At 33.6% G+C, this 118,513-nt stretch overlaps 15 protein-coding genes and 2 long non-coding RNA genes across 31 annotated transcripts in view; 8 read left to right on the top strand and 9 right to left on the bottom strand.

Moving 5' to 3' along the window:
- Positions 1-2,085: 2,085 nt before the first annotated feature.
- Positions 2,086-11,959, top strand: LOC109601059 (G1/S-specific cyclin-D2). Its single transcript, XM_020017265.2, has 4 exons — positions 2,086-2,540; positions 2,630-2,845; positions 5,847-6,003; positions 11,003-11,959. The coding sequence occupies exons 1-4, from the start codon at positions 2,352-2,354 to the stop codon at positions 11,278-11,280; spliced, it is 840 nt and encodes a 279-aa protein (XP_019872824.1). The 5' UTR covers positions 2,086-2,351; the 3' UTR covers positions 11,281-11,959.
- Positions 11,960-12,881: 922 nt separating this feature from the next.
- Positions 12,882-13,556, bottom strand: LOC109601052 (dynein axonemal light chain 1-like). Its single transcript, XM_049969679.1, has one exon. The coding sequence runs from the start codon at positions 13,495-13,497 to the stop codon at positions 12,940-12,942; it is 558 nt and encodes a 185-aa protein (XP_049825636.1). The 5' UTR covers positions 13,498-13,556; the 3' UTR covers positions 12,882-12,939.
- An 86-nt stretch (positions 13,557-13,642) lies between these two features.
- On the top strand, positions 13,643-15,284 carry LOC109601054 (serine/threonine-protein kinase 33). Its single transcript, XM_020017257.2, has 7 exons — positions 13,643-13,830; positions 13,884-14,057; positions 14,108-14,342; positions 14,397-14,564; positions 14,616-14,968; positions 15,019-15,083; positions 15,131-15,284. The coding sequence occupies exons 1-7, from the start codon at positions 13,783-13,785 to the stop codon at positions 15,165-15,167; spliced, it is 1,080 nt and encodes a 359-aa protein (XP_019872816.1). The 5' UTR covers positions 13,643-13,782; the 3' UTR covers positions 15,168-15,284.
- A 603-nt stretch (positions 15,285-15,887) lies between these two features.
- Positions 15,888-18,469, top strand: LOC109601057 (palmitoyltransferase ZDHHC3-A). Of its 5 annotated transcripts, XM_049969607.1 has the most exons (7): positions 15,888-16,182; positions 16,236-16,555; positions 16,611-16,707; positions 16,784-16,810; positions 16,941-16,970; positions 17,107-17,395; positions 18,003-18,469. In XM_049969607.1, the coding sequence occupies exons 1-6, from the start codon at positions 16,070-16,072 to the stop codon at positions 17,366-17,368; spliced, it is 849 nt and encodes a 282-aa protein (XP_049825564.1). In that variant the 5' UTR covers positions 15,888-16,069; the 3' UTR covers positions 17,369-17,395; positions 18,003-18,469. The 5 variants fall into 5 exon arrangements, with proteins under 5 accessions (XP_049825564.1, XP_049825563.1, XP_049825566.1 ...); XM_049969606.1 differs by having other exon boundaries at positions 15,890-16,182; positions 17,107-18,469; XM_049969609.1 differs by lacking the exon at positions 16,941-16,970 and having other exon boundaries at positions 15,893-16,182; positions 17,107-18,469.
- On the bottom strand, positions 18,403-22,334 carry LOC109601085 (transportin-3). Its single transcript, XM_020017303.2, has 8 exons — positions 20,871-22,334; positions 20,419-20,577; positions 20,031-20,362; positions 19,775-19,975; positions 19,346-19,721; positions 18,996-19,290; positions 18,790-18,941; positions 18,403-18,736 (listed from the first exon to the last, which is right to left on the bottom strand). Exons 1-8 carry the CDS (start codon positions 22,097-22,099, stop codon positions 18,676-18,678), a joined length of 2,805 nt encoding a protein of 934 aa, XP_019872862.2. The 5' UTR covers positions 22,100-22,334; the 3' UTR covers positions 18,403-18,675.
- Positions 22,335-23,025: 691 nt separating this feature from the next.
- On the top strand, positions 23,026-24,220 carry LOC109601064 (WASH complex subunit 3). The gene is made up of 4 exons (XM_020017269.2): positions 23,026-23,294; positions 23,360-23,524; positions 23,690-23,961; positions 24,042-24,220. Exons 1-4 carry the CDS (start codon positions 23,241-23,243, stop codon positions 24,112-24,114), a joined length of 564 nt encoding a protein of 187 aa, XP_019872828.1. The 5' UTR covers positions 23,026-23,240; the 3' UTR covers positions 24,115-24,220.
- A 228-nt stretch (positions 24,221-24,448) lies between these two features.
- Positions 24,449-25,219, bottom strand: LOC109601082 (60S ribosomal protein L44). Its single transcript, XM_020017300.2, has 3 exons — positions 25,107-25,219; positions 24,692-24,865; positions 24,449-24,630 (listed from the first exon to the last, which is right to left on the bottom strand). Exons 1-3 carry the CDS (start codon positions 25,107-25,109, stop codon positions 24,493-24,495), a joined length of 315 nt encoding a protein of 104 aa, XP_019872859.1. The 5' UTR covers positions 25,110-25,219; the 3' UTR covers positions 24,449-24,492.
- A 2,182-nt stretch (positions 25,220-27,401) lies between these two features.
- LOC109605427 (uncharacterized) lies at positions 27,402-31,562 on the top strand. The gene is made up of 3 exons (XM_020021998.2): positions 27,402-27,572; positions 28,301-28,457; positions 30,249-31,562. The coding sequence occupies exons 1-3, from the start codon at positions 27,477-27,479 to the stop codon at positions 30,308-30,310; spliced, it is 315 nt and encodes a 104-aa protein (XP_019877557.1). The 5' UTR covers positions 27,402-27,476; the 3' UTR covers positions 30,311-31,562.
- Positions 31,563-31,817: 255 nt separating this feature from the next.
- LOC126266184 (uncharacterized) lies at positions 31,818-33,572 on the bottom strand. The gene is made up of 3 exons (XM_049969517.1): positions 33,464-33,572; positions 33,136-33,412; positions 31,818-33,078 (listed from the first exon to the last, which is right to left on the bottom strand). The coding sequence occupies exons 2-3, from the start codon at positions 33,398-33,400 to the stop codon at positions 31,871-31,873; spliced, it is 1,473 nt and encodes a 490-aa protein (XP_049825474.1). The 5' UTR covers positions 33,401-33,412; positions 33,464-33,572; the 3' UTR covers positions 31,818-31,870.
- A 368-nt stretch (positions 33,573-33,940) lies between these two features.
- On the bottom strand, positions 33,941-36,292 carry LOC109601046 (uncharacterized). The gene is made up of 7 exons (XM_049969778.1): positions 36,196-36,292; positions 35,970-36,138; positions 35,882-35,919; positions 35,746-35,825; positions 35,568-35,672; positions 35,390-35,512; positions 33,941-35,339 (listed from the first exon to the last, which is right to left on the bottom strand). The coding sequence occupies exons 1-7, from the start codon at positions 36,249-36,251 to the stop codon at positions 34,183-34,185; spliced, it is 1,728 nt and encodes a 575-aa protein (XP_049825735.1). The 5' UTR covers positions 36,252-36,292; the 3' UTR covers positions 33,941-34,182.
- Positions 36,293-36,800: 508 nt separating this feature from the next.
- LOC109601061 (peptidyl-prolyl cis-trans isomerase-like 3) lies at positions 36,801-37,530 on the top strand. Its single transcript, XM_020017268.2, has 2 exons — positions 36,801-37,171; positions 37,221-37,530. Exons 1-2 carry the CDS (start codon positions 36,880-36,882, stop codon positions 37,412-37,414), a joined length of 486 nt encoding a protein of 161 aa, XP_019872827.1. The 5' UTR covers positions 36,801-36,879; the 3' UTR covers positions 37,415-37,530.
- A 157-nt stretch (positions 37,531-37,687) lies between these two features.
- Positions 37,688-39,638, bottom strand: LOC126266163 (uncharacterized). Its single transcript, XM_049969359.1, has 3 exons — positions 39,542-39,638; positions 38,571-38,615; positions 37,688-38,517 (listed from the first exon to the last, which is right to left on the bottom strand). Exons 2-3 carry the CDS (start codon positions 38,581-38,583, stop codon positions 37,997-37,999), a joined length of 534 nt encoding a protein of 177 aa, XP_049825316.1. The 5' UTR covers positions 38,584-38,615; positions 39,542-39,638; the 3' UTR covers positions 37,688-37,996.
- A 137-nt stretch (positions 39,639-39,775) lies between these two features.
- On the bottom strand, positions 39,776-51,500 carry LOC109605425 (embryonic polarity protein dorsal-like). Of its 2 annotated transcripts, none has more exons than XM_020021992.2 (8): positions 51,028-51,500; positions 46,966-47,022; positions 44,758-44,983; positions 44,082-44,231; positions 41,714-41,892; positions 41,564-41,656; positions 41,364-41,506; positions 39,776-41,304 (listed from the first exon to the last, which is right to left on the bottom strand). In XM_020021992.2, the coding sequence occupies exons 1-8, from the start codon at positions 51,044-51,046 to the stop codon at positions 39,793-39,795; spliced, it is 2,379 nt and encodes a 792-aa protein (XP_019877551.1). In that variant the 5' UTR covers positions 51,047-51,500; the 3' UTR covers positions 39,776-39,792. The 2 variants fall into 2 exon arrangements, with proteins under 2 accessions (XP_019877551.1, XP_019877552.1); XM_020021993.2 differs by having other exon boundaries at positions 51,142-51,499.
- A 3,713-nt stretch (positions 51,501-55,213) lies between these two features.
- LOC109605426 (uncharacterized) lies at positions 55,214-73,592 on the top strand. The gene is made up of 6 exons (XM_020021997.2): positions 55,214-55,584; positions 61,166-61,373; positions 69,352-69,495; positions 69,553-69,702; positions 72,989-73,131; positions 73,181-73,592. Exons 1-6 carry the CDS (start codon positions 55,361-55,363, stop codon positions 73,485-73,487), a joined length of 1,176 nt encoding a protein of 391 aa, XP_019877556.1. The 5' UTR covers positions 55,214-55,360; the 3' UTR covers positions 73,488-73,592.
- Positions 73,593-74,578: 986 nt separating this feature from the next.
- LOC109607608 (apoptosis-resistant E3 ubiquitin protein ligase 1) lies at positions 74,579-94,397 on the bottom strand. 9 transcript variants are annotated; one of them, XM_049970136.1, is made up of 15 exons: positions 94,112-94,397; positions 81,401-81,599; positions 79,233-79,396; positions 79,035-79,174; positions 78,401-78,547; positions 78,141-78,288; positions 77,424-77,581; positions 77,150-77,366; positions 76,883-77,094; positions 76,182-76,826; positions 75,975-76,128; positions 75,750-75,916; positions 75,371-75,542; positions 75,218-75,317; positions 74,579-75,161 (listed from the first exon to the last, which is right to left on the bottom strand). In XM_049970136.1, the coding sequence occupies exons 1-15, from the start codon at positions 94,287-94,289 to the stop codon at positions 75,059-75,061; spliced, it is 2,904 nt and encodes a 967-aa protein (XP_049826093.1). In that variant the 5' UTR covers positions 94,290-94,397; the 3' UTR covers positions 74,579-75,058. The 9 variants fall into 9 exon arrangements, with proteins under 9 accessions (XP_049826093.1, XP_049826095.1, XP_049826094.1 ...); XM_049970138.1 differs by having other exon boundaries at positions 75,371-75,533; XM_049970137.1 differs by having other exon boundaries at positions 78,407-78,547.
- Positions 94,398-97,033: 2,636 nt separating this feature from the next.
- Positions 97,034-97,932, bottom strand: LOC126266308 (uncharacterized). Its single transcript, XR_007548724.1, has 2 exons — positions 97,780-97,932; positions 97,034-97,701 (listed from the first exon to the last, which is right to left on the bottom strand). It is a non-coding gene; the product is annotated as an uncharacterized LOC126266308 (long non-coding RNA).
- Positions 97,933-114,651: 16,719 nt separating this feature from the next.
- The window catches only part of LOC109601382 (uncharacterized), a 15,254-nt gene continuing 11,392 nt past the window's right edge, over positions 114,652-118,513 (top strand). The window contains exons 1-2 of one of the 2 annotated variants that reach the window (XR_007548727.1): positions 114,652-114,768; positions 114,847-114,985. This is a non-coding gene — a long non-coding RNA (uncharacterized LOC109601382). The remainder of the gene's footprint in view (positions 114,769-114,846; positions 114,986-118,513) is intronic. The other variant, XR_007548726.1, reaches the window with a different exon arrangement.

Here is a 118,513-nt window from a genome sequence, read left to right as displayed (position 1 = left end):
ATTTGGAAATACAGTTAAAATTGTGGACCAGAAGAAGAAAACACACCCCGAAGTAGGCGAAATCCGTTTCGTCAGTTAGGTGATGGCACTAGTTTGTATGCACATGAAATAACTCATTCATTCATGTTATGATGTTAATAATTGCAGTGATGTTAATAGTTGCAGTGACCAAAATCAATTAATTAAACTTCCAATTGACTTTTCCTTCCTCAGTTCGCTGAAGACTATTTTGTAGGCTAAATCAGTTTCGCCTGTTAGAATGGTGATGGTACCAGTTTGTATACACATAAGATAATTTTCATTAACTACCATCAAAAAGGAAAAAGCATCAACGGTAAAAATAATGCGAATTTATTGCAAATTAAGAGAAACGGCTGCATTTAGAAGAAAAGGAAGAGTTGCAGTGACCAAAATCTATGAATTAAATTTCCAATTGCCTCTTCCTATTCCTCAGATTTAGCCCTGAAGACTATTTTGTAGGCTAAATCTGTTTCGCCTGTTAGGAAGATGATGGTACCAGTTTGTATGCACATGAGATAATTTTCATTAGCTATCATCAAAAAGGAAAAAGCATCAACGATGAACCAAAATCAATGAATTAAATTTCCAATTCTTCAGATTTAGACTTGATGGACTATTTTTTATCACCAAGTTCAAAAATGACTTAGTGGTTGTATCGTAAGGAATTTGAGTTTCTAGACTATTTTGAAGAGCTCACAATAAACAATATATAAAAGCTATTGGTCACTGTGTATGGAACCAAAAAAGAATTATATAGAAAAATAAAAATTCAAATGTTTACATTTCCTTTATTAAATAGAGAACTTTTGAGACTGCTCTGGAAAATATAAAACCATTTATTAATTCCTATATGTTTTGTGATGAAAGGTTAAGGTATAAAAATAAAGGATAACATTTAAATAATTCATAAAAATTAAGAAGGACGTGGAAGTGTTTCATCTTTGATTTATTTTTTGGTCAATTAAATTTGTCAAAAAAAATTAAAGTATGAGGGATTAAGTTTGGAAACTTAACTAATTTAATGATGAATTGTAATTAAAAGCTTCTCAAGGAAACACAATTTTTGAAGAATCTACAACTATCATATTCATAAATAGTAATAACAAAATTATGAAGAATGATTGGACGAACTTTCTTCCTTTTTATTCTAATAAATTAGTTTAATAATTGAAAATTACTTAAGTCCATAAAAACAATGTATGGGAATCTATCAAAATGAAACGATGGTCAGTTTCTCACATGAAACTGTCGCATATGCGACACGAACTGTTATCGGAACGACTAATCTAATTTTAATTTACCTATAAATGCCGGTTTCCCGACCGCAAAACCTATAATTAACCAGTGCGATATGGACAAATTGTCACACAAATTTCATTATACCACATAAAAAAGACATATGCAAATTTATATTTTGTATCTAACATCCTTATGAGAACAAAATGAATCATGATTATCTTCACAATTTAATCTTGGAGCAAAATTTTATGGTACTTTAACTACAATAGTATAATTGTAATGATATTAAATCATTGTTCTACTTAGGTAAGGTGAGAAAGCCAATTTTAATTTAATATTCAAATCAGTTTAACTAGAAAAGTGTCGGAGATTAAGTAACTTTATCGCCATAAAGTGTTAATTTAATATTGAAGCAGGTACTTCACAATCATTGTAGGAAATCCCGTTTTAATTATTTTACAATAAATATTTATTAAGATTTTGACATGACAATTAATTTTTCCAAATATTGCCTATAATTTTATACACACACTATACATTTGTTGTTAGTTGTATTTTATTATGAAATGTTGGAAAACTATGTGTCTAAATTGTATTAACTACATCAACAATCATATTCTTTAATGAACTAAAACAAATTAAAATTAAAAAAAAATACAATATTTTTTAGATATTATTAAGGTAATAAATGAGAAATGATACATCACATAGTACTTTTAAACAATATTTAAAGGAATTTTTTTAGTACCACCAAATCTAATCTAATTTAATAATAATCCTAAATTGAACAAAGAGATATACAGAAGAAAGAAGTGCATAAAATAATTGAACACGAATTAAAATTAGTAGATGCGTCCTCTTCTCCCACCTCCCGATAGGATAATCGAGACCAAAATCCAACAGCTGTCCATGCAGCAGGTAGTACACCCAGGTGCCACCCCACTACGCGTGCGCCCACCCCAACAAAACCGAAACACGCACCCGCTCAGTCAACAGTCCATAAACCATCAGTGTCTGTGTTCGACGTTCCAGCATCTTAATCGCAACGTGTGTGTTTACAGTACTGTTTCGAAACTCAGATCAAGTGCGCGATGGATTTGTCCTGCAGAGAGGAACCGGCGACCGCGACCTGCGACCGTACGATATTCGGCGACCCGCGCGTCGTCGTTCAAATGTTGCGTGACGAGGTGTTGTACATGCCCAAGTGCAATTACTTCACCGAGGTGCAGACCGACATCCAGCCCTTCATGCGGAAGGTGGTCACCACTTGGATGGTTGAGGTAAGTTCATGACATAACAGTTCAATCAGTGTCACCTCTCTCAAAACATTCAAATTGAAGAAGAAATTGATTGAATGTTGTTGTTTTAGGTGTGCGAAGAACAGTCGTGCGAAGACCAGGTACTGCCTCTGGCCATCAATCTGATGGACAGATTCTTGTGCGAGTGCGACATTAAAAGACAGCAATTTCAATTGTTGGCGGCCACTTGTCTTCTGATTGCGTCAAAGATGCGCAGCACCAACTTTCTTCCAGTCGATCTTCTTTGTGCCTACACAGATTACAGTGTTTCCTATGATCATATTGTGGTAAGTACCTTATTCTTTATGTAACTGAAAACATTTTTTGGCATTCAACAACTGTCATTTAATAATGATTATAGGAGAGAAATCAATTCAAAAGACTAACTTAACTTCTTCTAGAGTTCTTCTTGGTATTAATGTTTTATTTAACGTACTCTCAAACAAAATTATTCAGAATCTTATACTTCAGTATGGTACCAAACCAAAGAAACCATTGACTGAGTCTTCTGACTACCAATTCTGAATAAATTAACTAATTCCAATTCTTGAAGTAACTCCTTAAGAACAAGAATGGTAGGATACTATATATAATATAGTATTGTACCATCAATTTTCTTGCCGTTGATTCTTGTAGTATTTGATAAAAATTCTTACCAAACCAAAGAAACCATTAGCTGAGTCTTCTGTCCTCCCATTTCTGAATAAATTAATTCCAATTCTTGAAGTAGCCCCTCAAGAGCAAGAATGGTAGTACCCTATATATAATATAGTATCGTGTTATCAATTTTCTTGCCATGGTTTCTTGTACAGTGTTTGATAAAAATTCTTACAAACCAAAGAAACCATTGGCTGAGTCTTCTATCTATCATTTTGGAATAAATTAACTAATTCCAATTCTTGAAGTAACCCCTCAAGAACAAGGATGGCAGTATAACGGTCTTCTTAGAGGAAGAGGAGTATCCTTCCTAAGGATAATAGTATTCATCAATCAACCATCGACTGAAAAAGGGTAACAAAACATGCGGTATCCTTTTCCTTTCCGGTTTCGCGGTTAAGGGCAAAAAGGTCCCATTCTGGAATCTCAACAATAGATAAAGAAGCTAAGTGGGAACTTGTTACATATACAATTCTTATTTTTTCTCCTGATAAACATGCAAAATCATCACAATGGTGCCGAGTAACAGACATTTGCCCCAAATATAACGTAACGGAACGCAACAATTGTCCTCTCTTATTAACTCAGCACTTCCCACATGCAAAATTAGATTCCTTTGGGGCGAATGGGTCCTAGACAATACCGTCTAGACCCCATTTTTTCTTATTTTCCTATTGTCGCATTGTGCTGGTCCACACATAAAAGGAATTCGCGACTGTCGAGAGGGTCGACTCATCTAGGACTCCGTCTAGACAACGATCTAGCTCTAATTCCCACAAGTTCCCCTCTTGAAAAACCGCATTTCTAATTACCGTCCGTTTTTAATCGGGGCTTACACTAAATCATCTGCAGCATTGTTTGTTCTAATATCGATGGAGAAAGGGTGCCATCAACCCAGGATGTAGGGTAGTTGGGCACGGTAATACGCGGCCCAATTTGCGGTAAGACGATCCAGGAAAACGACCATCAGTAATAATGACTCCTTGACCCCGGGGCACAACTAACACGAAGATGGTCAGATAATTTTCTTTCGTAGCTCCGGATGTATAGTTATATTGTCAACTTTATTACTTACGTGATATTGTCCAAGACGGCGACATCCTTTTTTTTCTGAAAGGGGTTCGTAATCGCCAGTCGGATCTGGGGAAGTAATGGATTAGTTTGATTAACAGGATGTGCAGCCGAATCCGGCTAATATCTAAGATTTTTACCGTTTCCGTTTATTGTCTGTATTTGGATACAAAAGTTGAAGTGGTTGTTGTCCGCAAAACTCATAACCCAAATCAATTCACGTACAATGCAGGTCCCCGTAGCTTTTGTCCGTTTTTAAAACATTCCCACAGTTTTCTGGGCGAAGGTACCGAAGGCAGGTGACGAAATTCCATTACGCAAAGGTCCCATTTATTGTAGGATTCCTCAACGGGACGATCTTAACCTTTAACACGTTCCCACCGTTCAGAAAATCGGTTCCAATACGGGACCCTTTTCGTCCTTAACCGGACGGAACTGGATTTACATACGTGCACCGGAACCGATTATTAAACAGAAGAGGTATAGGTTGGCGGATCATTGAAAGGAAAAGGATGCGCCACGGTTTTTGTTACCCTTTTTTTCAGTCGATGGGTTGATTGATGGTTGATGAGTGCTATTATCCTTCGGAAGGAACTCGTCTTCCTCTAACAAGACCGTTAAACTACCTTTCTTGTGCTTGGGGGGTTGTTAATGGTGGGTTTGGGCTGAAATTACCCCGTTCCATTTTGCGTGTTACACTTTGTTATTTTTTTTACAGTTACTTCAAGAATTTGGATTGGTAATAATGGTCATTATTGAACTACAATACTTTTATTAGTTTTGTTGATAGAATTTTAATAATTAATCGAGGTATAAAAAAATTGAGAAATACGTGGAATTATTTAATCTTTGATTTATTTTATGGTCAATTAAATTTGTTAAAAAATATCAATATCTGTGGAATATAGATTGTAAATTTAATTAATTCATTTACAATATTATTTTATTGCCGGTTACAAGCTTGTCAAGGAAACTACAACTCTTTATGAATATACAACGAAATTATAGTGGATCCTTTATGAAGCACTGTACAAGAAGTTACAGCATGAATATTCATGACACAACAATCAACAGATGACAATGTTTTCACGGCCAGACCGAACAGCACGTTAGTCAATTAATCGTCGGTCTTAAAAAATCGCAAAAAGAGAAAGCCATGACCCAGTTTAAGTCTAGACAACTGCCCAGACATCAAACAACAATCTCACATTCACCGCCCGACGTTTTGTGTTTGTTTGGTCGAATACTTGATGTTCAAAAATCAACGTTCATTCAACATTCATTGGAATACGTTACTGCAATTTGGATACCCTTAATCTTTAACTTTGCACCCCTCGGATCATTGTTCTTTTGTCTATCCGTCCCGAGTTACCCCCCAGGAAAAAAAGCCAACGTGTAAAAAATCGTGAGAAACGGATAGTTTCCTTGAAAGCGACTTACCTGGCCATTAACCCCTTTTGTGAATGCTCCAACAGTCACAAACCTATTTTATTTTATACGTATATGTATCGATCAAGGGGTTGATAACGTTGAATAACAACACGGTACTTTTATTTTCAGGCTTGGGAGCAATTGGTGCTGTCGAAATTGAGCTGGAACATAGCCTCGATCACCGGATTCGATTACATCGATCACATAATCGAAAGGTCGTCTTGGGGTCACGAATCGACCCTTATCAGACGTCACGCCCACACGTTGGTCCACGTTTGCTATACCGGTAAGTACCGAAAAACCATTGTCCTCAAATTATAAGCCATATCAATATCCCATTAGATAAATAAAAATTAACGCCCGGATGCTGCCAAAATGGCCCATCATTTCCAATTGACCGGGCCGATAAATTTCGCGACCCCCCCGTTAATTGACCGCCGAAAAATTACTGACCATTAACGCCTCCATAAGTCACCCCACCGACAAACATCTGCGTCAAGCTTTCGTCCTGCTGAAGTGCGTTCCAGGTGGTCGTTTCGCCGGATTTCAACGGGGGCGAAATGCCGGAGCACCCAAATTTAGGGGGCAAGGCGTTCGAATGTAAAAACGTGTTGAATGCGTCACACTAGTTGCACGAACTGGTCAACAATTTTGTTTTTTCACCTCGTTTTGTTTGTATAACTTCGATTCTATGGATTGGAAAAAAGTGTTCTTTGAAAATTGAACATTTTGATTTCTTGGTACATTGATAAGTTCCATTTTCGAATAATCTGTGTTATTCCCATTAGATACTCCTGTGATAAACACAAATTTTTGAACAAACAGAAGGCAAATGAATGTAGCCATTGAAAGTGCACCTTTCACAACACCCCCAACAATTAGATAACACTATCGGTATCAATACCGACAGTTGTCATCACAACTCTTTAATAATCAAGTAAAAAATCCCACAACAAAGAAAGAGGCTTATTCCTGCATTTTGCTGGGTGAATCAACTGCGTCCACGTGGCAGTCCTGCACGAACAAAGCTCTTTAAAAAGTTAAATGTCCCCGTGCGCAACATGTGCATGCATGTAGGAGCACCTGGCGAAATCCGACGTAATCGCGAATGGAGAAACGCGTAGAGCATCTGTCGGGTGGCGAAACTGGTCCTGAAAGGGCCGCAGGAGAGCGAAGGTGGAGCGTTCTACTAGCACTGATTAAAGGGTTACTATTTCGCCACGTGGTGGCATTTGAATAATGTTTTGTGGGGATTACAATGGACAAGTTTTTGAACTAGTTACTGAAAATTATACATTTCAATAATTCTATGCATGGCAAAATTAGGAGTTGGGTTGTTCAACTAGTTTTTGAACTAGACTTTGATGTTTCAAGCTGCAAGTCCTTTTCATCTTCTTCTTTTATTCAAAATCTTCATCAATAATTATTCTGAAGTTAACTGAAACAAATACAGTTATGTTTTACTAACATTTTCACACGTATTTAATTTTGATTGCTTGATAACTTTGTCACAGTTAAAACGTTTAAAATATTCACCCCGTCGCCAATTATTCCGAACGTGACACATGAACATTAAACTTTCATTGTCAGCGTCCAGAAGCGCGTGGAAAGGGGCGCGATATTAATATTTTTTTAATTCCGCCGGGGTCAGCAGCCAATAAAAAACGCATTGAAGACAACAGGTTTATTATTTTTTTTCGAAGGGAGAGATGGAAAAACCGTCGACCACCTGCCCCTAAACATTTACAAGGAGCAATGGCATATGTTTACTATCGTAGTTTCTTAACCTCGATGCCAAGGAACCTTCATACCGATAGTCGAGAAGTCATAGGGGTGGACGGCCCCAAACGCCAAACACCTGGTACTGAAAAACGAACGTGTTTTTTTAACGCACGAATTTCGTTGAGGACTGTTTTTAATCCGGCCATAAAATTCGTCAATTTTAGGCAAAAATTCGGCTGAAATTTTATCTGTAGTCAAAGAATTTGAACCCTAAAACAATTAAAAATTTTATTTTAACAAATTTTTTATGTTTTTAATGAAATTTTAAGACAAAAATATAAAATTCTGCAGGAAAATTAAAAGAATTCTCTCAGAGTATCGATTGTTACAAGTTTGTAGATTTCAGATTAATGACCATTAGTATTGATTTCTTTTGGCGACTTAATTTTAATGTGTAGACTAAACAATCTACAACATCTAAAAATCATTAGTGCCAAATTGCTTTTTTTATTAGTTTTGCTGATGACAATGATTTCCAATGTGCCCAGATAAAGAAGTATATTGTAAAATTCAATAATTTAGTTATTCATTTTATTTTTAACTCAAACATTTATTTATTTATAAATTCATTTTAACTAATTATTATTCTTCATATGGATTAAGAAATACAGAATTTGTTTAATTTACTACTGCTTAAAAATACTGTTTAATTTTTAAAACTGAATAAATTACTTCACTAAATCTTTAATATTTTCCATTTTTTGGATAACTTTATTTAATCATTTACTAAATTTTTATTAATTATACCAATGTATTAAATGTTTACTTAAATTATTCAGTAATTTAAATAATATAATTTAGATTATCACTTGATTAAATGATTTTTATTAGTATTAAAAATGTAAAATGTAAAATATAAAATATTTAATTATTTAGAAAAGACTTTATTTCAATAATTTGTAAAAAACATTTTAGTTCATTGCTTTCACTTTTGATGTATGTCAATTTTAAAATATTAATTATACCTATAATTTTTATATTATACATTTGTTTTATGGTATTTAATTAATTTAAATTGAAAAATGTGTTTAATTTATTAGATATTTAATATTTCACAATTTTTAGATAATTACTCTTCAAAACTGATATATATTTGTTAACTATTGATTGTTCCGGCATGAGCACATGTCCGCGAGTGTTTACAAACAACCCGCGTCCGGAAAACAAAAAAGGCCAACTCTTGCAGCATCTGTCGTCCGTGATTTGAGATGCTGAGGAAGGTACGGGTCGGGGGGTCATTAGAGGGATCTCGCGGGCCGGTCGCAAGGTGCACACGACTACCTGCTGCCCCATGTCCGCCACCTGCTCTCGCGTCCGACTAATTACACCGCATCCATTTACCGTCTTCGACCCCGCGACTTTCCGTCGAGCATGTGCGACGAAAAAATCCTACGCCGAAAACACCCTCCACACCTAAACATTATAAAACTACAGATGAACGGTTAATAATGCACATCGATTGTTTTTAACTCCAGTCATTATTGGCGGACGGGAGTCATTGACTGGCACCCCTCGCAGCTGCGTGCGGGCATCTGGATCCGGGGCTTTTCCGGGGTGTCGCCGGACTTGAAACTAGATAATGGCTTGACACCGAAACGCGCGACCCAACTTCCTGTTACCGTTCGCTCACCCGACCGGCAACATTTCCAATTCAATCCCCACAACTTCGGGAAGGTTAAGGAGATGCATCTGGGCAGACGTTGGCCCAGGTCAGGGACAATGGCGTCTTAATCTTAATGGCACGAGGGGATCGCACAAAGACGACACCGCCTCCGGGCTTACGCAAGTTATCCCAGCTGTCCCTGAGCACAACAATGAGGAAAAAATTAATCCAGTGATATGCGTGCATTAGGAAAAAAAATCATTCCCTAATTGCGTCGGAATCTAAACGAGATCTGGACGGTAATCAAACAGATGCCCGACTTTTGTGTTGTGTTTTCGGTGTCGCTCCACCTGCCGCATTAAATAAAAATATAATTCACCCCGTCGATCGACGGAGTCAGTTGGTCAAATAAGGTTCCAGCATTTTAATACGTTCGCTTTTCCTTCTCTGGTCTATCGAGCACCTGTTGGGGCGCACGCAATTACGACCGGGGTGAGAGTTTTCTGAAAAATTTCATAACACATCTGTCAACGATAAGAAATCGTCTCTCACATCTGGCCTTTATTTTTCCTCAAGACAACGCAGATGTGATTTCTGTGTGACAAAAGTCAAGGAAAAGCCCCGGAACAATGCCTATGGATGCCAGACGGTATTGTCGCAGCATCTTGGACGACGTCGCGGGCCCGTGACCCCCCCGAAAATGGCCAGGTGCAGATTGCACAATGCATCCACAACCCCGACCAGTTTTCTAAAGGAGCACGCCGAGAAAACGGCGCTGCAACGACGCCTTTTGTTGTCTCGGTTCAAGGGCCGTAATTCACCCTCCTACTGACAGTCCTCCTTTCATTTATTACCTTCGATCCGCTCTTAATCGTCTACGGGTGCCATACTTATTTCACAACATCTTTAAATACTTAATGCTGATTTATTGCACAAATAATAAAATTAATACGGTTAAATTGTCTTTAGACGTTCCCTTTTGTTGCCCTTCTCAGTACAGGCAATCATCTATGTAATAATCCGTTTGCGAACCGACTAGTCTGAAGGAAATATCGGGGGCGAAGCCCCTATCAGTTTCCCATGCCGTCGTTAATTATTTCTCCTCAACGTGCACTTTCGTTACCGGTCGCACCAACTGTCTTTCAAACGGCGGACCGATATGTCGTAAGAAAACGCGACCGACCGTAACCAACCACCTTCGAAAGCGTGCCACCCCGCGATAGCACACAATTCGGCCTAATTGATTCTCTAATTTATTCCGTCTTTTACGCATCGGTTGGGAATAATTTTTAAACAGCACGTGTGTGTTGCTCGTTTCCTTTATCTGGCCAAAATCTTTTTAACGGCACGTTCCCGAGGAACGGATCCTCGTAACGGATGGTGGAGACGTTTTTTTTTTTCTTTTCGTACAAGGGGTCGTAAGACCCGGTTTGTCCGTCTGTCGAGGGTTGAAGGAAAGATCCTTGCGCAACAATGGGGGCAACGACACACACAAAAGCGCCCCGTCCGATGCGAGACGACAAAAAACCCGGTTGAGGGGTCAGGAATCAGTTGATTCAAATTTATGCCGTGCGTTTGCGACTGTTTTTCGTAATGTCGACACAATTATTTTACCTGGTTTTTGTTGCGAATTCCTACCTTTTATCAACCAGGTAATTGGGCCAAATTCAGGTACTGAAACGAAGGTCACAATGTGTAGGTGGATGTGAACATTTTTTCCATCACACGTGCACTTTCCTTTTTTTTCCTGTTCAATAGAACAAACAGTTTTTCAACAAAACTTTCTACCTAGATGTTATGTAAACAGCGGTTTCCACCCCAATTTGTAAAGGACCCCGTCCCCATTATGTGACGGTGTGAGAACGTCAACAACAACTAATAATATTTCATTTTGTTCCAGAACCGGCACTGGTCCAGGCTCCGCCATCGTTGATCGCAGGCGCTTGCCTAAGCTCGGCCATCCGCGGCCTCAAGCTGCCCTCGGCCGAAATCGCAGTGGCGGACATCTGCAGGATGATCAACCTGCTGCCCAGCAAAGTCGATTTCCTGGTCTCGTTCGTCGACAATGCGGTGGCGAAGGCGGCTCCCAGTTCGCCCCAGCATCCGCCGCCGAAGGGCTACGAAAGCCCGCAGTACGGGCCGGACACACCCACTGAAGTGGAGGACATCTACTTTTAACGTTGTTGTTGATGGATTGTTGTTGCGCCCGTTTGTTAACTAATTGTTTAAGCATTCGTAGTTTTTTTTTATTGACGGATTTTAAGGAAGGTGTTATTTTTTATGGAAAATGGAAAAAGACAGTGTTTTTAGTTTTCTTCTATTGATCTCCCGGTAAAGGATTTTTTGTATTTCTTGTATCAAGATTTTATGATCTCATCGACTATAAAGTATTGTTTGTACGGCCGCCCGACTACTTTTGTTGTTGTCGTTGTGGCTTTTAGAGTTTTTAAAAACCAATTCTGTGATCTGTAAGAAAATCCATTTTAAAGTTAGCTTATTGAAATTTTGTAATTTTGGATCGACATTTAAGAAAATTCTGTTTAGATGATTATTTTAGTTATAAAATGGTTTTGTTATCTAGTCTTTATTGTATTAGTGTACATATATTTATAATTTATAGTACGACCAAATTTTATACATGTATAATTATTTGTAATGAGTGTATAAGCTTAGGCCGTATTAATTCCAGTGTTAGTTAATTTTTACTAGTCGCCAAAGGGGCGATGATTTAAGATGTACATTTATAAAACCAAAGTATTTTTCAATGTTTTCAATTGAGTGTTTAAGCAGTATTTATTTTTTAATATTAACTTATATCTTAATGTTTTTTCTAAATGAACGATTTTGTATATTTTCTAATAAAATTTAATGTTAAGAAACAAATGATTTTTATTTTAAATATCCTTTTATCAAACATTTTTCTATGTGTATAGTGGTGGCCACGTAACGGGAGACTTCTTATGTCTCTGTCGTGTATGATGAGTCTCTCAAGATTCAGATGGAGTAAACGCATTTTCTATCGGTATAGTATAAATCACCAAATTAATAACTTAACAAAAAGTCATAATAAACATGTGACTGCAAGTAAAGTGTTGACACATGAACATACGGCTGAAAATAACTTATTTCGGTGACATTTTTTGACCGTCTTCTATTTTTTATTTCAAATAATCTGTGTAATTTATATAAAATATTACTAACAGAAGTTGTAACACAGCCTGTAAATGATGAAATGTCATAATCAACATGTTACTGCAAATAAAATGTTGAACATGAACTTAACTCTTTTGTTTTAATTTTAAATAATCTTTAAAGTATATCTTAATTATTATTTAATTGTATAGTAAATATAAAGTATCTCTAACAGAGAATGTCGTGATGTACGATTTCATCATATTATAGGATGCTATAATATGATGAAATATCATATCATATCAAATATCATTTTACAAATAGAATGTAGAACATGAACGTCGGTCTGAAAATAACGTGTCTCAATGACATCGAACAGTATTCATTTTTTTTCATGTCAGAGCATTTGTCCGTCATTTGTTTTCAAATTTAACACTTAATAGATATTTATTTGTACCATATCTGGTGAAATGAGTTTATGTTTCCTGATTGAATGGATGAAATATAGATATTGCCTAAAAGTAAAGTAGACCAGTGCTTACTTCTGTTTTTATTTAAAATAAAATTTTAAAATTAGAATGAAATATTCATAAATATTTTTTAGATTATATACTTCTAATATGTTTTTAATAAAGAAAAACAGTGAGTAATAATAAAAATAATAAAAAATATATTATATAAATTTTACAGTATAGTTATATCATTTTAAGTATCTCTTAACACCGGTTCCCCATCGAGTTTTTTCAAATTCGGTAACTTTTTCGCAGCTTCGGCCTTCCAAACACTTTCTTCATATGTTTCATGCAAAGGATTTCCAATAAAAAGCAAATCTTCAAACTGTGCAAGGTCGTTCAGCTTCACAACCTCCGACCAATCCTTAATTAAATTATGAGCTATATACAAAACCTTCAGTTTTCTCAACGCCTGCACCCCCTTTACTTTTTCGATCAAGTTGTACGAAATCCACAATTGTTCCAACGTGTCGCCCAAACCTTCGATTCCCGCGAACGATTTGATATAGTTGCGACTTAGTGATAAGATTTTTATATGTTTTAAAGTTCCGATTCCGGCCACCTTTTCGATCATGTTAGTAGACAAGCTTAATTTTTGGCAATTGGTGAGGGTTGCCAATGAGTTATCCATTTTTTCGATCGGAGGCCACTGAAATTGAAAGCCGACCTCCAGGGCTTCCGAAATTTGCTCGTCAGGATGTCTTTCCTCCCATTTTTTGATCGCGTCTTTTATAGTTGTGGCCTTCGACATCTGACTTTAGTCGGTTTAATGTTTGATTTTATATAATTTGTTTATTTTAATCTATAGAAACTGGCCATAAAAATTGTCAATTAACAATTAATTTAAAAAAAATTGTATATTGTTGTATTCTTATATTGTTGCGCACAAGATCATTTTGGTACATCTAATGTAAAGAAATTAATCAGTCCATTTCGGCTTAATCTTTCACGTATTATTAGCTTTGTAAAATAATGCCCACACTTATGCAAAATGACAACAACTGACAAATCTACGCGTTTGTCATAAAATTATACTATGAAAAAGGCTCAATTAGATCCGGCGGGGCAACTCGACCAAAAACAGGTAAGTACAACCACGTCTTTGTTCACGTGAACCCTCTGAACACGCGTGTCCAGGTCAAATTGGCAGAACGCTATGTAAAACATCAGAAATTAAAAGACGCCAACGAATTGTATGCGTTGTTCTTCTTCAAAGAGGAAATCGGTCAGGGAGCATTCGGACGTGTGATCGAGGTGACGGAGAAGAACACGCTGAAAGTATGGGCGATGAAAATCGTCACCAAAGCCAAGGTACACGTTCCTCACGTCCAATGGGGCAAAAATCTGACTCGAGTTTTTAGTTGGAGAAGTGGTCGGAACTGCAGCAGGAAATAAAAATATTGAAATTCGTCAGTCATCCGCATATTATTAAATTGGAAGCCATCTTCGAGACCTCGATGAAGTTGTATATGTTGTTCGAGTTGTGCAGCGGTACTTTGCAGAAGTACTACGAGGATAAGTTCCCACTTAGCGATAAAACCGTTAAAATTGTTGTTTATGATATCGTAGATGCTGTTGCCTATTTACATAAAAACAGTAAAAAAAACCCTTATTCCATCCGTAATGGCCTTTTAGCCAACCTTTTTATAGATATCGTACACAGAGACATAAAAATGCAAAACATCTTGCTGACTATAAACGAAAAAGAATCCGACGAGGTATTCGTAAAACTGTCGGACTTTGGCCTAAGCTTGGTGCGAACAGGTCGCAGCTACCAGGACATGATCCACCAGTTCTGCGGCACCCTTTACTACATGGGTAACCCATCAAACTCACCAATAATTTAAATAACCCAATCGATTAATTCAGCACCGGAAATCTGCGAAGAGAAAGGGTACAGCGAGCTGTGCGACATCTGGTCCTTGGGCGTGATCACCTACATGATGCTCTTGGGCAAGAAACCGTTTTCTGGCAAAACTGAGAGCGAGGTAATCAACAACATCGTCAACTCAGAACCGACATATTCAAATGAGTCGATTGTGATCAGCGAAGATGCGGTGCATTTATTGAAGGGTATGTTGCGTAAGACTCCGACGGATCGGTTTAACGCTGCCTTGATTTTGGAGCATCCTTGGCTGTCGAAGAAGAAGCAGAAGTCTAGGTTGAGCGAGTACAACGTTTTGGATATGATGAAGATGTGGAAGGACGACATCAAAATAGAAGTAATGGGTTTCTATAAAAAGGGACGATATGATTAATGATATTGTTACAGTCAAGTTCCAGGCAAACGGATTGGGAACAAGAGTTGAGCATGACTATAAATCTGCCGAGCCAAACGTAATTGTGTTAACATTAACTATTTAAATTTGATTAATTTTTTACAGGCAACTGAAATCGATCAACAGAAATTCTCCTGGGTGAACAGTCGACTGTATAATGTTCGAGTTAAATATTTTATAAATTATGCGTAGTTGTTTGTGTCATTTTTTAGGAATTTAACACAAAAAACGCATATACATATAAAATTTTTACATACAATTTTGTTTTTTTTTAGTGGTTTACCAATTCATCCTTAATATCTGACATTTCCAAAATACTCATCTATGTATTTATTCATTCTATATCGGAATCTATAATATATTCAAACTACACAATAATCTATTGTATTATATGTTATACATTTTTATATAATTAGGAAAATAACATTTATATATACAATATACAATAATACAATTATATGTTAAGACAAAAATAAAAATTACTATAGTCTCAACCAATTTTATTAAATATAAAAGTACAAAAACAAATTTTTTATAGTACATTTAACCACACACAAAAGTGTATATACCAAATTTCATAAAAAATATGTATATATTCATAATTCTGTAGAAAAGCTGAAAATCAATAAATTGTTCAAAATAGTACAACTTAATTTATTTTTCAACCATTTTAGGGGGTGCCGATCTGCTATAAAAAATTTACTAAGATTTGATTTTTGGCCAAATAACGTAACTTTTTATCTATAAGTACATATTTTCATGCTTCACAATTAAAAAAAGAATTCAAAATGGATGAAAAATACAAATTTTGGGGGTGTCCCGTTTTCAAATAGGTCACACTGTATGTTACTGATTGATACCATTTCATGTAGCTTGGGTTGCATAAATTGTCCATACAAAGCATTTGAACTACAATGGGCAATATCAATGAGTAGATACAAACCACTATAACTTTGTTTGACGTTTATAATCTTATGTCAAACACTTGTAAATAAATATGATAATATACGAATAATCGCATAAACGAAACAATTTAGACCTAAGATGTTCATCAGGGATCCATGCGGCATTGTGTGCATCCTTGTCACGTATGCCGCGGTCTTCTACGCGGATTACGTGGTGGTGAAATGGATCGTGTTTCAGACCATGATCGAAAGGTAATAAATACCTTGAAAACCCCCAAAGCAATCAACTAATGATAAATTTGTAGTCTTTGGGGAGCCTTTAATGTCGTTATGTTCAACACGGTGATATTCCTGTTGACGATGTCGCACCTGAAGGCGGTGGTAACTGATCCTGGTACCGTACCCCTCGACAACACCGACCAGGAAAAGGACCATTTGCACGCCGACTTCTCCGGTTGCGATTGGACGATGTGCACGCGCTGCGACACCTACAGACCCCCCAGGGCACACCACTGCAGGATATGTCAGAGGTGCATCAAAAGAATGGATCACCATTGTCCATGGATCAACAATTGTGTTGGGGAGAGAAATCAAAAGTATTTTATACAGTTTTTAATTTATGTTGGTATGATGACTTTATTGACACATTTGGATAATTTTACTAATAACGGACCTTTCAGGAATTTTGTCTGCCTATGCCATTGTTTTAGTGGTGGTTTCCTGGTTGACTGAATGTAAAGATTGTCAACAAAATATACCTTTAAAGCAGGCCAGAATGTAAGTATTAATTTTATCATTAAGCAATTTTAGTAGTAAATAATTAACACAGTAGATAAATGCTTTTAAATTGCAGGGATAATTTTATATTTATGAGAAAAAGGTAAATGTGTTTGCTAATTTTATTTTGCTTGAAGCTAAATATGGTGGCGTTTTTTTGTTTTGTTGGAAAAGGGTTGTTTTTCTATTAAAGAACCGGTTCTTTGTTCTAAAATTCATATTATTTATTTCAGAGAATATAATGATGAAATTTCTATGAGAAGGTAAATAGAGTACTAAACGTTTATGTAACAGTCACTAATAAAAACATCATAACAGTCCTTTAATAACAATGCTAAAGACAGGAAGATATTAAACAGAACAAAAACGACTAAATAAATATACAAAATAATTTTTCAGCATGCATTGTGTAATTTTGCTTCTGGAAAGTGCGCTCTTCGGCATGTTCGTGTCTGCGATCCTCGTGGACCAAATCCAGGCGATATTGTCGGACGAAACGGCGGTAGAACAGGTGCAGCATCAGGGCCCGTTCCGACCACACAAAGAGAAAATGGCACTTTTGGCCGAAGTATGTGGACGTCAGCATCCGTTTCTATGGCTGTTGCCATGTTCTGGGGTTCCCAGGAAACACGAGTATCCGGATGTGGATCACGTGGTCTGAGCCCATTTGGTTTTAGATTGATTGATTGTAAGTTTTTTTATTTGTTGTGGATTTTTAAATTCGTAGGTTTTAGTGGATGAACACTATTTATTGTACTTTTGTACACAACTTTCATTATATTTTCTCATTTCTGTATATTCTCGTTTTACATATTTTAAGATTTGATATTAGATGATTTGGGTCTCAGTTGATTTTAGATATTTTTATATAGACAGATATTAAGAACCATAAATTAATTATTAAATAATTAATTTAATAGTTTCTATTAGTCGCAAATAATTTTAAAACAATTTTTTTATGTATTTATATAGTCCATTATATTAATAATGGAGATTTAAATTAAATATTTGTCCACTAAAACTACGAAATAATCACCATATAATAATTTATTCCCATTTTTATCATAAGAACAGATTAAACTTGTTGTTTCCAAGAAGATATTATCATATTTCACGTTTCAACCAGTGTTTTATCAAATAATTCTCCTAAAACTGTATATAATTATTATGTAATAACAAAGATTAAGTATATACTTATATATTTAACCTTTGGTAAAATATGAATATCATTGTTAAGTGCCACTCCTATTTATGTAATATTTATTATTGTAACAGATTCCTATTATTTATTTTAGAAGGTTTATCCCTTAATTTTGCAAAAGTTCATCAGCTTCCAGAATAATAAAAACAAACAGAAACCATTGAGTACAAGACTGTGGATCTTAATACTTACTGTTCAATTTTACACTTGGCAAAATCTATAAAACAAAATTTTACACATATCAAAAATTGAAATAGTGTGTTTTAGAATATTCTTATTTAATTAAGTTATATTTTAAATTCGTCGTGGACAAGGATTGGAGACGTTGTAACAATTTATCGCGAAATAAACAAAAATAAGTCTGTGATTAGTTATATAATGACCAAAAAACTTTATTCGGTTCTTATTTTTGTCCACATTTATTTAGTTATTTAACTTCCTGTTTACATTTAGGTGCAATAATTTTGTTTTGGGTATTCAACACTAGTCGTCTATAGATTTTTATTGTATATATTTTTTATTTAAGTCATCTTTTATATAAATAAATTTATTACTTTACAACTTCCATACTTTTATTTCTTACAGAAACGTCCGCGTATCTAAATAAATTTTATTAATTCTAACAATTACAATATGAATTAAATCTGTTAAAAATGGTGTCGATAAAATTAAATACGTTGTCGCATATTTAACAAAGTCGGAAATAATATAAAACCTATATTACACACATTAATTTACAACTTCTTTGAAGAGTATATAATCTCCAATCAACGATACAGACGTGTCAAATCCTTTAAAGCGTGCGTTATGGACTTGGAAGTGTCCGATCTGAAAGCAAAACGTTTTACTCATGTACACAGACATTGTGCCATATAAATAACCTTATGATTGAAGAGTGGATATCCTTAATTTGTTGAGGAGTCGCCGTCACAATACCGTTGCTTTGAACCGGCAACGATTCCAAAGCTACAGCCAACCATTTCCCACCCTGTTCCCTGTTTACGTCAAGAAGCTGCAGCAGCACATCAGCCACCTAAAACCGTAATAAATGAGTGAATGTTATGAGAGTTTCGCATTTAATTCCTACCTCGCTCAACATGTAACTATGCAAGTAGAAAACGCATGAATGCAATAGAGTGGTGACCAAATTCTGACCGTACTCGTCCAGAATCCTGACCACGAGCATTTTCCGCCTCTCGAAGTCGGGCTGCCGCTTGTCGGTTTGCGCCTGATTGAGCAGATCGTAGAAGAACTTCATCACCGACATGTTCGCCTCCTTGTGATCCAAACTGGAGGCGAGCAAGGCGCACTGCAGTATGTGCACTAGAGCGGCGCACTGAAGGAACGCCAGAGGTGCCCTCTGCAAAAACCGGGCACACAGCCTAAAACATAATTTAAAACTTATTTGTTTCTACTTATTTTTTATTGGGGTAGTACCTGAAGAAGTCATCAACAGTGTCAGGGTGGTTCCTCAGGCCGTTTTCCTGCTGCAAAACGGCGAAGGTGGGCTCGATGAAAGCCTGCAACATGTCCAGCAGTCCCTTGACGCAATGTGGGTCGGTCGCATACTCATCTACGAGGATGCTGCCGACGTACAGGAAGCACGAGTGCAGGTGACGGGCGTAGACAATCACCATTTGGCCTACCAGACCGTCCAGGATGTCGCGTAACTGTTGGCTGCAGCAGCGCAACATGAAACGTAAAGCACGACAGCAACGTTCCATCGTGCGCACGTCCGATTCGTACTTGTCAATGGAGCGGGACAGTACCGGCCATATTTCTAGCACCACCTTCTTGCATGGATGTTCCACACCTGCAACAATAACTCTGTAAATTGTGTCCTAGAAAAGGTGAAAATGATATCACCTTCAACATGTTTGTAGTTGACGTTTCGGAGTACTGAACTGAGTCGGTCCAACCATAGAGTAGGGTCGGTTTTGGTGCCTTTCACAGGGACGACGTCCCCTTCGATTAACTGACAGAGCGGGTTCAGTTGCATGAAACACAACTCGCGCAGTGCGGTCGTCAATTCCTGAGGGTTCATGCAACCGATTATCGACGCCACACCTACACAAAACAATATTGTTAAATTTGTTAAATTTATTCCTTTGTCCTACAGTACCTTTTAAAAGCCCGATGACTGCATTGTTGGTGATCGCAAACGTGTCTACCTGATGCAACAGTTGCAACATTATGGGCACATGCCGGGGCATGTGTTCATTACAGGTGGCGCATATATTTTGCAATGCAATGGCGGCCGCCGCCCCCACGCCCTGTTGCGGTAAACAACAGACGAGGAAGTTCAATATGGGATCGAGGAATGCCTCGTGTTTCTCGATCCATTCGCACAGCTCTCCCAACAGTAAGACGCTCGTGTATTTGACGGCCGTGTGTGTGCCCTCGGGTAGGCCAAGAATGGCCTCCACCACCTTCGGCACCACCTCGTTTTCGGTACTAAAAATAAACGACTATATTATTTGTTCATTTGGTGGTATATTTAATGTGCTTACGGAACGATGTTTTTCGCCACAGCTTGCATGATAAATAAACTTGCCTCGCTGGAGTCCCAAGTCACACCAGGTGCTTGCAAATTTAAGAACATTTGTCTGAAGCAATTGCTTGATCCTACTATGAAAACTACATCTTTTATCAGATCAGACACTTTTGACCTAAAAAATTAACATTTAAAAATACTCTCAACTTAAACTATTCTATAATTACTAAAAGTTGTTTCCATACTCTTCAATTGAACAAATATATAATAATCTAATTAGAACATGCTGTACTAAATTGTATTAAAGATGTATTTAATATGAATTTTTTAGTTAAATATTTTTATACTGCACAAATAAAGCAACAACATTTTATTGTAAAACAACTTGACTGTGACAGAAATTTATTTACATCATTTATTTGTCCAACTTGTGAGAATCAATCCAATCTTCTACTTGTTAATAGTTACCGGAAATCTTTAAAATCGTCCCCATCCTCCAAAAGACCTTCATGATCTGTCTCCATTTGACAATGCCTGCACAAGGCAGTAATAAGTCGCTCAACGTATGGCCTGAACAGTTCAGTCATCTCCTTGTTGTTCTTTTGGTACAGATCCTCACTCAGCACATACCACAGATTAAAAGTAATTTCAGCCACTTCATAATCATGGTGACCAACACAAATCAGCACCAAATTGATGACTTTGATAGCATAATGTTGGGAGTTGGCATTGCTTCCATTTATAATCTGACACAAAAAGGATTCAGCAAGTTCTGTGAATATTCTGCAATAGTTCATTGATTTTTCTTCATCTTCATTGGCAACTGACATATGATAAGCCACTTCCAAATTGATAACATTATTAAACAGATAGGTTTCCAGGACTTGTTCATTGTTGTTGTCCTCCAAGCATTTTAGTAGCATGCAGATACAATCAGTTGAGGCATTGTGCAATGAACTAACCACAGGTGGCTTTTCACTTTCTGGTTTATAAGTCAGAATACTGAATGCCAAATTAATAACAACATTGTCAGTCAAATCTGACAGCTCCAATGCACCAACAGACACCCAAGAAGTGAAGCAGCGCAATATTTTAACAGTTATGGCAATGTTCTCCTCTTTGGTGTGGCTGTAATTGTCTACACAGTGTTTTAAGAACTCCAAAATGGTACTGGCGCATGATTTGAAATCGTTGAGCACGTCAATACGTCTGTTCTCACCCAAACGCACTGACCTGCTCTCCAGCTCTTCCGGCAACACAGTCAATATCTCCAGCAGGGGCCAAATGTTGCTACTACTAAACTTACTAATCAGATCCAAGGAAGCTTGCGGCCACGCAGGCATTTGTAACGCCAAATCGGCCAACGCAACGCACAGCTGCGTAACTATAACGGTGTTGGTCTGCTGATTGATCTGGCTGATGTGTTCGAGCAGTGAATCCCTGAGGGATGTGTGAGCGGATTGGGGCAACTCGTGGAACGACTGCTGGATTTTGGTGCGCATTGTCTGGGCCGCGAAATAGCACGACTCGAGGTCGCGTTTGTGGTGCAGCAGCTCGTCGGCCACGGTCCACGCATGTACGGATTTCTGCAGGTCCCCCAGCCATTGTGAGGCTCGCTCTTTCTCCTGCGGGTTCGGACTGTTGTAGAGGGACGTGACCGCCAAAAATACCACGTCGATGGTCGGCTTTTGATCCATTGCGGATTTCGTTCACTCAATCACAACCATTAATTGTATTTCACATAACATAACATTGTTTGTGATTTTGTAAATTGTACAACCTCAAAATCGACACGGTTTGTCCATCATGTTGGCGACATTGGGGCAGGATAGTAAACACAATATCTGGAAGGTTATTAATCGATTATAAATTAATATAACTGCTAATGGGTCAGTAGACTATTGCAAGGCTCTTCAACACTTCGTCAATTCATTGTTTCATATATTATTTTATGTGACGAGTTAGTTGCATTGGTGGTTGTATATTCAATGTTGGCATTGTTGCCATCTGTATTCATTATTTTTGTAAAGAGTATTTGTACATCTAAAATAATGTAGAATTTTTAATGTAGTAATTATAATAATATAATAATATTAATGTTTATAAAATTGTAAATTAAAAAACAATAAAAATAATTAATTTTAATAGAAATTTTGAATGTAAATATAGTCAATTTTACCCCAAAAAATGTTTGTTAACATAAAATTGGCAACGTTGTATTCAAAATAATCATCATATATATATCAAATGATTAAAAATTATTCTGAATAAACTCAAAAATTGTCTTTTCTTTATGTGATGGAATCATAATGATACATAGCTTTAGATTTGCCGAATTTTCGGACTAACGACATCACGATATTCCTGGTACGTTTCTGTTAAACATTAGAAAGACCTAATATATGAAAAGGACGAACAGCAAATCAAATAATATGTATATGTTGTATCAAATTATTTCCATATTATACTAGTTATAAAAAACATAATTTTGATGAAAATAACAAAAATCAATTTTTTAGATGGAATCTTTTAAATAAAAAAACTAATTCTGCACCTAGTTAACACATTTCAATTTTATAGATTTTTGTAAATATCTGCCATGCTTCCAAACGTACTATAGAAAGATATTCCAAAATACCATACAAACAAATTGTATTTCCCTCTTCTAATTAAATACCATGAGTAATTGGAATAACGTCGCTGTAGTTGACTACAATGGCCGTGTGGCGGAGCCATCGGTGCACCTACTGTGAATTTGGCAAATGTACCATAAAAACAACAAAATAAAAACAATTTAATAAACAAAGAAGTCTAATTTTCAATGATCCAAGTTCGGCCATGCAAGTGGACGATTTACTGCTCTCGATCGACCCGAATGTCGACTACACGAAGGTAAGTTCGAGTCCCTCCCGAAAATCGAAAATGACGAAAAACCAACACGAATGTTTTCACAACAGATTCAACCGGTACAACAAAAAAATACTGTTTCGTTTGTAAATCAGTTCACAATGCGGACCGTTCAGTTTTTGAATCGGTTCGCGCAGACTTGTGAATCCAGGTTCATGGATTTCGAATACAAGCTCCAAAAGGTGGAAGCTTCGCTTTTAATTCTCGAATCTCAGGTAGGTATTTTATTAATTTGTTTATTTATAAATGTGACTATGTGCCGTGCTAATTATTTATCTTTTTTGAAGAGGTAAGAAAGCTTAATTTTGTACATGTCAAAATCAGCTGATTTTGAAATACCAAAACAGCTGATCTTTTCAATAAATAACATAAAATTATAGTTGTCATCAATATCAGGACTAGAAAATGAATCTAAAATACAAAAAGATGATCCAGTGTTGAAGCAGTTGCCTGAATTAGAACCCGAGGAAAAACAAGATAACCAACAAGGTATATTGGAGGAAGTAAAAACTGAAATTGTTCAAGTTGATGGAATTAAAGCTTGTGAAGACCCAAGATACAAGAAGTTTTTTAAGATGGTACAATTTGGTGTGCCAGAACCAGCTGTTAAATTGAAAATGAAAAATGAAGGGATTGATCCTAGTATATTGGAGTGAGTATTTAAAAAAAATAATTTTAAATCCTAATATCTATAATTTTGTTTGAACATTTTATATTTTGTATTATTTTTAGTAAACCCAATGATGTGATACCAGGAGTGCCTGAACCTGAAAATTGTGCTGAATCTGATGATAGTTCAGATTAATATTTTTGTATTATACAACAAATTATTAAATATTTAAGTAAGTTTAGATATTGGATGCTTTAAGACTGTATTATTGTAAAACAGAAATAAACAAGTTTAAAGTAAACTGGATAATCTCATTTAGTTAATAAATGTGAAAAAATGTAACTTAGTTTATTGTTGTAAGAGTGAATGTTGCTTCAATTACATTCTTTGGGTCACAAAATGAAAAATTTTCATTTAAATTTAAAGCAGGGCTCTGCTGTAAGTTTACATAAACGTTTAAATTTATGTTCTTACATTAAGTTATTCAATAATTGTTGCCTTAACAGTAAATAAAAGTGAAATACTGTCACATTTTTTTATAAACTTTATTAACTTATCACAACGTCAAATAACCTAGAACTGAATCATTTGACCCTTGCGTTTCTTGTCACCACCAAGTTCGAAGTGCTTGCACCTTTTCAATGGGATCTGCTTCCTGTACTTGCAGTCTGAGCATTCCATTCTCAATACGATTTTCTTGGTAGTTTTCGCCTAAAAACACGTGTCAATTTATACACAAATGAGTTGACGAGGTAAGTATGTAAATCCGTACCTTTTTACGCAAGATGGGCTTGGATTGACCACCGAAACCCTGTTGTTTTCTGTCGTAACGTCTTCTACCTTGCGAAGCTTGACGTTCCTTGGATTTTTTGTATTGGGTCACTTTGTGTGGCTTGTGCACTTTGCACTTCTTGCAGAAGGTGCGACGGATTTTTGGTACGTTCACCTAAAATAATCCCGAAATTAGTATCCGTCGTTTCTGGTTGGAAACATTTTTGGGGGTTGATTTTTGACATTATTGACATCGACATAACCTCAAACACTTTCACCAATTAATTTTCGCGAAAAATACGTGTACAAACACGAACCAAATCGAAGCGTTTTGTTATTAAAGTATGCATAAGACAAAAATAAACCACCAAAAACGCCGATGATTGAAGATTTTAACGTAAACGTAAAACACACACCATTTTGCTCGTTCACTGCGACCGAAAGAACAAACGAAAAGACAGGACGGAAGTCGCCGATTGGGCGCGAAGTTTAAAAACGATTGGCGCATGTCCGATGACGATCGCACAGTGATTTTATTTTTAAAATGTTTGCGTGAAGATTTTCGGGAAATCCAAAATGGATGGTTTTTATACCCTTGAATTGACCTTTTTAGGTTCTTTTCTGGTGCTTTCCAGAACAGAAAAAATTATGATGTCAGAATGCGCAAATTAAATAAGAGACAAGAAAGTCATAAACGAGGGTATTGTAATTAATTTTATTGTATGTTTCAGATTAATAAAACATAAAATCTCATTAATTCACCTAAATGCGTTCTTTTTATATTCCCGTATTGATTTTTGTTGTTATTAATGGAAACTGATGAAATATGCATAGATATGAAAAACCCACGCTTTACTATATTAATTATAAGGAAGACGGACATATTTTCTTATTAATGAACGGCCATTAATGGTCTATTTGTACAAAAACAAGTGATTAAAACTGTGCATTGCAATATGGCGGTTAGAAAAGCGTTTGTTAACCATAGGAAAGTTCATGACGCTTTAAATTCAATCTTGTGCTTAACAGAACCGTACTCGGAATATTGAAAAGTGCATTAATTCATTAGAATTTTACAGATTTTTTATTTCTTACCTAAAACATCAGTATTTATGTTTTGCCACTTTTTAATAATAAATGTTTAAATGTGTGATAATTAATGAATATTAAAATAAATCTGTATTTGTATTTTATCGACAATTCATAGATAAATAAGTGACGAAAAATTTATTTTTTCATCCTTACCTTACGTTGCTGACACAGTTTATTTTTTTAATGTTGTAGGTTTTATTCATATTTTTTTAATGTGTATAAACAATTCGTTCCAATCAAAGTATAAATAGCATTTTAATTATTAATAGGGGGCAATATTAATGAGATTATTCCCAATACATCAACAATATAATCTAGATCAAATAAATTAATTATGCACCGTTAGAATCCGTCCCTGAATAAACGAGGGTGCACGGAACCCCAAAACAAACCGTCCATCGGTAAATTTCCCAAATGAACCCACCGAAACCCAAAAATCCCGCCATAAAAATCCCATTTTATACGGGGTGAGACGATCGTGGGGAAAATCGATACGGAGACGCGGAATCCGAAACGACGCCGACACACTTTCCAATCGATAAACAATAATGGGCGGCAAAACGGAATTCGATTCTCCTGGTTCAACGTTAGTTGTTTGGGATGTACAATAATTACAATGCCCGATTGTTGGCGTAAAACGGGAGGAAAGGGTTGGGAACTGCTAAGATGTTTGGTTTTAATTAGTTACAACATGGCGGATTTTAATGGCTGTTTGTTAAGGGGAATGATGCACTTTTTATCAAATAAAACGCGTGAATATATGCGTGAACTGAAAGTTTATACCAACCCTCGTATAACTCTATTGGTTTTAACGTTTATCATCGCTTGTAAACGTACTTGATAATAAAATCTTACTTGTATGTTTGTCAAGAAATTCTTCTTGATTCTTAATTAATTATATATAACATTCATCTGTAAAATTTATGAAATTCAATAAAACTACACAAAAGACACATATTTTTATTACATAATAAAATTATAATTAATAAATATTAATAGACCACCTCAGTACAACGATATAGGTTGTTAAATGCATTAATAACTTGAAGCCATTGGATGGTGATATATTAGTTTTTAAGTCGGTAAAACTCTAGAAAAAGTTATTTTTTATTCTAGATAGTCCTGGATTTATTATCTGCAAAACAAAAATGCGATACGGGATAAATAAATAAGAAAAACAGTAAATGATGGTATTGCCCTTGAGTATGTCGACCGGATTCATTCACCTCGTACAATATTAGATAAATAATTACAAAATCTGTACAACTAGAATAAATTCGTGATAAGAAACCGGTGCAGCGCGAACGCATTTGAAAGGCACCCCCTGGCGGAGGCATTGCTGTACCGTGCGATTTTAATCTCGGGACCAAAAGCGAAAATCGGAAATCGACTCTCGAAACCCTCATTTTGAAAATTTACCGAATTTTTTGTGGCAAACTTAGAACCGATTTTTTACAACCGGTTATGGCAAAATTAAAGTGTTGCGTTGTCGAAATGTCCTAAATATTGTTTTGATATAAACTCGTTTCGCAAATAGATGCCGGTGACTCGGGTCGGATCGTGAGCGTTCGGTTTACGCGCGGCCATCTTAGTTTTTGAACAAAGCTTGCGAAGAGCCGGTCAGTAGTGTGTCGAACGTCCGTCGCATCAACTTCGCCAACTAGGATTAATCCCGGGCCAAAATATAAACAAAAATGAGTTCCAAGGAGAATAACGAAGTTGCCGTCGAAAAATTAGACAACGACAAAAGTGAAAAGTGCGAACTGAAAGGCACGAAACGAGCGGCGGAGGTAAGTTCCTGTTTTTCACTCTCCTATTTTTAATTTTTCCGCGGATCGGTTTTTTTGACGTCGTGCCAGTACGCGCGGTTTTCCACCGCCCCCGTCGGACGAGCCCGCGTCGCCTCCATCAACCCCCTCGGGCGTGGGTACGTGTTTCCTTCGACGCCGGTTCTTTCTGGTTTTCCGCACCGACGCTTCGGCTTGTTGCCATGTGAATTGCCGCCGTGCCGCCGCCAAATCGTCCCCGATGCCGCGGCAAACGCCGCATTTGTTTATGTACGCGTGTGTGCGTTGGACGGATGGGGTTTTTTTGGTGCGTGAGGCGGGCACATGTCGCGCGTTTCGGCACGGCGTAAACACCGCCATCCCGCCATATTTACGCGCCGACCCCGCACGGAGGCCAGCATAACGCGCTCGTTTCCAAAATGGCGGGATCGATAGCGATTTGGCGGCGTCACCCCGACACGAGGCCACCGCAATCGTCGTTGTTAATTGTTAATTCGCTCTTTCGACTGTTGTCATCGACGTTACGGTCGTCGTCGTCGTTGTTTGTTACGCGATCCGTTGGGTAAATAAGACGCGTGGAACGGTATAACGTGGTAACGATTTCCGTGCCATGTTTGTTTCTTCGGCCATCTTGGCATTTTCCCCCCCGGTCTTTTTCTGACTAGCGAGTCAGGTGCGTGCATAATGCAATCGATCGCATCGATTTTGAACGATGTTTTGTTGCGTCGCAGGAGAAAACCGACGAGCCGAAGAAGGCGAGGAAAGAGGAGAATGGCGCCAACTCGGACGGTGAGGAGCTAGAAGAGGAGGAGGAAGAAGGTGTCGAAGAGGAGGACACCGGTGAAGACGAGATCCCCGAAGGTGACGAGGATGAGATCGAAGGAGAAGGTAAGATTCGATTTTTTTTTTAAATGCTTCTGGTGTTGTAGTCTCGGCGTCATTGTTTGATGTAGATAAGGCGTCCAATAGTCGCGTGGCGTTTGAATTGCCGCCTTTAATCGTTACCTTCCATTGGCGCTGTCGTTTTTTGACGATACTTGTTTTGCCTGTGAACTTGGCACTCTTAAGTTTTCAGTCAAATTTTTTCACCATTTGTAGTTGTGTGGTTTTTGTTTATAATAAACGATGTTTTTGTTTTTTAGACATCATCTTAAGTTATTTTTTTAAAGTAATATTTAAAATTTATTTATTTTCTCAAAAGAATTTTTAACTGAATTCAATTTATTAGTATACAATTTTAAAATTATATATTTGACGTACATATAATTCGTAAATTTATTATTAATCGTCTGTGGTTTTCATAAATTGATTATTTTTCGTTGTTGTATAAAAACAGTAACATAAACAAAATTTATTTATATATTTCAGAAATTTCTAGAAATTATCAGATGGATTTTAAATCGGTTGTAGTTGGCAAAAAGTTGGTTTCCCTTACTATAATACACACGGATATTATTAAATTTTAAAATAATAATTTTTGTTTGTTAGGTTTTAGAAACTAGTTTTATCTTGTTTTTAGTTGGCAAATAAAAATACGAATAAATTAATTCATCATATAAAATATTAAATTAATGAATTGTAAAGCAATTTATATACTTCCGTAAAGTTTGTATTTTTGTCAAACTTATATTGAAAATCTAACTACACCACTGGATGAGGTTTAATTATGAAAAAAATAAAAATTGAATATTCTTATGAATTACTTTCTTAATCAAGTAGTCTGTTCAACAAATAATCAAAACTGGCACAATTTATCGTATTTTTCAAGAATATTGGAATGTTATTATATTAATACTATATTTAAAAGTATTAGTATAAGTTTAGTAATTAGTTATAGTATTAATACCATAAATGTTCCAATATTCTTGAAAAAATAGAATAATTTATATTATTTTTTTGTAGTTTATTTTAATTAAAAAAATACTCTGAAATAAGTATATTATCAAATTTCACAAAAATTATGTATATTATAGTTTTATGGAAAAGTTAAAAATCATATTCTTTTTATGATTTTGTGTTTTAATCGTCTAGTCTCTTGAATAAACAATCAAAAATAGCACAAAATATCATATTGGAATATTATAAATTCTATACTTAACAGTATTAGTATAAGTATAGTATAGTTGGTATAGTATTGATACCATAAATATTCCAATATTCTTGAAAATTAAGTTAATTTGTGCTATTTTTACAGTTTATTCAACAAACTACTCCAAAAAAAAAAACAAATTCATAAAAAATATACGTATTCTAAATTCTGTGGAAAAATTAATAATCATATTCTTTTTATGAATTTCTTTACTCAAGCAGTCTGTCAAATAAACTAACAAAAATCGCACAAAATATCTTATTTTTTTAGAATATTGGAATATTTATTTACTTTTTCTATTACAGTATAGAAATAATATAGTATTCTAATATTAAAAAATAAGATAATTCGTGCTATTTTTGATTGTCTATTTGACAAGCTCTACATCGTTAAAATTCCACAGAATTTTAGTATATACTTTTTGTATAGTTATATTTACTGTAAACAATTTGCTAGTATGAATTGCTCTGCCTGTTTTGGTTTTGGGTCAAAAATCGTGCCACTTTGCCCATAAGTACATACTTTCATGCATTTGAAAAAAAAGTTTATTTTTGAACAACCGCATTAAATTGTTTGATTTCCGTTTTTAGAAGACGACGAGGACGAAGAGGGTGGCGAAGACGTCGCAGAAGAGGAGGAATACGATGCATAATAGAGTGAATTCCGTCAAACAACAATCAAGTGAACATTATTATACGTGACGGACAATTAGTAGTGCAAAATCCCAAGCTACTTCGTGGCCCCCCCCCACCCCTCGAACCAAAAAACGCCAAAACCAAATAAAATTAAAATAATATCCCACGCAAAAGCCAATCCAAACTTCAGAGAACTTCAGTGCGCAGGAACGGTCGTCGTGTGAATGGAAACGTCTCAATATATGGAGCAGCAGCGGCAGCGGAAAGGTCTTCCCCCATCTGCGTCGACGGAACTGGAGGATATTTCCGCCCTTCGAGCTCCCCACCCCACAAATGCCACTAATTAACTTGTGATTTTCCTCTGCATTGAAAACTGTTCAGTGCCGTTATTTGTAACGTAATTGTTATGCCGCGGTACCTGAATCAATCTTTAACTTATTCTTCGTATTCCCCTTCAATTTTTGTATAAAAAATAAACAATGTCCAATTATTTGTGTAAAAATAGGTATAAAATTTTTTAGTTTAAGTTGATCAATCAGCAGCGTTTTTCATTTTCCATTAATTGTAAAAAAGGTTTTTGACAAAAATAAAATAGTACCCGAAATCTGGTCGGCACACCGGCCACTACATTTTAAAAAAATGGTTGCTATCGTTATTGTATAACGGTCATGCCAAAGGTAAACAACAGAAGGGCAATAAAAATGTTAACATGTAGGCTAAAGGTAGATCTTAGCTCTAAACTGTTTTTTAGAACCGTGTGTTGTATGTATGTATGATATCTATTTTTTATTTTAATTTTTTTAAAATGAAGAAGAACGCGACACGTCAGCCCCCGTTGTGTTGGTGCTAGTTACGCTCTTTTTTTTAAGCAACATTCATTTTCACTGCCAAATGTACGAATCGTAAATCATTTGTACACCTCCATAATGTTATTTCTCCGGCATTATAATGAATTTTTCGCACGATACAACCCAGAGATGTGGAAATGATTTTGGACTGCTTCATTTGGTGCAAATTTTCATTCCAACAATTTACCTAGAATTTTTTTGTTTTTGTGACAGAACGAGTGGAACGTCGGTTTCGTTCGTGCCGATATATTTTTACAGAGAACGATTGAGATATACACATTTTTATTACGTCTTACTTAAAAGTGAAAACAAACCATGATCTTAATAGGAAAATTAATTTGTATAATTAATTAACAAAACCGTGCTGTATGAAATTTTTTGAGTGGAGATAAACAATGGATACAATTGTTTCTTAAAAATGGTTTTTTGTTTTATTTATTCGCCTTTTTATTTTTGTAAATATATATTTCTGAGTCAAATACAGAGTTTTGAGAGTTTTACGTTTTACTCAATGTTCCACCTCGACACAACTGAGGTTTTTTAATTGGTAAGTTTTTAGTTGGAAACTGGTAAGTGATAACACACAACTAAGTTTGATGAGTATTCTTTTTGTCTACTCAGATTGTTATCAAAAGGATTATATTCTAATTATTTGTATTCAAATAATTAAAAACTATTGAATAACTTAAGGTTTTATTTTTTTAATTGAACAATTTTTAAATAATATAATTATAAATCATTAAAATTAGTAATCAAAGCCTTAGAACTTTGAAACTGTTCTAAATTTGTAAGAACAGTCTTGTAATTTTCGCATCTTCTGGATTCGTTAACAAGAGAAGCGAATCGGAAGTGTGCGTTCTTAACTTTAACAGTGTCGTTGTATTCGTGAACGATCTGATTGATTTTCACAAGCCCGGCATCGTTTTTAAGCTGTTCAAAATAATTTTGTAACTGAACGCTCCATTTGTTCGTGCGCAAATCCTCCAACACAATTTGAAACAATTCCATCGATTTGGTCAGTGGCAAACTTTCATCTTTCAATTTTTGAATGGTGTTAGGAATGTTTCCACAGTAAGATTTGACCAGAGCCAGACGGTATCTGATGTTCTTATTCCTCCATATGTTTTTGATCCGTCGGAAGTTCGGTACTTGAGCTCGATACGTCCGGATTGTATATTCCAAAGCTTGGTAGTTGTTGAAGTAAAACTCTACGTTTTCGATCCACGTGCTGGGTTTGTTGGGGTCGAAATGCGGTGGGTTGGGGACGTCCGGGAATTGCTTGCGCACGAACGATTGATATTCGCTCTTCCACAGGCGGCCGGTTTCGAAAATCAACTGAAGAAGGTCGTCGTATTCGTCCAGGACGCATTCGCATATCGTGTGCAGGGTTTGCACCAGACACCTGGTGTGGATGAGGTTCGGACGGTCGCGGGCAAGGAGTTCACCGGCTTCGTGCACCCGGCAGCTTCCGGACGTCACAAGTAAGGACACCTCTTGCGCTTGGACCAAAGTTAAGGACTTTTTTACGAATCGAAATATGTCTTTTGCATCGCCGGCTTCTTTCAACCCCAAAAAGTACCGTTTCGTAGGCTTGTCCGGATACAAATTGCCAATTACGACGCAGATGTTTTCGTTCAAATCGTCCACGCCAACCCAGAGGTGGCACTTGTTCAGGTTACTTCTGATTTCGCGTATGGCATTTTCGGTGAATCCCCTCAAATAGTCGTGTCGCATTTCTGGTTCGTTGGACACGTTTATCTTGCAGTAGTTCTGGAGGAAGTGTTTGAAAGAGGGGTGATCCAATTTTTCCAAAGGCACGTTGGCTGACAGGAAGGTTTCGTAAAGGGCGATTAAAATAGACGGATTTATGTTTTGGTTGCACGCTATCAACTGTTGTGGAATCAACGTCTCTAAATCAACATCTTCGATTGATTCCTCTAGAAGCACATTAACAGAATAAAATAAACCCAGAAACTGATAAACCGGAAACTTACCGTTGTATTCGACTATTTCTGGTTCATCTGTGTAATTCAGTTCGGATTTTATTTCAATTACATCAGGATCATACAACTGTATGTCGTCCTTAACATCAATATCATTCAAATTGTCGTATTCGATTTTTATGTCGTCTTGATATATTTCCGAATTAAATTCAATTGATAATTCGTCATTTGAAACTATCGGTTTATTGTTAAAATCATCTATACTTTCAATTAGATTTTTTATAGCATACGTTACTGTGAGCACATTAATTTTCATTTTCGTATATGTCTATAAATGTATATTTTAATATGTGCTAATTAATTAATATAAGTTACTTACATTTTAATTCATGTTGATATAAACGTAAAAATTAAATTGAACGCGTTTTTATTTACACTTCTAATGTTTGCAGTACAAAACAAGACTGTAGATGATATAAAAATAATACATAAATATATATAAAAAGTAATTTTTTGTTAAGATAAAAAATGTTTCGTTGGGCGACGTTGCAAAAATTAAAAAATTAAATGTACAGTGTTTAAAATTTTATTTCTGTTAAATATTTTTGCAAAATAAAAAGCCAATCTAAAATATTGAGAAAATTATAAATTTAAAATCAAGGAAATCACAGAAATGACAAAGGTTTCAATATTTTAAAGAATATTTTAATATTTTTAACAGTTATAAAATACTAATTAACCACAATTCAAATTCACGTTTTGAATACAATTTTTATTATCAATCCCTTAAATTTACTTTATACCCCTAAATTGTAAAACTTAAAGATAATTTAAAAATTAAAACAAGATGGCCAACTATCATAAAAAGGCACACCTGTAATTAAATATAATAAATATTTTGAAACTATTTAAATCATAAGAAATAAAATCAGATATATTCTGCTATAATTCTAAATATTTCTAGGGTAAAAATATTGCTTATAAAAACCACTTTTTCTTGAACCTTTTAAAGCTTAAATACAATTATAAAAGATTTTTATGGAATAACGTATTTGAATTCAATAAATCTAAATTACAATCTAAATAAATTAATTGAATTTAACTACAATTTGAAACCCATAACTCACAGTTCGTATGTACCCCCCTCATGCTCCCCAAGCTGGAAATAGCAACGGGAGCATACTTAAACACAGCCATGTTCGATTCAGTCGTGTTATCCAACTCCATCGCAATTTTTCGCAAGACAGTGAAATATTCATCATCCTTGACGCTTTTCAGATGACGTTGAAGATCATCACTCCAACTGAACATACTTAGAGTCTCCAGTGCTGTCTCAAATTGCACAATCGCATTTTGAAAGCCAATTTTCCTATTCTCCAACATATTTACAGTCACTGGAATGACTTTAGTGTACGTTTTGAACGTTTCTAGCCTTAATTTTAAGTTATCATCTCCCCAAATTTTTTTAACCCTTGCCACGTTCGGAACGGTTGTTTCGAAGCTTTGGACTAACTGTTTTGTGACATCGAAATGATCACAATAAAAGCAAGCTGCGGATATCCAGCTGCTCAGTTTTGAGCCGAGAGACTGAGGAGGCTTATACATTCGACCTTTGGCGTGTTTGTTGAGTAAGCGGGGTGTATGCAAGACAACATCCATCACATCCTCAAACTCATCCAAGACGCATTCTGCAATCGTCTCCAACACATGAACGAAACACTTAACATGTCTAACTTTATACTCCTTCGACATCTGAGCACCAATACCAATGATCTCATCCGAAGTGTCGGTAATCACCATCATGAGATTTTTGCTCACGTAGTCCTCAATTCCTGCATTTTTAATCCCTTGTTTTATTATCTCCTGAATCGAAATTTCTTGTATTTCTTTGGACAACAACAGGTGACTCTGGCTTGGCATGGCACTGTTTAACGTGCCAACTGTGACGTTCAAGAACCTCTTCTGGCCCCTGTACGTTTGGTTCAGCCCCAGCCACAACGACCGTCTCTCGTTGGTCAAGAAGGACCTCAAGCGTATGAGACAGGCCTGCCGCATGCTCATAATCCGATCGCGACGTCTCGACGGTTCCCACTCTATGGTCCGATTACAGAAGGTCGTTATGAACTTTTTGAACATGGGATGGTCCAGCTTTTCGATTGATATATCGGTGGAGAAGCACATTTCGTAGAGGGCGAAAAAAAAGTGGTCTTCTACGTTCGGTTTAGAGGGTGCCAACAGAATTGAATTCTGAGGAGCTACGGTTAACATATTAACAATAATTTATAATAAAATAAACTTAACTTACGTTTAAACACGACTGGCATGATGCAATTTTCTGCTTCGGCTATTGAAAGTTTATTTTGTATGATTGTTCTTTTAGTAACGTTTGATGCCCGTTTTACTTTTTTAACTTTTGACCGACCCTCCACTGTAAAGATGTTATTTACTGATAAAAATTAAATTGTGACTTTAATAAAACAAACCAATTCTGAAACGTGGTTTTAGGACTGTTGGAAGTTTATTGGCATCCGGGGATTCATTTTGATAGTCCGTCGCGCTGGTAGTTTCACAATTTGCGTTTAAGGAATCTGAAATTATAACGTTTTTAACAGAACAAATAAAAATATTCCTGCATATTGATATTTATTTGTATATATTTACCTGTATTGTAGTTTTGAACAGTGTTTCCAATTGAAGTAGTCCGCGGATCCACCGCATCAGATGTATTTATTACAGGAATCCTTAACATAAAAATGTTTGCACATTTTATCTATTATATATTATTCACCATAATTACCTTCTGATTATATTTTGTCTGGAGTTTTTATTACATAACTGAAATTCCATTTTAAATATATCATATTGATTGAAATCAACCAACTTACACTTGGGTCTTTTTTGATGGTTGGAATGGCATCCGGTTGAAGTAAATTATCAACGAAACATTCGGGAGCAAAATGGTAAGAGCAAAGGCCCGATGAACACATTAACGAAGATTCATTTTGCCCTAAAAAGTTTAACCAGGCTTGCCGTTGTTCAACGTTCTTAGGGAACCTAGGCAAATAATTTGTGATTTGTTGCAATCAAGGGTCGTATCAGTAATAGGTTTACATATGAAAGGAAAGATTGCTGGTCTTTGTGCATCCACAGGATAAACATCTGACCATGTTTAACTTTACACACAAACTCGATGATACTCAACAACAGAATAAATAGAAATTTGAAGCTTAATTTCCGACTTCATCAACAATCAACGCCTTGACAACGAAATTTAAATAAGTTTAAGGCACACTTAATTTTGTCCACTTATTTTCACTAAAATTATTTATTCGTAATTTTTAAATTTTCCTTTAAATAATTAACATCTATGTTTTAAAAACATAATTATAACTTTATGGAAGTGGTAATAAAAATATTTGAAAAAAATTAATAATGCATATGGTTTTAGAATTGAGTAATTTTTTTTGATGGATTTCAAAAAATGTGTAGCGGCGAATCATTTAAATTTATAAACTGTATAAACTTGGTAAACAAAAATTCCCCAGTTTTATTATAAAAAGCTGATTTACTCAAATTTCTTATTTAATATTCATGTAAATTATTGTTTCTTATTATCCAAATTAAATCTCAGTCTAAATTTAATAGCAAAATACATCAGCAAAAATAAATTACCATTAAAATAAAATTTCAAGTATCGATTGGCAACACTGCAAGCCCAAATTTATCCTTAACCAAACAATTCAAGTTCTTAACCTAAACCGCTATAATTTTGTAAACAAACTCCTAAAACCAACAATGTCTGTAACATTGCACACGGACTTGGGAAACATAAAAATCGAACTGTTCTGTGAGTACTGCCCCAAAACTTGCGATAACTTCTTAGCGTTGTGCGCCAGTGACTATTACAACGGGAGTCTGTTCCACCGGAACATTAAAGGTTTTATAGTGCAAACTGGTGATCCTACGGGCACGGGAAAAGGTGGCCACTCGATTTGGGGTAAGAAGTTCGACGACGAGTTCAAAGAGCAGCTCAAACACAACGCAAGGGGGACTGTATCAATGGCCAACAATGGTCCCAACACAAACGGTAAGTTTATTTAAAATTTTGTCTATTTTTATAACAAAATGTGTTTTAGGAAGCCAGTTTTTCATAAGTTACGCTGCGCAACCCCAGTTAGATTTGAAGTACACACTGTTTGGGAAAGTTATTGATGGATTGGATACTTTGGATGAATTAGAAAAACTGCCTGTTAATTCAAAGAATTATAAACCTCTAAACGATACAAGAATTAATAGTATTACTATCCATGCTAATCCATTAGCTGGTTAAAAACTTATTTAACCATTACTAATATTATTAAGTCAATTATTAATGTATTTTTGTATATATTTTTATAGATCGATTATGTGAAACCATATAATATAACAATAAATAAATAAATAATTTTTATAACAAAATTGCTTTTTTATTTTATATCAGGTTGAGGAAAAATAAATCTTATTGTAAACAAGATTTTATATGTATGCACCATTTATTCTATAATTTGTTGCCATTTTAAAGGTAATTGAATTATGGGGCAGTAAATTTCAAATAAAAAACGCATTAAAACATATTGCTTTTATTATAAATTCGTATCATACAATATAATTTTATATAAAGTCTCATTTTATATAAAATTTATTTATGTATATGTATAAAACTTTGTACACACACTTGTCAATAAAATGTATTTGAGACATGCAATCACAGGAGATAAACACAACAAATGGTCCGGTCCACTCAACACACTGTGTTGAACACAGTGTTCATCTGAAAATCTTATCAGTTGGCGTTTGTGTCGCGGCGGTCAGGTCCAAGCTTGGCCTAAACCCACATTAGAAACGTTCCCACTTTGTCACCAATCACCTCTGTTCACTGCTTGAAGAACATATCATCGGCGCGACTGTTCACCAAGTTCGTAAGGCTATCAGTGGTCACGTCCGGCACGATGTCCGACAACGACAGATTATTCAGGTCCGGTATGTTGGCCATGTTGGCCATGTTCAGGTCGACCGAGTTAATCGTCTGATTGTCCATGTTGAAAATGGTCTGGTTATCGGGCTGGGCGCCCTCCCATTGTCCAAACTGCCCGCCGGCGGGCGACAACTCGTACTGCAATTGCCTGGGAGTCTCAAACTGTGTGGGCGAGGCGGTCGAGAAGGCGGGATTCACCACGTTCATCTGGAACATTTGGTTCTGCATCAGGGGCGAGCGGGTGGGTCCGCGGCTCGTCGAAGGACCCGTCTCCCAGTTCGACTCAGGCGTTAGCTGGGGGTTGTAGTATACCTCGGGCGAGTTTGGGTACATGGTGTCCGGCGAAGGTGTCGGGCTGGGATCGTGTATGATGTTGTAGCCCTGGGGCGACAGGTTTGGGTACATCGGCGACGTTGAATCTAAAATAACATTGTTCTTAAATGGAATCAATTGGAATGTTTGCTTAACTTACCTCTAGGTTCCATCTTGATGTTGCCTTGAGGGATGTTCAGGAAATCTAAAAATAAACGGAACACTCAATAATACTACAATTGAACATTTAATGTTTAAAATATTTAACTGAACATTCCTAATCAAATTAAAAATAATAAACATGCTGTTAATATAAAAAGCAACAGAGGCCAAAAGAAAAACTCAACATATTTCTTGTGCCCAAACAATGTAAAAATGATGTAGTTAGTAAAAATATAACAATAAAAACTAACAAAACATTTCATGCAGAAAACCAAACAAAACACACAAGGAAAAACGTCTTACCTGCAAATTTATGAATAACTTTTTTTATGTGTATCAAATTACAAATTTTGCAGATAAAACATTTTTCATTTAAAAACCAGAACGGTACCTTCGAATTTAATTTTTCCCAGGATTGTTTTCTGCACAAAATTGAAACGCTTGTTTCGTTAAAAAATCAGTATATTTCTCAAATTGTTTTTATAAAAGCTACAAATATAAATAAAGCTTGAAAAACCTAACAACTACAAAGTTGGTTAACTTTCCTATTATCTGTAAAACACTCTATAAACATTTATATCCCAACAACCGACTTAATTTAATTAAGTATATAACTTGTTAATTTTCTCTATGTGTTTTATAACAGAATAAACTCTAAAAATGATTTGACTAGAAGAAAAAAGTACGGCTAACAATTCAATTACACAACCTTATCAAGTACAAAAGTGACGATATAAATTAATCAACAATCTCAACAAACAAAAATTAAAACAATACATTTGTATAATATATGTATATATAAAAACGTGGTTATATAATAATAATAATAGTAAATCACCCTGTAAATGAATGAATGAATGATACAATGAACAAAAACCGTCTCACTTGAAGTTTACGTAAGCCATGTGCAGTAAGAAAGTGAGACGATTTTTAACCACCACCAGCCCTGTAAATGTACAAATAACTTACTGGGATTATTAAATTTTAATTCGGTAACATCCTTGTCATCTAGGGCTCTCTTCCGTTTCGACTTATTGGCTAGAAACAACGTTCAATTAAATACTCTCCAACTTACTCAACGACATAAATTAATGTGGCAAAAATTATAAAAATGGAAAAGTCCTCCAATTTAAATTAATTAAATAAAACAATCAGAAATGATTATGGAGTTTTCGTGACAACAACCTTTCCCCTTTAAACAACAAAATAATGGATATGTTTTAAGTTTTCTGGAGCCTGGCGAGAACCTCCGAATGTGTGAGTAATTTGCCGCCCTCAACGGGGGCGTAATAACATGACATTTCGTCGAATTCGCTCTGGGTGGCGTGGGGCGCAATGGCTGTGTATAACGCGTAGTGTTCGGCCTCAGTTAGGTCCAGATTCATGTCCATGTCCTCGGGCACGTCTTTACTGACCTCCGGTTTCGATAAGTTTTCCGTACTGTCTTTCAGCGGGATTCTAATACTGTTGGCCGAATGGGTGGATATGTTCCCGGAACTTTTGCCCAAATTCGACTGAACCTGCAGCGACTTCGAGCTGGCCAACGAGTTACTTTGCGCCGAAGGTGTGACACTCGGTTCTCGGGACGCCGAAGGCGTTTTGCTCTTTCTCCCGAACAGTTTGGAGAAGAAGCCGCGTTTCTTTGGGTTGGGCAAGGTGGAATAGTTGGGAGTTGGGGGCAGTTGTTTGTTGGGGTCTGCGAACACTTCGACTTGGGATTTGGGACGGTGGAGGTTGAAGGATTGCGACCTGCTTACAGGCACTCCACGTAAGGTGGAATTGGACCTGTGTAACAAATTTTCCGCTTGTTTACCGGTTAGTTGGATACTGGTCATGCTGCCGCCTATATAAGTTTCTATTTTTTTGGATCGTTTGGGCGGTAGGGGCGGCAATTTCTCGTCGGGGTTCTCGCGTTTGTGTGTGTGCGGAGGGATTACTGGTGGAAGTGGGGGCTCCGGACTCAGTTCTAATTCGAGGGGGTTTTTAAAGGCCAGCTGCAAACTTGTGTAGGTTTTCGCGTCGTCGAACGATTCGTTCTGAGGTATCTGAGCCAACGTTGGTTTCTCAACGTTGGTCAGATCCTGATTCAACAGTCGTGCTTGCGTATCCGCATAAATCTCGTCGAGTTCGGCTACTTGATTTATCAGTTCGTTGAAGGATTTTTCCTCGGTGTTGTTGTTGTTATTGTTTTGGGCGATCTCCTTGATCTTTTGTACCTCAGCATAATCGGCCCAAGGTTCCGCAACTGTTTGCGGTTCTGGTGACAGTATTATAGTTTCTTGCGGTTGCTCCTGCACAATTGTAACAGGCTCCGCTAAGAGAATATTTGTTTCTCTGCTTTGTAAGATGTTGGGCTTTGGGGGAAGTACGGGAGCTGTTTCAGTAGGGGGCTTATCTGTGTCTTTTGAGTACTTTGGACTGTCGCTTAAGATACTATCCAACAACGAAAGGTTACCCTTTTTCGCCATGTGGCGCCTGTAAGTCCAAAAACTAGGTCTACCTGAGTTCAAGGGCCAGAATTCGAAGGGTCGTGAATCGCTGACTGAGCCGTCGGATGGTCTGCGCAGTTGCACCTGGACGCGCACCTTGTCGACGATGTCCACCCGTTTATACGCGGGTGTCTTGAACCAGATGGCGTGCTGTTTGTGGACCTGGGCCGGCTGGATTTCGGCAAACGTTTCCCAACCGTCCGCATCGTCGTAGAAGCGTACCTGGATATCCTCTTTGGCAACCTGAAAAAAGAAATAATCTTTTCGAGGATGAACTAAAAGAATTTAGTTGATACACATACTTTTTCACAGAGAAGGATGACGAGTTTGCCTCCATTACAAGGGCTGACGGCATCTGAGAGCATGACAATGTTGAGATCAGACATGGCTTTTTTATCACATATTGGATCACTAACTTTTGGATCCAGTTGTACGGTGTATTTGCCTGAAATTGAAACAGCAAATTTAATTTCCAAATAATTTTTCAATCAGTCTGTCTTACCTGTTTGATTTTCGTTTTCCAGGAAAACTTGAAAACACAGTCTTACCGTATTTAAGTCTATCGATGTGGGTTGGTTTCTATGACTGAAACCGGCTGAAAACAACAACAATTAATATCAAAAACAACACAAGTTAATAAGTTAATACATACTTTTGAAAGGATCTACCCTAATTTCCTCTCTAACCCTGAGAGCTTCTTCAATGTCCTTCTTCTTGACACACTGAATGCCCAAATTCGAAAAGGAAACGCTCATTGTCTCCGGTGGGATCTCCAACGTGCACACGCCCCTTTTGCAACCCTCCCGTCCAACCAACTTGTGGGGATGGGGCCTGAGAAGAACGAAATCAAAAAATTGAACATGTTTTTAAAACATGAATCGCATGTGAGCGGCAAACGATTCAAGGTTATGCATAAATTAACGCTAATAAAATAATTAAACCGGCCACATTTAAGAAAAACGGCCAGTTTGGTTTTGATTCAGGAAGGAGCCGAAGGTTGAAATTGTAACGTAAAAAATAAACCGATTTATAATGTGAAATTAATTCGAATATGATTGTACTGGTGCGGATCGCTTCATGCTAATGTAATAATTAACCATTCACTGCGAATGTTTACATCGACACAATTAAAAGTCGAGGCATTGAGGATGTGGTTGTGTGAGAGGATAAAATATAACGTGTCGATATTCACCATTGGACTGTTTTGAACAAAGAGCGAGGCTTTGCGTTCGTTCTATTTGATCGTTTCTGTTCTCAGATCATGATCTAGTTTAACGTCGACAGTATTAAACTTATTTTATGGTTTCAATAGTTTATTAAATTAAATTACTCCTTCCTATATAAATTTTAAGTTGAATATTAACTTTTATGACTGAAATGATATTTATTTTATTATAAAACCATAAAATGAACATTTAGCATATTTGTTTAAATATGAAGGTTATTAGAATCTGCATTTTTAGTTGGTTGTGTAAAAGTTTTAACCACAAAAGAATTTTATTATTCAAAATGAAGGTGATGAAAATTTTTTATTGAAAATTATTGTCGTTTTCGTTTTTCTTACATAATTCCTATAATCTCAAAATATTGGTTAAAAGTTCAATGTAAATATGTACAATTAAAATAATTAGATTAAAAGGTTAAAAACCAAAATGATAATTACAATTAATTATAATAATAATTGCAAAGTTACTATTTAATAATTAAAATATGTTTGTTTTTCCATCATATCAAATATACAGTACTGTCCGTTATTATAGCAACCCATTAAAATGTTAAATATTATGGACCATAACTATTTTGCTTAATGGAAATTGTTAAAATTATATTAATTTACTAATGTTATTTTATACTTAATTCTAAAAACTTATTCTATCAAATGTCTTAATTTAACTGGACATAAATATGCCAACTTTAATTTTGATTATTATTTGATTTGGATTTTTAATCATTAAATCTGTGTTATTTAATTTAATATTAACTGTGTGTATAAAACTCTTTGCACTTTATAATTTCAGCATACCTCAGAAGCTAAACTTGACTAATTTCCGAATATATGACATGCCTATATTCCTCTAAGCTTATTGAATTACTGTGTTGAGTTGTTTTAATTTAACATAACACATATTTTTTTATATTTTATGTTTTTATATTATTTTATATTTTATATTTTATATTTTATATTTTATATTTTATATTTTATATTTTATATTTTATATTTTATATTTTATATTTTATATTTTATATTTTATATTTTATATTTTATATTTTATATTTTATATTTTATATTTTATATTTTATATTTTATATTTTATATTTTATATTTTATATTTTATATTTTATATTTTATATTTTATATAAATCTTATATATCTTATATACTTGTTTCTCCCGTTCTTGGGAAGGCTGAATTATAATTTTTCTTACAGGGCACTACCCATTATTAAATAATTAATTAAAAGGCGGTTATAAATAATCGATTGAATGAACATGAAGTATATTATAAAGTAAAAAGTTTTTGTAGTTTTGTTCAGCTAGAAATAAAAGACGTACGCAGTTCTTTAAAGACTAGTTTCATAGAAGACTCAACAATAAACATTAAATAAACTAGTACAGCTCATATTTAGTAAGTTGCTACAATTGTGTATACAGTTTGTAATGAGATATTTTATTAGAACGATGTTAATGTACACAAAGTTTAATTTAAAAATAATAATCACCGACAATTCTGAACTACACATACCATGTATATCAACAAATTCCATAATGATAAATCACAATCTTTAATTTTGGAGAACGTTGGTGTTCATAAAAATATTTGGAATCAGCGATGTATTTTAAGAAAACTCGATTCCGACTTGTTCAACACTTCAAACATCCAGCGGAAAGTTATTTTTTACAATGTTCATTAACATACGTACATCGCAACTAATTTATATTCACATTTTAATAATCGTTTTAATGATAACAACAACAAATTGTCAATTGAAGGCGAAACACCAGGTTTTAAATCATATTTACCTGTAGGGATGATCTTTGGTGACGCAGGACACCACAACAACAGCCTTCCTGGGCGGGCCGCCCACCACTTTGATGGCGGGAAAAGTCTTGTTCTCCGGGGTCGAAGACGCCCCCGGTATTGAACCGGCTGATCTACCCTCACATTCATACCTAAAACACAACAATATTTTACAACAGGAAACTAACGTTGCCTTAATTTCATCTAATTATAATAACAAACAGTTTTTTTACTATGTTTAGACTGCAATTATAGATTTATATGAACTTTGGAATGTTTGTTAATAAGTAAATCTGAGTTGGAAACATCAGATAATACTTTAATCAAATATTACAAAAATAATCTAATTTAAATATTCCACAACCAATCAATTCTTTAATAATGAAAACCAGTCAGATAAATATATAATACATGATACATAAAAAACTGTTTGTGGCATATCAGGAAATGTTTAATTATAAGATATACAAATGTATTTACAATATTTACTCTTAATAAAATATATTTATTTTTGAATAGTTGAATAAGTTGTGTATATTGATAATAAATAGGTATTTGTTAATATTTTGATTTTGTTTAGGAAACCTTGAATATCGCAGACAGATTTCGATAAAACAAACAAGCCAGACAAAATGCACTCTATTAAAAATACAATAAAAAACAGATAGAACATTGTACCGAAATCGTAGGGCTTTCTGTGCCGGCTGTTCAATTATCTCGATCCGATAGCCCGCCCGTTGCGATCGTGACGACGTTGATGCGGTTTGGGGCTGTTTCGGTAGATGGTAGTTGGAGATCTCGCCGCCTCCGTTGAACATAGTCGCGTTGTTGATTGCGGTTGCGGTGGGGCTGGCCGGTCTGGCCGGGACCTCTCTGAATTCCAAGTCTGTCTCGATAACCTCAACTGCAACAAGTATACACCTTTCAATATCGACTTTGTAACATAAATTGAATGTTGGAGGAACTCATACCGGAACAGACATTTTCTAGACCATTTAAACATTAAGTGTAACGAACTTTGTTAAGTATATAATTAGAAGAAATGTTTAATACGTATAGTGAACATTTTATGAAATAAATAATAATTGTTATCAGCGCTTCCTTATTTCGGACTCATACTGTACCACATTATTTTGAAGTTTTTAATTATTAATGTGTTTAAATATTAGTTACACTGTTCCTATATTCAAATTAAAAGAGAATGTTCAAATTCACAGAATTATTCTGATTTTATTAAAACAAACCTTTTTGGCAGTTTAAATATATAAAATTAATTAAATAAATAAATTCTATTAAGAATGTTCAAACTAAAGAATGAACTATTTAAGAACTCTTTAAATGTTTAAAATAAACAAAATAGACAAAATAGATAAATATTCCAACTCATAAAATTATAATAATTTTAACAAATTACAAAGTGATCTTTTTAAAAGTTAAACAAGAATAAATGCTGTGTAAATATTAAAACTAACAGAATATTTGAATATTAAGCGTGTCCAAATTTCACAGTGAACTTTTTAAGAATTGAGTAATAATCCTCTTTAAATATTAGTTAAATAAACTCTAGTAAGAATATTCAAATGAAAAAAAGAGTCTTTTAAGAATATTCAAATTAAAGAGTGAACTATTTAAGAACTAAGTGAGAATGAGTGACTTCAAATATTTAAAATAAATAAAAAAGATTTATAAATGTGTAAATTAATAAAAACAAATAACATAGTAAACTTTACAAGAAATAAAGTTTTATAGAATATTTAAACACTTTAAATAAATGTTATAGCAAGCATGTTCAAATTTCAGAGTGAACTTTTTAAGAATTGAGTAAAAATGTTTTAAATATTAAATTAGAAAAACAAAATTTGCAGACTGTTTAAACTTATAAAATTAATAAGTTAAATAAACTCTTTTAAAAATATTCAAAATAAAGAGTGAACTATTTAAGAACTAAGTGAGAATGAGTGACTTCAAATGTTTAAAATAAATAAAATAAATGTTAAAATTTATAAAATTATAATAATTTCAACAAATAACACTTAACTTTTCAAGAAATAAAGTTTTATAGAATATTTAAACACTCTAAATATAGGTTATAGTAAACAATCAAATTTCAGAATGAACTTTTTAAGAATTGAGTATTCTCTAAATATTAAACTACAAAAAGAACAGATTTATAAAATTAATAAGTTAAATAAACTATGTTAAGAATGTTTAATATACAGAGTGAACATTTTAAGAATCAAATAAAAGGAGATGTATTATAAATAAACTCTTTTAAGATTCTCTGTTAAAGTTCACATTAACATACAAGTTTTTTGATTGATCAGTTCAATATTAGAGTAAAAACTAAACAGAAATAAGTTGTTTACAGGAAGTATTATCCAAGTTGCATTAGTTCCCGAAACTTTACATGAAAATTCAAACGGATTTAGTTTTTGAGGTCGATTATCCAACACCGATTGAAAAATACTCGTGATTAACGCGTCGAGCATTCGAAACAGACGCTCGTTATTCGACTCCCACACCGTCGGTTAATTTAAAACGAGGCATTCAAAGAATCCGACTGTGTTTGTTGTGTTTGAAGTTAATTTTTTACATATTGTGCTTTAACGTTGTAGTAACACACATAAATTTGCAAGTCTCATAAGGAATATTTAGTTTAATTGTTTTTGTAAATATAAATATTTGCTTGTCTCAAGTGCCAAAAAGAAGTAAATTATTTTGAGGTACATTTATTGTTTACTTTATATTAAAGTACATATTTTCACATTTAAAAGGAACTTAAGAATTAAATTGTTTAGAAAAAAATATGTTAATTAATATTTTCACGCTAACTTCAATTAAATTGTGTCCTAATTATAATTAAAATGGGTAAAGTCTGATACTTACTGACATCACTTATATTGATATTCTCATCTCGCATCCCCTGCTCATCCACCACACTATCTGAAAAGGAAAATTCATCTCCATCAGTCCATTAAATTGCAAACAAAAGTTCAATGATTGGGAATTCCCAAAATCAATTGTCATTAAACTATTCACCAACATAATAATATCGATTGAACCACACATGTTTATAATTGTTATGATTTTACGATGTCGAATATTTTTCTTGAACATTCACAAAGCGAGAATGGAGCGTTTTATAACGTGGAAAACGTGATTGGTGTTTTAAGGCAGTTCGGTAATTGTGGCATTGACTTTTTGGCCACTTAAATTTATAATATTGCAACTACCATGTACGACAAGTGCTTAAAATTCGTCTAAACGTGATTTGCAACTTTTAATTCCGACTTGAGGTTTGGACAAGAAACGTGCAAATTAATATCTGATTCAGTGATGGAAATGGGGATTTACAATAGTGGCAGACAAGGACGTAATAACACAGGACGTTGACAGGTGTTCAATAAATATCATAAATTCGAATCGTTGCACGAGAAATGACTATGCAGAAGCGGGATGAGTAATATTGTTAATTGTGAAACGGAAGGTTTTCGTTCGGAGTTGCTGTGAAATCATTCAAATAATGTTTGAAATTATAAACTTTCAGTTTGTCTTAATTTACATACGAATTGTTGTCACAATTTAAATAAATTCCAAGGATTAAAAACTTGTAAAAATACATAATGTTACTATTTATGAACAATAAAATTGAATAAGTAGGTTCTTTTTTTAGAAAATGTTTGAAAAATGTTGCTTTGATAAGGAACAAAAACAACAACTGGTTAAAATGTTCTATTTATATAAAAACATGTGCACAACTACTTTAACTACTTCGTTAACTAGTCACTGATTAGTAAATTTACATTCTAAAATTAATGCAGTTAAATAAAATGCAAAACAAACCCTTAAAATCTAAATTAATGGCAAATACTAATAACGCATGCAATTAAGTAAGTGTATTAAACTACGGCGAAATGAAAATAATAATAATAATTTGGCCAGCATAAATTTTGTTTATCCATTTCGGTGCCAACAATTTTCCAAACTCCATTCACCTCTATTTTTAGTTTTTGGTTTCACGGTTCTGGTAATAATGCCATCAACGAAAAATCTGTCATTGCATAAAATATTATTCCATTTGTATTTCTTAGTTCAATATAAAGTTTGGATCAGTTTTCAAGAACTCATAGTCACAATACAAGTTTTTTCAATTTATATTTTAACCTAAGATAATTTTCAATATTCTATACGGGGTGACTATAACTAACTTATTCATAAGACAATTTTGGAGAATGAGAAGAGGTGTCTATTTGAAATTTTTGTGGCAATTGTAACTTTACTTATTAATAACTTTGTCATATACATTGGACTGCCCTGTATATTTTTGTATTTCAAGTTCTACTTGTAATTATATATAAAATGGCTGTACTGTACTATGTTCTATACCTAAATCCAGTAGAATTTTTTCCAAAAATTCTGACTAAAATGTCTGTAAAATCATCAATTTTGACGCTGGAAACTTAATTTTTGGCATATACGTTAACCAACGACAATCCTATAAGGAGCCATTAATAATACCCTCAAATGGTATACAGAGTGTTTAATTTTGGGCACCTTGATATGAACACATTTTTGATAAAATCTCTATTAATATTCATTTTGTGTATAGGGAATGCTTATGCCAATCGAGAGGTCTTTTAATATTCAATTTTATTATGCTAAAACATACATGGTGTTCCGATAAAAATAACAAAGTTATTGATGTTTTAAGAAGAACAAGATTAAACGTAAATAACGAACACCCTGTATTAAATTTGAGAGTACTAATAATGACTTCTTATAGGATGGTCTTTGGTTAATGTGTGTGCCAAAAATGAATTTTCCAGCATCAAAATTGGTGGCTTTACAGACATTTTAGTTAGATCATCAATCTGTTAAAATGTTTGTAAAAAAGTTAATAACTCAAAAACTATTAGGTTTAGGTATAGAACATGGTAATCCAATTTTATTTGTAATTACGTGTAGATTCTATAAATCTAAAAATATACAGAGTGTTTCATTGAAAATATTAAAGTTATTGATGTTTTAAGATGCACAAAATTAAACGTAAATAATGAACACCTTGTATAACATTGGGAACTACAGAATAATGGCTCCTTATAGGATGGTCTTTGAAAATGAACTTTCCTGCATCAAAATTGATGACTTTACTCACATTTTAGTTGGATCACCAATCTGTCAAAATTTTTGTAAAAAATTAATACCTCAAAAACTATTGGGTTTAAGTATCTACATGGTATAGCAATTTTATTTGCGATTACGTGTAGAATCTATAAATCCAAAAATATACAGTCAATTGGTGACTTTACTGACAATTTTGTTATACCATGTCAAAATATTTGGAAAAAAATTATAACTCAAAAACTATTGGGTTTAGGTATAGGACATGGTATACTAACTTTATTTGTAATTACGTGTAGAATTTATAAATCTAAAAGGTATAGGGTGTTCTGTTGAAAATAACGAAGTTCATATCACTTCCTTGTTGAAAATACATTAGAAAAGTTTATGTCAAGTTATAATTGATAAAAAAGATTTAAATCAATATTTCTTTCCGCTTTCCATAAATGCCTAATAAACAGTTAGATGAATCACCTCGTATTATTCATGGAGATTTAATAAGTTTAAGGTTTAATGCTGTACAAATAGGTCTTTTTTCATTTTTTATTAAATATTAATTTATTTTTGGAGAGTCAATAAATAAAATTCAATGAAGTATCAATTAGTAAAGCACAAAATTATGAATATTTATAACTTTTTAAAGGATCTTTTCTACTTTATCAAATTTCTTTTAAATACGACAAAAGTTTTGGTATTTTTTTATTTTAATTCAAAATAAGTTTCGAGCTTCTTTATACAAACTTTAAATATATTAAAATTTGATAATTTTAAGTTTGTAACGTTGCTTGGTGACAACCCAAAGTTAATTTTTAATAAGTTAATTTGTGTATTTTATTTTAATCTAATTATAATAAGCCAAAGCACATAATTGACAATTAATTGTGTGTATAAAAATAAAAGTGATCATAGTTCGTTTACCTTATCACTCCGACCGGACTTATAAAAATAAGAAGTGCGGTGTTTTCCCACAAACACAAATTCTTGTAAACTCAATATCTATAATTCTCGCAAAAACACATTTTATTATTTATATTCTATAATGATAAGTATTGACATTTGTAGTAAATTGTGGGTTTGATAACTGGAAGGTGACTTATCACTTCTCAGAAGAGCGAATTCAAATTTGTTTAGGATAAGTTGATTAAAATTTTTAAGTACAGTAAAACGTCTAGTTTTATCAGTGATTCTGTTTAATGACACAAGTAGTTCAGATGAATCAGTCGATTTAAACTAAAACAACAACGTCCTGTACACCTTAAATGCACATTTACGGTGCAAATCCTTGAATATTTGCATTGTAATTAATTAAACAAAGCGTCGTAAATAAACAAAACGTCTTTTTTTTTAGTGGGAACCTTGAAAGTTAACGAAAATTGCTTAAAATCGATTCGATGAAAAATTAACGGTCCATCGATTTTATCAGGTTTGTAATCTTTCGTATTAATTATTGAGGTTGTAAAAATACGATTTGACAAATTGACTTTTAATTGTGCTTATCTGTAATCTAATTTCCTAATTTTAGATTAACCGTTACTGTGTTATAATAGATAAAGTATGGACGTTTTATGGTTGTATGCAATTGGAAATGGGCAAAAGTGATTGTTTTCGTATGAGACGGCTTCCCGGTTAAATGCGTGTTGCATGTATTCGCTGCGAAGGACGCGCAACAGAACGGAGATAAGAAAAGCCGCAAGCAATCTCGTTAATGCAACGACAGACTGAACGGTGCGGCTCCAAAAAAGGCGCAAAAACGCAAAACAGCAAAAGTAAACAGTTACACAGCATGCTCGTAAATAGAATAACATGTAAATCAGAAAGTTTACACACCTAGTTCGTTCTCTTCCATAGCGAACGAATGTCGCGTTTTAAAATTGATATGATTTGCGCGTCAGATAAGTTGGCGAATTTTTAAATACTTATTGTGTAGTAGTAGATCCTCACCTAAACCACCATGACAACAAGTTTTCGAACGATACGAGCGAAAAATACCAAGGTCACAGCATATAGACAAAAATTGCACTGGCACACGGAACTCTCACAGTCCTTCGGGCCGATACGGCCGTGTGATGGCACCGACACCGGCACCGCGCGAGCGGAACTTGCAAAAATCGAAAATCGGCTGTTCGGCTATTTTGGGACGTGACGGACGGACGGACGGACGGGCCGCGTTTCGCACCGCGCCGACGGACGTGCTCCAAGTGGTGGTGGCGTTCTGGGAATATGCGTGACGGCGTGACGGCGCGTACTGTTGGCACCGCGTGCGGGACGGTCTCGAATGCGCAACAACAGCGACAGCGACGGCGACCACTACTGGAGGCGGCCGCGAGGACGCGAACGCTTTTATCGTCCGCGAGCGCGACTGGGTTTTTTGGTGCGCGCGACGCGCACCTCCTCGCGGCCGACCGCGGTCCGCGGACACGCCGCTGCCTCGCCGCTGCCTCGCCGCTGCCTTGCTGCTTTTCTTCGGTACTCGCTGTGCGTTCGAAAATTTTCAACGAAATACAAAAGGTCCACTAAAACCGCCGTTGTTTAAACAATTAATTTCGACACTCCTGACAAAAACATATTTTTCTACGAATTCAAAATATATGGTTTTCCTTTTTATTGGATCTAATATAAATAATTTAAAAATACACATTTTATTTAAATGTAATATTTTATTCTAATGTTTAATATTTTAAATTTCTGTCGTATGTGATTCCCTGAGGTAAATTTTTTGATTTAAAAATTGGAGTTTCACAAAACTCATTTTTCTGCGAATTAAAATACATAGTTTTGGTTTTTATTAAATATAAAATAAATAATTTAAAAAAAAAACAATTTTCTGTGTTAAAATATAAAATTTCTGTTGTATCTAATTTTTTGATATATATTTTTGACACAACCTTAAAACAAATTAAAATACATAGTTTTGGCTTTTATTGAATTTAAATTAAGTAATTAAAAAAATACACATATTATTTAATTTATCCTAATATTTAACCCGTAAAATTTCCGTTTTATGTGACATTTTGGCAAAAACACATTTTTCTACAAATTAAAATACATGCTTTTGGTTTTTATTATTTTCTCTAAAAGTAATGTTTTATCTCAATATTTAAGATGTAAAACTTCGGTTGTATTCTTTGATTTAAAATTTGGATATTTTTTACAAAAACACATTTTTCTATGAATTAAAACACACAGTTTTAGTTTTTATTAAATATAAAATAAATAATTAAAAAAAAAACACATTTTCTGTGTCAAAATGTAAAATTTCTGATGTATCTAATTTTTTTTTAGATATTTTTTTAACGAATGGGTTTTTATTGAATTTAAAATAAATAATTAAAAAAATACACATATTATTTAAGAGTAATATTTATCCCAATATTGAACCCGTAAATTTCCGTTTTATGTGATTCCCGGACATAATTTCTTTACTTAATTTGTACTTTTTTGACAAAAACTCATTTATCTACAAATTAAAATACATAGTTTTGGTTTTTGAGGTAAATAATTTAATAAAATACATGTTTTCTCTAAAAATAATATTTTATCTCAATATTTAAGATGTAAAACTTGTATGTAAAACACATTTTTCTACGAATTAAAATGCATAATTTTGTTTTTTATTAAATTTAAGATAAATAATTTCAAAAAATCCATATTTTCTCTAAAAGTAATATTTTATCTCAATAGTTAAAATGTAAAACTTCGGTTGTATGTGATTCTTTGATTTCAAATTTGTATATTTTTGACAAAAACACATTTTTCTATGAATTAAAATACATAGTTTTTGTTTTTATTGAATTTAAGATAAATAATTAAAAACATACATATTTTTTCTAAGAGTAATATTTTATTCCAATATTGAAAATGTAAAATATCGATTCTTTGATTTCAATATTTTAAAACAATAAACAATTATTTAAATATTAATACATTAAATTTTATTTTAAACGTATAAAATTAAAAATAAATAATGTAATTCATTACTAAAGGACTAATAAAAATATTTGAAAAGAGTAATTTCATAAAAACTACAGAATTAAAGTTTGATACATTTATTTAATTCATATTTAAAAAAATATTAAAATATTAATGAGTATTTTTTGTAAATATTACAGATATAAGAACAACTTTAACATTTTAACTAACTAATATTTAAAATTCAATATATATATATATATATATATATATATATATATATATATATATATATATACTACAAACGAATTTGAATAATTATGTCTTATCTTAAAAATTAAATCCAATTACATTTAAGTTTTAAAAATAATTAATACTTTAAAATGGACAAATATTACAAGTGTAATGAGTTAACTAAAATGATTTTTATAAGTTTTATAATTAAAATTAATTTCTAAATATTTAAATAAAATAAAATTATCTAAACTAGAGAAATATTAAATATTTAATAAATAAGTTTATTATATTTTAAAATTATTTAAATATTATATAAAAATATATTAAATAAATAAATAAATATACCAAGTGAGTTAATGAATAGACTCTTAAAAATTATTGAAACAATAAAATAAATTAAATGAATAATCTTCTTTAAAATTACGGAAATAAATAAATATATTTTAAAAATTATTTAAAAACAGTATTTTTAAGCTGAAGTAAATGAATCAAATTCTGTATTTCTTAATTCACATGAGGAATAATACATTGCTAAAATAAATTTATAAATAATTATCTGTGTTTTTTATTACTTCAAATTTATGAAATTAAAAATTTAATATTATTATCAAAATAATATTTTATTTAGTATTTTAACTAAGTGTGTTTTTAAATTCTTATAATTTAATTAATTAATTAATATAGAATAAAAACATTTATTGAATTTTAAAGAGAGAAGTAATTATATTATAATATAATTATTAAAATTTAATAAACAAGTCTATTTCACATTTAAAAATTATTAAAAAAATAATTTACAATTAATATTAAAAATTATAAATCACAAATTTTAATACTTTGTATTTAAGAGTTAAATTGTAAAAATTAATAGTTGAGAAATAACTTAGTATTTTAAAATGTTTTTAAACAATATCTAAATTTAAAAATTATGTATGTTTTTATAAAAAACTTCTAAGTGTAAAACATTTTAAGTTTGTTTCTACATAAAAATAATTTCAATTTAAACATTGAGGTAATCATTAAAAAAATGCAGTAGACAATAAAGCAATTTTTTAATATTTATTTAATCCAACTGCTAATCCTCATTAAATAAATACCTTATTGTTTATCATTACATAAACAAACCATGTTTCAATACCTTTATGTTAGACTAAAATCTGACCTTAATCTCACATCCGAAAACATCACATGATCTTCGACCATCACAACCATGTTTTCCTTTGTTTTACACGAAAACTATAATCTATAAATGTACGGGCCATTTTTGTAAGATGGAATGAAAATAAGAAAATTCCGACAATTAAGCAAATCGAATGTCGTGTTATCGAGTTGGTGCGAAGGATAAAATAATTTCGTATGTAAAACGGATCGCGGACTAGTGACGTCAACCATTAAACTGCTTGAGTAAGAGGTGAAAGTGTTTACGGAATATACGAGGTAGAAAGAACTACTACAACAGTAGTGATAGCTAATCATTTTACTTGATTCATTAATAATTATTTAATAGTTACTACGTTTGCTTCCGTTTTAAATGTGTTCGACTTACGTCAACGAATGGTGGTGATAAAGATTCTAGGAATAAAATTTTGGAAAAGTTAAAAAATAATTTAGGTGTTGGAAAATTGATTTTAGAAATTTTATAAAGTTGCACAATGACACACAACAATTTTAAAACTTTTTAATTATGAAGGTGTTTCTGTAACAAATTTATGAGGCTAGTTACTGGGAATTTACATTTTTCTCAGTAAATTCTTACATATTTAACCGCAAGCACAGTTTTATAAAATGTGTTTCATACATAATGTAGTTTTATTACTAGATACATTAATTTTTATCAGTTTGCAACAAGTGAAAACAAAATTGGGTCGACGATCAAGTTACCTTCCTCCAAAACCTTGACGACAGAACAAATATTTAATCAACTAGTAAATCAAATAGTAAAATTGTCAAAAAGAAATCAGATATCCCGAATTCCTCAAACATTGGTCGAAAGAAATTTTCAATAAAAACGAGAATGGATATGAAAAACGGCTCGGGAGACTGCGGCTCGAAGCAGAAACGCATCCCGGTACCGTCCAGCAGGAAGTTCAACGCTCGCGCGCCCCCCATGGAGGAGGAGGTCAGGATGCAGCTCAAGACCGCCATGGAAGTCATGGACGAGAGCGTCCAGACTCGAAAAATCACCAAGGCGCGCACCGTCGCCGAGATCCACCCCACCAAGACGAAAGTCAAGCGGAGGTAATCTACGTCCGTCATTTTTTGACGTTTTACTTGTTTCGGATGTTTCTCAACTTAAACAATTGATCAAAGTACAGACTTTCATTCATCAAGTCCCGATAATGTTTACAGTTTCAATAAACACGGTAATCTTAGAATAAAAAAAAAACTGAATTTGACCCACGTTTGTGTGTCGTGGACGTAGTAAACGAAAAAGCGAGGCGAAATCTTATTAACACACATCTATTATTGTAGCGCCGGTATTAATAGAAACGGTTGCGCGATTTGCCAACTTTTTGCCCATCGAAGCCAAACTGAACATGTGTATTTTAAAATAAGCCACTTGCACTATTTTCGTACGGTTCTCGAGTGGAAAATCGGAAGACAAAGAGACTTCCTTCGTGGCAAAACCCTAATTATGACCAAATACTCAATTCAACTTGGAACAAAATTAATTTGTACTTTCTTTCTCATCCAAAATGAACAGAAAGCGGAGCAATTATTAAAATTGGCCTCAAAATCAGATGGCAACGAACATTTTTCTACGAACTCTTCTTCGAAGACAGAAGAGAAGGTGCATAAATGGCTTAAAAGATGGTTATGTAAATTTTCGAGAAACCGTCAAGTATTTATTTACAATGAGGCACAATAATAAAAGAGGCGTTGCATATTTTATGCTTGTGAAACGTTCCTTCTCAGAATGCTCCGAGCGATTGATTCACCGAGAAAAAGCAAATATTTGAATTTTATTGATTATATACCTCGATTTAAGACTCTACAAACAAATTATCTCGATCAAATATAGATTGACACAATGAAAATTCTATCTGTCAAGGCTTATCAAGTTTTGTTCTAGGACAAAATGGATGACAACTGTATTTAATAGTAAATAGAAGATGTGGCAACAATGTTTTAGATGTGTATTGAAAGAGATTATTATGAAGCTTTATAATTAAAGTATTGAATACAATTTATGCAGTTCGGACCTTCATAAGTCATTCTGTAGCAATAAACTTCAACAATATTCTACAGGATGATTCACCCAACTTATCCATTAGAAGTTTATAACTTCTTATAATTATAACTTGAACTATTTTCTAATTTATTTTGATCACAATTGTCAAAAGTGACGTCAATTTTATTTTCAATGGCACACCCTGTATATTTTAGGATTTTTAAATTTTACATGTGGTAGCAAAAAACAAATGGCTTTATCCTATACCTAAATCCTAAATAGTTTTTGGATTATTTTTTTTAATTTTGACAGGTTGAGGGTCTAACTAAAACGTATGTAAAACTAATAAATTTGAATGAATTTAGAAAGTTTAATTTTGATATACACTTTAACTAAGGATCATTCTATAAGGAAACATTATTAGTACTTCCAAATTTTATACATTTAATTTTGGGCATTTTAAAACATCAATTATTTTTTTATTTTCAGTATTTAAATTGAATGTCAAAAAAATTCAGAATTGTATAAACGTGCCCTATACATTAAAGTAAATAACACTTACTTTCCTATGTGTACTGATATTAATGTTTCACAAAGACCATTTTGTATCAGTTAGATACTCAATTAATCAAAATTTTTGGAAAAAAATTAACTCAAAAACTATTGAATTTAGGTATAGGACATGGTATAGTCATTTTATTTACAATTACATATAGAATCTATAAATCTAAAAATATATGGGGTGTCCTTTTGATAATAATATTTATTGATGTTTTAAGATGCACAAAATTAAATTAAGTAACACCCCGTATAAAATTTGAGAGTATTAATATTGACTCCTTATAAGAAGATGCTTGGTTAACGTGTTTACCCAAAATGAACTTTCTAACTTCAAAATTGGTGATTTACAGCCATTTTACTTAGACCATCTGTCAAAATTAATAACGTAAAAATTGATGAATTTAGGTATAGGACATAGTATAACCATTTTATTTGCAATTACTTATACAATTTATAAATTTAAAAATATACAGGGTGTTCCATTTAAAATAACAAAGTTATTGATGTTTTAAAAAACACTCAATTACACGTAAATGACGAATACTCTGTATAACATTTGATGTTAATGTGTATGCCAAAATAAACTTTTTAGCATTAAAATTTGTGGTTTTGCAGGCATTTTACTTAAATCCCTCAATCTGTCAATTTTTTTTATAAAAAATAAATTAATAACTCAAGCAATTGATATTAAGTACAGGACATAGCATAGAAACTTTATTTGTAATTATATGTAGAAAATAAAAACTCAAAATATATGAGGCGTTTCAATTCATTGAAAGTTTAAATACAACGTTGCCAAATTTCTTGTTAGTACATCAAAAAATTATGAATATTTTTATTATCCATTAAAATTCTATTCAAACTGACTTAGAAAAGCAGTTAAAATATTCAAATCAAATCAAATCTTTCCCATTTGTTGGTTAGGGAAATATTCCTGTACACAATTTATATTGTCTCAAAACTTATTATAAAATACAGAAGTCACAGATTGATTATTGATACTTTTAAACCAGTTTTATATACAATTTAGACATTCTCAAAGTTCCCAAATATTTCTTTATATTATTGAAACAATTGTAATAATTCATCAGCAATTTTGCTTCCAGTTTAAACGATTTCAACTTCTTAAACAGTTCTGTATACAATTATGACACTCATAAAACTCTTTCAATTTCATACCCAACTTTAATGGTGGTCCAACTTATCTTATATATTGGTGAACTTATAACTTCGGAAAGCGAAAGAAACAGAAGGAAAAAAAAATGTTTCACCTTTTTCTATTATAAGACACACGAAGAAAACAATTGAACGCAAAGAGAAACCGTCACTTACGCACTTTTCAGCGTGTGCGTCACCGTCGCCCTAAAATGCAGTTAACGACTTGCGCAACTCGTGCTCCGCATCTCGGCAACGCCCCGGGGCGAACGCAGCGTGCGTCACTCACCGTTTGGCCACTTTCAATGCAATATAATTGAAAAACCGCCTTGCGCGATTTGCGTCAAACCTCATTGTTTGCGTTTTTTTTTCCTCTTCGTCCGGAGGTTAACATCCAGTGAAGAGGGACCTAACGGTTGTCCAAGCTATTTTTAGATTGACTGACTTTTTTGTCTCGTGTTTTTTTTTGTGTGGTTTTTGAGATTTGGCTCCCTCTCTTCGATTTTTCTTGGGTTAACTATTTGAGGGGACACCTTCCCAGTTGGTTGGGGAAACTCCTAATGTGTATTCGTCTATTGACAAATGGATTTACCAAAAATATTGAGAAAACCCCGAGATCAATCAGTGCGATCAGTTTGAGATCGGACGATCGATAAATAATTCATCGGTTTCGTTAATGACATTATAAAACGCGCTCGGCAAAAATTGCATAATTCCGAGTTTCAGTTTCCTTGAATCGATGTGGTACCAGAATTCGCGCGCGCACTCACACAAACACGATCGCTTTTGTTCGGCTCGGCCTTGGAACCACTTGATTTATTAATTTGTTTTTTTGTCAATTTTATTTTGCTTTTATCACGTCTCGATCACCAGGTACTGAATTCAAACATTAAATATGAAATGTTGGTGGGTGAACAATAAACAAGTTATTTTTAAATAAGTGTAAAACATCATGAAGTGTGCAACTGTGTATTTATTTAACAAAACACCAAAAAATTAACCATTAGGCCACTTTCCAACCCCGCAAAACATGTAGCAGAATAATTATTTTGCACGAAGACAGAAGTGGTGGTGGTACCAGTTGGTGCAGCCGATAATTGAACACACAAACAGTCGGAGTCGGTTTAGTTGAAATGCACAAGTAGTGATACTTTAATACCTGGTTTGGACCGGTTTATTTCCGAGATAGTATCAATATTCATGGAGTTAACGGAATTAATTAAGGCACAAAAAGAATAAAAACATTCTTGCATAATACCATTTCGTCTAATAAATTGTTGACGTTTCTGGTAATTGTATCTACGCAATAGAATTTTTTTATGGTGCCGATAGATTGCTTGAAAGTGTGCTATGGAAGATGGTGGCGAAAATGGATGTTTTAAATAATATAGTAAACTGAACTTCTTCTTCCAGAAGAGATGACAAAGAGAACGAAGAGACTAACGATAATAATGAGAATGGACAAAGTTCTGATGAAAGAGACGACGGTGATAATGAAGAAATAATTGAAATTGAAAAGAAACCGAAACGGGATGATTTGAATGCTTAAATACATATCAATTTTTATACTTATCTAAAAAATTTAATAAAATAATAGTATGCAATTCAGTACGAATTTTTTTAAACAAACTTCTCAGACATCTCAGAAGATAATTAAGTAATTATATGTAACATTTTAAGCAACTCCGTACTCTAAAAGTACTTTCTTATAGTATTTTATAGAATCAGCCCTAAAATTTCTTATACTTATCAGTTTTGTATACAATTGATACAGCCATGTGTCTATCAATTGCCTATACAATTAAGAAAGTTGTGAAACTTCTTAAACAGTTTTGTATACTATTAAAATACATTTAAACCTGTTAAACAACCCTGTATATAATTATGAATAAGCTTTTTTTGTATATAATTAAGAACATTTTGAAACTTCTTAAACAACTATATTAATAACAATTCTGTGATTAAGATACATTTCATATTACTTAAACATTTTTGTACACGTAAACTTTTTAAACAAACGTGTTTGTATTTAAGAAAGTTGTGAGAGTCTTAATCAGTTTTATAAACAATTAAAATACCTATAAACTTCTTAAATAATGCTGTATGTAATTAAGAAAGTTGTGAAACATCTTGAGCAATTCTGTAAATAATTAAGAGAGATTTGAAACTTCTTGAACAGTTTCGTATACAATTAAAATGCATATAAATTTCACACTTCTTGATAAATTCAACAGATAAATAAAATAATTTGAAACTTCTTAAACAATCCTGTATATAATTAAGAAAGTTATGAATAATTTTGTATACAATTAAAATGCATAAAAATTTCTTTAACAATATAGTTAAGTAAATTGCGAAAAAAGAAGTTTTGAAACTTCTTGTATATAATTAATTATATACATCAATATCGTGGAACTTCTTAAGTAATCATGTAGATAATTAAGGTAGTTTTGTAAACAATTAAAATGCTTAATTTGTATATAATTATTTATATCATGAATATCTTAAGCAATAATGTGATAATTAAAGTAAAATTCCTATAAACTTAATTAATGATAAATTAAGGAAGTTATGAAACTTTTTAATTAAGATAATTGTGAAACATCTTAAACAGTTTTGTGTACGATTAAAATACTTGTGTGCATATATATACAATCCTGTTTATAATTAATAATGTGAAACTTCAGCAGATAAATAAGTTAGTTTTAAAAATTCTTATACACAACAGTCTTATACACAAATTGAAAGTTCTTAAATAAATCATCAGGTAATTAAGATTTTTTTAAAGTTTTTATATTCTTAAAATGCCTATAACTTCAACAATCCTAGTCAATAAATTACAAGCAATGTCTAAGCAATTTTATATACAATTTAGCCATATCCTGCAATTAAGAGGGTGAGTTAAAAGGTGTCGGTCGTGAATTGTTTCAGGTCGCTCGACGCCACCACCGCGGACGAGGTGACCGTGCACGTGACGCCGCGTCGCCAGCCCGACGAGGAGGACGCGTCGCCGGCGTCTCCGCACCTGCAGGAGAGCATCGCTTGCCGCTTCTACCGCCGTCTGCTGCTGAACGCTTGGCGTCGTTCCCGCCATCAGCTTACCGCCATCGACGACGCGTCCCGGCGCCAGAAGGAACAGGTTAGTCACACACCTTTGTACACATGGCGATCGATGAGTTCGTTCTTCGAATAGAACAGTGACTTATGTACAAATAGTACAAATAGTAGAAACTATGAACTGCTTGGCTATAAGCTAAGTGGCTTTTTAAAGTTAAATCTACTTGGTAATTCTGAAAGTAGACATAAAGAATTAGGTGAGATAATTTTAAAGGATCCATCAATCTGGATTTAAAAAATAAAAGTATGTAAACCATTAATTTCCACTCTAGACAACATTATTTCTTGTAAGACGCCTTCAGTCTTGCTCTTCGGAGAAACATTGTCGTTATTAAAGATGTCTCACCGTCTCGAAGACGTTGTTTTCATTGCGGTTTTTTTTCGCGATTAACGTAATGAATTGGCAGTCGTCTCGAGACGGAACACGAGCGTCGTATCGTGTTACGCACGGCGTCGCGACGTACGAGTGTCTCGTGACTCAAACCTCAAAAATAATCATCTTCAAAACATAGAAGAGAGATCTTGTGATGAACCTTAATGCATTGTACAAATTTACGAAGAAAAATTGATTTTACTATTTAAAAACGTCTGTTGAAACGGAAAAACGACGGAATTGTAATTGGCCTGGCGAAAGGCACGAGCCTTTTATATTTAGTACGGCTGAATAAATCTCCCACATTGATTTGGGTTTGGGCCAACGAATCACAGTTTCGTACACATTGTGTGGCATCGAACACATTAAATTGGCTTTTATGATTTACTTAACGCATTACATTTATTAAATCTTATCTAAAAATAATTAGTGAGCGAATTCCTAAAGCCTAAAATGTTTATACTCATATATTTGTTGGTATTTCCGGTGCAAGTTTCTATTTATTTGTAGTAGTATTGTTGTTCAGAACTAATTAATCAAAATGGAAATAATAAATATTTTAATAATTTATCTTACTTTTTGTCATGCATATTAATTAAAGGACTTTAATTGAGGTTGATTATTATAAGTAGTTATAAATGATATGTAAGATGCTACTACAAAGAAAGTTGAGTAAACAAAAGGCATTTGTTTCCATAAATTTTTATTTTTAATAATGTTTATTAAAAAAGTATATCTGTTGTCGATGAATAATTAGTATACAATGAAAAACCTTTAATTTTGCTGCCACTTTTTACTGGCATCAAAACAGCTTCACTAATAATTAATACTGACTAGTCTATCACATATCACATCTTCAGATCAGTCCTGAATCTTCATGTAAATGTTTCTTCCTTAGTAATCAATATCTGATTATTATTGTAGAAACCACTCAGAAAATAATCTGATTAATAATGATACCTATCTATTGTATATATCTATGTCACATCTTTAAATGTTTTTTAAGATCAACTGTATATAAATACTAAAATATGCAGAGTACACTACGTTGGACACAAACAACTGTTTTCAATATTTAAATTCAAACTCCTTTTCCTGTAATAAATATTATTTAATAAGATTCACACATATAAAACTTACTAGTTTATTAGATTTTCAACGTATATATATATATATATATATATATATATATATATATATATATATATATATATATATATATATATATATATTACATTTGTTTATTTTGAATATAGAATATTTTTAGGTTAGACGTTAATCGTTGGCCTGATGACTCCGCGTAGATAAAATATACGAATTAAAATACATAAAGTAGGCCATATAACACCCAGAGTAGGTATCAGTGATTTCCTTTAAGCACTCTTGCTAAATATGTTCCTAAATAACGGCGTGATTTCACGCTTGTCGAAGATAGCCGACCGGTTCCGACGAATCATGGAACTTCTTTTGTGTATTATTTGGGTAGGTGTCGCTTGTATTTAGTAATTCCCACTTAATTAGCTATTTTCAATTATGCCAACCTAAAAATTATTTTAGAAACTATAGAAATACATTAGGATTTCGACAAAATAATTTAATATACTTGCATTGTGTGACTGTGATTATTTTGGGGTTGGAATTTAGTCAATAACTATAGGACCACAATTTGTAAAACCTTATCCAGAGATGATTTGATGCTAGGAAAAATCAAATTATATAATGTCTACCACACGTCACATCATTATTATAATAATCTAGTAGCCAGTAGGATTTGTTTATTACTTTGGATACCAGTAACAAACAAAAACCGACATACAAAAAGTAGTCACGTTGCCCACAAAGTTATGACGCGAAAAATCTTGAAGAGCACCCACCTCTGCGAGGTACACGAATCGAAGGGAGTCAACTACGAACCCACCGTGCCGCCCAACACGAACCTATGCCACCGGATCCTCATGAGATTGAAATGCTGGAACATGCTGAACATGTCGCATCCGCGTTGCAGGGAATTCTACCGCAACCGTTATCAGATGTACGTTGAACAGGAGCGGCACATGAACGGCAATATCTACATCATCCACCCTTTCAGTATGGTCAACACTATCAGGGAGGCGTTCGAGTTTATTTTGTTGGTACTGGTCATCTTGGTCATCCCCTTCGGTGCGGTCTTCTACAAGCATGCTTTGATTATAGTAGCAATACTGAGGTCTATAACCCTCATAAATATGGTGTTCCACTTTTTCACCGGGTATTGCGACGATCGAAACTTGACGGTGGTGATGAAGCCCTCCAAAATCGTCAAAAGATACCTGTTGACCTATTTCATCTTTGACTTGTTCATCATAATACCCATGACCGTCTATCGTAAATTGGTGTCATATTCCGAGTGTATTGTTTTCTTTGCCCAGATACCAATATTTATTCGAGCGTACACGTGCCAGAACTTGATGAAGAAGTTCCTTATGTTGTGGAATTTTTCTGAACTACTTATTAGTGTCATTTCTTTCATATTCGGGACATTACATTTCATACACTACTTTTCTTGCTGCATTTATATTATTCCCCAATGCGTTAGTGAAGTAACAAATGATACTACCATAACTAACATACACAAAATGTCTAATGACACTTGGGAAATTTACGTGTCCTCCGTGATGTGCACCACTGGCCATCTTTTTGGCGTCAACGTTCATTCCTATCACTTTGATGATTCAATTGTATCTCAACTCCTATTTTCATTCATACTGTTATTTGGCAGGATGTATACGTTGTACATTTTCTCCAAAATGTTAGTGTTTTTCAGCATGGTAAGCAAATCAGGAAGCCAATACGACGAAAAGATACATCAAATCGTCCAATATTCTCTATCCAACAAACTACCACACTACCTCAAGAACAAGATCCTCGACTTCTTCCGATACAAATTCCAGAAACGGTTCTTCGACGAACAAAAAATCAACAACGGCATGTCCAGTCATCTGCAGCACGAACTGAAAATGCACCATTTTTACAACTTGATGATCTCCTTGAATTGGTATTCATTTTTAACGGTTCAAGCGGCCGAAGACATTTTGTTACAAACAGAGCAGGAGTACTTCCTGCCCAACGACGTAATCATGCAACCAGGGAAGGAGATCCGGTTTATTTATTTCATCAAGTCTGGCAATGCTGTGGTCAGAGACAGAAAGGGTAACGAACTGATGCATTACAATGATGGCAATGCGGTTGGCATGATCAGTTTATTGTGGAACCCGGATCAGATCAGCATTTTTAGTGTCGTTGTGATTGAAATGATGGAAACGTGGAAGCTCTCCACAGAACAGATGATCCAGGTGTTCCAACAACATCCTTTACTGCTTAAATACTATGAGGACAATTGTAAGGGTTTTATCTCCCGGTGGCACGACTTTTTGACTGAGGACTTTACTAAATCGCAAATTACTAAGTTATTGGGGGGTGGACGATTGTTGTTGCCGCCTAGGTTACGAAATCAATATCAAACCAAGTAGACGAATTCATGTTTTATTGCCCTAAAACATTTGGTATATTGAAAAAAAATGTTTAAATAAATGTTTATACTATGTGGTTGCTGGTATTACTAATGGAATGAATTCATTCTTCAAAAAGCACATCCTAAAGACTAGATACATATAATATAACACAAAACAGGTGTTGACTGAAAGTGAAATAGTGAAGTAGGTATAGGCTATACTCTATTCAAACTAGGTACAAGTAGTTTCGTTGATGATTGCCTGATACATATGCCTAATCTATATAGCTAATCGAGTTGCCACGTTATTATATAACAATTTAGTTGCCAACATTTATTTGTTTCCTTAGTAACTAATAACAAACAAAACCCAATATTCAAAAGGTCAGTCAATCAAAAAAGTTATGTTTCGAAAAAATTTAAAGAACATTCACCTGTGCGAGGTGCTGGACTCGAAGGGTGTCAACTATGAACCTATTCTGCCGCCCAACGCGAACCTATGTCAGCGGCTTCTTATGAGGATAAAATGCTGGAACACATTAAACATGTCGCATCCTCGTTGCAAAGAATTTTACCGCAACCGCTATCAGATGTACGTTGAACAGGAGCGGCACGTGAACGGCAACATCCTCATTATCCATCCCTTCAGTCCGGTCAACGCGGCCAGGGAGTTGTTCGAGTTTGTGGTGATGTGTTTATTCGTCTTGTATCTTCCCTTCAAGGTGACGTTCAGCCGAGATTTTTTTTCATATGAGCTGCTCACGTTGAGGATATTGATTCTAGTTAACATGGTGTTCGTCTTTATAACGGGGTACTGCAACGAACATAATAAGGAAGTGGAGATGAGGCCGTCCAAGATTGCCAAGAGATACATATTTTCCTATTTCTTCGTAGATATTATTATTGCCCTGCCGGTAATTCTAATACAATACATAGATTACAATTGTTCGATTTATATTATCCATTTCCTCGTCTTCTTCCGGGTTTCCTCTTGCCAGAGCATAATGAAAAAGTTTCTTCAGATGTGGCACGTTTCAGACGTCGTCGCCAGCGCCATCACTTTCTTGTTCAAGACTTTCTGCATCATACATTATTTGGCTTGTTGCGTTTTTCTTGTGCCCCGATGTATTGATGAAGCATCTAATAAAACAGCGACATATTGGGCACACGGTGAGACAAATGATATTTGGATTAATTACGTTACTTGCTTGACGTGTACCACCGCCCACTTCTTTGGTGTCAGCGTTCACCCCTATCACTTTGATGAACCAGTCGCATCTCAACTAATACTTACTTTCATCTTGTTGTTTGGTAGATTGTATACGTTGTATATTTTCTCCAGTATGTTAGTGTTTTTCAGCACCATACAAAAATCATCGAGTGAATACGAAGAATTCAGACACCGTATCGTGCAATATTCCATCACCAATAAACTACCGCACTATCTCAAGAACAAGATCCTTTATTTTTTCCGATATAAGTTCCAGAAACGCTACTTCGACGAGCAAAAAATCATCAGTGTGTTGTCGAATCAACTTCAACACGAACTGAAGGTGCACAATCTTCATAACTTAGTGACTTCCCTGAATTGGCTTTCCTTTCTAACGATCCACGCAGCCGAAGACATTTTATTACAAACGGAGCAGGAATACTTCCTGCCCAACGAGGTGATTTTGCAACCAAGGAAAAAGGTTCGGTTCGTTTATTTCATCAAGTCTGGCACAGCTGTGATCTTAGACCGAAAAGGCAACGAACTGATGCACTATGATGACGGTCATGCCATCGGCATGATTAGCTTGTTGTGGGACCCGGATATGGTCAACATTTTTAGTGTCGTCGTGATCGAAGTCTTGGATACGTACAAACTCACGGTTCAACAAATGATCTTGGTGTTTAAGAAGTATCCTGCGCTGCTAAAATATTACGAGGACACTTGTAAAAGTTTCACCTCGCTCTGGGATAACTTTTTGGCTGAAGACTTACAGAAGTCGGAATTGTCTAAGATTTTGCAAAGTGGACAACTATTGATGTCGCCTCGATTTCGAAATCAATATTATACCAAATAGTTTCGTTGATGATACTTCGATATATGAGAATTAAAAATTTAATGTCTGAAAAATATATATTCATTAGTAAAATATTCTCATAATTAATAAAAGTGAAGTGCAATGGTTCTTCTCGACATACAAAAATACTACTATCAGAGTTCTAATAACCAAAACTATACCTAACTATATAGGTTTAGTCAATAGATGTTCTACTAGAAAGCTAATCAAGTTGCCATGTTATTATTATAACAATTTAGTTACCAACATTTATTTGTTTCCTCAGTAACTAATAACAAACAAAACCCAATATTCAAAAAGTCAGTCAATCAAAAAAGTTATGTTTCGAAAAAATTTAAAGGACATTCACCTGTGCGAGGTGCTGGACTCGAAGGGGGTCAACTATGAACCTCTTCTGCCGCCCAACACCAACCTATGTCAGCGACTTCTTACGAGGATAAAATGTTGGAACACATTAAACATGTCGCATCCCCGTTGCAAGGAGTTTTACCGTAACCGCTATCAGATGTACGTTGAACAGGAGCGACACATGAACGGCAACATCCTCATCATTCATCCCTTCAGTCCGGTCAACGCGGCCAGGGAGTTGTTCGAGTTTGTGGTGATGTGTGTATTCGTCTTGTATCTTCCTTTCAAGGTGACGTTCAGTCGAGATTTCTTTTCGTATATGCTGCTCACGATGAGGACATTGATTGTAACTAACATGGTGTTCATCTTTATGACTGGGTACTGCGACGAACATAATAAGGTAGTGGAGATGAGGCCAAGCAAGATTGCCAAGAAATACATATTGTCTTATTTCTTCGTGGATATTATTATTGTCCTGCCGATAATTCTAATACAATACGTAGATTACAATTGTACGATGTACACCATCCATTTCCTCGTCTTCTTCCGGGTTTCCTCTTGCCAGAGCATAATGAAGAAGTTCCTTCAGATGTGGCACGTTTCAGACGTCGTCACTAGTGCCATCACTTTCTTGTTCAAAACTTTCTGCATCATACATTATTTTGCTTGTTACGTTTTCCTTGTGCCCCGATGTATTGAGGATGCATCTAATAATAATGTGACATATTGGGCACACGGTGAGGCAAATGATATTTGGATTAATTATGTTAACTGCTTGACGTGTACCACCGCCCACTTCTTTGGTGTCAGCGTTCATCCCTATCACTTTGATGAACCAGTCGCATCTCAACTAATACTTACTTTCATCTTGTTGTTTGGTAGATTGTATACGTTGTATATTTTCTCCAGTATGTTAGTGTTTTTCAGCACCATACAAAAGTCCTCGAGTGAATACGAAGAATTCAGACACCGAATCATGCAATATTGCATCACCAATAAACTACCTCATTTCCTCAAGAACAAGATCCTTTACTTCTTCCAATATAAGTTCCAAAAACGCTATTTCGACGAGGATAAAATCACCAGTGTGATGTCAAATCACCTTCAGCACGAACTGAAGGTGCACAATCTGCATAACTTAGTGACCTCCCTGAATTGGCTTTCCTTTCTAACGATCCACGCAGCCGAAGACATTTTATTACAAACGGAGCAGGAGTACTTCCTGCCTGACGAGGTCGTTTTGCATGCAAGGAAAAAGGTTCGGTTCATTTATTTCATCAAGTCCGGCGCAGCTGTGATCTTAGACCGAAAAGGCAACGAACTGATGCACTTTGATGACGGTCATGTGATCGGTTTGATTACCCTGTTGTGGGATCCGGAGATGATCAGTCAGTTTAGTGTTGTCGTGATCGAACTTATGGAAACATACAGACTCAGTATTCAACAAATGGTTTTGGTGTTTGAAAAGTATCCTGCCCTTCTTAGATACTACGAGGAACTTTTTAGAAGTTTCACCAAGCTCTGGCAGAACTATATGGCTGTTGACGTAAACAAATCGGAATTGTCTAAGATTTTGGAGAGCGGAGAACTATTGTTGTCGCCTCGATTACGAAATCAATATCATACCAAGTAGATTTTAATTTTAAAACAAATCCTTACAGTTCAATATTTTTTGATTTTATTAAAACCCTTATTGAATCACCTATTATTGGGGAATTTATAGATAGCACAACTTGAAATGCAGATAACACTTTTGAAGAAGTTGAACAAGACAGAAAGTGAAAAAAGGAATGACGCCTTATTGGAGTGTCAAAACACCAAAAGTACATTGGAAAAGGTAGAAGTCCATAATCAAGTCCTTACAAAGGTCGGTACTGAATGTGTCTTTTAACTTTTACTACAAAAAAATTGAATTGATTTTCAGGAACTAGATTTCTTAAAGATGGAACTTGAAAAAAATGAAAACCACGTGCGCAACGCCCAATTGGAGATAGACCAGCACAATAATATGATCGCCATTTTGGAAGAAAATCTTAGGATCAAGATGGCGGAGCGTGACACCCTTCAACAAGAGGTATGAACGATTGCTTTAACAAACAATTAGTGTTTGTTGCTTGCAAAAAACCTATTTTTGTGGTTATTCCATTGAAAACACTCGATGGCTACAAAACTAATTTCCCATTCAAAAACCCAAATCATTACGCTATGGATTCTTACATCCATGACGTTGCTGCTTGTTGGGAAAAACCCAAAATGCACGTTATTTCTTTACGTAAGACTCCGGTAGTTGCGTGAGTGAGGTGCTAACCCACTTTTCCCAACCTGTCTAATCGACAAGGGTTTTGTTGTCTGGATGTCTGGACACGCGAGCCCCTTTGGCGGCAGGATTTCAGACGACGGACGTATATTCCTGCGAACGTACGCACGTAAAACTAGCATTTATCACCGCAAAACTGTTCGGGTACTCATGCTAGGATTGTGGTGCGGTTTTAAAGTATGCAGGTTTCCGGAATTCGTTGAATGGTTTTAATAAAATTGTGCGGTTGCTCCGTCGCAACGGAATCGGGGGCAAAATCATCCTGTTTCTTTGTAAACGACGGGAAATGTTTTTACGCAATGTTAATTCAATGTAAATAAATAAATATAATACCGGAGGCGAATATGAATAATGTGATAAAATACGAATACTTTAAAGTGGATAATTTGAATTATATTATCAAAAATCTAAATACCGAAATAAATCAGTTAGTCACAATGAAATAGGTATCAATATTTAAAATATAAACAGGTCGCATAATTTTTAAGATAACCATGTATGCATTATTTATACACAACAGTACATTTGTAATAAAAAATTTCTTTATTATTATTTTTTTAATATCTGTAGAAAAACTAAAATAATTGAAATTTATCCTAAAATGCTTCAAAATTTATGCTCTTGGAAATGTTTCAGTCAGCAATAATATATATACTTCATACTACATATTTTTAATCTGGATTATCAGTTGTCCTCAAATGATACTCTAGCCTCACACTCTCTACCCTCTATCTCGATAACGGTTCGACGTATGAAAAAATGTTTAAAATAAATGTTGTAGAGAATTTAATTCTCTACAATATTGCTAAGAAATAAAAGTAGCGTAAAACCCATAAGAAACGAGATTTCGACCTCTGACTTTTAAGTTGCGACCATCCTATCATGTGTGAGTTTTGGGATGTCAAAATATAAATTTATACGAGTTTATAGCTCGATTTCCGAAGTGAACTCACACCTTATAATCACTGGACTAACATAAGCATACGACAATTAATCAACCCACCTGTTGACGCACTCACCCTACGATTTACCATTTCCACGGCAGAGAGACGCGGCGTCGCGACGCTTTCCAGGGGCGACGATGAGTCACCAGCGCTGGCGGGTCGTGTTCCCGGAACCGGGTGGCCGGGCGGCCCGGGGGTGGCGTGACTCACCGCTGAAAAGCATCCCCGATGTGAATCACGCGTTCCCGGAATCCATTCCGGGAGATTCATCCCGACCCAGACCTTATTATCGTATTCATTAGATGTTTTTGCCCTTTCTCGAACTTTAGGGATGAAAACAAGCGTTAAAATCTTGTGGTGAGTAATAAACTGAACGAAACGATAAAATATCCATCCGTGACAAGTTTAATTAACACTAATTCGATTAGTGGCCGATATTTAATAATGATACTGTCGAACAATGGCGGCAGGTAAATTTGAATTAAATATGAAAATAATGAGTTCGTCGTGCGCAATCGATAAATTACTAGTCGACGTGCTATAAATAATCTGAATAGGTGAAATAGATACAGAAAACCCGTTCTTGAAACTGCGTGACTACAACAACAACAACTATCGATTTGCGTCATTATTGTATTGGAGCAGATTCCTCAAAATGTATTTGAAGCAAAAAAAAAAAAAAAATTAGTAATGGAATTTACGCCGCCTTCGCCTTCGGAGAAGGAATATCCAGACATGAAGGAACTCCACTGGTTCGTTGGGTTACCTTGAGCAACGGCTATTTTGATTGACAACTAAATAAATGTATTTACGGGATTTTTTTAGATTGATGCGGAAAGATTTTGTTGCTGGCACGTGGCTTGGGTGCGAATCGAACAGGTGGTTTACCTTTCTTTTTTTTATTCGCATTCGGCTTTGATTCAAGTACCATAGAAGGAACTGAACAATCAACGTATCGAATATTCTTGTAAATACTCAAAAGTTGGAAGACTAAAGTACTAAGATTATTAGACATTATTAAATATAAAATTTATAATAGTGATGTTGTGGTGAAATAACTATCGAAGCGCACGATCGATTCGCCCTTGACATTGAGAGAGTACCGGTAAGCCATGCCTCCAATTTACCTGTTGTATGCCAGCTTTGTTGCCATATTGAATCGAAACCGCAAAACACAACAGCGGTGAACTGGATATATTCAGAATCGACGAGCAAATTATCGACAATTGATGCAATTGGAGATAAATAGTTCCTTTTTAACTATTATTTATTGCTTCCCCGTTAATTGGCTAAATAAAATTTAAACCAAATAATAAAAATAATTGTAACCGTCTTTGTTTTTAAGTTATTTAGTATTTCAAACGAGACTAGACAGTTAAAACAAGTTGCTATTATTTAAATTTGATGAACGTTGCGACTAAACCAGACACATTTATTTCACCTTGACTCTTTAGCATCTGTTTCTGCGTAAGAAAAATTGATCTTGGTACTTGGAACGTGGCCTAATCAACAATTAACGGAAAAACCGTTTTGCATATTTTACCACTTTTCAGAAACTAAATAAAACGTGTTCTTTCTTCGTTAAAAAATAAACGCAAAATCGGAAGTAAATGGATATCTCATTAATGTTGTTAATTACATGCATGCAGCACTTTATGATTCAGCTGATATTTGGAATATCCAGATTGAAACATCGTCAACTAATACTAATAATTTTAACTATTATATAACCCATTAATTTATGTAGTAGGTAATTTTTTACATCATTGACTCACCGTCTGCCCATTTCGTAATTCGACCATGTACTTTACTAAACAATTCCATCTTGTCCCATTTATTTACTCCGGCATCATTGCAGCCGTTTCTATAAATACATATTGGCGGTCCCTTCGTCACAACAAGAAAATGATTCACGTCCCCATGTTGGAGTTTTCGTTCCAATTAGCAATTCAAATAACGTACCATCGACGTATCTAATTATAGCCCATTCACACCGGTTGAATTTTACTATAAATAGTAGAGATTTTGCGCGGGGTTTTCCGCGGTTTGTTATCGGATTCGCGTAGTTCCCCAAACTTAATTTGTTTACTCCGTTCCAGCTTAAAATGAGCAACGGCGTCATAAAAATCCTGAACAAAAAGGTGAGCACCATGGAGAACGTCTTGACCAACACCAAAGAAATGTTGAAGGAGACCCAGGAGGAGTTCTCTTTCAAATTCAACGAATGCGAGGAATTGACCAGGTGATTCCTTAATTATTATAAATTTAAAGTTAAAACTGCACGATTACAGCCAACTGGAGGACAAAACTGATGAGAATGAGCTGTTGGAGAAAGAACTGAAGATGTACAAAGATCAACTGTGGAATTTGGAGCAGCACATTGAGGTGTTGCAGGACGAATTAGCCGACAATGTGGCTAGATTGGATTTGATACGTCGCGAGAACGAATCTATGAAGAGTGAAATCGAGGATGTTAACTGCGAGCTTATGGAGGAGAAGAAAAGTTCATGGTGGAAGAGCACCAAGCAACTGGCTACTTTGTCTTTGAATGCTTTGGAAACTGCCGCTCAAATAATGTTGCCGGCTTATTTAGATTAGACTTTACAAGTTGACTGTTTTCGATAGTATTTATCTAGTGAAATATTATAATTCACATTTTTATACTATTTTATTACAATAAAGTTGATTGAGTGATACACACAAGTTTCAGAGTTCCTGATAAAACTTGTATATGAGTATTGATAATAATTAACATGGGTATTTGAGGCATTAACATCTTGTAATGTGTAAATCATTTATTCTAACAAGAATTACAGCTTTCTGATTGTTTCTATTGTAATACAAAATAATACTTAGAATAAATACTCAAAAAATCAAATATTACTTAAGTAAATTAAATGCATTGAGAGCTTGTTACCATAAATGCAATTATTAAATAGTTCTGTCATATAAAACTTCTTAATACATCCAAACTAATTTAAAATGTGTGTATATTGATAATATTTAATGTTTATATTAAACAGAAGTATCAGAAAAGTATCAAATTGAGGTGTGTTTTTGAGGCATTAAAACATCTTGTAACTTGCAAATCGTTTATTCTAATCCTATAAAAAAATATAACAAGAATATCAGCTTTCTGATTCCTTCTAATCTAATACAAAATAGTACTTAGAATAAATACTAATAAAATCAAATATTTCTTAAGTAAATTGAGGGCTTATAACCATAAATGCAATTAGTAAATAATTCTACCATATAAAGCTTCTTAATACATCCAAACTAATACAAAATGTGTATATGTTAACAATATTTGATGTTTATATTAAATAGAAGTATCAGAAAAGTATCAGATCAAATTGAACATTGGGTATTTGAGACATTAAAACATCTTGCAACTTGTAAATCTTTTATTCTAATCTTACAAAAAATATAACAAGAATATCAGCCTTCTGATTGTTTCTAATCTAATACAAAATAGTACTTAGAATAAATACTAATAAAATCAAATATTACTTAAGTAAATTAAATGCATTGAGGGCTTATAACCATAAATTAAATTATTAAATAGTTATCTCATATAAAACTAATACAAAATGTGTATATATTGATAGATAATATTTGATATTTATATTAAACAGAAGTATCAGATCAATTGAACATTGGGTTTTTGAGGCATTAAAACATCTTGTAACTTGTAAATCGTTTATTCGAATTCTAGAAATAAATATAACAAAAATATCAGACTTCTGAACGCTTCTAATCTAATATAAAATAATACTAAATAAATACTAATAATATCAAATATCACTTAAGTAAATCAAATGCATTAAGTGCTTATAACCATAAATGCAGTAATTAATAATACAAAACTTGTCCGTACAGGTACAATACTTATAAAACACACCGGACCATAATAATAAACAATAGGCACATTATTATTACAATCCAGCATTTTGATCAAATAGTTTTGTTTTAGCTAAGCAGCTTAAATTTCTACCACTTTTGCAGAGATTGCTATTATTATCATTATTATTACTCATCAATTCCTAAAAAATCTCACTGTTAATCTGCACGTGGTTTTTAAATGTATCACTCGTTATTCGTTATTACAACAAAATTACTGTAACTTGTGCACAGGGCAAAAATTAAGTAGTGAATATAATTATTGCTTAGACCATTCCGAAGCCTTCGGTTCCTTCACTGATAGCAAGGAGTAGAGATTTTTCAAAGTGCTCATAACAATCGTAGTCAGGCAAACATAATTGGTTGAAACTGTAATTCAAAACATGTTACATAATAGAAGAAACGTTATAAACTTAAGTTATTACCAAGTGTGTGCAGTAGGCAAATTTCCAAAAGTGGGAGCAGCTGTAATCTGGAATCTGGGCGTCAGCTCTTTGAAACCACCAGGAGGAAGTTGAGAGCAACCTAAAACTCAATATTAATTAGTATATCATGCTGAATTTAAAGGGGTGATGTACCGGTGGTGAATTGGAGGAGACGAGCCATTTCTTCTTGGGTGAAGTTACCGACAGCGGCCCAAAACCAACCGACGATGCGTCTAAATTCCGTCGAATTGCCGTTGACGACGTGATGTGCCTTGAAGTCAGCGATGCTGTACTGGCCGGTACCGCACAGAAGCAACTGGAACGCCCATATCAACAAATATTATTAATTTACATTAACAATCGGGGGCACTAAGCGACAACTCTAGAAACGGCTTATACATTCAAAAAGAAAGGTTCTTATAGACAGACAGATCTAAGACAGTTGTTATAAGCAGCTAAAAAGCCTAGATTAACTAAGCTGTTAATTTCTATCACAAGTTAAGTACAATCAAATGGTACAGCTATGTCTTACTTCGAGTTCGTTTTCGTCGAAGATGCTCAGCAAATTGTCGGGTATTAGTTCGTTAAGTCCTTTAAGGAAGGCTTCCATTTCGTCCTTGATGCTTGTCGCCAGTTTGTATTGAGCCAACGCGTCTAAATATTGGAGTTTCGTTGCATCTCTTACTCTTATCTTCGAACCTAATAGTGATAATAGTAAGTTAAATGCAATGGCGTACATAGTAATAAGTAAAATTACCGTTGGGTATTAATTCAACATTTTTGACCAGTTGTCCGGAAGAATCGTACTCTTCTTCAACGAAATAAAGCTCAGTATCGATGTGATCTATGTCGTTCTCTAACAGGTACTTAATCTTCGATAAGTACAAATCGGGATCGTCCTGTTCGAAGTACTACAACCGAAACAGCATTAAAGCAAGTTCCTAATAATTTTTAATGTTAGTACCTTGTAGTGTACTCTAAGTCCGATAACCTGTGCTAAAAAGGACCTGGTGAATCTGGCACGAACAAGCTGCCTGTACGAACTGCTTAAGGCACTTTCATACAAACACTTTCCCACGACTTTGCCGGCAAACTCGTAGTGTTTCAGCTTCAAATGGGCAGGCCGACGAGGGTTAGGGTGCACCAACGACTGCTGACCGCCGTCGTGGAAGCTGGCGAACAGCTGGTTCTTGGCGTCGAACAATTGGGCGCATATCAACTCGAACCATTCGCGCCTCAGACCGCCCCAGTCGATGCCTTGCTCGCCTTGGAATGTGATCTCGAAGTTCCGGCACCAGTCCGAGACCGAGAAATTTTTGGTCGCCTTCATGCTGCTCTCCAGCAGTTTCTCCCTGTTGACTTTCATCGACAGTTTCTCGTGATAGTGCTTCTGGTGGTACTTTCTGACTTCGTGGTGGAAGAAGTCTTGCTTGTCCTTGAACGTTTCCGATCCACCCATGTTTTTGAGAAGGAACTGGGCGAAAGTGGCGGCGATCACGTTCCGCTCTTTGGATACTAGTTCTATTTTGGGTTGACAGCCGTCGTCTACTGTGAAACAGCTGCTGGTGTTATCACCTATTTTTGGTATTGTCTCTGCTTGAAAATTGAACTGGAACAAACCCAAACAGTGAGGGGAAGTTTTGTGTGTTACGACGAAGAGTTTACCTTTGTTGACGGACATAATCTAAAAGTGTAAAGCCTCTTCGGTATGAACTTTAGGATAAGTTCTTTGATTATTAGCTGCTTCGGGGACACGTAACAAAGCACTTTTTTCGCCTTGGTTAAACGGTCCCCGTTTATTCCTACTAGTTTAGCTTCGTAGCAAACGTTGTGGTTCTTAGATGCCACATTTCTATGGACTAGAGTAGAATCTATACCTGAAACAAAAACACGGTTGTATGTTGTAACATTTAGTTTTTTTATGTACGGTACTATTTAATACGATGATGTCGAAATCTCCGTTGTGAAGCTCCGTGTTGTTATATTTGATGGTGGCGTGGTAGCAGCCCTCGTTCAGAAACTTGAGCTGGATGCTGACGCGCTGCGATTGCCAATCATAATCGAGGGTTGTGGTAAAATTGTCCTCGATTATGTCCAGGTTCGAATCCTGCGACGATGTTCCCAACTGAGATATGTCGACGGTGTAATTCTGTACAATATATGGCACAATTAATGGTGCATCTAATAAGTGGAATAAGTAGCTTACTTTAGTAGGATCATCGTTCAAATTAAAAATACAAATATTGCTATATTCATCACGCGGTTCGATGTACAACAAGTGGGGAATGTTGGCGGTGCACACCACGGTACTGCAATGTCGTACCACGATCGTCCTCTGGGCAAAAGGCGGTCCAGCGACAAAACCTACGAAGGGAAGGTTATGAACCAATTGTTTGATGTGTCTACAGTGAATTAAATTTAATTAAAATATTATATAAAATACTGTTTTATGATGTGGATAATTTTAATTTTCTGTATTAAATATACTCACTGACAGTGAAATTGCTACACCAAGAAGGAGGTGCTCAAATTTAATATTGTTTTGGTAAAACAAAGAGTAAACCATTAAAATTTGGAAATAAAATGGCGTTGCAATTTCTCTGTCAGTGAGTATAGATTCAAAAATATGTTTAATATATTTTATTTTAGCCATTTTATTTCAATTTTTACAACTCTAGGGGCCGGAATATTAAATTTATTTTACCTTTTATATATTTGAGTATGTCAAGGAGGGTAGAAGCTGTTCGTAGAGTACGACCTTGTACTGATTAAAAAATGTAGCAGTTAATCTGTTTTTTAATTTTAATTAATTTTATTTTATTAATTATCAATTTCTCAAGGAATTTGGTGATATTGGTTTTATTATTGGTTTCAAAATAATTGATATTCTGATTTGTTTTACTTTAATGATATTTGATGTTACCTCTCATGAATGGACTTCCAGCTACATGTTGGTTCCCTACCATAACGCTGATCTTGTACTGCCCCGCATGGCGTACCATAAATTTAACCTTCGCCAAGTTGGCGCTATTCGGATCGGTCGGCGAGCCCAATTCACTAATCACCGCTATCTGTGAACGTTAAAAATTTATATAGCCATGTAAAATTTTTAAAGTGATAAGCGAAAACAATGGACGTACACGTACAAGTGCACAACGTAAGGAATGAAGTCGCTCGATTTACCTTTACCTTTCTAGGGCCCTCGGACACGTCCACGATAAAATTGTCGGTATCACAGATTGGATAAGGCTGTCCGTTACGCTGGTAGAACTGTACGGTGAAGCACACCGTGTGGCCCACCGGGTGCGGGTCGGACCACTGAAAATTAACCTGAAACAAAATCCAATTAAAACCGACTTGTATTTACAATCTATCTGTGTTATCTTAACACAGTTAATTAGCCTTTGATCAGGGAATGTTGTCGTCTCATTTTTTTCAACACTTACTTGTTTCGTAATTCGAGTAATTATTAATTACTGTTTAAAACAGATAACACTAATTGGACACAGCGTACAGCTAAAATCAGAATTAATAATAATAAATAAACTAACCTCATAATTACAATCTGCGAATTCCTTGCACATAATAGAGAAATTGCGACAACGTCCACCGATAACAATAAATACCATAAATAATGCAATAACAATTCATGTACGTATTTGAATCATTGCCGCGATACGTACGAACATTTCCCGTTGTTTTTTCAGTACAGCATCTCAAAATAGATCTCGAAATGTATTGCTTGTAATATTCGCAATGATAATAAATTACTAATCGGTTTATTTATGTTCCGAATTACTTAAGTCATAATTTTCACCTTGCAATTGGAGGGCAGTAGATATTTTCCGGTGACGTATTGCAAAAGGGAGTGTTTCGCTTCCGGAGCGAGCGAGGGCTGAGTCATGGCTGCCAGGGTGACCAGACCAGCGACGGAGACCGAAACCACCAGCATACCCCCTGCAAAACGTTCAAAAAGTATTGTTGTCTCCGAAACTAGAACAAGGACTTAGTTTACCCCATGTCCATGCGTCTTGGTGGTTGCTGCTCTTGACTACTTCGGACCAGAGATCGTTCTTGAGGGTGTCGAGGATCTGTTTGTTCGTCGGCAACGATTGTCTCGCGCTACTCCACCGAGCGAAGTCCTTGTTGAAAAGGGGCTTCGCCTTATTGTCTTCTAGCCTGTGGAATTCGACGAAAATCTTTAAATATTATGAATTAGTCATCCGCCACACTAATAGATGGGCTGATTCACGAAATAGTTATGTGTATATAATTTTTCAACATTATTTTTAAAAACATTTAAGTTAAGTTTGGATTTACAATCAATTTTAGTTTCAACACTTAATACGAGAAGGATTTTGATCATATTTCAATATAATTCAGTATGAATATATAAAAACTTCAAATTTATAATAATTTATGGAATCTCTATATTTAACTAACTAACTAACCAATAAACCAATAAATAATGATCACATTCTATAAATTAAAGTTTTTCAACATGTCTATTGTATTATTAAGTTTGTTTTTAATAAAATAAAAGTTCTGATCATTTATTAGTTAAGTTAACATTTAATTTGATTTAATTTTTTAATATTCTGTTTAAAAATTAAGTCTAGAGAAACCAAAAAATTAAAGTTTTTCAACATGTTTAAGTTATTATTAAGCTTCTTTTTCATAAATCAATTTATTACTTAAGTTAGCACCTAATTAAGGTATTTTTTTTTATTTTCTTTTATATATAAAATTTAAATTAAATCTAGAGTTCAACATGTTGAATGTATTATTAAGTTTACTTTTAATATTCTATAAAAAAACTTAATTAAGTCTAGAAATTTTATAAATTTAAAGTTTTTCAACATGTCTAAGATAATATTAAGTTTCTTTTTAATAAAACAAAAGTTCTAATAATTTATTGGTTCAGTTTAGTATAATTTTTAAATATTTTATATAAAAACTTTAAATTACGTCTGGAAATTTTATAAATTAAAGTTTTTCAATATGTTTTACTTATTATTAAGTATCATTTTAATAATACAAAAGTTTTAATCATTTATTAGTTAAGTTAGCATCTAATTTAGTATATAATTTTTAAATATTTTATATAAAAATTTTAAATTACGTCTGGAAATTCTATAAATTAAACTTTTTCTACATGTTTAAGGTATTATTAAGTTTCTTTTTAATAAAACAAAAGTTCTCATTATTTATTAGTTTATAATATAATTTAGTATTTTTTTTTAATATTTTATATAAAAACTTTAAATTAAGTCAAGAGATTCCAAAAATTAAAGTTTTTCAATGTTTTACTTATTATTAGGTATCATTTTAATAATACAAAAATTTTAATCATTTATTAGTTAAGTTAGCATATAATTTAGTGTATAATTTTTAAATATTTTATATAAAAAGTTTAAATTACGTCTGGAAATTTTATAAATTAAAGTTTTTACATGTTTAAGGTATTATTAAGTTTCTTTTTAATAAAACAAAAGTTCTCATTATTTATTAGTTAAGTTAGCATATAATTTAGTAATTTTTTTTAATATTTTATATAAAAACTTTAAATTAAGTCAAGAGATTCCAAAAATTAAAGTTTTTCAATGTGTTTTACTTATTATTAAGTATCATTTTAATAATACAAAAGTTTTAATCATTTATTAGTTAGCATCTAATTTAGTGTATAATTTTTAAATATTTATATAAAAAGTTTAAATTACGTCTGGAAATTCTATAAATTAAAGTTTTTCAACATGTTCAAGGTATAATTAAGTTTTTTTTTTAATATTTTATATAAAAACTTTAAATTAAGTCTAGATTCCAAAAGTTTTTCAATATGTTTTATTTATTATTATGTATTTTTTTAATAAAACAAAAATTTTGATCGTTTATTAGTTAAGTGGCGTCTAATTTAATATAATTTATTATTTTCTTATATGAAAACTTGAAATTAAGTCTGGAGATTCTATAAATTAAAGTTTTTCTACATGTTTAAGTTTAGTATAACTTATTTTTTATATAAAAACTTTAAACACAAGAAAATAATCATTTATTAGTTGTTAGTAAGTTTAATTTTTTATTTATTCTTATTTTTTTGATTTTTTTTAATATAACAAATGATTTTTATCTGATCCTGCATAAGTTTTGAATATATTTCACAGTTGTCCCACATAAATGTCATACCAATAAACGTCATCGAGTCGTGCGACCTCGAGGGCCAGCAGTCTGGGGTAGTAGTGCTGGAGGGCGAACTTAGCGAGCCATTGGCGCAGCACGAGTCGTTGCTGCAGCACCAGCGCGGCCTCCTGCAGTCGCTGCTCGTCGGTGGCCGGCAGCTCCGGCAGCTCCCCCAACTGCGCGCACTGGCTCAACTGCGATATCCCTGAAACGATCACAATTTTCAAAACGAACTGAATATTTCAAATGATATTTTTCGACCGTTACGGATTTCATTTCGGGAACGATAAAAATGGTGCAGCGGCCCGAAACCAATTTGTATTCATTGACCTTTAAATTTTTGATGCGGCTTATTTAATTTGCCCCGTTGTTTTGGGGGTGCACTGGCTGAAAACCGGCCACGGATCGTTCGTGTTTTATGCCGTGCCCTTAATTGCCACCCCGCACCTCAACGGGTTAATTTCGTTCGCTGCTATTTCGTTTTTTTATTTTCTACGCGAACAAGTGGTGGAGATTAAACTTGGATATTTTACTGTATCAGTGAAAATGGGGATTTGGCGTGCTCAGAATTATTAGAGTTCCAGAAATATTACCAAATTTTTTTGAGGTAACATATATTTCAATAATATTATCCTTTGAAATTGATAAAATAACTAAAGGCACCCCGAAAAGTGATCAATCAAAAACACAAAGGGACGAGAGACAAAGGTGAAACAAAAGGGAACAGACACAAAACTTTTCTTTCAACAACAAAGCAAAACAGACCGTTTGACGCCTCAGTTTCGCACCATTAAGCGATCCGCCCCCACGGAAAATTAAAAGCGTTCGAAAAGTGGTTTCGGTGAACTTTTCCGGTGGTTAAAACGTGGCAAAAGGACACCGAAACGGCCATTCAATTTGCGCTTCGCACGGTCGTAAGTGCTCTTTATTTTATCGCATTTTTAAACGTCCGAGAGAGTTTACGGCTTTGATGGAGGTGCACGACAATCCCGGACCAGCAGGACCTCTCGCTTATTAAAAAGTTTCCGGCCGAGGCGAAGAAGTGTCGAGGGAATCGATAATTCGGACGGGATTACGGTGAATCACAAGTCATCAAGTTCTAGACGATGAATTGTTCTACTTATGGTCTAATTAAATAAAAATACTTTTTTGTGGTAATGTTTAATCAAATAAGGAAATATGTAATTAGAACATCATAAATTAAATTAATACTTAATTGATAATTAAGTGTGTTTTAATACCTTACTTTAACAACTTTACTCAATTTTTAGTTATAAAAATCTGTATTATATATTTATAAAACTTATTTAGTATTGACAGTTGAAAAATCGTTGTTTCAACGTGGTATATGTAATAATAACTTCATTTTTTATTCAATAAAATGGGTAATCTGAAACAATATAAATTATATTAAGTTGTCAATGTTTAGTTATAAAATACTGAATTTTATAATCATACAACTTATTTGGTATTGACAGTTGAAAAATCATTGGTTCAAATAAAAGTATTTAATAATTGACTTAATTTTTATCAAATAAGAAAATGAGTAATCAAGAATAATGTAAATTAAATTAAATTCTTAATAATTAATTATATTTTAATACTTTACTTTGATAATTTTACTCAATATTAATTTATAAAATAGTGTATTTTATATTCATGTAGCTTATTTGATATGACAGTATTGATTTAATTTGAAATATTTGATAAAAAATGAAGTTAACTATCCAACAATGTAAATTTAATTTTATTCAAGATTATTAATTGTCTTTTAATACCTTACTTAGATAATGTTACTCAGTGTTTAATGGTAAAATACTATATGTTATAGTCATATAATCTATTTAGTTTCAATAATTGGAAAATCATTGTTTTAAATCGAGGAATTTAATAATTTTTTATTTATTTTTTATAATGTAAGAAAATATGTATTCTGGAACAATATAAATCAAATTAAATTCATAGTAATTATGTGTGTTTTAATACTTTACTTTATCCACTTTAGTCACTGTCATTTTATAGCCATTAAGTAACTTATTTGGTACTGATAATTGAAAAATCATTGCTTCAAAGTGTTTAATAATTATCTTCATTTTTTATCAAATAAGAAAATGAGTAATCAGAAACTATCTAAATCAAATTAATTTCTTGGTGATTAATTGTGTTTTAATTTGATTAGTCAACGCCTAGTCATTATATAAATTTTTTATAGGCATATAATCTATTTAATTTCATCATTAATTGGTAAAACGTTATTTTAAAAAGTTTTGTTTTGTATTTTAGTAAGAAAATGTATAATCAGAAACTATACAGTACCCCTAATCAACAACTAAAAACTAATTCTCCACATAAACATTATATTGTCCAAAACTGTTACCATTATCCCCATAAAAACATGTTTTTCAAGTATACTTCTCGATTGTTCTGAATTTTCCCATTGCAACTGAAACATCTGTCCCGTCCAGCAATTTCAAGTCATCCCCCCAGTCTCATTTCAGTTTAGCTGCAATATTTGCGCCCGTATAGCTGTCACATCCCCTCTCGCAGATTTGAATTGTGTCACTGGAAATTGCTCTTCATAACGGATAGTTGTGGATTTAATCGTAGTTTAATCCCGGTTCGGACATTTGAAATATGTACAGCAAATAAAGGCATCGCATCGAACGTTCCTATTTAATTAGTGTGCATGTTAAATCGCTACTTTGCCTCAAACTTCCACCGTTCCGGAAGTTTATAACCCCATTAATAATCTGGAATAGTGATAACTTCGAGGGTGTAATTAAGTCAGCCCCGAAACCTGACAAACTGACGCAGTACCGAAATTAAATTTCCGTTATTCATTCATAATTTATAACAGATACACTTCTAGTTATATTGTTGTTGGGCCCGTAATTAATTAGGTTTGAAAACCGTGCCAAATTCTGAATGAACAACGTGGAAAAAACGGTGAAACTTTTCGCTTGGCTCGCGTTCAACCGCCCCCTAGTTGCAGCCGCCCCCGTCTTATGAATTATCGTTGTGCGGACGAAATTCCGCAGGTTCATAAAATTAAAAGGGGGTCACAACTATCAGGGGTGTACTGTTCTGTTTCCAGTTGCCTTTGTGCCTTCATGTTTTGTTGGTTTTTGGTTGTTTCTTGTTAAACTAGTTACACAAATCCATTCTCGGTTAATAATTCACGTCGCCGAATCGATCGGCAATAATAGGAAAAAATAAACCGTACATTATTTATTATTAACAACCCATTTGGAAAACAATCAATATAGGAGGTCACTTATAATTACCCCCGGTCATTTTTCACTGGAATCGATTTAGTTCGCGTGCTGCTGCGCCCCCCGAAAAATACCCCGCATTAAAAACTGAACGTTACTCACTTGTACTGTTGGTTGGGGAGCACGTAAAAACAGTTCGCATTGAATAGCTGAACTATTCGTCAGACGTGAAACAGACTGTGGACGATAACAGGTGTAGCCTTGCGAAAAACGTAAACGTTTCGGCACGGAATGAGTAGTCGATGCGTCATTTGCGATGCGTGAAGGTTTATCGCCCAATTTTGATCGCACGTCATTATTTAATGGCAAAATAATTGGGTTTTTATGTGGAAAATTTGTTGATTTTTTTTCTGGTCACGTTATAATTTATTACCAAAATAAATAGAGTTTAATTAAAGCAATAAATAGAGTTTAAAACAAATTTAATTTTGCAGAGTAAACATGACAATATAAATATATGTTTACTCAGCACCATTTAAAATTAACAAATATTTGACAAACTTTATTATCAAAAATTATAATAATTAATCCAATATCCAGAACTTCAACCCCTGCTTTGTTATGAAGCATTTACACCTCTGTGACTCTTTTTAGATTATTCCTCAAATACAGCCTGTGTGAGGTCTGGAACAACTTTGAGAAGCTTTCTATTGGGTTCATATTCAATTTTTCAATTTCAACTTCTCTAAGAACGTCTATCAAATGAGAAATGGGTAATCAGAAACAATATAAATTAAATTAAATTCTTGCTAATTAATTATGTTTTAATATATATTTTACATTGACAATTTTACTCTATAGACCTTTTAGGACATCCCAGATACTTTGGATTCAAAGTGAGTTCACTGTCGTTCTCAAGAAATTTAGACTCACCTCCTCTCGAATTAGTTTTATAATAGGTTCAATTGTAAGATCCTACCCATTTTAGTCAAAAAGCTGAATTTTGGTCAACCATTGTATAATTCATAACTTCTTGATTCGTTGTTTGGCAGTAGAAAAATCAGTATTTAATAATCAACCTCATTTGGAACAGTATAAATTAAGTCAAAGTCTTGTTAATTAATTAATTAATACTTTACTTTGATAATTTTACTGAATATTTATTTATAAAATACTGAATTTTATATTCATATAACTTATTTGATATTGACAGTTGAGAAAATATTGGTTTAAATTGAAGTATTTAATAATCAATTTCATTTTCAATAAATAAAAAAATGTCTAATTAGGAACAACATAAATTAAATTAAATCCTTGCTAATTAATTATGTTTTAACACTTTACTTTGACAATTTTACCCAATGTCTATATAACTAAAAATATTTGAATGTACGTCCAACAATTGAAAATAAAAAATTCAAAAACTTATTTTTCGAAAGTTTTTCCTTAAAAAAAAGTAAGTGTGATTTACTGCGCCAAAATTTATAGGAAAATCATGGTAGACAATGAAAAGCAAAAATGGCTGTAAACCAGTTTTATTTATCTTCAGAATATTCTTAATATTTTTTATTATAATATTGTCATATCTCTTATCTTATACATTTTATATCTTTTTTACATCAGTCGTTAGAAATATTATTATACTATATGAGTTCTTTCCAAGAATTTTTTATGGAAATATAATGGGAAAATGTTCAAGGTTTAAATATAATTACCTATATTTATTTTGTTACACAAACTAATTTTCTTTTTCTCAGTTTTTCCATAAATTAAAGTTATGTTTAAACTAATTATTGATTCGTTAAGTTTAATTGATTTCAATATACAACTGTACATACATTGATGGTCAAAGAAATAGCACAGATTTTAAAATTAAACATTTTGTAACACTTATTATATATATAATTCTCTACATTCTTATTAGGATTTATATTATTTAATTGAATTCAATTTTACAAGGAAGTAAGAAACAGAGGAATGGAAAGTAAGTAATTTCAAAATCAATGTCTAACAGTTAAGAAAAGATTTACAACGTTAAGAACAAAAATCAAACAACCATCTCTTTCTTAAATATAATAAGAAAATGTCCTAACAAAAAACAACTTTTATAAACAAAAAAAATGAAACAATCTGTAAACAAATGTTTTACTAGATTTACTTGTTTACTAGGGAATTAAAAAATAAATTAATTGAATAATACTATAATAGTGTGGCTGGTAGAGTAAGCAGGCGTCGTCTGAATAAACAAAACTACAAAAATATATTTCAACAAAGAAACCAATTAAAATTAGCACAAAAATATATTAATAATCCTTCAGAATTTTGGCAAAAGATACTTTAAAGAGATGAATCCAGGTTCAGTAGAATAGGATTAAATGGTAAACGTTTGTCGTCCTATAAATAATAAGTTTGGGTACATCACAAAACTTTGAAAAACAGTGGTGGAAACGTTATGTCTTTCCTTTGGATAATATAGGACCATTACAGACAATTATTGGAATCATTTGCCAACTAGCTTATATGGATTATTATGAATAATGGCCTGTGTCCAAAGTTATTCAAAATAGGTTAAAGGATTGAAGGTTGTTGAGGTTTTTATTTGGCCAAAGCAATGTCTGGACCTAAATCCAATTGAAAACTTATGGAACATTTAAGGTCCAGATTAAAAAACCAAAAACCATCAAATTTAAATACTGTACAGAGAATATAGTATCGTTAAAAAAAATGCAAGGATAAAAGTTTGAAATTTGTTGTTCATATTTGTTTTCAAAATATCACATTAAAAAGCCCGAATATTATTTAATTGACGAACAAATTGTATGCCCACTGTTTGTTTGCAAACAAGGTGAATCCTCCAGCGAAATTCGTACAATGGTTTTCCATTAATTTATACTCCATTACATAGCAAAGTCCATTAGAGATGAGTTCATAATATCCAACATTTATTATGTGTAATAAGCGAGTCCAGTCTATTATTATTTTACCCCGAATCGATTAAAAAAGCATTGTAATTTCAGTTCTATTAAATAAACAATTCACATGGCATTTTTATGACGAATCAAAAGTACACAAAGGAAAATGTCAGTCAACATTTACTTTAATACTCAATATCCGATCGATTTCTGTTTAATTTAATATAATGTTTATTTATCCAACTAAAAACTACCACTCACAAATTAAATTGAACTGACAAGCTGACAAATTACTAAATTCTGCTCTATTATGCATACATGGATGGTGCGATGATAAATCCGTGTTTCAGTTAACAAAACAGAGGATTTGCGTCTAAACCAACAACATTCGATTACCACAAAACCGTGTGCGTTAAAGATGATTGATGAACATGAATATCAAATTATGCTAAATCTCATCTGAACGTTTATTCACACTGCAAATAATCAACTCTGATTTACGATTACGTACTTGTTTATTTTCTTTTATTTATCATTTATTTTTTCTTATAATTCATTAGATATTTTTTTATTTTGTGCACGTAACCGTTGATTGCCTATGTACCGAGTTGTGTGCTAATTAGGTTTGAAAATGGCCTTTGTAATGACTATTGGCTTTTCTAATTGATGATAATTGCCACTTCCTAATCGCAGACGGAATATATATTGTCGATGAAAGGCCGTTAACATACAGGGTGACCTATAACACTAATTTACAGCCCAAATAGAGGATAATTATATTTTTAAGATAATTCGAGTATCACATTCACTCTTTTTTTCTCTTTGGACTATTCACCTCCATATATAATGACGAGTTTGTATTTATTATTTTACATAAAGCAGCGTGCGTAATTAGAAAGGTCGGTGAATTATGAATCCGACGGATAATTTATTTTGAATGGAAGAAAAAAAGCATATGTAAAAGTTGAGATTTCCAGCAATGTCGCCTTTTGAATTCCTTTGAACACAAATAATTCTAATGTCCCAAGTTCTATACTCTTAATCCTTTAGACTTTATTCAATTCACCAACTTAGGATAAGTAATGAAAATGTTATGTGAACTAAAGAGTGTTTGTGTCAGATTTTCTTCACCTTGAAGCTTTGATGATTGATACCTTCTTTCCATTCAAGCTTTGTGTCAATCGCTTTGACCTATATTTTCTACGAAGAACAACAAATGGTTAAAAAGGAATATTAATTACTTTATTTGAACCCGGTAATTGGAATTAAATATTTTGAGGTGTATCAATTCGTTTATCTTTTTGACATAATTGAGACATTTTTATGTATGTGTCAATAATTTATTAACGAGTCTCTGAAATGTTTGTAAATAAATTGGGTTAAAACTTTCTTTAAATACAGTCTCATTGTCTCCTGTAATGATTTGAAAGCAATTTTAAAATATTCACTGCAATTGAAGCTTCGGAAATTTGTGCATTAGGCAACAAAAACTATTTAAATATATTAGCCATAAAATGAAAATACAGAAAATTTCAAGTAGTCACACTATATAGGGTGATTCACTTAACTTAATTATTCATTAGAAGTTTATGGGGAACGAAAAAAGGTATTGATTTGAAATTTTTGTATCAATTACTTGGCTTGACTTACTTTTATAATTTAGGTAAAAATTTATTTCCGGTTTCGCTGGACCACCTCGTATATTTTTGATTTTTTTTTTTTAAAATTTTGATAGCCCAAATTAAAGTGTCTATAAAACTACCAAATTTGATACTGAAAAGTTTATTTTTGACATACATATTAACCAAAGGTCATCCTTAAAGGAGCTATTATTAACACTTCCAAATTTTAGACAGGATGTTTGTTATTTACGTTTAATTTTGTACATCTAATTGATGATCGAAAATGTCTGTAAAGCTACCAATTTTCATGCAGGAAAGATCTTTTTTGGCATACACGTTAATAAAGGATAATCATTCAACAAGCCATTATTAATATTACCAAATTTTATACAGAGTGTTCCTTATTCATGTTTAATTTTATACATTTTTAAACATCAATAACATTAATATTTTCAATAGAATCCCAAAATCAAATTGAATATTAAAAAGCCTTTTGATTGGTTTTACTAAAAAAATAATGTAATTCTTATAAACAAAAGTATCTGAATTTTTACTTATTTTTTCTATCTCAATATTTTGATTTTGTTTGTAATTGAATATGATACAGATTAACTAAAACCTTGAAAAATTTTATTGGTAAAAAAATCCTGAAAATGGCAGTTCAAATTGCATGAAATTTGAACAATCTACAGCTATAACTAAATTATTTTACTTCTCACCAAAATGAATTAACTAGTTACTGCTGGATAAAAATTTAATACGAAAAATTGCTTAATTTATTTATTTATAAAAATATATATTTTAATCTATTAACATATCTTTATTTAACTTCTTTACTTTTTTACTAATGTATTTCAAAACTAGAACAATGTCTGAAAGTATCCATGTTTAAAGACAAATGATATACATAATTAAGAAACTTTTAATGACCAAAACTATAACAATGCAATTAGAGAACTTATTAATGTTATAGCATAAAAACATAAATAACTAAAATTATCAATTTTCCAGAGTTATTATGAGAAAATTCAAATTGTTATCCCCTTACCGCTTGAGGCACTGAGGGACGGCTGCATCGTCATGCCGATGGAGCAAATCTCGCTGCCCTCCTCCGACCACATGCTCCGCACCGGAAACCAAAACAAAAAAAAAACAAGACGAAAAGAACACGCGCCGCACGCCGGTTAACTGTCGGCGTCGCGTGTCGGATGATGGCTCCGCTGCCGAAACGTCGCCGGGCCGCGCATCCCGGACGCGCGGCCAAAACGCTGTTCCGGATCTCGGCCGGCCGCGGACAATGCAAAAGGTGCGAGACTGAACCGGATAAAGGGGGCGAGAACGCGTGCGGGGTCGCGAAACGGGCGTCGAGCGACTGCTGCAGTGGCACGGCACGGCTTTGTCCGTTACCCCGGGCGACTCGCCCGGCCGATGCGCGCCGCCGCCGAAACAAAAGCAACGCCGACGACCGCCGCCGGGGCACCTCAAGAGCCCCGTCCCCTCAACGTGACGATCATTCAACTGTCGGTGCACGTATCCACTCGGCTCATTTCAATTAATTCATTTTTCTTTCAGATTTTGTCTGAATGCAAAGTCTAAATTGGACTTTTTCTGAAGAATATTTTTAACGAACGGTTGAATTATGCATGTTAGATGGACTGTTAAGTATGGTGGATGCGCCAGGTTATTAGGTCATCTTAAAGATTACAGAAAGCCATTTTATTTATTTTATATAACATGGGTTGAAAATAAATATTTCCTTATTATTAAATAAATTACAATATAGAGGGTGTTATTTATTTTTCTCTACTATCTTCTATGCACTCTGGTTTAACCAGAATTAATATTGACTTATATTACACTTGATCACCACTGGAAGGCAAGAGAACAGAAGAGACGTAAAAAGAAGAGAAGGGAAGAGAAAGAAAGTAAAGAGAAAAGAAGAGAATGGAAGAGAAGAGAAGAGAAGAGAACAGAAGAAAAGAAGAGAAGAGAAGAGTGGAGTGGAGAGGAGAGGAGGGGAGAGGAGGGGAGGGGAAAGAAGAAAAGAGACGAGAAGAGAGAAGAGAATAGAAGAGTGGAGAGGAGAGGAGAGAAGAGGAGAGGAGAGGAGGGGAGGGGAGGGGAAAGAAGAGAAGAGACGAGAAGAGAGAAGAGAAGAGAATAGAAGAGTGGAGTGGAGTGGAGAGGAGAGGAGAGGAGAGGAGAGGAGAGGAGGGGAGAGGAGGGGAGGGGAAAGAAGAAAAGAGACGAGAAGAGAGTAGAAAGAAGAGAATAGAAGAGTGGAGAGGAGAGAAAAGAAGAGGAGAGGAGTGGAGGGGAGGGGAAAGAAGAGAAGAGACGAGAAGAGAGAAGAGAAGAGAATAGAAGAGTGGAGAGGAGAGGAGAGGAGAAGAGAAAAAAAAGGGAAGAAAGAGAAGAGGAGAAAAGAAGAGAAAAAAGGAAGAGAGTCTATTAATTGATTTATTTAAAAATTTTATATAATTTCTATTTGAAATAAAAAATCTTTTTAAGTAGAAATATAATATTTTGGAATACTAATAATAATACGTAATAGGATACACTACAGTCAATGTGTATACCAAGAATGAGCATTATAATTATTAGATATCTTAAAAACAAATGCAAATACAAAATCAATAGTACTTAAAAATGAAATAATAATTACCATATATAGTGCCATTAGAGGAACAAACATTTAAATAATTAGTTAGGTGAATAACCCTGATGAAAAAGTTGTGTCATCCTTCCTTTCTTATATTTATGTATAGTATTTCAATAAAATATCAATTTTTTTTTTTTATTTTCTTTGTTCCCTAACTCATTTTAGGACAACAACAAAGGAAAGAAAAGGATGAATTAATGATTGAGTGGCAACATTTACGGAATATGTCGACATCAAACTATTGTAAGAGTAGGTTTCTCGGGCAATTTATTTCAGGAGGTTTGCGTGTCTATAGCACACATGCCTTGGGGGACCATACACCTTTATTACGGTCCCTGAACAATGAGTTTTAACGTCAATTAGCCAAATGTACTCGAAACATCATAAAAGAGCTAAAAATAAAAAGGTTGAAATAATGTCAAAACGTTTTAGAATATGTAATATATTTCTACAGTTTTATATAATTTAATTAAATTATCTACAACGCCCCAGTAAATCACAGACCGAAGCAAAAACTTATTGGCAAGTAAAAAAATTGCGGCATAATGCGCATTTCGTACATTATCGAAGTGATAAAAATTGGCGAGACGTGCCCGAGAACCGCATCGCTCATCTAACAACGCTGACCCGATAAAGCTGATTTATCGTCGAGGCGACAACATTTAAATCGCATCAATCCGGCATGCAGGTACGAATTGATGGAGCGGCTCCAAAAGATGGAAACGTTGGTCGCGATGCAGCAACCGGTGCGCCAAAATCAATCGTTGATATTTATGTTGCCAGATTTTACCAAATAGGACCCTCTGGCCACTGTAAAACATAATGAATAAAAAGACGGTTCGTCCGTTAAAAATTCCTCATTCACTGTGTTTTCAATCAATGAATTTAATTTAACAAATTGTTTGTAAAACTGGCGCATCCACCTTTTTATAACGCATACACCATTGTTGTGACACGGCGGCGCATCCACCATTCTTATGACGCGGTTGCGCATTCACCATTTTTGTAATGCATTGGCGCATCCACCATTTTTCACAATATATATTTGTTTTATATAAACTCGTTCATCAACGCCGACAATGATTAATAACCCGGATACAATCAACCGAAATTCACGTATGCTTTTCACCCAAAACAAACAAAGAAAATCTGAAACAGCAAGTGTGAAAGAGGGAGATAGGGAACAACGAAAACTCAGGTGTACCGAAACGGTGGCGGCTAATCGCATAACGTTTTATCTCCGTCGTGTTTGCTCGTAAGGGGTGAAAGGGAGAGACGAAGACCCGGTGACCTAATGCGGTTAAGCGTTTGCAGTTTGTTGGATAATAAACGATCTGTTTTTGTTTCTTTTTTATTCTAGTCCTGCAAATGACTCTAAAAACAAACGATGTACGAATTAATTAAAATTTCTTTCTCTGGTTTTGATTTAATGTATCTTGATTGTAATATACACAATCGTTGTATAGAAATAAAACAACAAAGGTACAGTTTACTCGTTTATATTGAAACAATTTACAATAAAAATGCAATACACATACTATTTTTGTCAAGGTTAATTTATACCATGTTAAAAAGATATATACGTACTGCGTCAATCTATTATTCGGTTGGTACTAGAAAACTATGAGTGTAAGTGAAAAAATGAGTCTCTATACGTGAGAACAAGACACATACGAGTATATGCATCTCGTTCTTTCCCACTAAATACTCCACAGAGTGTATTTCTTACTCACGTTCATAATTTTTCCCACCAGTTGAATAATAAAACAGGTACGGTATAATTGGTATGAACTATTAATTTAAACAAAACAAAAAGTAATTTAGTAATTAACCAATTATCAATAAAAATATACATAAATAACAGAAAATAGGATTAATATGGATTAATTTGGTTTCAATTTTATAACTTTCGACTTATTTATGTTTCATGCATTACCAAGTTTGGAATTCCCAAGGCAACATAAACATGTGCTATGAACATGTTAATAACATAAATTACATAAACGTATATTTATGTAATTTAATGTGATACCAAAATATTTTATAGACACGTTTTGAACAACAATGACCATTATTAACTTTAATAACTGCACAATAATGTGGATTATATTTTAAACGTAAGTTAAATATAATTTGTTATTGTCTTATACACGATGACTTGAAAAATTTCCTGTCAAAACAAACGTACATCTGCGGAAAACATTAAAAAACAATACGTAAACAAACACCCACGAAAACAATAACAATGAAACAAACACCAACTGGAACGTTAACAATTAAAACCTGGTACAAACCAAAATGAAACTCACCCTTCTCTTTGAACAGCCTACGATACTCGAACAGCTGATTGTCCCTAAGCCAATCGGCCACCTCGTCTTCAACAGGATCGGATCGACCCTCCCAAAAGACACCCAAACAGATTCGTACAAAAAAGCCGCAGGCAAAAATTAAGAAAACTACCGAAATTACTTTGGCACGTCGGTTCATAACTTCCCCGGATTTCGAATTGGCAGGACGGGGCGCGGTTTTACATTGCTAAAGACGCGAAATCGCCGCCTTTCACGCAACAATCGTGCTGTAAACGGGCCATGTTTTATTTTGGTGAGGCGGCGACATCTGCCTTCGACCTGGGGAAGTTTTACTGAAAATCGATTTTAAAATATGCCGTATTAAATCTAGATTACATGTAAAATTATAGTTCTAAATAAAAATACTTTAGTAAATATTTTAATATTAGAAATTTTAACTGCGTATAAAGATTATATTTATAATATGCAAAATATCTTATTAAACAATTTAAATATTTGTTTAAAACTTAAAAGCTTTAATAATGTATATAGTTTTCATATAAAAATATTTTTAAAATTTAAACTATAATAAATTTATTTCATTAATTATATTGAAATCGTTTGCGAAACATCGGTCTTTAAGAATAAAAGTGTTGAATAATATACTTAACTGTTATCCAGTTTTCTGTCAGCAAGTATAATTAAATTTGTTCTTAGTTGCATAATGTATAGATGGCAGCAGTGCGTATATGTCACCTATAGTAATATGAGCATTTTTTGGTAGTTTTCAAAACAAGTTTTTAATTATTTTAAATTTTTGTATTAAACGCCATTGAATTTATAAAATATCAGAATTTCAAATATATCGATAAAGTAAATAGTGAATATCGAAAACTTTGAGTTTAACGGTTACAGATTCTGTACGCTAGACGAGTCACACTAGCTTGTCTAATCTATAGATGGCGTCATCAGCATAGACATCGTCAGTTTCGGTATCAGTTTTAAAAATACCAAAATCGAAATAGAAAGACTTTTTAAAAACTTTTTATATTTTCGTAATCAGTAATCAAAATCTGTAACTAGTGGGTATATTTTTAGAAAGGCAGTCCATTTTTTGGTATATTACCTTAAAAACAAGATTGTATAAATTGTTTGCCCTTTTGGTGTATTGTGGGTTGCCTACTAAGTAGTGACAGATGTTTCGTTAGAAAAACATTTTTATTATATGCATAAAAATTCATTTGTTAGTAAGTAATAAATTTATAAAATATATCAATTGTTACTATTTATTATTTAAGAGTATTTTAATAATATATTTATATATGACCATTTTTTTAGAATTTCAACTAAAGAAACAAAAAGAATTAAATTTAAATACATTTTAAAAATAACTTTTTATAGTATTAAATATTTCAATATTATATGTGCGCAATTAATCCCTTAATCCATCGATCATAGAAACGAAATATGAGCACTCATTAGAACAAAACAAAACAAAACAAAACGGGGGAACATTTTTCCAGGCACTACGTCTAGATGGATTTCCTATTGGCGTCAAAGAAACCCTCGTGTGTGCAGCGCGCAGTAATTACGAAAGATGTAATTATAACAGAAAGTTGCGCACGTAGTTTTCGGACTCCGCTCTCCGTTCGTTCATAATTGATCGCCTTATTAAAGATGAGTTAGGCCGCCTTTGTCTGGGGCGTCGCGACGCTCGGGGTTACCACGACGACGGCTCCCACTGTTTGCTTATTGCACAACTCATATCCTAATTGGGTTGGCTTACATCTGCGTCACTACGGTGTAATGTTTCATTCGAAACAACAACTGAACTCTCCCGATACTTATTTATCTTATTAAAAATAATAATTTACTACCGTTATCTTTGAAAATGATTACGAGATTATAATGAACGAACAATTTCAGGCGTTAATAGTTTCCCGTGCACTCGAGTCACAATACGGAGCCATAAAATTGATTCATTTTCGACATATGAACGGCATTAATTGTCGGGGGAGGAAAAGTTGGACGTTGGAAATATTGGCGGGGTTAATTGTTTGAAAGGGGCCAGTTTCGAGAATGTCTCGAATGTCCGGCGATATGATCAAGTGGAAACTGTATCCTGTTCTCCAACAAAGTTGTCAAGAAAAAGAATTAAAACTGTTGTTTCAATACAAAACGCCTTGATTATTTGCTGATTTTCCAACAACTATTTTAGTTACAGAAAAGAGAATCGAGTTTCGCCGACGAACACCGCATGAATAATTTAAATACGGGACCTGGAACTCGGAATTTTAAACGGTCGAATCGAAACGTCGGAGGAGTTGATGCTGCGAAATCAATATTTTGAATGGGCGGGTGTTATTGAAGTCTTCGCGCATATTCGCCATTTGAATATGCGCAATTTGATGGTTTTATTGCCCCCTTTCGGTCCACGAACTCCACAAACTCCGCTCTCTTTCTATAAATTTATTTCTGTTATTTTTAACTGGTGACAATGCTTTTATACTATTGGATCTTTTGAATTGCATTTAAACATTAATATTTATATATGTGAAGAAACTATGTGTAAATTTAGTCTCTGTTAAATGTATTATGTAATACCATTTCAATATAAATCTCTAAATCAATTATTTTATAGCTTATATATTATTATAGTAATATATTAATATTGCGAAAACCAATGTATAAGTATATACTTTTTTATTCAGACTAATATTTCATAAATATGTAGTAAGAACTGACCTCAAACACAGCTATTCATCCACCCTTTTAATACGTTTCACCCCTTTAGAGTTAAAAAACCCTTTCAACACCCCTTTTTATTTTACAAGGGTCTATTTATAATTGCTTTTTATTATATTCAATGAGTGTATGTAGATACCTACCTAATTATTTAATCAAATAAAAAGTGCATGATTTATTTAAATTGAAACAAGTGTATAATTTATATAATGTTTAAATATTTCTTTATAAAACCCAAAATTTTATTAATAACCATCAATTCCATTAAAGTTTGTGATTATTACATATGGTTTTATGATTATACTATATTTGGCTGTTAAAAATAATTTACATTAAATTTAAACCAGTTTACTAGGCAATTTCAAATATTTATTTATATTAACAAGATAGCATGTGTAACCCTCTGTATAAAATCAATGTCCAGCAGAGAAGGGGTGTACTCAACCCCTTTAAATCATCACTGAAATCACTGAAATCTAAAAAACCCAAGGGGCACAACCCTTCCCCGGTAACTTCAGCCCCACTCCTTAAAAATCACACCAACAAAGAGTTAAAAAAAGGGTTGTCACCCTAAAATCTCCATCTCAACAATAAAAAACAGGGTTGTACCGTGGTGTAAAGGGTGAAACTGAATAGACGGTTGGAGTTCTGTAGACGGTGTGTGATCCCCACTACCAACAGACCGATGGAGCTGCTCGAAAGGCTCAAGAGTGGATCCAGAGGTTTACATAAACTCCACCCCTTTAAAAAACAGGTTGATTTCAATCCAGCCCTTTGGTTGTGCCTTACGGTTGCTGGGAATACATCCAGTGTTGTCTGGGAGTTCGAAGGAGGCAGCTGGAGGACAGTTTATTTAATTCAGGGGGCTAAAATATGAAATATTCATTATTAATTTGTGGTGTTTTGGTTGTTCTTAAATAATAGTTTTTAATTGGTATACTTACACTTGTGCATAATTAAAGGATTAATTTATTTTTAAAAATAATGGGTAAGTACATATTGTACAATTATTATATACACAACATGTACTAGTTGTTGTTTAGTTGAGTCACATTATACTGACTAAATATTTTTATTAAACTAATTTTGACAGTTTAAATCAATTGAGTTAATGTAGTTACGAATATTTGATTTGACCTTGGAGATAATAGATATAAAATATAAATATTTGCATGGTAATTAATTACATGAATATAGAAGATAATTAGGAATTTTATTAATTTAAAACACAAATAATATTGAAAACATTATGATTCTTTATTTTATAATATTAACTAACACATTTACATTTCGGGACTATATTGATAGATACAAAAACTTATAGATGGGTCATAAACATGAATTTTGTATAATAGATATTTTTTGAATGAAATTTGATCTTAGAAATAATAGACATAAAATATAAATATTTTCATAGTAATTAATTATATGAATATAGAATATATTAAGGAATTTTATTAATTTAAACCACAAATAATATTGACTTTATGAACCTTTATTTTATAATATTAATTAATATAATAATAATAATAATAATATTTCGGGACTATATAGATAGATAGATTGGTTATAAACGTGAATATTGTATAACAGATATTTTTAGAATGAAATAAAAATCAAAATTAAATATATTTTATTATTTTTATCTAGATTTTGTAAATTATTTTTAATCAAATAGTGCGGAATAACCAGAGAAATGATGTCAGAAAAAGCGTATTTTATAACATGACATAAACCACGGAAATAGAACCATCAAATTGCCCATTTCAGTGAAACGATTTCAGTAACATCACCACCTCGAAAATGCATTTCCATATAAACGATAAATTTACCATACGACACGCATCCATTTCTATCACTTCATCCCGGTCTTCTGAGCCGCAATATATCAGCAACGGAAACTTTCCCCCAACCCCCGGAAAATGTTCTGGACCACCTGCTCTCTCCTCGTATAATAATCATGTCACATAAAAACAGAGAGACGTATCGGGAAGTGCGTCGTCCGCACCGCGGGATTCCCAGACTCCTGCGACTATTAGAAACGTCTCCGACACGAATCCACCACCCACACACGACCCCCGAATATCTTTATGGGGGATGAGATAGTGCGGTCTGGGTTTTAGTGTTGTATATGTCTTGGATGCGATCAATTTTTGCAAAATATTAACTACGTTTTTGCTTATTAAACATAATTCGGGAGTATTTTTAGGAGTATTATTAAAATTTTGTTAAGAGATTCTTTGTTTGATACAATTTCTTAACAAAAAAAAAAACTCGATTTCCTTCGGTTACATCCCACAAAACCCGAATAAAACGAACTCAATTTGCACTTAAATCACCTTCTGCGGCCGCACCGCCTAAAATCTCATTCCTCATACATCCGATTCCGTGCATTATTCCGCTTTTGATGTTTTTTAAATGGAATAGGGGAAAAGGACGAGTGAATAAGGCTCTAAATAAAAAAAACCGTTTACTGAATAAAATCGAATAACTCAGGGTTATTTACACAGCATTGTGTATCGTACGAAAACCGGGGAAGATTTAAAATAACATTCGTGAAAACATGTAAAATGTTCCTTATGTAGGAAAAACATCGGAACGTAAGTGTTCTGTTTATTTTATTCGATCATGTATTTTTACTGTTTTAAAATCGATGGCGATGCAACTTTCAACCACTGTTGTTTTAATTGGAGTGTGTTTGTACAATTATAATCTCGATTTATTATCGGATAACTTATTGAATTATCATTTTATGTTACTTATCATACAATAACATTGGTTTGAAGCAAAAATATAGAAAAATTCTTTTATATTATTCACTATACAATGGCAAATTTTCGTTTTTCGGTTTATTTTTATATTATTTCGTTAGTAAGACCTATATTTTATGTATTTGAACTATGTAAGAAGCTTAAACTCTTCTCGTTTTCTGGACGAGTCTGGCCATCATGTCTTCATCTCTGAATCTGAGATGTCTACTTCCTTATTCAATTATGTGTTGAAGGAACTTCTAAACTTAATACTTATTAAGAAAACCAAATGTCTGAAGAGGAAATTAATTTTAATTGTTGCTTCCTTAATTTTCCTCCGATTGAAACAAAGCAGGCACCTCACCCTTCTTATGAAATATTACTCATCATAATCAAGCTTGGTGGCTTGGTGGTAAAGCAGTGTAATTCGTCCATAAACTTGAATAACCTGTTTTTACCACGTTGTGAGTTTAAAGCACTGAACAATTCAGGGGGACGAATCTCTAATCAAGTGACACCCCCTTGCACATTCCGGTCCATTTCTTATTCATGCGGTGCGTGCGAAATGCGAATTTTATACTAAAAAAAAACGGACACGAAAAGAACACGGGGTTAGAGCGACCGATGGGGATTTGCCCTTCTGATATGTCAAAAATTGTTCGCGGTTTATAGCTGATTTGATGAGGGTTCGGGTGTGCAACCTCCTGCGAATTGAGACCCGAACTAAATTGAACTTGTATTTTATGTGTTATGTTCAGACGCGGTTTTTTAGCCGACATTTTTTTTTGTTTTTTTTTGTAGGTTGTATTGGGTTGTTTTATTCATCGTAGGAGAAGGATTTGTTGCTTTATTACTGTTGCAGCAAACGATATTGGCGTTTCGGGGAATGTTTTTAGAAAATTACTGATACTTGACCTCAATTTTGTGTATCGCCGTTTTGTACGAACGTGAGAAATGTTATCAATATTTTCGTATATTTTTTACCAAATTCGATGCCTAAAAGTTTTTCTACACTAGCCCATCAGAAGTAATTTGTGAAAAGAAATATACGGACCCGGAGAACCGCAATTGAGTAGATGAAAACATCAACGAAAGGCATAATTGAATAATTGAAATGGAATTAGTAAAACCCACAAAAATTATAGCAGCCAATTATCCTATTGATCCAATTCCTAATGAAATTATCGAATAAAAACCGTTAAAATGGGCCCCCCGAAGCCGATAAATTCACCATATGCCGCCAAACAGAATGATAATAAATAATTGCGGGAGTAAATTTTAATGGAACCACGTTAGCGCCACTAAAAACTATTAAGCGGCCCGTTTCTACTTTACTAACGCTCTTTCTAAATTAAAAACACGGTCGCAAACTGCCACTTCATTAGGATAAAAAGTCTCTTTTTCGGGGATGATGCATGTTCTTTATCTGTTTGTCGATAGGCCTTCAATACTCTTCTTTACGGGGGTGAAAAAAAAAAACGAGTCGTTACTTTTGTTTTGTTTAAATCGAAGGTTCTTTTATCTTTACTAATTTATTAGTCTCTTTTAAACAGATTGGTTTATTTTCTTTATAATTTAATTTATTTAATTGGATTGATGTCTTTTTTTAATACCTTTGATTTATATCTTGTTTTTCTTATTTGTTCTCATACTATAAAGTAGCCTCCATCTCTTCTACATTTGGAGTCTAGTTTATATTGTTTTATATTTTGTTTCGTTGAAAACAATTTTTTTTTCTATTTTTCGTCTTCATTTTTCTGATTTCTGTATTTTTTAATATTCATAGGTTTCACTCTCCTTATTTAAATGATTTTTTAATTATATTTTTTAAATTTTATTATTGATTAATCAAACAATTTCTTTTTTTCTGTTCAATTACCTTTTTTAATTTTTAAAATTTTTCCCTTTTGTTTAAGATAAGTTTTACTTTAATTTAACTCAATGTTCCCTTCAAATTAATTATTGTCTTCCTTTTTAATAGTTTTAAACACCGTTCCCTTTCCTATTAAGTGTCGACTCATCGTTTTATTCCGATTGTTTCATTCCTTAACCTTTCACCAGTCCAGACGCAGCGAAATAAATTTTTTACGCATTGTATAATGACCAATAAAGATAGGTGAAAGAACAGTTGGCGGATGGGACGGGCGAAATCAAATAAACATTATTCGAGCGGGCCCGAATTTTGGGCGAGGGTATGAAAATAAATGCGATCCGTTTCGGGTTGGCTCGTAAAAGGAGCAATCTTATTACATTCCCTTATGCAATATCTTATCGATATCGGAATGTATTCGAAAGTTATTGGATGGAATTTGGATGGGAATGGGACCATCGATCCCGACGAACCGTACATATTCCACGACGGTTTCGTGGCCCGGCATTAATGTTGGACTGTGTTCGTCCTGAATACACAATCGGGACTGGTTCCAGCACGCACGAATCTTAGCTATTATTTAGATCTTTTGTTTTTGGCGAGATTTATGCTTTTCACAAATTTCACCATGGGAACGTGCGAAGGAAAATCGCCAGACGATCGGATTTCGATAATGCAAAGGAAACATTCTCCTCAAGGGATGAGTCGTATTCCCTGCATAGGAAAATATTTGCTGACAAAGTAAATACACGTTCCTCTTCCTTCTTCCTGTCTTTTTATTCATGCAGTACAGTTATACAGTCTGAAAGTCACGGAACCCTTTTTTGTTGGCCACGCGTCTAACTGCACTTTTTTCAACGCCGCATCTGTCGCCATCCCCTTTTTTTTCCGGCACGCTTTCAACACCGTCCCGATTGAGGAAGGGTTGACGAGCAGGTGATTTTATCGGATCGATCGAAAGTGAATCCGCTTCCTATTTCCGCGTTCGAGTACCGTTAGTATTTAACATCTGTTTTCCAGGGGGTTGCCAATCAAGACGCATTTTCATTACGATAGACATTGATACGCCACCCCTATTTATTTGCCTACGATAATAATAGTCATAAAACATGTCGTCGCATAAAAAATACGGGGATTGGATGCGACGACAAAAAAAAAGCGAGGGTGACGCAATGCTAAGAAGTAACTTAACCTTCGACCCTCCGGCTCCTTTGTAAACGTCCAGATAGCCAAAGGGGATGGAAAATTGCAACATAAAAATCATCCCTATATTCCCGATGTCCTTGGGCAAAGACACACTCATTTTCCGCCGTATCGGATGACAAAAATTACTCTAAATATCACGCTAATATCGTAGTATTGTTTGCGCAGCTCCGGGGTGTTAAATATCCACGCCGTTTTTTTTTTATTTTATGTATTCTTAAGGGTTGATCGGGACGTTGGCTATAGGTATTCGATTTGGACACACGTATCAGTATTCTTTGTGCGGATGACTAAAGAGTAAATAAATTGCTACCCTCACCTGCCGCGGACCAACCCCTTACATCTGTCCCCGGCATCTGTTGTTTGTCTCGTGCCTGTAATATGTACCGTTCGGATGCTGCTGACGCCACAATTATTGCAAAATTCCTCTTTCCGTGCTTTTGATCAATTACATAATAGACATGTAATACGTATTTCGAAGTGTACTATTTTTTTTGAAACATGGTATTCCTCTATTTCAAAGGTCCTACATAAATTCAATAGTGATTTTGTTTTTATGGGGGTCCGCTCATATACTTTTAATTGTGTGTGCGTCTATCTCTTCTAAATTTGGACTTTATTAATTTATTTCTGTTTTTGTTAACTTATATTTCTGTTCCCACCCCATTCGTCTACTTTCTTTTCAGACTTCAGTTTTAAACAGTACATGTTCCTTAATTGTTCATAATAAAAGCAATTGTTCTACCTCTATTCTTTATGTTTATTCTCTTTACGTTGTCAGTTAACATCATTAGTTTTTTTTATTTTAAGGGATTCTTCTAATATTTCTTATATCCAAATAAATTAAACTCCTCATTTTTCTGACTTCTCTATTTTTTAAAATTCTTAGGCTTCCCTCTTCTTATTTAAATGTCTTTTTTAATTATATTTTTCAAATTTTATTATTGATTTATAAAACCATTTTTTTTGTTCAATATATATAACGTTATGGGGGTGCACTCATATATTTTTTATTGTGTCTTACACTTGCTATAGAGCAACTGTAGAAATGTTCATTTGTCTTTAATTAATTTAAATTTGACAGTCGTTTTGTATGAATTTTCTGATCAATTTCATCCCAATAGTTTTCAACTGGATTCAGGTCTAGGCTATAAACTGATCAAGACATTAAATTTTGATGAAGTGAAATGTCTGAAAAGCCATCAATTTTGATGTAGTTCATTTTTGGCATTATTAGTACTACAGTATTATAGTTTAATTTTATACATCTTAAAACATCATTATCTTTGTTACTTTCAATGAAACACCATGTATATTTTAGGATAATTAAATTGCAATATTTCATTATACTTTTGTTAAAGTACTTGACATTAATTTTATTTACAGGGAATATTTATACCAATCAAAAAGATTTTTAGATTCATCAAAATTGATAATTTTACAGACATTTTAGTTGGACTAATCAATCTGTCAAAATTTTTGGAAAAAGATTAATAACTCTAAAACTATTGAATTTAGGAATAGGTATATGGAGACAGATGTATGACATACCTTCATATGATGCTTTTTAATTAGAATGAATTTTCCTCTTAAAGATTTTACCTTGAGCTTGAAACACCCTGTATGTAAATATTAATATAATAGATATATTGAACAAATTCAGTAAGATTATTAAGATGCAGTATTAAATTAATTATCAATTGTTCGTTGGGAGCAACGAGAGTAAAATTCTGGTGGCGTTTCGTTTGTGATTCGTCCGTCCACCCCCGCAATCCCGGTCGGCCGAACGCAAACAATCAAAGGCCCTTTTTCGCGGTTCCGACGTCCACCTTTCACCACTAATGAGCCTTCGTTAGCCGATTGTCTTGCTGACAACGCCGACCGGATGCAGTCCGAATGCCAAAACACACCCATCTCCAAATTGATCCGGCCACTTTTCATTTTTATTCGATTACCTCCCTCTTCGTAAAAAAGCAGTAACTAAATTAAAATATAGTGATGATTGTCTGTAATGGTGAGAAAAAAAGATGAAAAAAAAGGGTTATGGACGTTGCGACCGTCATCCATCAACTATTCAGTGGCAGACAGTTGAAGGTGTCACTTACCCCACCCACGCATTAGTGTATTAGAGCGGTGCCGCCAACCGTAAAGCTTTTAGCCATACAAGATAATGTATCTCTCCTGCTGGTCGCAAAATCGCCACCCCCGAAGCACCTCCAACTCCATTTCGAATCATTGCCTCCAGCTCGTTATTTAAATTATCCCTTTTTACCGTTTGCGGACGCAAAATCGAATTTTACCCCCATTGAAATATTGCAAAATTTGTGAAACGAAACTCGTACAAGACAGACTCGTCCTTATTAAATCAGCCAAAAACAACAAATATCCAACGGGAATGAATAATGTAGCGACTTGGAGAACTGTACGTACAGAGAAAATTCTTTTTGCGAATTTTCAACGGCATAAAAGCAAAGGCGAACGTGAGACGCGGAGGAGCGAGAGAACATCCATCCCCCCGCACGCGTCCTGAATTCATTCAACTGTTCGCAACTTTTTCTCTCTCCGGTTCTTTCATTTTTTTCTTATTTTTTCTTCGACTGGGGGGAGGTGGAGCTCCGGACCAGCCCCGAGAAGCTTGAATAAAGACGACGTTATTAAAAAACATCAACATTTGAACCGTATTGTCTGCATTTTCGTTAATTATGCAAAGAATAAGTGCAAAAAACACTATAATAAATAAATAAATAAATAAATAAATAGGAGAGTGCGACTGTCACGAAATGATCTGGGTCGGGTTGTGGGATTTTCGGGGTCGTAAGTCAGGGCGAAATGCGCGGGGCGTGGCCTTGCGCTAATCAATGCGATATTGCGATATCGATTGCCGAACATTTTCCTTCCTAGATTCGCTTCTCTCCCGCGTTTCCTGCTACGCTCTGTCCTCACGGCCCGTTGCCCTTCACCCCTCGATCGCCCTCCATCCGCGTTCGTCGCCTCCTACTTCTTCTTCCGTGATATTTATTATACCGATCATTTTCATAAGGAAATTTTTCACGAAATGTGTTTTGCTGTATTATTTATTATTTACTTAAGTTGGGATTTCAAGTACACTTATCATATAACGAAAATTAATATCAAATATTATTATAACATTAATTATTTTTTATTAAAATGATAAATTACTTCCAATCAAAAAATGTTAAATTAAGTAATGTTTTATTATTAATTAAAATTTTATTATAATATTATTGTAATTAAAATTTTGCGCATCCACCATTTTTTGAAAGATGAGTACCTGCAATATTTCTTTTATTTTTTTATTCAACTAAGTAATTAATTATTCAATTATAATTAATATAATATTAATTAATAATTTTTACCAATGTCCTGCAAGCAGATTTATATCACGAAAAGAATGTTCTGAGATAGAAAAAGTAATCCACCTCAGTTTTGACCTCCTCTTTAGAATTAATTCAAAAATAAATAAATATTGTAATATAGTAAATGAGGTAGAATATTACTTTTAATATTTTGAAGCTTCCTTTGAGTCTCTGATGTGTTATTATGAAGAAGCAGAATATCTTTTCTACTGAATAAAAGGAAGATTTTTCCAAACATTGATCATGTTGAAAATCCCATTTTTGGCATTTACCATTATTAGTACTCCTAAATTTTATACGCCGTAGTTGTTATTTATTTTTCTACATCTTAAAACATCAATAACCCTTTTTTAATTGAATATCATGTATATTTTTACATATTTAAATTGAATATTAAAAATTAAAAAACATTTCGATTGGTTTTCTCCATACATAAAATGAATATTAACAGAAAATTTACCAAAAATGTAAAGTAATGTTACAAATGGCACACAACTTTCGGTGTAAATAAGAAAATTAGTGTTATTTTTACATTTTGCTAAGATTTCTGTTAATTTTCATTTGCTTACACTAGTCGAAAGTTTTTTTAATATTCTACTAATTATGCTAAACCAAATATTGTGTTCTATTGAAAATAACATACATTGATATTTTGAGTTTCACAAAATTAAACGTTAATAACAAATCTGGTTAATATATACGCCAAAAACAAGTTTTTCAGCCAAAATTATCAATCTTTTTGATAAAAAATTAATAACCCAAAACTATTGAATTTAGGTATAGGATATTGTACATCCGTTTTATTTGAAATTACACGTAGAATTTAAAAATACAAAAATATACATAATGTTCAATAGAAAATAACAGAGTTAATGCCACTTCCAACAAAACAGGAAATGAAATTATGTTTAAAATAAATTTGAAAAGTAGTATAAGTTATGTTATAATTGCTATACATATTTTAAATCAATATCTTCTACATTCTCCATAAACTAGTAACCAATATGTTAGCTGCATCATCCTGTATATAGTTTATTATATAATTAAACATGAACTAAAAACATAAATTAGTGTTTCCAGTATATAATGTTTATAATCTTAGTTTTCATAATTCATTCATAATATTTAAATAGTTAACTAAATTAATAACTAATAGGAAAAAATTAAATTTTATAGTTAGTATAAATTAAATCCTCGTAGTTTTATTTTTTTGTATTTTTAAATATGTTAACAATGATTTGAAGAACATTGAAAAGTGTTTCTCTATGACACTGCGATTAAACAAATGTTGGGACGCCACTGCGTTGATAAGGGCTTGTTGAATCCATCCCCGCTTTGTCTCCGTCCGGCTTGTTGAAAGCGTCTAAAGGTACGTTCCCCACACCGCACAATGACGTGTCCAAATCAAAGCGAACTTCCAATTCGACAAATTGAAAAATACTCATTAGTTGGATGTTTCACACTTACCTTCCTTACACTGTTCGTTTCATCTCCCAACTCCACCCCCTCCTACCCCCACACACCCCAATCCGGACCTTTTCTTTTACCGTTTTTCTGGCGACCGGCGACTCAAATTAAAAGCACTAAATATCTGGAATTTTTACTATTGCGGGGACAAAAGGGATTAACAATTATTGGGTTCGTGCCATAAATTCTTCCGATCGGTTGTTGCCAGTAATTTTACAATTACGTTCCAGATGCGCGTCAATTTTTTTCCACCCCAAAACTTTAAACATATTTATCTCCCTCATTTTGCTCGGTGGTTTTTAAATTGACGTTTTTCTCAAATCGGGGGGAGCGATTTTCCTTGCGGGAGACTCCGTAAACCGTGAATTATGATTGCTCGATTTTGCGAGATGATTTAATTTATTTATGGACCCTCGCACCAGTTATGGATTGTGATTTTAAAATTTATGGCTCCATCTTTATGTTTATTGAGATGTTTCCGGTTTAACGTTCCGGTTTATTTATCATTTGTTATCTTTTCCGAAAAACGTCATTTTTACAACCTTTAATAACTACAAAAAAAAAACAGATATATGTATTAAAATTTCTCGTCAGATGTCTTTCAATCTGTCGACGTAAACAACGGTCACACAAAAGAGGCACGAGCGGAGGAAAAGGGACAAGGGGCGGAATTGTCATTGTAGGAATGCAATAGCAAATCAAGATTGGATTTCAACCCCTGCCCCCTGAAGTCGCTAGTCTAATCTCGACCTGGCACTCGGACTTTCGCTCCCCCCGTCCACCCACCGGAAGTCCGGCAGGACTTCAAGTCAGGGACGGCGAGAATTCTCTCTCCAAGTGTTAATTTCAAATTGATTTAACTATTTTTACGTTTCCGTAACGATTTCCATCATCCCTAAATTATAAGCGGGGCTAAAAGTGTACTTAGTACGATTATATCTGAAAGTCGGACCGTCCGAGATAAGTGGGGATGGGTGGGAGCAGAAAGGGAGGGTTGGAGGTGGCGTTATCAGTGGATGCACACTGTAGGATAATGCGAAGTGATCGGAATAAAGGACTCTCCGGTTTAGTTAGGCTGGAAAGAGCTGTCCGGCGACGATAAGAGGAACTGCGTGGAAATGTGGAAACCACACCAACAAAAACCAAACTGGGCCTTTGTTTCTACAACCCAAAAACAACGTTTTTTATTAGAAAATTATATTTTCAAAATTAATTACATTAATTACATTAAAGTGTTTTATTTTAATCATTTAATTTAAATATTTAAATGTTATAAGTCTTATAAAATTATTAATCTGACATTTAAAATAATTTTTTATGCATTACACTGACTTAAAATGTTAAAAACTTTATAAAATTTGTATGTAAAAAATGTTGGAATATACAACATATGAATTATTTGTGGGGAATGAGTTGGGGCCTGATAAATGCGAGTGAGGCCCCGATTTATGTCTACATACGTTACAACTAGTGGTCTTCTATCGCACATGTAGTAATGGCACTAAGGACCATCCACTGTTTTATTTTTATTATTTTTTTATCTCCCATGTCCATTTGCCGATATTACGGAATTATATTTCAATTTTCGGAGCCGCTGTCAAAAGTCACTCCCCCACACATTTTTTATCGTCGTGTTTTTAACTTTGTGGGGTGAAGTTTAATCTTGACAATATTATGATTAGTCTTAGCCTCAACATCAATGTTTACTGGTTCAGCATTAAAACCAGTCCCGCTTTAATTTATTGTAATTAATTTCGCTGAACCGTTTGCAGCTTTTTGCAGGACCTGATGTAATCCACGTCCCGCATTCGCAGCTGATGTTTATTACGAGATTATTAAATTCGAAGTCCGATCGTCGTGTGTGCGAAACGCTCATGCATTTTCATGAATTCATCCGTCGGGCTTCTGTTTGAATAACTTTATAACAACGAATAATTTATGTCTTACGATTATTTTTAAATAACTCGACGACGTTTAGTTACAGTCAATTAAAAGGTAGCTGAAATTTATTCCTTAAGTGACACAATACTTTGATTTGAGTAAAATATTAAACAATTATACAACAAGTTTTAATGTCCCTTTTATGATTTAACGTCAAAACATTTCTTAAATGTTCTTGTTGTTTAAATTATGTTAAAACCTTTGCTATAGTGAAATAATTTGAATAAGTCAAATAGAATTTTATGTATCTCCTTTTTGAATTAATTTTAAAAGTTTTAGATATTTAGTTTTTATTATTAATATAATAAATTTTAAATTTTTCTTTCTTAAAGAAGTGCTAAAATATTTGTTTAAATTACTGAAATAATTTGACATGAGTGTGGGTAAAGTAGATATTTAATTTACTTTATTACTTATTTCTTATACAGTAAGTTTTTTTGAATTCATGTTTTTTTTTTAAATTTAAATAATATATTCAGAAAAGTATGTGTTACACACAGTTATTAATTGTGAAATAAAATTTATACAAAAAATTTTAAATATTTGAGATTTTTGAGTTGTTACTAATTTTAAATTATAATAAACACTGTTTTACGAAAAAGATTTGTCATTAGAGAGGGTAAAGTAGATATTTAATTATACAAATCTATTCCAATTCCATGTCCATGATTTGACATTTGAGTGGGTAAGGTAGATATTTAATTATACAATCTATTTTACTTTATTATAAAATATCAAATAAATTTTATACAATAAATTTTAAATATTATCTCATTTTTGAATTTAGATTAAAATGTTTTTTAAAAGTTTAGTTTACATTATATTAAATAGTATAGAAAATGTTTAATATTATAAATCTGTTTCATACTGATACTAAATAACAAATAAAATTTATACAAGAAACATTAAATATTCCTCTTTTTGAATTGATATTTAAAAAGTTTCTTAAAATTTATTGTTGTTTAATTTAAATTATATTAAACACTGTTTTATGAAAATAATTTGATATTTGAGTGGGTAGTGTATATATTTAATTATACAATCTATTTTACTTTATTATAAAGTATCAAATAAAATGTATACAATAAATTTTATATATCATCCCATTTTTGAATTCATATTAAAATATTTTTTAAACGTTTTTGTTATTTAGTTTACATTATATTAAATAGTATAGAAAATGTTTAATTTTATAAATCTGTTTCATACTGATACTAAATAACAAATAAAATTTATAGAAGAAAAATTAAATATTCCTCTTTTTGAATTGATATTAAAACGTTTCTTAAAAATGTTTGTTGTTTGTTTTAAATTATATTATACACTGTTTTATGAAAATGTTTTGACATTTGAGTGGGTAAAATAGATATTTAATTATACAATCATTTTGGTCTTCATATTAAATTTTTTTAAAGATTTAGTTTACATTATATTAAACAATATTAAACGCTGTTGTATGAAAATGATTTGACATTTAAGTGGATAAATTAGAGATTTAATTAATTTAATAATCTATTTCACACTGTTGTACAATATCAAATAAAATTTAATCTAATTAATTTTTTAAAAGTTTTTTTTTTTGTTTAGTTAATATATATAAACATATTACATTTATAAATCTATTTCAGACTGTTACTAAATATTAAATAAAATTTATAGAAGAATTTTTAAATACCTATTTTTTTATTAATATTAAAATATTTTTAAAAGTTCTTATGTAAGAAACTTTAAATATCTCTTTATTGAATTAATATTAAAATAGTTTTTAAAAATTCTTGCTGTTTATTGTAAATTATATTTACCACTGTTTTATTAAAATAATTTAACATTTATCATTACATAATTAGTATAACTTATCATAATATTACATATATTTTTTTAAATTTATTTTAAAAAATTATTACCAGAATTTTTCTTTTATTTAATGCTAATTTTTTGTTAAAGGTTCTTGTGGTTTAGTTCAAACAATATTAAACATTTTGTACATTTTAATATAAATGTAATACTAAATAAAGTCGATATTTAATTTTAAACAATTTTTGTAACTCTTACAAATTATATATTCAACTATTGTTTCTTGAATTACAGTTAATTTTATTGCTAAAATTGGTTTGATGTTTAGTTTAGTAACCACATTATTATATTATAATAATTTGGCATGAGAGTAGGAAAAGTAGATTTTACCTTCACAAACTTCTTGTAATAAATAGTAATGTTACAAAATTGTTGTTCGTTATATAGAGTTAATAAAAAAATGCTTAAAAGTCCTTTGTGTTCTGTTGGAGCCGGTTCGTTTTGAAATACGCTAAAAGGCCTGTTAAATAGGAAAAGGTTTGATCGTAATGGGATTATGAGTCCATTAGATGTAAAACCGGCGAAGGAAAAATAATCTAATTGTGGATATTTGCCCCATTATATTCGTCTGGTGCAGAAAATACTGAGAGATAATGGCCTCCATATGGTACGTACAGGTAGTCTGGTTATGGCGTTGGTAATTAAATTTAATAAAGTCCAAGCGTAGACTCGGGGCGATCAAAATTGACTATTCAATTTTTGTCTTCAACCTTACCACATTTATTATCATTTTTAAGTAAGGTAAATTATTCTTCGTTGGCCGGCATCAATTATTCTCAGATATCGTTAATGAACGCAACGAAAGGCAACAACAACAACGGAGTGGAATCGCTCCATATTTATTCGCACCCTCGTTTAACTTCTCTCCCCCAACTTATCCGGTCCCGCTTCCCGGCGTTGCCAAAGTGCCCAGCGTCTTTGAAGTTCCGTAACAAGTTTTATTGAACTCGAACATTTATGAGAGGCACATCAAACGGACGAATATCCAATTTTTTCACTAATCGCCCTCCTCGGGGGTTGCGAAGTTATCGTTCGCAATTTAGAGAAACCTCCCCGTTTAAATAATAAATCCTGCCAGGTCATTCTTCATCATCAGACATCAGAAGTTAAAAAGCCGTGGCATTATTGAGCGGTTCCCGAGGAATTTTTGACTGCATTACCGTATGATTTATGATGCATGCACTTTTTCCAACGTTAGCATAGCCCGTATCAGTCCCAGAGCGACGCTGACAGCGGAACGGCGTCGCGACATAAATCATCATTTGATCAGATCCAGGACACGACACGTCTGGGAGATCCGAGCCATCATTTATCCCCGTTTTTTTTTTCACTTAATATCCAGGGATGATGTTGCACCAACAGGAAGATATATGTTCTTAAACCAGAACGGACTAACGTACATGTCACCGCTGAATATTGAAGAGGAAAACCATTCTTTCACCCTTAAATCTGATTTAGACAACTTTTTGGATTTAATCAAGCTTCCGTACATACGTAGATGTACGAGTGAACGTTCAAGATGTGATGCGGGTCGAAAATTACTTGGAGCAACACCGCGAACATTTCTCTCCCCCTCGATTCATTTGCAACGCACAATAACAACACAAACACAGTGGAAACGTAAATTCGGCTTTTGCATTTACGGTTCCTTTCTTTTCGGTGCGTTCTCGCCCCCGCATTTGCTTAATGCCTTCCACCCCATGTAATTATTGCCCTTTCGTGGGGAGTCGCAGACGTCGGGGGATCGAAGCGTCGTTGTCTCGGCTTCTCCGGTTTTTCTCCGTGTTTTGTTTAGATGTTAAGGACGCTGCTTCACCATGCCCATAATCCTTTTTTTGCGACGGAGGGAAAACGGGGCGCGAAAAGTAAAAGTGTCGAGTGGACAAAGATGCAGACGGTGGCGAGTGGAGGGTTGATTCTCTCGATATCGATATCGATCAGTCTGTGTGCGGGTGGAAGAGGGTTGGAATGGTCCAATCAGACCCTGTGCGTGACAACTCTCACTCTCTCGGCCCTTCCGCCACCTCCCCTCGCCATCCCTAGGCCGCCCTCAGACTCCTTTCCATGGGGGTGTTCTCGGAAATGTTAATGGTAAATTTTTCAGCTTTAGAAACAATAGCTACGAAATTAAAAATGTTATTTGGAGCAGGAAGGCCAAGATAAAATGTTAGATTATGATAAATATAATAGGAAGTTTTTGTAGGTAACGTAGTCGTTAAGTCTGGAAGGAAGGAGTCTCGTGGCGCAACAAAGAGAACAAACTGTATCATATCTTGGACGAGTGCACGGCGGCCAATTTTCAAATTCAATTTACGTGGAACAAAGCCCGCTCCTCGTCCTCCACTCCCGTCTCCGCCGCGGCCTTTTATCTTTTGTTTTATTCGTCGAACAAAATATTTTCCTAGCAAAATTCCCCAGGTTGTATATTGTATAAAATATTGCCCCGGACCAATGGGGGACCTGGGGAATTGGGGAGTTTCCGCCGGCGTCTCTTTAAATATTTATTAAGTGTTTTTAAGATTACTTTCTAAACGGGGACGGCCTTAAAAGTCAATTTTTGATTATTCTCTCTAAGATTACTTCGTAGGACCATTTATCTTTAGTACAACAAGTTTAGCGTCACAATTTGACATTAGAGTAGGTAAAGTAGGAATTTAACTCAACTTAAATATACATTAAACGGTTAATGAACCATTTTCATCATTATAATCGTTGCAATTTGGAAATAAATCAATAAAATGGGTGTTTAGAATAGTGACTGTGCACGTAGGTCAAAGTTGAAAGCAATTACTCGGCATTGTTGGCTGCGACAGGGTCCGGACTCGCGACTCTCTCGCTTCAAAGACTCCCTGCAACGTTTCCTCCGTTCCGTCCGCTGCAACGTTACAAATAGAGATTTCAATTTTCAGATAGCGAATCCCTACACCTCCTCCCACCCTCCACCGCCATTATTATGTGCTTGATGTCTCGTTAATTTCGGATTATTCGGTTTATACAATCGATAATTAAACCTAATCCCGATACGTTTCTGCTGTTTTTGCTTGTGTTGCCGGATTAATTGGACTGCACAATAAATTCCATAAATTTTAATACATACATAAATGAGCGGAATTACCATTATACTTGTGAATTCGCCCCCAGAACGGTTCGACAACCCCTCCGAAATCCGATTAATAATTAAGAAAGGAATTTTCCTCCCGACTGTCATCTGCATGTGAATATATGAATAATGAAACGCACCCTCGTCCAATCGATAACTACCCAGAGGGCACGTTTCTCAAGCCCTCTAATTGCATACGTTGTAGTTTAAAATATCTGAGACGTTTATAAAATCACTTTTTCTTTTCAGCACTGCGATTGGGCGAAGAAATTTCAATTTAAACTGGGGTGAAAAAGGAGCACGGCCATTGGTGCAAGTTTTTCCTCGTCCTTGACGTTTTATTCGCGGCCCGAGGGTTTTACATACAAGGGGTAGGTATTTTACATATCACGCAACTCAAACCCCATTGGCGATTTGAATATGAAGGGGTTGGACCCTACTTTTTTCAGCTTAAAAAAACGAAGGGGTGCAAAGAGTTGTTGGGATTCAGTTGTGTTGTGCACGTGGATGGTTTGTTTAGCACCAGCAGAAGAAAACCGAAGTGAAACACTCGACGACTGATTTATATCGGGATTATTTAAAATTTATGTGAGTTTTACAGTAAAACTGGGTCCGCATTAACATTTTCCACATTAATAAACAACTTATAATATTAATGAGTCAGAAAAACTATCGTAATCTTGTACATTTGTAATTTTAATTTCGTGCCGCACTTGTAATTCTGATCGTGTACTGGACTCTTAATTTTTATTACATTATTATCAGGATTATTGAACTCCCGAGCGAAAACGTTACGTCATTTAAATTATTAATAAACTGATACCGAGTAATCAATGTAAAACCGAATAATTTCATCGAACGCATTGAATAGATAATGCCACCATGAGGCAATAAGAGCTCAATAACGACAACACTCGAAAATATGATGGTATCTGGTCCATTACTCGAGACTGCGGCCCTAAAAAACCGCTCGCAGTGTTTTTTTTTACGATAATGGGTCGAGATGGTTGTGGGGGGATAACAAATGCGAAATCCTAGGTCTCGGAGGGCACGCAAATGCATTCAAATCCCGATGAGATGACCGGCACGGATTGAGGGTGAAGCTGTCGTAAAAAATGTACGCCACTTCCCAACCCTGAGTTTTAATTAGTTAAAATTGTTTAATTTCGAAAAAGGAACATCGACAGTTTATATGGAACATAAAAGGAAGTCTTAAAATATTTTATTACGGACGTTACAATATAATATGGGACATTTACATGAAATATTTACATGAAAATGTGCCAGTTAAAATTTTATGTCCCTCTTTTCATAGGACGAGTAATTTGGTTGAATAAAATTTCGGATAGATAACAAAGATTGCCGGACGTTAAAATTATATTGCCAAATAAGGGTTATAACTTTTTCATTGCACCTGTTTCGGATTATTATTATTATTATTATTATAACCGTTAAGAATCAATATCAATGTCATAATTGATTTAAAAACTTATTAAAAAGATAATTATTGTAATTAAAACTGCAGCAAACTTAAAATTTCTTATTTCTTGACTTTTTTGTTTATTTGAATTTAGAATTCTCGTCGAGATTTGTCGAAAATCAAACAAATTGTTAATAGGACGACACAAAATAAAACGACTGTAATTAATAATAACTTTTTTCTTAGTGACCTCTTTTGTGAATTACTCCTGAATTCCTTCCAGTGTATTCCTTCTGTTAAAATTGGAAATTGTCCTAATCCACCTACATTAGTAGGTGGTCAAAATTTAGGAAAAGTTAGAACACGTTCAAAATGGAGAATATATTTCAGTACCATTGGTCCAATCGTGTTTAAATTTGGTAACTATATCTCTAAGAAATAAATGCCTACAATTTCTTTTTCTCTTTTTTTTTCTTGCCCTACACTGCAATTTTTTAAAAGTTTTTGTAGAGAAAGTGCTCTTGATTAATTTTGATTGAAGATAATTAAAATAAACATTTGCTAAACTGAAATATCTCAAAAATAGCTGTGTTAGTAAAAAAATAATCAAGAGCACCTTTTTTCCCTAAATTATGCAAAATAACAAAAATACAGTAACGTAGAAATATAAAAATTAAAAGAGTCATTAAAAAATCCGGATCAATTTTTTTTTTATAAAAAAGGTGCGACCAAACCGTAGAAATAAAGCAAAGGTAACGAGATGCCGAATAAAGCTGGAAGCGCCACACGAGGCTGATAAATATTAAAAAATGCATCCAGACTTAAATCTGGTCTGAAAGTAAATGGATTTTATGGATGTAGCGTCGGAATGGTGTCGGATCCCCGAATTGACTTGCTAACTAACATCACCGCGTCTTTCCATTCCGCATCCGGGTTTTGTTTTCCAACCCCGGGATTTACGTTATAACTGAATAATGTAAAAAGTTATATCTCCGAGGAATATTTATGGTGGACGTTACATCAACATAATGCAGCCGAATTGTTTTCATATATTATTTATGGCCACTTCGATCGTGTTTTTTGTAACGTAATGTAATTGGGCATGAGAACAAGCGAATTTGCAATTCATTAAACATAATTATCGTAGAGGAACGAAGGAACGAAAGCTAACAGTAAATATGTTAATGTCCCCTTAATGAAACAATTAAACACAATGATCGTTTACGGGGGAAAAGTGGCTCTGGCGTTTTCGAATTTGAAATAATTTTGATGATAGTATTCATATTTCATGGTATGTTAAGCAGGTATTTAATGCGCGGCTTTGATGGCTTTAATTATCGGTTTGGGTCCGCGTACGACGTAATAAACATAAATGCCACGGTGCTCCGCGGTGCACCACGGTGCAGTCTTGAGATGCGTTTAACTAGCACATTAGTCTGATGTTTACCGACCGAAACTGTACATCCCTCGACTTCCTTTCAGTTTTGCCATTTCGACTCTTTCGCGTTCGCATCATTTAAATATGCACGGGAATCCGTTAAGCCTCGAGACGATTCGCGTTATGATGTTTCCATTCTGTTAATTAAATGTCATTATCTCGGGGAGTCGTTCATTAAATCATCATGAACTGCTCGTGGTTCGTTACTTTTGCAGACATGCAAATTACGCCAGATTAAAAGAGAAATCCACGTCAAGCAACAATTATTGTTACTTTTCTATAGTCAAGTTTTATGCGGAATATGAATTGGCGTCTTCGAAGTATCCTCCAAAAAGTCATATTTGTGCTTATTGCAGTACTACTTTGTATACAAGGAGTTTTTATGGAAATTTCTTCTACTAATTGAAAAGTAAAAAGTTCCCCATCCCCTCAAAATTAATTTTTAATATATATTTTTTGAACATAAAAACCAGGACAAATATTATATGAATTTAATAAAAAAGTTGCTCTACTTTTTTCCACTTCAGTAAGTATTTGACCCGTCTAAATTTAGAAAGAGACATCATGCATGACAGAGACAGTAGAAGTAATGTAATTGTTAATTTTATAAAGGCAAATTAATTTTTAATATATATTTTTTTGAACATAAAATCGAGGACAAAAATTATTTGAATTTTAAAAAAGTTGCTCTACTTTCCGTCAATACTATAGGTAAAAAAGTTGTTATAAGTTTTTATAATAATTATTAACATTTAAGGATTTCATAGCTTTGAGTACCTCCTTTCGTTCTGCCTGAACTTCTAACGAATATTTTACGTGATTCACCCTGAACATTTATTATTTTTAATATTATGAAGTTTGTATTATTTGTTGCATTTCAGTAGTTATTATATAAAATTAATATCTTATTTTTTATTTAATTAAATTAGTAATCTTCAATATATAAATTTTTATAATAATTATTAAGATTTAAAGATTTCATAGTTTTCAGTACTTTTTTTCGTTCTGCCTGAACTTCTAATGAATATTTTAGGTGATTCACTCTGTATATTTATTATTTTTAATATTATGAAGTTAGTATTCTTTGTTACATATCTGTAGTTATTATATAAATTTAATATGTCTTATTTTTTATTCAATTATCAATATACATTTTTTTGATTATTTTTTACATTTTTGTAGTTATATTCAAAAAAAATATATACATAGAATTAACAATTACATAGTTAAACAACAAAAAAAATAAAAGGTTTAATTT

The sequence above is a fragment of the Aethina tumida genome, chromosome 7, assembly GCF_024364675.1.
Source record: "Aethina tumida isolate Nest 87 chromosome 7, icAetTumi1.1, whole genome shotgun sequence".
NCBI lineage: Eukaryota > Metazoa > Arthropoda > Insecta > Coleoptera > Nitidulidae > Aethina > Aethina tumida.
The sequence above is the reverse complement of the archived record's forward strand: the minus strand, read 5'-3'. Positions and strand labels throughout refer to the sequence as shown.

Coding starts and splice junctions, on each gene's coding strand:
- LOC126266184 (XM_049969517.1), bottom strand. CDS start 33,400: ATGAAAATTAATGTGCTCACAGTAACGTATGCTATAAAAAATCTAATT. Junction 33,079..33,135: donor AGAAATAGTCGAATACAACG/GTAAGTTTCCGG, acceptor ATGTGCTTCTAG/AGGAATCAATCGAAGATGTT.
- LOC109601085 (XM_020017303.2), bottom strand. CDS start 22,099: ATGGATCAAAAGCCGACCATCGACGTGGTATTTTTGGCGGTCACGTCC. Junction 20,363..20,418: donor GTGGCGAAAAACATCGTTCC/GTAAGCACATTA, acceptor GTTTATTTTTAG/TACCGAAAACGAGGTGGTGC. Junction 19,976..20,030: donor AGTCATCGGGCTTTTAAAAG/GTACTGTAGGAC, acceptor TGTTTTGTGTAG/GTGTGGCGTCGATAATCGGT.
- LOC109601046 (XM_049969778.1), bottom strand. CDS start 36,251: ATGGTCAGATGTTTATCCTGTGGATGCACAAAGACCAGCAATCTTTCC. Junction 35,920..35,969: donor CCATCAAAAAAGACCCAAGT/GTAAGTTGGTTG, acceptor ATGGAATTTCAG/TTATGTAATAAAAACTCCAG. Junction 35,673..35,745: donor TGTTCAAAACTACAATACAG/GTAAATATATAC, acceptor TTATAATTTCAG/ATTCCTTAAACGCAAATTGT.
- LOC109605426 (XM_020021997.2), top strand. CDS start 55,361: ATGGATATGAAAAACGGCTCGGGAGACTGCGGCTCGAAGCAGAAACGC. Junction 61,374..69,351: donor CCCGGCGCCAGAAGGAACAG/GTTAGTCACACA, acceptor GGGAATTTATAG/ATAGCACAACTTGAAATGCA. Junction 73,132..73,180: donor GAATGCGAGGAATTGACCAG/GTGATTCCTTAA, acceptor GCACGATTACAG/CCAACTGGAGGACAAAACTG.
- LOC109601082 (XM_020017300.2), bottom strand. Junction 24,631..24,691: donor AGCCCATCTTGCGTAAAAAG/GTACGGATTTAC, acceptor ACGTGTTTTTAG/GCGAAAACTACCAAGAAAAT.
- LOC109601059 (XM_020017265.2), top strand. CDS start 2,352: ATGGATTTGTCCTGCAGAGAGGAACCGGCGACCGCGACCTGCGACCGT. Junction 2,541..2,629: donor TCACCACTTGGATGGTTGAG/GTAAGTTCATGA, acceptor TTGTTGTTTTAG/GTGTGCGAAGAACAGTCGTG. Junction 6,004..11,002: donor GGTCCACGTTTGCTATACCG/GTAAGTACCGAA, acceptor ATTTTGTTCCAG/AACCGGCACTGGTCCAGGCT.
- LOC109601057 (XM_049969607.1), top strand. CDS start 16,070: ATGTTCATCAGGGATCCATGCGGCATTGTGTGCATCCTTGTCACGTAT. Junction 16,811..16,940: donor TTTATATTTATGAGAAAAAG/GTAAATGTGTTT, acceptor TATTTATTTCAG/AGAATATAATGATGAAATTT. Junction 16,971..17,106: donor GATGAAATTTCTATGAGAAG/GTAAATAGAGTA, acceptor ATAATTTTTCAG/CATGCATTGTGTAATTTTGC.
- LOC109601052 (XM_049969679.1), bottom strand. CDS start 13,497: ATGTCGAAGGCCACAACTATAAAAGACGCGATCAAAAAATGGGAGGAA.
- LOC109607608 (XM_049970136.1), bottom strand. CDS start 94,289: ATGAACCGACGTGCCAAAGTAATTTCGGTAGTTTTCTTAATTTTTGCC. Junction 79,397..81,400: donor CGACTCGATGACGTTTATTG/GTATGACATTTA, acceptor CGAATTCCACAG/GCTAGAAGACAATAAGGCGA. Junction 77,095..77,149: donor CGACATCATCGTATTAAATA/GTACCGTACATA, acceptor TTTTTGTTTCAG/GTATAGATTCTACTCTAGTC.
- LOC109605427 (XM_020021998.2), top strand. CDS start 27,477: ATGAGTTCCAAGGAGAATAACGAAGTTGCCGTCGAAAAATTAGACAAC. Junction 27,573..28,300: donor GCACGAAACGAGCGGCGGAG/GTAAGTTCCTGT, acceptor GTTGCGTCGCAG/GAGAAAACCGACGAGCCGAA. Junction 28,458..30,248: donor GGATGAGATCGAAGGAGAAG/GTAAGATTCGAT, acceptor TTCCGTTTTTAG/AAGACGACGAGGACGAAGAG.
- LOC109601054 (XM_020017257.2), top strand. CDS start 13,783: ATGAAAAAGGCTCAATTAGATCCGGCGGGGCAACTCGACCAAAAACAG. Junction 13,831..13,883: donor GGCAACTCGACCAAAAACAG/GTAAGTACAACC, acceptor ACGCGTGTCCAG/GTCAAATTGGCAGAACGCTA. Junction 15,084..15,130: donor ATAAATCTGCCGAGCCAAAC/GTAATTGTGTTA, acceptor AATTTTTTACAG/GCAACTGAAATCGATCAACA.
- LOC109605425 (XM_020021992.2), bottom strand. Junction 44,232..44,757: donor CAGAAAGCCCTACGATTTCG/GTACAATGTTCT, acceptor GTTGTGTTTTAG/GTATGAATGTGAGGGTAGAT. Junction 41,657..41,713: donor TAGGGTAGATCCTTTCAAAA/GTATGTATTAAC, acceptor TGTTGTTTTCAG/CCGGTTTCAGTCATAGAAAC.
- LOC109601061 (XM_020017268.2), top strand. CDS start 36,880: ATGTCTGTAACATTGCACACGGACTTGGGAAACATAAAAATCGAACTG. Junction 37,172..37,220: donor CAATGGTCCCAACACAAACG/GTAAGTTTATTT, acceptor AATGTGTTTTAG/GAAGCCAGTTTTTCATAAGT.
- LOC109601064 (XM_020017269.2), top strand. CDS start 23,241: ATGCAAGTGGACGATTTACTGCTCTCGATCGACCCGAATGTCGACTAC. Junction 23,295..23,359: donor CGAATGTCGACTACACGAAG/GTAAGTTCGAGT, acceptor TTTTCACAACAG/ATTCAACCGGTACAACAAAA. Junction 23,962..24,041: donor ATTGATCCTAGTATATTGGA/GTGAGTATTTAA, acceptor TATTATTTTTAG/TAAACCCAATGATGTGATAC.